The sequence below is a fragment of the Chiloscyllium plagiosum genome, unplaced genomic scaffold (genome assembly GCF_037043375.1).
Source record: "Chiloscyllium plagiosum isolate Xiang-an unplaced genomic scaffold, Cpla_swu_hap1 HiC_scaffold_44, whole genome shotgun sequence".
In the NCBI taxonomy this organism is placed as follows: domain Eukaryota; kingdom Metazoa; phylum Chordata; class Chondrichthyes; order Orectolobiformes; family Hemiscylliidae; genus Chiloscyllium; species Chiloscyllium plagiosum.
In genome coordinates, this window is record NW_028270182.1 from 1,551,641 (window position 1) to 1,695,819 (window position 144,179).

At 50.5% G+C, this 144,179-nt stretch overlaps 1 protein-coding gene across 3 annotated transcripts; it reads right to left on the bottom strand.

Annotated features, from left to right (window-relative positions):
- Positions 1-12,781: 12,781 nt before the first annotated feature.
- LOC122543270 (polyunsaturated fatty acid lipoxygenase ALOX15B-like) lies at positions 12,782-116,335 on the bottom strand. 3 transcript variants are annotated; one of them, XM_087982724.1, is made up of 14 exons: positions 116,146-116,335; positions 114,210-114,414; positions 110,514-110,595; positions 108,905-109,027; positions 103,761-103,864; positions 90,259-90,431; positions 86,382-86,525; positions 84,694-84,897; positions 78,470-78,556; positions 28,117-28,286; positions 23,681-23,802; positions 21,820-21,920; positions 19,100-19,270; positions 12,782-15,564 (listed from the first exon to the last, which is right to left on the bottom strand). In XM_087982724.1, exons 1-14 carry the CDS (start codon positions 116,299-116,301, stop codon positions 15,385-15,387), a joined length of 2,022 nt encoding a protein of 673 aa, XP_087838850.1. In that variant the 5' UTR covers positions 116,302-116,335; the 3' UTR covers positions 12,782-15,384. The 3 variants fall into 3 exon arrangements, with proteins under 3 accessions (XP_087838850.1, XP_087838852.1, XP_087838851.1); XM_087982726.1 differs by lacking the exon at positions 84,694-84,897; XM_087982725.1 differs by lacking the exon at positions 19,100-19,270.
- Between the last annotated feature and the right edge of the window lie 27,844 nt (positions 116,336-144,179).

Consider the following 144,179-nt stretch of genomic DNA (forward strand, 5'->3'; position numbering starts at 1 on the left):
ACAGTGCCCACTCCCTCAGCACTGACTCTCCGACAGTACGGCACTCCCTCAGCACTGACCCTCCGACAGTGCCCACTCCCTCAGCACTGACCCTCCGACAGTGCCCACTCCCTCAGCACTGACCCTCCGACAGTGCGGCACTCCCTCAGCACTGACCCTCCGATAGTGCCCATTCCCTCAGCACTGACCCTCCGATAGTGCTCATTCCCTCAGCACTGACCCTCCGATAGTGCCCATTCCCTCAGCACTGACCCTCCGATAGTGCCCATTCCCTCACCACTGATGTGGACTGTTTGAGGGTGTGAAGCTGTGGAGAGAAGGTCTCCTGAGGCGATGAGGTCGGTCACAGTCCTGCAGTCTGTGAGTTGGTGATCAGTCTCTGCATGGGGCCCGGTGGCTCAGTGGTTAGCACTGCTGCCTCCCAGCACCGGGGACCCGGGTTCGATTCCACCCTCGGGCGACTGTCTGTGTGGAGTTTACACATTCTCCCCGTGTCTGCGTGGGTTTCCTCCGGGTGCTCCGGTTTCTCTCACAATCCGAAGACCATCCCCTTTGTGACTCCCTTATCAGGACCACACTCCCCAGTAACCCACCCTCCCCTCCTGCCACCGCTGGAATTACAAAACCTGCATCCTCACCTCTGTCCAAGGCCACAAAGGATCCTTCCACATCTGACAGAGATTTACCTGCACTTCCACACATCTCATCTAATGTGTCTGTTGCTCTTGATGTGGATTCCTCTACATTGGGGAGACAGGATGCCAACTTGCAGAATGTTTCAGAGAACATCTCTGGGACACCTGCACAAACCAATCCCACCGCCCTGTGGCCGAACACTTCATCTCCCCCTCCCACTCTGCCAAGGACACTCTGCCAATGGGCCTCCTCCATTGCCACTCCCTAACCACCCGACATTTGGAGGAAGATTGGGACCCTCCAACCACATGGGATTAATGTGGATTTCACCAGTTTCTTCATTTCCCCTCCCCCCACCTTATCCCAAATCCAACCCCCCAACTCGGCACTGCCCTATCTGTCCACCTTCCTTCCCATCTATCCACTCCACCCTCCTCTCCGACCTATCACCATCATCCCCACCTCCATCCACCTATTGCACTCTCAGCTCCCTTCACTCCAGACCCAGCCTCCTCCCATTTATCTCTCAGCTCCTTTGGGCAACTCTGTCGTTCCTGATGAAGGGCCCATGCTCGAAACATCGACTTTCCTGCTCCTCAGATGCTGTCTGACCTGCTGTGCTTTTCCAGCACCACACTTTTCAAGACTTACAGAGACAGACAGGTAGGGACAGGCAGACAGAGACAGACAGGTAGGGACAGGCAGAGACAGACAAACAGAGACAGACAGGTAGGGACAGGCAGAGACAGACAAACAGAGACAGACAGGTAGGGACAGGCAGACAGAAACAGATAAACAGAGACAGACAGGTAGGGACAGGCAGACAGAAACAGACAAACAGAGACAGACAGGTAGGGACAGGCAGACAGAGACAGACAGGTAGGGACAGGCAGAGACAGACAAACAGAGACAGACAGGTAGGGACAGGCAGAGACAGACAAACAGAGACAGACAGGTAGGGACAGGCAGAGACAGACAAACAGAGACAGACAGGTAGGGACAGGCAGACAGAAACAGATAAACAGAGACAGACAGGTAGGGACAGGCAGACAGAAACAGACAAACAGAGACAGACAGGTAGGGACAGGCAGACAGAAACAGACAAACAGAGACAGACAGGCAGACAAACAGAGACAGACAGGTAGGGACAGGCAGACAGAGACAGACAGGTAGGGACAGGCAGAGACAGACAAACAGAGACAGACAGGGAGGGACAGGCAGACAGAGACAGACAGGTAGGGACAGGCAGAGACAGACAAACAGAGACAGACAGGTAGGGACAGGCAGAGACAGACAAACAGAGACAGACAGGGAGGGACAGGCAGACAGAGACAGACAGGTAGGGACAGGCAGAGATAGACAAACAGAGACAGACAGGCAGAGACAGACAAACAGAGACAGACAGGTAGGGACAGGCAGACAGAAACAGACAAACAGAGACAGACAGGTAGGGACAGGCAGACAGAAACAGACAAACAGAGACAGACAGGCAGACAAACAGAGACAGACAGGTAGGGACAGGCAGACAGAGACAGACAGGTAGGGACAGGCAGACAGAAACAGACAAACAGAGACAGACAGGTAGGGACAGGCAGACAGAAACAGACAAACAGAGACAGACAGGCAGACAAACAGAGACAGACAGGTAGGGACAGGCAGACAGAGACAGACAGGTAGGGACAGGCAGACAGAGACAGACAGGTAGGGACAGGCAGACAGAAACAGACAAACAGAGACAGACAAAGGCACGCAGATGGAGATTGACAGACAAACAGAAAAAGAGACAGACAAAGACAGAACCATCAACCCTCATCCTGTAGCAGAATTGGAGCAATTTTTTTGAACGTAGCCAATTATTTGTTGTTCGACTGTACAGGGCCTGGTGAGGTCCTGTGAACTGCTTGTTGTTGGTAATAGTTGTTGAAGGCTGCAGTATCCAGTTCTCACACCAGAGGGAGTCCCGAGACCAAACATGGATGTTCTGAGGACAGGTCACTTTGATTTCTTTTTACAGACACTGCCAGACCTGCTGAGCTTTTCCAGCAACTTCTGTTTTTATTTCTGATTTGCAGCATCTGCAATGTCTACAGTTTTTATTTAGAGATTCTAATAATCAGTGGCCTGTAGAGATCTTAAACAGACTTTGATAGATTAGACACAGAGATGTTCCCACTTGTGGATGAGAGCAGAACTTGGAGTGATCAGTACAAGACAGTCACTAATATGACCATCTTCAATAAGAGACAATCTAACCACTGCCCCTTGACATCCAATGGTACAAAATATGGAGGCATGGAATTGAGGGTGATTTAGCGATTTGGACCAGTAATTGGCTTACTGGAAGAAGAGAGGGTGGTGGCTGATGGGAAATGTTCATCCTGGAATTCAGTTACTAGTGGTGTACCGCAAGGATCTGTTTTGGGGCCACTGCTGCTTGTCATTTTTATAAATGACCTGGATGAGGGTGTAGAAGGATGGGTTAGTAAATTTGTGGATGACACTAAAGTCGGTGGAGTTGTAGATAGTGCTGAAGGATGCTGTAGGTTACGGAGAGACATAGATAAGCTGCAGAACTGGGCTGAGAGGTGCCAAATGGAGTTTAATGCGGACAAGTGTGAGGTGATTCACTTTGGAAGGAGCAACAGGAATGCAGAGTACTGGGCTAATGGTAAGATTCTTATTAGAACAGATGAACAAAGAGATCTTGGTGTCCACGTACATAGATCCCTGAAAGTTGCCACCCAGGGTAACAGGGTGATCACAATTGTGTAAGTTTTAAGATAGTTATTAATAAAAATAAGGCTGTTCCTTCAGAGAAAGTGCAAAACTTTCTAATCATAACAGCATTAGGCAGGAACCAGAGAAATTAGATTGTGGGCAGCTTTTTAATGGTGGATCCACATCTGACATTTGGGAGTCTTTTAAAGGCCAGTTGATCAGAGTTCAGGACGAGCATGTTCCTATGAGGCTGAAAGATAAGAATTGCCAAGATTCAGGAACCCAGGATGATAAGCGATTTTGAGAGTTTAGTCAAAGAGGAAAGGAAGCATATGTAAAGTTTCGGAAACTGAAATCAGGAATATAAAGAAAGTAGGAAAGATTTTAAACAAAGAATTAGGAGGCTAAAGGCCCATCAAATGACCTTGGCACGTTGGGTTCAGGAGAATCCCAAGGCATTTTAAATGTATATGAGGAACAAGGTAACTAGGGAAATGGTGGGTCCACTCAAGGACAATTGGAGAGAATTTATGTTTGGAGCCAAAGGAAGTGGGTGAGGTCCCTGAGGATTTAACATCAGTATTCACCAAGGAGAAGGAGATTTGGATGTGAGCATAAGAGGTACAGTTAGTAAGTTTGCAGATGACACCAAAATTGGAGGTATAGTGGACAGCGAAGAGGGTTACCTCAGATTACAACAGGATCTGGACCAGATGGGCCAATGGGCTGAGAAGTGACAGATGGAGTTTAATTTAGATAAGTGTGAGGTGCTGCATTTTGGAAAAGCAAATCTTAGCAGGATTTATGCACTTAATGGTAAGGTGCTACGGAGTGTTGCTGAACAAAGAGACCTTGGAGTGCAGGTTCATAGCTCCTTGAAAGTGGAGTCGCAGGTAGATAGGATAGTGAAGAAGGCATTTGGTATGCTTTCCTTTATTGGTCGGTGTATTGAGTACAGGAGTTGGGAGGTCATGTTTGGGCTGTACAGGACATTGGTTAGGCCACTGTTGGAATATTGCGTGCAATTCTGGTCTCCTTCCTATTGGAAAGATGTTGTGAAACTTGAAAGGGTTCAGAAAAGATTTACAAGGATGTTGCCAGGGTTGGAGGATTTGAGCTACAGGGAGAGGCTGAACAGGCTGGTGCTGTTTTCCCTGGAGCGTCGGAGGCTGAGGGGTAACCTTATAGAGGTTTACAAAATTATGAGGGGCATGGATAGGATAAGTAGGCAAAGTCTTTTCCCTGGGCTGGAGGAGACCAGAACTAGATGGCATAGGTTTAGGGTGAGAGGGGAAAGATATAAAAGAGACCTAAGGGGTTACTTTTTCACGCAGAGGGTGGTATGTGTATGGAATGAGCTGCCAGAGGATGTGGTGGAGGCTGGTACAATTGCAACATTTAAGAGGCATCTGGATGGGTGTATGAATAGGAAGGGTTTGGAGGGATATGGGCCGGGTGCTGGCAGGTGGGACTAGATTGGGTTGGGATATCTGGTCGGCATGGACGGGTTGGACCGAAGGGTCTGTTTCCATGCTGTACATCTCTATGACTCTATGACTCTAAGGACTTGGATGATGGTGAGATTAGGCAGGGGTATGTTGATATTCTAGGGCATGTATGTATTGAGAAGGAGGAGATGATGGGTGTCTTACAAAACATTAAAGTACATAAGGAATAAGCCATTCCGGACTGAGATGAGGAAGAATTTGTTCCCTCAGAGATTTAGGAACCAGTGGAATTCTCTCCCATGGGAAGCTGTTGAGACCAGTTCATTAGATACAATCAAGAGGGAGCTGGACATGGTCCTTGTGGCTAAAGGGATCAAGGGATATGGGGAGAGGGTGGGAATAGGATACTGGGATTGCATGATCAGCCATGATTGTATTGAATGTTGGGGCAGGCTCAAAGGGCTGAATGGCCTACTCCTCCAGCTATTTTCTATGTATCTATAACCCCCCGCAGAGCCTGATGGGATCTATCCCAAAATACTGAGGGATGGAAGGGTGTGTGAGTAAGACTGGAGAATAGCCATTATTGTTCTTTTGTATAAGAAGGGCCACAGGGAATATTCAAGAAATTATAAGGCAGTGACCTTTACTTAGTGCTGGGGAAATTATTGGATAAGATTCTTTGGGACAGGATTTGCTTGAATTTGGAAAATAACGGACTTTTTAAGGATAGTCATCATGTCGTGGGCAGCACAATGGCTCAGGGGTTAGCACTGCTGCCTCACAGATCCAGGGTCCTGGGTTCGATTCCCACCGGCCTGTGTGGAGTTTGCACATTCTCCCCGTGTCTGCGTGGGTTTCCTCCGGGTGCTCCAGCTTCCTCCCACAGTCCAAAGACGTGCCGGTCGGGGTGGATGGGCCGTGGGAAATTGCCCATCGTGTTAGGTGCATTAGTGAGAGGGGAATGGGTCTGGGTGGGTTACTCTTCGGAGGGTCAGTGTGGACTTGTTGGGCCGAAGGGCCTGTTTCCACACTGTAGGGAATCTAATCTAAAACTATTTGAGTTTTTTATAATGAAGTGTTGAGGATGATTGATGAGGGTAAGGCAATGGATGTTATTAACATGAACATTACAGAAGCATTTGGAAAGGTCCTTCATGGGGGGGGGGTGGCTGTTCATGGGGGTCTGTTCATGGGGGCTCTGTTCATGGGGGCTCTGTTAATGGGGGGCTGTTCATGGGGGTCTGTTCATGGGGGGGCTGTTCATGGGGGGGCTGTTCATGGGGGGGCTGTTCATGGGGGCTCTGTTCATGGGGGGGCTGTTCATGGGGAGCTGTTCATGGGGCCTCTGTTCATGGGGGGGCTGTTCATGGGGGGTCTGTTCATGGGGGGGCTGTTCATGGGGGTCTGTTCATGGGGGGGCTGTTCATGGGGTCTATTCATGGGGGGGCTGTTCATGGGGGTCTGTTCATGGGGGGGCTGTTCATGGGGGTCTGTTCATAGGGGGGCTGTTCATGGGGGGCTGTTCATGGGGGGTCTGTTCATGGGGGCTCTGTTCATGGGGGGGCTGTTCATGGGGGCTCTGTTCATGGGGGGGCTGTTCATGGGGTCTATTCATGGGGGGGCTGTTCATGGGGGTGCTGTTCATGGGGGCACTGTTCATGGGGGGGCTGTTCATGGGGGCTCTGTTCATGGGGGCTCTGTTCATGGGGGTCTGTTCATGGGGGGGCTGTTCATGGGGGCTCTGTTCATGGGGGCTCTGTTCATGGGGGGGCTGTTCATGGGGGCTCTGTTCATGGGGGGCTGTTCATGGGGGGGCTGTTCATGGGGCTCTGTTCATGGGGGCTCTGTTCATGGGGGGGCTGTTCATGGGGGCTCTGTTCTGGGGGGGCTGTTCATGGGGGCTCTGTTCATGGGGGCTCTGTTCATGGGGGGGCTGTTCATGGGGGCTCTGTTCATGGGGGGTCTGTTCATGGGGTCTATTCATGGGGGGGCTGTTCATGGGGGGGCTGTTCATGGGGGCTCTGTTCATGGGGGCTCTGTTCATGGGGGGGCTGTTCATGGGGGGGCTGTTCATGGGGGCTCTGTTCATGGGGGCTCTGTTCATGGGGGGTCTGTTCATGGGGGGGCTGTTCATGGGGGGGCTGTTCATGGGGGCTCTGTTCATGGGGGGGCTGTTCATGGGGGCTCTGTTCATGGGGGCTCTGTTCATGGGGGCGTTGTTCATGGGGAGGCTGTTCATGGGGGGGCTGTTCATGGGGGGGCTGTTCATGGGGGCTCTGTTCATGGGGGCTCTGTTCGTGGGGGGCTGTTCATGGGGGCTCTGTTCATGGGGAGGCTGTTCATGGGGGGGCTGTTCATGGGGGCTCTGTTCATGGGGGGTCTGTTCATGGGGGGGCTGTTCATGGGGGCTCTGTTCATGGGGGGGCTGTTCATGGGGGCTCTGTTCATGGGGGCTCTGTTCATGGGGGCGTTGTTCATGGGGAGGCTGTTCATGGGGGGGCTGTTCATGGGGGCTCTGTTCATGGGGGCTCTGTTCATGGGGAGGCTGTTCATGGGGGGGCTGTTCATGGGGGGTCTGTTCATGGGGGGGCTGTTCATGGGGGCTCTGTTCATGGGGGCTCTGTTCATGGGGAGGCTGTTCATGGGGGCTCTGTTCATGGGGGGCTGTTCATGGGGGCTCTGTTCATGGGGGGTCTGTTCATGGGGGGGCTGTTCATGGGGGCTCTGTTCATGGGGGCTCTGTTCATGGGGGCGTTGTTCATGGGGGTGCTGTTCATGGGGGGCTGTTCATGGGGGGCTGTTCATGGGGGGGCTGTTCATGGGGGGCTGTTCATGGGGGCTCTGTTCATGGGGGGGCTGTTCATGCGGGTCTGTTCATGGGGGGGCTGTTCATGGGGGTCTGTTCATGGGGGGGCTGTTCATGGGGGCTCTGTTCATGGGGGCTCTGTTCATGGGGGGCTGTTCATGGGGGCTCTGTTCATGGGGGGGCTGTTCATGGGGGGGCTGTTCATGGGGGCGTTGTTCATGGGGAGGCTGTTCATGGGGGTGCTGTTCATGGGGGCTCTGTTCATGGGAGGCTCTGTTCATGGGGGGTCTGTTCATGGGGGCTCTGTTTATGGGGGCTCTGTTCATGGGGGGGCTGTTCATGGGGGCTCTGTTCATGGGGGGCTGTTCATGGGGGCTCTGTTCATGGGGGGCTGTTCATGGGGGGGCTGTTCATGGGGCTCTGTTCATGGGGGGACTGTTCATGGGGGCTCTGTTCATGGGGGCTCTGTTCATGGGGGGGCTGTTCATGGGGGCTCTGTTCATGGGGGGGCTGTTCATGGGGGGCTGTTCATGGGGGCTCTACTCATGGGGGGGCTGTTCATGGGGAGGCTGTTCATGGGGGGGCTGTTCATGGGGGGGCTGTTCATGGGGGCTCCGTTCATGGGGGGGCTGTTCATGGGGGCTCTGTTCATGGGGGGCTGTTCATGGGGGCTCTGTTCATGGGGGCTCTGTTCATGGGGGCGTTGTTCATGGGGAGGCTGTTCATGGGGGGGCTGTTCATGGGGGGCTGTTCATGGGGGTCTGTTCATGGGGGCTCTGTTCATGGGGGGGCTGTTCATGGGGGCTCTGTTCATGGGGGCTCTGTTCATGGGGGTCTGTTCATGGGGGGTCTGTTCATGGGGGCTCTGTTCATGGGGGCTCTGTTCATGGGGGGCTGTTCATGGGGGCTCTGTTCATGGGGGGGCTGTTCATGGGGGGGCTGTTCATGGGGGCTCTGTTTATGGGGGCTCTGTTCATGGGGGGGCTGTTCATGGGGGGGCTGTTCATGGGGGCTCTGTTCATGGGGGCTCTGTTCATGGGGGGGCTGTTCATGGGGGCTCTGTTCATGGGGGGGCTGTTCATGGGGGGGCTGTTCATGTGGGGCTGTTCATGGGGGGCTGTTCATGGGGGGGCTGTTCATGGGGGCTCTGTTTAAGGGGGCTCTGTTCATGGGGGGGCTGTTCATGGGGGCTCTGTTCATGGGGGCTCTGTTCATGGGGGGGCTGTTCATGGGGGCTCTGTTCATGGGGGGCTGTTCATGGGGGGGCTGTTCATGGGGGGGCTGTTCATGGGGGCTCTGTTCTGGGGGGGCTGTTCATGGGGGGGCTGTTCATGGGGGCTCTGTTCATGGGGGGGCTGTTCATGGGGGGCTGTTCATGGGGGCTCTATTCATGGGGGGGCTGTTCATGGGGAGGCTGTTCATGGGGGGGCTGTTCATGGGGGCTCTGTTCATGGGGGGGCTGTTCATGGGGGGGCTGTTCATGGGGGCTCTGTTCATGGGGGGGCTGTTCATGGGGGCTCTGTTCATGGGGGCTCTGTTCATGGGGGCGTTGTTCATGGGGGGCTGTTCATGGGGGGGCTGTTCATGGGGGGGCTGTTCATGGGGGCTCTGTTCTGGGGGGGCTGTTCATGGGGGGGCTGTTCATGGGGGCTCTGTTCATGGGGGAGCTGTTCATGGGGGGCTGTTCATGGGGGCTCTATTCATGGGGGGGCTGTTCATGGGGGCTCTGTTCATGGGGGGGCTGTTCATGGGGGCTCTGTTCATGGGGGGGCTGTTCATGGGGGCTCTGTTCATGGGGGCTCTGTTCATGGGGGCGTTGTTCATGGGGAGGCTGTTCATGGGGGGGCTGTTCATGGGGGGCTGTTCATGGGGGCTCTGTTCATGGGGGGGCTGTTCATGGGGGCTCTGTTCATGGGGGCTCTGTTCATGGGGGCGTTGTTCATGGGGAGGCTGTTCATGGGGGGGCTGTTCATGGGGGGCTGTTCATGGGGGTCTGTTCATGGGGGCTCTGTTCATGGGGGGGCTGTTCATGGGGGCTCTGTTCATGGGGGTCTGTTCATGGGGGTCTGTTCATGGGGGGTCTGTTCATGGGGGCTCTGTTCATGGGGGCTCTGTTCATGGGGGGCTGTTCATGGGGGCTCTGTTCATGGGGGGCTGTTCATGGGGGGGCTGTTCATGGGGGCTCTGTTTATGGGGGCTCTGTTCATGGGGGGGCTGTTCATGGGGGCTCTGTTCATGGGGGCTCTGTTCATGGGGGGGCTGTTTATGGGGGCTCTGTTCATGGGGGAGCTGTTCATGGGGGGTCTGTTCATGTGGGGCTGTTCATGGGGGGCTGTTCATGGGGGGGCTGTTCATGGGGGCTCTGTTTATGGGGGCTCTGTTCATGGGGGGGCTGTTCATGGGGGCTCTGTTCATGGGGGCTCTGTTCATGGGGGGGCTGTTCATGGGGGCTCTGTTCATGGGGGGCTGTTCATGGGGGGGCTGTTCATGGGGCTCTGTTCATGGGGGGACTGTTCATGGGGGCTCTGTTCATGGGGGCTCTGTTCATGGGGGGGCTGTTCATGGGGGCTCTGTTCTGGGGGGGCTGTTCATGGGGGGGCTATTCATGGGGGCTCTGTTCATGGGGGGCTGTTCATGGGGGTCTGTTCATTGGGAGGCTGTTCATGGGGGTCTGTTCATGGGGGTCTGTTCATGGGGGTCTGTTCATGGGGGTTCTGTTCATGGGGGGCTGTTCATGGGGGTCTGTTCATGGGGGCGTTGTTCATGGGGGGCTGTTCATGGGGGGCTGTTCATGGGGGGCTGTTCATGGGGGGGCTGTTCATGGGGGTCTGTTCATGGGGGGGCTGTTCATGGGGGTCTGTTCATGGGGGGGCTGTTCATGGGGGGGCTGTTCATGGGGTGGCTGTTCATGGAGGGGCTGTTCATGGGGGGCGCTGTTCATGGGGGGGCTGTTCCAGCTGATCAAATGGGATCCACAGTGACTTTAAACTGGTTACAAAATTGGTTTGGTCATCGAAGACGGAGGGTAGTTGACGTGGGGTGTTTTTCTGCCTGGGTGTCTGTGATCAGTGGTGTTCTGTAAGTATTAGTACTGGCAACTCTGTTGTTTGTAATTCATAGACATGATTTGGATGAAAATGTAGTTGGTCTGATTAGTGTTTGTAGAGAACACCCTGATTGGTGGAGTTCTGGACAGTGAGGAAGGCAATGAAAGGATGCGGCATTATATGGGTCAGCTGGAGTGTTGTGCAGAGATGGCAGATGGGGTTTAATCCAGGCAAGTGTGAGCTAATGCATTTCAAGAGGTCAAATGCAAGAGGAGGGTATATAGGAATTGGCTGGACCCTGAGAAGCTTTGATATAGGGAGGGACATTGGAGCACAAAGTCCATAGCTCCCCAAAAACATTGGCCAGGACATTGAGTATGAAAGTTGGCAAGTCATGTTGCAGCTGTATTAAACTTTATTTGCAATACTGTGTGCAGTTCTGATTGCCACCTTATAGGAAGGATGTGGAAACTTTGGGGAGGGTGCAAATGAGGCTTACCCTCCAGGTGTTGCTTGGATTGGAGGGTATTAGTGAGAAGGAGAGGTTGGACAAACTGGGATTATTTCCACGAGAGTGTTGTAGGCTGAGGGTGGGGTGGGGGGGGGGGTGGGGGTGCGACCTGGTAGAAGTATATAAAATCATGAGAGGTGTGGATAGAGTGGATAGTTAGAGTCTTTTTGGGTGGGAGAAAGTACGGATTGCAGATGCTGGAGATCAGAGTCGAGAGTGTGGCGTTGGAAAAGGACAGTAGGTCAGGCAGCTTCTGAGGAGCAGGAGAATCGACATTTCGGGAATAACCTCTTCATCAGGAATCAGGATCTTTTTGGGTGGAAATGGGTAATACCTAGAAGGCACAAGGTGAGAGGGGGAAAGTTTAAAGGAGATGTGGGAGACAAGCGTTTTTCACACAGAGCATGGTGTTCCGACCCTGGGTAAACCCTCCTGCTTACTGTAAACCAGCAACACAGAAACAATCTATCCCGTGCAGTAATTTGTCAAAATTTGAGGCCAAGAATTATTTAAAGTAAAAATTAACAACCTTATTTCTTAAAAGTATGACAGAGAATAATTAACTAACAACTATTTACAACTCCTTCCTCTAACTGATCTTTCACTTTCCCCTCTATAATACTGGTCTGATAAAACTCCTGATTGCGATTTACAAAACAAAACGTTTTGTCTCAAAACCAGACAGCTCTCGGTTCTTCCCTGTAATTCTGTCATCTTTTCTTCTTCTTGGGGATTCTGCTTCACCGGGTCACTGATCGATAAAGGTACCTTTAAGAGAGGCACTTTTCACAGTCTTGACATGCTGGTAGCTTGGCAGTTCTCCTCTCAACTGTTCAACTTTCCCCGGTTTTATACCCCCCCGAGCATTGGATTGTGTGGGCTGTTAAGATTTTCAATGTACTGAGTTCAAACTTAATTGGAATTTGGTTTTTTTCGGGGTATAATTTAAACAGATTGGCCTAATTTGAATAATTTCCAGACAACCAGCTACCCCAGTAGCTGGACCACATGTTACAGTATATCTTGTTGACAACATTTTGTGCTGTCAGGTAGTTTTGCTTGCTTTTAACTCTCTTAAAGGTACAGTACACCCACATCTTCATAACAGTGGTGGGTGCCTGGAACACACTGCCGGAGGAGGTGATAGAAAAAGAGGTGATAGTGACCTTTAAGATGCACTTAGACAGACACATGAACAGCCTGGAATAGAGGTATATGGACAGTGAGCAGATAAATGGGATTAGTTTAGATTGGCATAATGGTCAGCACAGACACTGTGGGCCGAAGATCCTGTTCCTGTGCTGTACTGATCTATATACTATATTAATGAACAGGAAATGGAATCACCACAGGAAATGATTTCACCAACCCAAGGAAGCCTAAACACATAAATAGAAAGCAGGCCATACCACCAGTGCTTCATCTGGAGGCTCACTGATGATGTTACCTAGTATGGTGACGAAATGTCTGAAAATGAACCTTCCAGCTCAATGAGCAAACCTGCATCCTATACTGTTCTATATTTTATGTGGAAGTCCATCATGGTAGAAATGGAATAGAAAAGATGATCAACCAATTACTAAGTTAAAGATCACACAACACCAGGTTATAGTCCAACGGGTTTATTTGGAAGCACAAGCTTTCGGAGCGACGCTCCTTCATCAGGTGGTTGTGGAGAGTAAGATCGTAAGACACAGAATTTATAGCAAAAGTTTACAGTGTGATGTAACTGAAATTATATCTTGAAAAGGACCTGGATTGTTTGGAAAGTCTCTCATCATTTAGAATGAACATGTTGGTTTCAGTTCTTTCATATGTAAATATGGTATCACCAAATCATTACCAATAACCAGGCAGAGTGCCTTGATAATTATACAAATTATAAAAGAAATGGTGAGATGTGGGATTTGTGCGAGACTTTAATTAGGCCTTGGTTACTTAGCGTTGTGTGTATTAACTGCTAACATTAAATACATCAAACGTGCTCACAGCCTCCATCTTTGGTCAGTTTATATTTTGGGCTCACATTTTTTTGGAGATTTATTGAATCTCCTAAAGCCTGTTTTCATGAGGGAAATCGGTTAGCTCTGTAACATTGACAGTGTGGGTTCAATTCCTGCAGTGGCTGAGGTTACTCTGGAGGACATTCCTTCTTAACCTGTCCCCTCATCTGACGTATGGTGACCCTCAGGTTAAACCCACCATCAGTCCTCTCTCTCTAGTGAGGAAAATGCATCACTGTGGTTTGGCTGAACACACAATAGAATCTGATACAACGCCTAACTCTCCCAAAAAAATACTGAGAAACAGGCTACTAGACTAGATGGGCTTGAGGTTCACAAGGCGGAGGTGTTAGCAATCTGGAATGTGTGAAAATAGGTAAGTCCCCTGGGCCGGATGGGATTTATCCGAGGATCCTCTGGGAAGCCAGGGAGGAGATTGCTGAGCCTTTGGCATTGATCTTTAAATCGTCATTGTCAACAGCAATAGTGCTACAAGACTGGAGGATAGCAAATGTGGTTCCCCTGTTCAAGAAGGGAAGTAGAGACAATCCTGGTAATTATAGACCAGTCAGCCTTACTTCAGTTGTGGGTAAAGTGTTGGAAAAGGTTATAAGAGATAGAATTTATAATCATCTAGAGAAGAATAAGTTGGTCAGGGACAGTCAACATTGGTTTGTGAAGGGTAGATCCTGCCTGACAAACCTTTTTGAGTTCTTTGAGATGGTGACCAAACAGGTGGATGAGGGTAAAGTGGTTGATGTGGTGTATATGGATTTCAGTAAGGCATTTGATAAGGTTCCCCACGGTAGGCTATTGCACAAAATACGGAGGCATGGGATTGAGGATGATTGAGCAGTTTGGATCAGTAATTGGCTAGCTAAAGAAGACAGAGGGTGGTGGTTGATGGGAAATGTTCATCCTAGAGTTCAGATACTAGTGGGGTACCGCAAGGATCTATTTTGGGGCCACTGCTGTTTGTCATTTTTATAAATGGTTTTATGAGGGTGTAGAAGGATGGGTTAGTAAATTTGTGGACGACACTAAGGTCGGTGGAGTTGTGGACAGTGCTGAAGGATGTTGTAGGTTACATAGGGGCATAGATAAGCTGCAGAGCTGGGCTGAGAGGTGGAAAATGGAGTTTAATGCAGAAAAGTGTGAGGTGATTCACTTTGGAAGGAGTAACAGGAAGACGGAGTACTGGGCTAATGGTAAGATTCTATGGATGAGCAGAGAGATCTTGGTGTCCAGGTACATAGATCCCTGAAAGTTGCCACCCAGGTTGATAGGGTTGTTAAGAAGACATATGGTATGTTAGTTTTTATTGGTAGAGGGATTGAGTTTCAGAGCCATGAGGTCATGCTGCAGCTGTACAAAAGTCTGGTGCGGCCACACTTTGAGTATTGCGTATAGTTTGGGTTGCTGCATTATAGGAAGGATGTGGAAGCTTTGGAAAGGGCTCAGAGGAGATTTACCAGGATCTTGCCTGGTATGGAGGGAAGGTCTTATGAGGAAAGGCTGAGGGAACTGAGGCTTTTATGTTAGATAGAAGAAGGTTGAGAGGTGACTTAATTGAGTCACATAATCAAAGGGTTAGATAGGGTGGACAGTGAGAGCCTTTTTTCTCAAATGATGATGGCTAGCACGAGGGGACATAGCTTTAAATTGACGGTGATAGATATAGGACAGATGTCGGAGGTAGTTTCTTTACTCAGAGAGTAGTAGAGGTGTAGAACACACTGCCTGCAACAGTAGTACTCTGCAACTTTAAGAACATTTAAATGGTCATTGGATAAACATATGGATGAAAATGAAACAGTGTACGATTAATGGGCATCAGATTGTTGCAACAACCTGTGGAATGATCGAGGGCCGAAGGGCCTGTACTGCGCTGTAAGGTTCTCTGTTCTAAGTGAAAGAACAGATTGGTCAGGCAGAACACCATCTGCAGTGGCTGCAGTGGTAGCACCTCTTCCTGTGAGCCAAGAGGCCTGGGTTCAGTTATCACCTGCTCCAGAGGTTAGGCTGTCCAGGAGCCGACCAGGAAAACAGAAATACAAGATGTGAAGCGTTGATTACAAAGCGGATTATGACAACTGTTTCCTCACGCGGATCTATTGCAAAGCAGCAAATGCATGAGTATTGTGGGATAATTTTGAAGCACAAATCTGTGGCTCTGCAGGAGGCAGGGATTGGCAAATGGTGCATCGAGATGTTATATTGCGACACTGTTTTCGATGAGGTTGGGTTGCAGATATTCATATTTCAGCTCAAGACCCTGGTTCCTCTTCTTGATCTCGTGGGTGATTTGCAGCAAATCCTGCTGGAACTTTTCAATGCAGGCTTTTGGAGCAGCCTCAGTAAATCGCTCCTCAACGTACATCCCAAGCTTTGTCTGAAAAACAAAGCAAACTCGTTGACCCCAGGAAGGAGAAAATGTGGATTGAACTGGAGTTGGCCCCAAACTGAGTGAAGATGAAAGTTCTCATGGCCCAGCGTTAAACAGGTTAGTGAGTTGCTGCTGCTTCCTGCAGGACCCTCCATCATCTACAAGGGACACTGTTTCCTTTCAGTGTTAGTTTAAATGGGTGTTGCACACAGAGATTGATGGTGATCGTGGATCCCACACAGCCCCCTCCCCCACCTCCCCCACACAGCCCCCTCCCCCACCACCTCCCCACCTCCCCCACCTCCCCCGCACAGCCCCCTCCCCCACCACCTCCCCCACCTCCCCCACCTCCCCCGCACAGCCCCCTCCCCCACCACCTCCCCCACCTCCCCCGCACAGCCCCCTCCCCCACCACCTCCCCCACCTCCCCCACACAGCCCCCTCCCCCACCTCCCCCACACAGCCCCCTCCCCCACCACCTCCCCCACCTCCCCCACCTCCCCCACACAGCCCCCTCCCCCACCACCTCCCCCACCTCCCCCACACAGCCCCCTCCCCCACCACCTCCCCCACCTCCCACACACAGCCCCCTCCCCCACCACCTCCCCCACCTCCCCCGCACAGCCCCCTCCCCCACCTCCCCCGCACAGCCCCCTCCCCCACCACCTCCCCCACCTCCCCCACCTCCCCCGCACAGCCCCCTCCCCCACCACCTCCCCCACCTCCCCCACACAGCCCCCTCCCCCACCACCCCCACCTCCCCCACACAGCCCCCTGCCCCACCTCCCCCACACAGCCCCCTCCCCCACCTCCCCCACACAGCCCCCTCCCCCACCACCCCCACCTCCCCCACCTCCCCCGCACAGCCCCCTCCCCCACCACCACCCCCACCTCCCCCGCACAGCCCCCTCCCCACCTCCCCCACACAGCCCCCTCCCCCACCACCCCCACCTCCCCCACACAGCCCCCTCCCCCACCTCCCCCGCACAGCCCCCTCCCCCAACTCCCCCGCACAGCCCCCTCCCCCACCTCCCCCGCACAGCCCCCTCCCCCACCTCCCCCACACAGCCCCCTCCCCCACCTCCCCCACACAGCCCCCTCCCCCACCACCTCCCCCACCTCCCCCGCACAGCCCCCTCCCCCACCTCCCCCACACAGCCCCCCCACCCACCTCCCCCACCTCCCCCACACAGCCCCCTCCCCCACCACCCCACCTCCCCCACCTCCCCCGCACAGCCCCCTCCCCACCTCCCCCACACAGCCCCCTCCCCCACCTCCCCCACCTCCCCCGCACAGCCCCCTCCCCCACCACCACCCCCACCTCCCCCACACAGCCCCCTCCCCACCTCCCCCACACAGCCCCCTCCCCCACCACCCCCACCTCCCCCACCTCCCCCGCACAGCCCCCTCCCCCACCACCACCCCCACCTCCCCCGCACAGCCCCCTCCCCCACCTCCCCCACACAGCCCCCTCCCCCACCACCCCCACCTCCCCCGCACAGCCCCCTCCCCCACCACCACCCCCACCTCCCCCGCACAGCCCCCTCCCCACCTCCCCCACACAGCCCCCTCCCCCACCACCCCCACCTCCCCCACACAGCCCCCTCCCCCACCACCCCTACCTCCCCCACCTCCCCCGCACAGCCCCCTCCCCACCTCCCCCACACAGCCCCCTCCCCCACCACCCCCACCTCCCCCACCTCCCCCGCACAGCCCCCTCCCCCACCACCACCCCCACCTCCCCCGCACAGCCCCCTCCCCCACCTCCCCCACACAGCCCCCTCCCCCACCACCCCCACCTCCCCCACACAGCCCCCTCCCCCACCTCCCCCACACAGCCCCCTCCCCCACCACCCCCACCTCCCCCACACAGCCACCCCCCCCCCACACAGCCCCCTCCCCCACCTCCCCTGCACAGCCCCCTCCCCCACCTCCCCCACACAGCCCCCTCCCCCACCACCCCCACCTCCCCCACACAGCCCCCTCCCCCACCACCCCTACCTCCCCCACACAGCCCCCTCCTCCACATCCACCATACAACCCCCTCCCCCACCTCCTCCCTGCCAATTCAAGGATGTGTGACTTTCAGCCACCCTGCTCTCTCCCCCCACACCACCCCCACCCTCAAAACCATGTGAGAAAGATCTCAGTTATACATTTCTTCGACATTTAGGATCTGGCCTGACAGAGGAGCTTAGCAACTTCGAAAGATAGGGATACGGTGCCCATTACAATATTCAACACATTCAGCAAAGCGCGACTGGCAGGAATGGTTAGCTCGGTTGGCTGGACAGCTGGTTTGCAATGCAGAATGAAGTTAACAGCATGCATTCAATTTGCACACCAGCTGTTACTACCACAAAGGATTGTCCTTCTCGAGCTATTCCCTCAGCAGAGATGTGGTGACCCTTAGGTTAGACCAACACCTAGTGTTTCTCTCCCTCTCTCTAATGGGAAAATACTGACTAAAGTAAAGCTTTTAAAAATGGCAAAAGGCATTCGGACAAATTCATGTGTTTCGCTGACTGTCTTAGTGCAAGACATTGAAGAGCTGTCCAGTAGCATATCCAGACCCTCCGACAGTGACCACTCCCTCAGCACTGACCTTCCGACAGTGCCCACTCCCTCAGCACTGACCCTCCGACAGTGCCTGCTCCTTCAGCACTGACCCTCCGACAGTGCACACTCCCTCAGCACTGACCCTCCGACAGTGCGGCACTCCCTCAGCACTGACCTTCCGACAGTGCCCACTCCCTCAGCACTGACCCTCCGACAGTGCCCACTCCCTCAGCACTGACCCTCCGACAGTGCACACTCCCTCAGCACTGACCCTCCGACAGTGCCCACTCCCTCAGCACTGACCCTCCGACAGTGCGGCGCTCCCTCAGCACTGACCCTCCGACAGTGCACAGTCCCTCAGCACTGACCCTCCGACAGTGCCCACTCCCTCAGCACTGACCCTCCGACAGTGCGGCACTCCCTCAGCACTGACTCTCCGACAGTGCCTGCTCCCTCAGCGCTGACCCTCCGACAGTGCGGCACTCCCTCAGCACTGACCCTCCGACAGTGCGGCACTCCCTCAGCATTGACTCTCCGACAGTGCGGCACTCCCTCCGCACTGACCCTCCCACAGTGCCCACTCCCTCAGTACTGACTCTCCGACAGTGCCCACTCCCTCAGCACTGACTCTCCGACAGTGCCAACTCCCTCAGCACTGAACCTCCGACAGTGCGGCACTCCCTCAGCATTGACTCTCCGACAGTGCGGCACTCCCTCAGCACTGACTCTCCGACAGTGCCCACTCCCTCAGCACTGACCCTCCGACAGTGCGGCACTCCCTCAGCACTGACTGTCCGACAGTGCCTGCTCCCTCAGCACTGACCCTCCGACAGTGCGGCACTCCATTGCCGGAGGGTGTGTCTTGTGTAGTTTGTGCTCGCACTTTGCAGCTGGACCTGAACCCTCAAGACTCAGCCAAGAGAGATCTACAAACCACATGAATGTTGATCGCGGGTGAAGAGGATTTCCATCTCGTACTTACTGAAATGGGCGATGTTTTGCTGAGCAAATAAATTGTTGCCACCACTATGGCTGTCTCTTTCTTGCCTGGCAACGTCCGCATGATATCCAGTTTACCAACTTTCTCCTTCTGACTGGGCGGTGGTTTCTGCATGGTCGAAGGATTGTTTGGCATCCACGATCCCCAGTCATACTGGGCAAGACGTCAAGAATAAAAAGGCATGGTTACTGATGTTCTAATCTACACAAGGGTTACTGTGGTAACAGTTACAAGACAGCACCTGAGCACTTGCCTAAACATCTCAGTCAGCACCATCCCACAGATGGTGTTGCCTGAAGGTTAAAAAAACAGTTTCAGCTCCAGTCTCTTTTCATGGTTACGGGCAAAAGGAAGGAGGTCGGGGGCTGGGGGAGAGCATGGTGCTCCGACGGGGGGAGATCGCCACCTGCACAATGGACCAAATCTTCTCCAATTGTGGTGGAAACATGACCCTGTGTCAGTCAGAAGGTACTGGTGAGAGAGTCAGAATGAAGCCTCTCCTGGCTGCGTCCCTGAGTTTACCCCAGGGACGGCTGCTCTAGTTTCAGTCCGACCCTGCCTATACCAACCCACCTGTCCCCAGAAACATCCTGCCCCTGCTCTGAGGATTGCAGGTGAAGAACCAGGAAGGTACAACAGTCTTTAAAAAACAGCTGGATCAGGGGGTTCGCTGCAGAAACCACTGAGGAAGATCAGGTTTTGGAATCCTGTTGTTTGCACAGAGCCAAATTATTGCAGAAAATTCCTTAATTAAGACACAGGAGTAGAAGTAGGCCATTCGGTCCATCGAGTCTGCCCTGATCATCCTCAACTCCACACTCCTGCCTGGATTATAGAATGCCTACAGTGTAGAAAGAGGCCATTCGGTTCATTGAGTCTGCACTGACCCTCCAAACAGCAACCCACCCCCACCAACTACCCTAACCTATCCCAGTAACCCCACAATTACTGTGGCCAATCCACCCTAACCTGCACACCTTTGGACTGTGGGAGGAAATTGGAACAGCCGGAGGAAACCCACACAGACACAGGGGAGGACGTATAAACTTCACACAGACCTGAAGATGGAATTGAACTCAGGTTTCTGGTGTTGTGAGGCAGCACTGCTAACCACTGAGCCACCATGTTACCTTTCCCAGATAGCCCTCAATTCCACCCCTTACTGATTAAAAATCTGTCTCTTAACCTGGAATATACTCAGTGACCCAGCCTCGACAGCCATCTGCAGTCAAGAATTCCACAGCTTCACTTCCCTCCTGAGAGAAGAAATTCCTCCTCATCTCTGTCTTCAACAGGTGACCCCCTTATTCTGAGATGATACACTCTGATGCTCGACTTTCCCACAAGGGGAAACAACATTTCTACATCTTCCCCGTCAAGCCTTCTTGTAAGTTTCAATAAGGTCACCTCTCATTTTTCCAAACTCCATGAGTATAGACCAATTCAGATCAAGAAGTATTTCTGTTGTGGTTCTGTTCGCCGAGCTGGAAGTTTTTGTTGCAAACGTTTCGTCCCCTGGCTAGGCGACATCATCAGTGCTTGGGAGCCTCCTGCGAAGCGCTTCTTTGATGTTTCCTCCGGTGTTTATAGTGGTCTGTCTGGATTATAGAATGCCTACAGTGTAGAAAGAGGCCATTCGGTTCATTGAGTCTGCACTGACCCTCCAAACAGCAATGTGGTATTTTGTACACTACATTCGTCTTGCTCATGTTGGGTATCGGGTCCTTCGTTCTGGTGAGTTGTTGTCTGAGCGTGGCTGTTGGTTTGTGTGCCGTTATGAGTCCTAGGGGTCGCAGTAGTCTGGCTGTCAGTTCTGAGATGCTCCTGATGTATGGTAGTGTGGCTAGTCCTTTTGGTTGTGGTATGTCCTCGTTCCGTGGTCTTTCTCTTGGGCATCTGTTGATGAAGTTGCGCGGGTATCCGTTTTTGGCGAATACCTTGTATAGGTGTTCCTCTTCTTCTTTTTGCAAAACTAATGTAGTGTACAAAATACCATGCAAGGACTGCACAAAACATTATATTGGACAAACAGGAAGACAGCTAACAATCCGCATACGTGAACATCAACTAGCTACGAAACGACACGACCAGCTATCCTTAGTAGCCACACACGCAGACAACAAGCAACATGAATTCGACTGGGACAACACTACTATCATAGGGCAAGCCAGACAGAGAACAGCCAGGGAATTCCTAGAGGCATGGCATTCATCCACAAACTCCATCAACAAACACTTCGACCTGGACCCAATATACCAACCACTACAGCGGACAGCTGAAACTGACAACCGGAAGCGGCAGGGACAGACCACTATAAACACCGGAGGAAACATCAAAGAAGCGCTTCGCAGGAGGCTCCCAAGCACTGATGATGTCGCCTAGCCAGGGGACAAAACGTTTGCAACAAAAACTTCCAGCTCGGCGAACAGAACCACAGCAACGAGCACCCGAGCTACATATCTTCACACAAACTAAGAAGTATTTCTATCTGTTGAGCACAGAGGAACCTCAATTATCTGACATTCGATTATCAGAATTTTGGATTATCCGAACAAGATTGCAAGGTCCTGATGCTTGACTAAACTGTGTTATCCGGCACTTGATTATCCGAACGTTTGATTATCTGAACAAAATACTCCCCCACCCATGTCGTTTGGATAATCGAGGTTCCTCTGTATATCCAGGTATTTTGGTTTATTTACCTGTCCAGTATTTACTGCAGCATGCCTCCCAGAGCAGGTGAATATTACCATGGTGAGATACTTGGTGAGGTCTGCTTTTGTACGGAATACTGTTGGGAATCCTGGAGAGAGAGAGAGATTGTTAGATTAACCCCGGATATGAATGCAGGAGGGGCCCTTTTCTGAATACATTGAAACTTCTCACATAATCCATTCAATTGCCCAGAGATTGTGATTCTATATAGGGGCGGAGAGTGTGCTGTATTCACTGTACTGTGGGCGTCTCTTGTAGGTATCAGAAAGGAGGAATCTGAATAAGGGTTAGTCAGCTTGCCTAATGTGATTGCCCTCTCTTCATACAAGAGAACAAAGCTGCTGCTGAGAGATTGAACAGAACCATCTTCATTCTCTGCTTTCCAAATCATGCATAAGATGGGGATGGGCTTAGATTAGTTCACAGGTCAGCGCAACATTGAGGGCCGAAGGGCCTGTCCTGTACTGTATTGCTCTATGTTTTATGTTCTAAGGTGGTGTGAATTGGCTTTGGGAAAGCTTAAAGTTTATTTCTGAAGTCCATCAAATCTGAACTTGAATTAATTGTGTCGTTGCCTTCCTAAAATTTCCTCACTAAAATAATTTAAGACTTTCTGCCACTTCCTTGGTCTCTCCCCACAGCTGAAATCCAGGAACAGGCCAGGATTTCTGGTCTGCTACTCTGCACTAGTTTGAAGTACTCTATACAGTCCCTTTAGAATCCATGAGACAGTAAGATTCTCCACCACCACTAAGAAAATAACAGCATTCCTTCAGTGTTGTCGGGTCAGAATCCTGAGATTCCCTCCCTAAAGGGCATTGTGGGTCTACCTTACAGCACATGGACTGCAGCAGGTCAAGAAGGCAGCTCACCCCCCACCTTCTCACGGGGGGAAATAGGGATGGGCATTAGGTGCAGTGATGCCCATACCCCCCCCCCCAAAAGAGTTTTTTAAAAGTCCCTCCCACCCTTCTCGTGTTATAGTTAGTTTGTGTAACATCTTTTCCCAGCGTAACATCACCCTCCATTGAATGTTGGGACTTCAAAACCACTGGGAAATCTGCACAAACTCTTCAAGTCACATGGAGTTAACTTTGATTAAGCTGAAAGCTCCTGGCTAATAACACTGTCCAAAACTGGTTCAGTTACATACATTACAGAGTGTACTGACAGCATGGTATTCTTCAGTTACACAGGACACTGGTAAGACCACGTCTTCCAATGCTGGGTAGAGTTTGGTCTCCTTATTGTCGGGAGGAGATTAATGTATTGGAGAGGGACTGGACTGAGTGGGTTGTCTGATGAGGAGTGGTTGGAAAGATGGGGTTTGCTTCCCCTGGAGTTTAGGGAGTAAGGGGGGGTGGGGAGGAGGGGGGGGGGGACTGGATTGATGTGTACGATCCTGAACAATCTTGGCCAGGTGTCCATTGGAGAGATGTTTCCTCTTGTGGGTCGGTTCAGCCATTGGGAAGGAGACAGTTTTAAAATCAGGGGTCTCCATTTTCGGTCAGAGAGGAGGGGAACTTGTTTCTCTCTGAGGGTTGGATCTCTCTGCTTCAGACAGTACTGGGGGTGGGAGCAGTCACTCAATATTTTAAGTTGGAGGTAGGTTGATTCCGATTAGGTGGGGAATCAAGGTTAATCGGGGGTGGGGGCAAGAGGGCATATGGGACTTAGGACACACAAACAGCGCAGGCATGATCTTACTGAGCATGCATGAGGGGCTGAATGTCCTCCTGCTTCTCCTGATTGGCCTGTCCAGAGACAGCAGATTGTGAGTGAGGTTTGCTGACTGATTATGGCGAAACCATGATTGTTTGGAAAACCAGCCGATATAAGAAATCAAACCTGATGACTGTCTGGCCAAGAATCCTTCAGTAAAGATTTCCATTGCCCACTCTTGGATTTCAGAATCTTCCTGAACAGAGCCATCATCCTGGTAGTAGACATTAACGATGCTGTCCACAAACCTTTAAAAGAGAATGAGAATTAGCAAGTTTGGAGAAGGTTTGTAGCTCAGGTTGAGGTTCTGGGTGTACATTTGCTCACTGAGCTGGAAGGTTCATTTTCAGATGTTTCGTCACCATACTAGGTAACATCTTCAGTGAGCCTGTGGATGAAGCATTGGTAGTAGGTCCCCTTCCTATTATGCTTTGGTTTCATTGGGTTGGTGAATTCCTAGAAGCATGGCATTCCAACCGGAACTCTATCAACAAACACATTGACTTGGATCCCATTTACTACCCCCAGAGAAAAAGAACAGGAAATAATATAACCGTAGGAAATGATGTCACTAGAGGAAATGAAATCACCAACTCAAGAAAACCGAAACACATAAATAGAAAGCGGGCCATACCACCAGTGCTTCATCCGGAGGCTCACGAATGATGTTACCGCATATGGTGACGAAACATCTGAAAACATCTCTGCGAGCAAACCTACATCCAGAGAATGCGAATCTATGTTCAAGGTGAAGATTTATTGTTGGAGAGTGAAGATATGATCACGAATCAGTTTCACAATATAACAACATCATTACACACAATAGGAACTGCAAGGAAGATGGCTGGTAAGTGGAGCACTAGCACAGATGACAATAGATTTGATTGAAATCTTCAAGATTTCCGAAGTCAGGACAACAATTGCCATCGATTGAAGAATTGCCAGAGTTAAAGGAATAAACAGCTCAGAACAGATTACTAAACCTTTTTAAAAAAAACTTAAAACTAAAATGTAATCTTTCAGATGATTGTTGTATCTCTGGCTGGGCCAATGTTTATTGCCCTTTGAGAAGGTACTGGTGACACACTCCTTTGAACTACTGCAGCTGGTTACCATTTAACACTTGGGGTGAAAAAGAGGGAATTCCAGGATTTTGACCCAGTGACATTGAAGGAACGGCGATATATTTCCAACTCAGGATGTTAAGGGGCTCAAAGGGAAACTTGCAGGGGGTGGTGTTCCCATGTACCTGCTGTCCTTGTCCTTCAGATGGAAGTGGGTTTGGAAGGAGCTGTCTGAGGAGCCTCGGTGAATTGCTGCATAGATCCTGTGTATGATACGCACTGCTGCTACTGAGTGTTGGAGTGAATCTTTAAGGTGGTGGATAACTAAGAACGTAAAGGATGGGCATAGACCATTCAGTCCATCTGGTCTGTTCAACCACTCAATATGATGATGGCATGATGGCTCAACTCCACCTTCCTGCCCACTCCCCCGAAGAACCAACCTTCTCTCCAGCTCAGCTTTAAGTATTAGACAAAAAGAAAAAAACACAAAAAGACTGTAGATGCTGTAAATCTGAATTAAAAACAGAAATCTCAGCAGGCCTCATCATCTGTGGAGGGAAATCAGAGTTAATGCGTCAGCTCAAGTGACGGTTCTGAGGAAGGGTCACTGGGGCCCGAAATATTAACTCTAATTTCTCTCCACAGATGCTGCCAGACTTGCTGTGTGTCCAGCAATCTCTGTTTTTGTTTCAGCCTTCAGTATATAGCATCAAGCTCCACCATTCAATATGATGATGGCTGATTCTCGATCTGAACACCAGATTCCCATTCTCTCCCAATATCTCCTCAAGACTCTTTGCCTCTTAAATAAAACAGCTTCTTCCTTCAATGCATTCAGTGACCTGGTCCTGACTGCTTTCTGTGGTACCAATCCCAAGTGTTCACTCGTCTCCATTAACACATTTCTCCTCAGCTCATTACAAAGTGGTCTCCTGTTTATCCTGAGAACGTAATTCCTTGTTCTTGATCCTTACACCATTCCCCCACCTCCCTGGTCAAGGGGAGACATCTTACTTGCATCCAGCCTATCGACTCAATCTCTCCTTGTACAACAAGCCTGCTGTCCCAGGAATCCGTCTGGGGAACCTTTGCTGTATTCCCTCTATGTACATCTTTTCACAGGTAGGGAGAATAAACTGCACCCAAGTGTTGTCTCACCAGGGCCCTGTACATCTACAGTAACGCTTCCCTGATCCTGTACTCAAACTACCGAGCAATGAAGACCAACAGACCATTTGCCTTCCTGCTTTCCAAAAACACCCTGGTGAAATTCATAAACTATCTTCCCCTGTTCCAGCTACCTCTGGCAGATTGACCGGACAAAGACCGAATGAATGAATCGGGAGTTGCAATCAATGGGCCGAGAAGTGGCAGATGGAGTTTAATTTAGATAAATGGGAGGTGCTGCATTTTGGGAAGGCAAATCAGAGCAGGGTTGATACACTTAATGGTAAGGTCCTGGGGAGTGTTGCTGAACAAAGAGACCTTGCAATGCAGGTTCATAGCTCCTTGAAAGTAGAGTCACAGGTAGACAGCGTACTGAAGAAAGTATTTGGTACGCTTTCCTTTATTGTTGTGGTTCTGTTCGCCGAGCTGGGAATTTGTGTTGCAGACGTTTTGTCCCCTGTCTAGGTGACATCCTCAGTGCTTGGGAGCCTCCTGTGAAGCGTTTCTGTGATGTTTCCTCCTGCATTTATAGTGGTTTGTCTTTGCCGCTTCCGGTTGTCAGTTCCAGCTGTTTGCTGCAGTGGTCGGTATATTGGGTCCAGGTCAATGTGCTTATTGATTGAATCTGTGGATGAGTGCCATGCCTCTAGGAATTCCCTGGCTGTTCTCTGTTTGGCTTGTCCTATAATAGTAGTGTTGTCCCAGTCGAATTTATGTTGCTTGTCATCTGTGTGTGTGGCTACTAAGGATAGCTGGCCGTGTCGTTTCGTGGCTAGTTGGTGTTCATGGATGCGGACCGTTAGCTGTCTTCCTGTTTGTCCTATGTAGTGTTTTGTGCAGTCCTTGCATGGTATTTTGTACACTACATTGGTTTTGCTCATGCTGAGTATTGGGTCCTTCATTCTGGTGAGTTGTTGTCTGAGAGTGGCTGTTGGTTTGTGTGCTGTTATGAGTCCTAGTGGTCGCAGTAGTCTGGTTGTCAGTTCGGAAATGCTCTTGATGTATGGTAGTGTGGCTAGTCCTTTGGGTTGCGGCATGTCCTCATTCCGTTGTCTTTCCCTTAGGCATCTGTTGATGAAATTGCGGGGGTATCCGTTTTTGGTGATTTTGACCACTAGGACTCATAACGGCACACAAACCAACAGCCACTCTCAGACAACAACTCACCAGAACGAAGGACCCGATACCCAGCATGAGCAAAACCAATGTAGTGTACAAAATCCCATGCAAGGTCTGCACAAAACACTACATAGGACAAACAGGAAGACAGCTAACGATCCGCATCCATGAACACCAACTAGCCACGAAACGACACGACCAGCTATCCTTAGTAGCCACACACGCAGATGACAAGCAACATGAGTTCGACTGGGACAACACTACTATTATAGGACAAGCCAAACAGAGAACAGCCAGGGAATTCCTAGAGGCATGGCACTCATCCACAGATTCAATCAATAAGCACATCGACCTGGACCCAATATACTGGCCACTGCAGCGGACAGCTGGAACTGACAACCGGAAGCGGCAGGGACAGACCACTATAAATGCCGGAGGAAAGATCACAGAAGCGCTTCACAGGAGGCTCCCAAACACTGAGGATGTCACCTAGACAGGGGACGAAACGTCTGCAACACAAATTCCCAGCTCGGCGAACAGAACCACAACAACGAGCACCTGAGCTACAAATTTCCTTTATTGGTCAGAGCATTGAGTACAGGAGTTGGGAGGTCACGTTGCGGCTGTACAGGACACTGGTTAGGCCACTGTTGGAATATTGCGTGTAATTCTGTCTCCCTCCTATTAGAAAGATGTTTTGAAACTTGAAAGGGTTTAGAAAAGATTTACAAGGATGTTGCTAGGGTTGGAGGGTTTGAGCTACAGGGAGAGGCTGAATAGGATGGGGCTGTTTTCCCTGAGACGTGACCTTATAGAGGTTTATAAAATCATGAGGGGCATGGATAGGGTAAGTAGACAAAGTCTTTTCCCTGGGGAGAGGGAGCCCAAAACTAGAGGGGCATAGGTTTAAGGGGAAGGGAAAGATTCAAAAGGGATCTGAGGGGCAACCTTTTCACACAGAGGGTGGTACGGGTATGGAATGAGCTGCCAGAGGAAGTGGTGGTACAATTACAGCATTTAAAAGGCATCTGGATGGGTATATGACGAGGAAGGATTTAGAGGGACATGGGCCAAATGCTGATAAATGGGACTCTAATTTAGGATATCTGGACGAGTTGGACCAGAGGGTCTGTTTCGTGCTGTATAACTCTATGACTCTTATGAAAGGAAAGGTGAGTATGTTGTGAAATGGGTTTGTTGGAATCTCACTTGTTTATTGCAGACCAGATTTTCAGGGCATCATCCCTGTAGTAATATCTGGGCAGATGTTCCACATTGCGAAAGGCCACATCTTCTGGGAGACACAAGGACGAGTAGGTTGTTTGCTCCAAAGCTCGCTGCAGTATTTGTAGTTTTGCATTCCCTCCTGTCGAGAAAGCCTAAAAAGACATGAGACCCCATCACAACGTGCATCACAATTGGGACGAATTCTGACCAATTCTCAACCCAGAATCGCTACTTTAAACAAGAACAACCGAAGGCCATTTATCTGGAATTCGATTCGATGATAGCTTTTCTGTGGCACGTGATGACTGACATTCCACTCCAAAAAAAAGAAAAACATGTTCTGGCCAATTCCCCAGTCTCACTCCAATTGATATCCCACCTTCCCCAGTCTATCCCCTCTCTATATTCCACCTTCCTCAGTCTGTCCCCTCTCTATATCGCACCTTCCTCGGTCTGTCCCCTCTCTATATCCCACCTTCCTCAGTCTGTCCCCTCTCTATATCGCACCTTCCTCAGCCTGTCCCCTCTCTATATCCCACCTTCTCCAGTCTATCCCCTCTCTATATCCCACCTTCCCCAGTCAATCCCCTCTCTATATCCCACCTTCCCCAGTCTATCCCCTCTCTATATCCCACCTTCCTCAGCCTATCCCCTCTCTATATCCCACCTTCCTCAGTCTGTCCTCTCTCAATATCCCACCTTCCTCAGCCTGTCCCCTCTCTATATCCCACCTTCCTCAGTCTGTCCCACTCTATATCCCACCTTCCTCAGTCTATCCCCTCTCTATATCCCACCTTCCTCGGTCTGTCCACTCTCTATATCCCACCTTCCCCTGTCAATCCCCTCTCAATATCCCACCTTCCCCAGTCTATCCCCTCTCTATATCCCACCTTCCTCAGCCTATCCCCTCTCTATATCCCACCTTCCTCAGTCTGTCCCCTCTCAATATCCCACCTTCCTCAGCCTGTCCCCTCTCTATATCCCACCTTCCTCAGTCTATCCCCTCTCTATATCCCACCTTCCTCAGCCTGTCCCCTCTCTATATCCCACCTTCCCCAGTCTATCCCCTCTCTATATCCCACCTTCCTCAGTCTGTCCACTCTCTATATCCCACCTTCCCCAGTTTAACCCCTCTACAATCCCACCTTCCTCAGTCTGTCCCCTCTCTATATCCCACTTTCCTCAGTCTATCCCCTCTCTATATCCCACTTTCCCCAGTCTGTCCCCTCTCTATATCCCACCTTCCCCAGTCTATCACCTCTCTATATCCCACCTTCCCCAGTCTATCCCCTCTACAATCCCACCTTCCCCAGTCTATCCCCTCTACAAACCCTCCTTCCCCAGTCTGTCCCCTCTCTATATCCCACCTTCCCCAGTCTGTCCCCTCTCTATATCCCACCTTCCCCAGTCTATCCCCTCTCTATATCCCACCTTCCCCAGTCTATCCCCTCTACAATCCCACCTTCCCCAGTCTGTCCCCTCTCTATATCCGACCTTCCCCAGTCTATCCCCTCTACAATCCCACCTTCCCCAGTCTATCCCCTCTACAATCCTACCTTCCCCAGTCTGCCCCTCTCTATATCCCACCTTCCCCAGTCTATCCCCTCTCTATATCCCACCTTCCTCAGTCTGTCCCCTCTCTATATCCCACCTTCCCCAGTCAGTCCCCTCTCTATATCCCACCTTCCCCAGTCTATCCCCTCTACAATCCCACCTTCCCCAGTCTATCCCCTCTACAAACCCTCCTTCCCCAGTCTATCACCTCTCTATATCCCACCTACCCCAGTCTATCCCCTCTCTATATCCCACCTTCCCCAGTCTATCCCCTCTCTATATCCCACCTTCCTCAGTCTGTCCCCTCTACAATCCCACCTTCCCCAGTCTGTCCCCTCTCTATATCCCACCTTCCCCAGTCTATCCCCTCTCTATATCCCACCTTCCCCAGTCTATCCCCTCTACAATCCCACCTTCCCCAGTCTATCCCCTCTACAAACCCTCCTTCCCCAGTCTGTCCCCTCTCTATATCCCACGTTCCCCAGTCAGTCCCCTCTCGATATCCCACCTTCCGCAGTCTATCCCCTCTACAATCCCACCTTCCCCAGTCTATCCCCTCTACAATCCCACCTTCCCCAGTCTGTCCCCTCTCTATATCCCACCTTCCTCAGTCTGTCCCCTCTCTATATCCCACCTTCCCCAGTCTATCCCCTCTCTATATCCCACCTTCCCCAGTCTATCCCCTCTACAATCCCACCTTCCCCAGTCTGTCCCCTCTCTATATCCCACCTTCCCCAGTCTATCCCCTCTACAATCCCACCTTCCCCAGTCTATCCCCTCTACAATCCCACCTTCCCCAGTCTGTCCCCTCTCTATATCCCACCATCCTCAGTCTGTATCCTCTCTATATCCCACCTTCCCCAGTCTATCCCCTCTCTATATCCCACCTTCTCCAGTCTATCCCCTCTCTATATCCCACCTTCCCCAGTCTGTCCCCTCTCTATATCCCACCTTCCCCAGTCTATCCCCTCGACAATCCCACCTTCCCCAGTCTATCCCCTCTACAATCCTACCTTCCCCAGTCTGCCCCTCTCTGTATCCCACCTTCCCCAGTCTAACCCCTCTCTATATCCCATCTTCCCCAGTCTGTCCCCTCTCTATAACCCACCTTCCCCAGTCTGTCCCCTCTCTATATCCCACCTTCCCCAGTCTATCCCCTCTCAATATCCCACCTTCCCCAGTCTATCCCTTCCCTATATCCCACCGTTCCACAGTCTGTCCTCTCTCTATATCCCACCTTCCCCAGTCTATCCCCTCTCTACATCCCACCTTCCCCAGTCTGTCCCCTCTCTATATCCCACTTTCCCCAGTCTATCACCTCTCTATATCCCACCTTCCCCAGTCTAACCCCTCTCTATATCCACCTTCCCAGTCTGTCCCCTCTCTATATCCCACCTTCCCCAGACTATCCACTCTCTATATCCCACTGTTCCCCAGTCTGTCCTCTCTTTATATCCCACCGTTCCCCAGTCTGTCCCCTCTCTATATCCCACCTTCCCCAGACTATCCACTCTCTATATCCCACCTTCCCCAGACTATCCACTCTCTATATCCCACTGTTCCCCAGTCTGTCCTCTCTTTATATCCCACCGTTCCCCAGTCTGTCCCCTCTCTATATCCCACCTTCCCCAGTCTATCCCCTCTCTATATACAACCTTCCCCAGTCTATCCCCTCTCTATATCCCATCTTCCCCAGTCTGGTCCCTCTCTATATCCCACCTTCCCCAGTCTATCCCCTCTCCATATTCCACCATTCTGAAAATGTGTTGCTGGAGAGGCGCAGCAGGTCAGGCAGCATCCAGGGAACAGGAGAATCGACGTTTCGGGCATATGCCCTTCTTCAGGAATGATTCCTGAAAAAGGGCTTATGCCCGAAACGTCGATTCTCCTGTTCCCTGGATGCTGCCTGACCTGCTGCGCTTCTCCAGCAACACATTTTCAGCTCTGATCTCCAGCATCTGCAGACCTCACTTTCTCCTCAAATATTCAACCGTTTTCCAGACTATCCCCACTGTATATCTCACCTACCCCATCTATCCTCTCTATATATCACACCTTCCCCAGTCTGCCCCCTCTCTATAACCCATAATTCCCCAGTCTATCCCCTCTCTATATTCCACTGTTCCCCAGTCTATCCCCTCTCTATATCCTGCTGTTCCCCAGTCTATCCCCTCTCTATATCCCACCTTCCTCAGTCTGTCCCCTCTACAATCCCACCTTCCCCAGTCTGTCCCCTCTCTATATCCCACCTTCCCCAGTCTATCCCCTCTCTATATCCCACTGTTCCCCAGTCAGTCCCCTCTCTATATCCCACCAACCCCAGTCTATCTCCTCTCTATATCCCACCTTCCCCAGTCTATCCCCTCTCTATATCCCACTTCCCCAGTCTATCCCCTCTCTATATCCCACTTTCCCCAGGCTAACCCCTCTCTATATCCCACCTTCCTCAGTCTGTCCCCTCACTATATCCCACCTTCCCCAGTCTATCCCCTCTCTATATCCCACCTTCACCAGTCTAACCCCTCTCTATATCTCACCTTCCCCAGTCTGTTCCATCTCTATATCCCACCTTCCCCAGTCTGTCCCCTCTCTATATCCCGCCATTCCCCAGTCTATCACCTCTCTATATCCCACCATTCCCCAGACTATCCCCTCTCTATATCCCACCATTCCCCAGTCTATCACCTCTCTATATCCCACCTACCCTAGTCTATCCCCTCTCTATATCCCACCGTCCACAGTCTATCCCCTCTCTGTATCCCACTTTCCCAGTCTAACCCCTCTCTCTATCCCACCTTCCCCAGTCTAACCCCTCTCTATATCCCACCTTCCCAGTCTGTCCCCTCTCTATATCCTACCTTCCTCAGTCTAACCCCTCTCTGTATCCCTCCTTCCCCAGTCTATCCCCTCTCTATATCCCACCTTCACCAGTCTAACCCGTCTCTATATCGCACCTTCCCCAGTCTGTCCCCTCTCTATATCCCACCATCCCCAGTCTATCCCCTCTCTATATCCCACCGTTCCCCAGTCTATCACCTCTCTATATCCCACCTTTCCCAATCTGGCCCTTCTCTATATCCCACCTTCCACAGACTATCCCCTCTCCATATCCCACCGTTCCCCAGTCTGTCCCTTCTCTATATCCCACCTTCCCCAGACTATCCCCTCTCTAAATCCCACCTTCGCCTACAATCCCACCTTTCCCAGTCTGTCACCTCTCTGTATCTCATCTTCCCCAGTCTATCCCCTCTCTATATCCCACCTTCCCCAGTCTAACCCCTCCCTATATCCCACATTCCCCAGTCTATCCCCTCTCTATATCCCACCGTTCCCCAGTCTATCACCTCTCTATATCCCACCTTCCCCAGTCTGTCCATTCTCTATATCCCACTTTCCCCAGACTATCCCCTCTCTATATCCCACCGTTCCACAGTCTATCATCTCTCTATATCCCACCTTCCCCAGACTATCCCCTCTCTACATCCCACCTTCCTCAGTCTAACTCCTCTCTATATCCTTCCTTCCCCAGTCTATCCCCTCTCTATATGCCACCTTCCCCAGTCTGTTCCCTCTCTACATCCCACCTTCCCCAGTCTGTCCATTCTCTATATCCCACCTTCCCCAGATTATCCCATCTTTATATCCCACCGTTCCCCAGTCTGTCCTTTCTCTATATCCCACCTTCCCCAGACTCTCCCCTCTCTAAATCCCACCTTCCCAAGTCTAACCCCCCCTACAATCCCACCTTTCCCAGTCTGTCACCTCTCTGTATCTCATCTTCCCCAGTCTATCCCCTCTCTATATCCCACCTTCCCTAGTCTAACCCCTCCCTATATCCCACATTCCCCAGTCTATCCCCTCTCTAAATCCCACCGTTCCCCAGTCTATCACCTCTCTATATCCCACCTTCCCCAGTCTGTCCATTCTCTATATCCCACTTTCCCCAGACTATCCCCTCTCTATATCCCACCGTTCCACAGTCTATCATCTCTCTATATCCCACCTTCCCCAGACTATCCCCTCTCTACATCCCACCTTCCTCAGTCTAACTCCTCTCTATATCCTTCCTTCCCCAGTCTATCCCCTCTCTATATGCCACCTTCCCCAGTCTGTCCATTCTCTATATCCCACTTTCCCCAGACTATCCCCTCTCTATATCCCACCGTTCCCCAGTCTATCACCTCTCTATATCCCACCTACCCCAGACTATCCCCTCTCTATATCCCACCTTCCCCAGTCTAACCCCCCCTACAATCCCACCTTTCCCAGTCTGTCACCTCTCTGTATCTCATCTTCCCCAATCTATCCCCTCTCTATATCCCACCTTCCTCAGTCTATCCCCCTCTATATCCCACCTTCCCCAGTCTATCCCCTCTACAATCCCACCTTTCCCAGTCTGTCCCCTCTCTATATCCCACCTTCCCCAGTCTATCCCCTAGACACTCCCACCTTCCCCAGTCTATCCCCTCTACAATCCCACCTTCCCCAGTCTAACCCCTCTCTATATCCCACCTTCCTCAGTCTGTCCCCTCTCTATATCCCACCTTCCCCAGTCTAACCCCTCTCTATATCCCACCTTCCTCAGTCTGTCCCCTCTCTATATCCCACCTTCCCGTCTATCCCCTCTCTACATCCCACCTTCCCCAGTCTAACCCCTCCCTATATCCCACATTCCCCAGTCTATCCCCTCTCTATATCCCACCGTTCCCCAGTCTATCACCTCTCTATATCCCACCTTCCCCAGTCTGTCCATTCTCTATATCCCACCTTCCCAAGTCTATCCTCTCTCAATATGCACCTTCCCCAGTCTATCCCCTCTCTATATCCCACCGTTCCCCAGTCTGTCCTCTCTCTACATCCCACCTTCCCCAGTCTAACCCCTCCCTATATCCAACATTCCCCAGTCTATCCCCTCTCTATATCCCACCGTTCCCCAGTCTATCACCTCTCTATATCCCACCTTCCCCAGTCTGTCCATTCTCTATATCCCACCGTTCCCCAGTCTGTCCTCTCTCTATATCCCACCTTCCCTAGTCTATCCCCTCTCTACATCCCACCTTCCCCAGTCTAACCCCTCCCTATATCCCACATTCCCCAGGCTATCCCCTCTCTATATCCCACCGTTCCCCAGTCTATCACCTCTCTATATCCCACCTTCCCCAGTCTGTCCATTCTCTATATCCCACTTTCCCCAGACTATCCCCACTCTATATCCCACCGTTCCCCAGTCTATCACCTCTCTATATCCCATCTACCCCAGACTATCCCCTCTCTATATCCCACCTTCCCCAGTCTAACCCCCCCTACAATCCCACCTTTCCCAGTCTGTCACCTCTCTGTATCTCATCTTCCCCAGTCTATCCCCCCTCTATATCCCACCTTCCCCTGTCTATCCCCCTCTATATCCCACCTTCCCCAGTCTATCCCCTCTACAATCCCACCGTTCCCAGTCTGTCCCCTCTCTATATCCCACCTTCCCCAGTCTATCCCCTCTACAATCCCACCTTCCCCAGTCTATCCCCTCTACAATCCCACCTTCCCCAGTCTGTCCCCTCTCTATATCCCACCTTCCTCAGTCTGTATCCTCTCTATATCCCACCTTCCCCAGTCTATCCCCTCTACAATCCCACCTTCCCCAGTCTGTCCCCTCTCTATATCCCACCTTCCTCAGTCTGTCCCCTCTCTATATCCCACCTTCCCCAGTCTAACCCCTCTCTATATCCCACCTTCCTCAGTCTGTATCCTCTCTATATCCCACCTTCCCTAGTCTATCCCCTCTACAATCCCACCTTCCCAGTCTGTCCCCTCTCTATATCCCACCTTCCCAGTCTGTCCCCTCTCTATATCCCACCTTCCCCAGACTATCCACTCTCTATATCCCACTGTTCCTCAGTCTGTCCTCTCTTTATATCCCACCTTCCCCAGTCTATCCCCTCTCTATATACAACCTTCCCCAGTCTATCCCCTCTCTATATCCCATCTTCCCCAGTCTGGTCCCTCTCTATATCCCACCTTCCCCAGTCTATCCCCTCTCCATATTCCACCGTTCTGAAAATGTGTTGCTGGAGAGGCGCAGCAGGTCAGGCAGCATCCAGGGAACAGGAGAATCGACGTTTCGGGCATATGCCCTTCTTCAGGAATGATTCCTGAAAAAGGGCTTATGCCCGCAACGTCGATTCTCCTGTTCCCTGGATGCTGCCTGACCTGCTGCGCTTCTCCAGCAACACATTTTCAGCTCTGATCTCCAGCATCTGCAGACCTCACTTTCTCCTCAAATATTCAACCGTTCCCCAGACTATCCCCACTGTATATCTCACCTACCCCATCTATCCTCTCTCTATATCACACCTTCCCCAGTCTGCCCCCTCTCTAAAACCCATAATTCCCCAGTCTATCCCCTCTCTATATTCTACTGTTCCCCAGTCTATCCCCTCTCTATATCCTGCTGTTCCCCAGTCTATCCCCTCTCCATATCCCACCTTCCCCAGTCAATCCCCTCTCTATATCCCTCCGTTCCTCTGTCGATCCCCTCTCTATATCCCACCATCCCCAGTCTATCCCCTCTCTATATCCCACTTCCTCAGTCTATCATCTCTCTATATCCCACTGTTCCCCAGTCAGTCCCCTCTCTATATCCCACCTACCCCAGTCTATCTCCTCTCTATATCCCACCTTCCCCAGTCTATCCCCTCTCTATATCCCACTTCTCCAGTCTATCCCTTCTCTATATCCCACCTTCACCAGTCTAACCCCTCTCTATATCTCACCTTCCCCAGTCTGTCCCATCTCTATATCCCACCTTCCCCAGTCTGTCCCCTCTCTATATTCCGCCATTCCCCAGTCTATCACCTCTCTATATCCCACCATACCCCAGACTATCACCTCTCTATATCCCACCTACCCTAGTCTATCCCCTCTCTATATCCCACCGTCCCCAGTCTATCCCCTCTCTATATCCCACCGTTCCCCCGTCTATCCCCTCTCTATATCCAACCTTCCCCAGTCTATCCCCTCTCTGTATCCCACTTTCCCAGTCTAACCCCTCTCTATATCCCACCTTCCCCAGTCTAACCCCTCTCTATATCCCACCTTCCCAGTCTGTCCCCTCTCTATATCCTACCTTCCTCAGTCTAACCCCTCTCTGTATCCATCCTTCCCCAGTCTATCCCCTCTCTATATCCCACCTTCACCAGTCTAACCCGTCTCTATATCGCACCTTCCCCAGTCTGTCCCCTCTCTATATCCCACCATCCCCAGTCTATCCCCTCTCGATATCCCACCGTTCCCCAGTCTATCACTTCTCTATATCCCACCTTCCCCAATCTGGCCCTTCTCTATATCCCACCTTCCACAGACTATCCCCCCTCCATATCCCACCGTTCCCCAGTCTGTCCCTTCTCTATATCCCACCTTCCCCAGACTATCCCCTCTCTAAATCCCACCTTCCCCTACAATCCCACCTTTCCCAGTCTGTCACCTCTCTGTATCTCATCTTCCCCAGTCTATCCCCTCTCTATATCCCACCTTTCCCAGTCTAACCCCTCCCTATATCCCACATTCCACAGTCTATCCCCTCTCTATATCCCACCGTTCCCCAGTCTATCACCTCTCTATATCCCACCTTCCCCAGTCTGTCCATTCTCTATATCCCACTTTCCCCAGACTATCCCCTCTCTATATCCCACCGTTCCACAGTCTATCACCTCTTTATATCCCACCTTCCCCAGACTATCACCTCTCTATATCCCACCTTCCTCAATCTAACTCCTCTCTAATATATCCTTCCTCCACAAGTCTATCCCCTCTCTATATGCCACCTTCCCCAGTCTGTTCCCTCTCTACATCCCACCTTCCCCAGTCTGTCCATTCTCTATATCCCACCTTCCCCAGATTATCCCATCTCTATATCCCACCGTTCCCCAGTCTGTCCTTTCTCTATATCCTACCTTCCCCAGACTCTCCCCTCTCTAAATCCCACCTTCCCCAGTCTAACCCCCCCTACAATCCCACATTCCCCAGTCTATCCCCTCTCTATATCCCACCATTCCGCAGTCTATCACCTCTCTATATCCCACCTTCCCCAGTCTGTCCATTCTCTATATCCCACCTTCCCAAGTCTATCCTCTCTCAATATGCACCTTCCCCAGTCTATCCCCTCTCTATATCCCACCGTTCCCCAGTCTGTCCTCTCTCTACATCCCACCTTCCCCAGTCTAACCCCTCCCTATATCCCACATTCCCCAGTCTATCCCCTCTCTATATCCCACCGTTCCCCAGTCTATCACCTCTCTATATCCCACCTTCCCCAGTCTGTCCATTCTCTATATCCCACCGTTCCCCAGTCTGTCCTCTCTCTATATCCCACCTTCCCCAGTCTATCCCCTCTCTACATCCCACCTTCCCCAGTCTATCCCTTCTCTATATCCCACCTTCACCAGTCTAACCCCTCTCTATATCTCACCTTCCCCAGTCTGTCCCATCTCTATATCCCACCTTCCCCAGTCTGTCCCCTCTCTATATTCCGCCATTCCCCAGTCTATCCCCTCTCTATATCCCACCGTCCCCAGTCTATCCCCTCTCTATATCCCACCGTTCCCCCGTCTATCCCCTCTCTATATCCAACCTTCCCCAGTCTATCCCCTCTCTGTATCCCACTTTCCCAGTCTAACCCCTCTCTATATCCCACCTTCCCCAGTCTAACCCCTCTCTATATCCCACCTTCCCAGTCTGTCCCCTCTCTATATCCTACCTTCCTCAGTCTAACCCCTCTCTGTATCCATCCTTCCCCAGTCTATCCCCTCTCTATATCCCACCTTCACCAGTCTAACCCGTCTCTATATCGCACCTTCCCCAGTCTGTCCCCTCTCTATATCCCACCATCCCCAGTCTATCCCCTCTCGATATCCCACCGTTCCCCAGTCTATCACTTCTCTATATCCCACCTTCCCCAATCTGGCCCTTCTCTATATCCCACCTTCCACAGACTATCCCCCCTCCATATCCCACCGTTCCCCAGTCTGTCCCTTCTCTATATCCCACCTTCCCCAGACTATCCCCTCTCTAAATCCCACCTTCCCCTACAATCCCACCTTTCCCAGTCTGTCACCTCTCTGTATCTCATCTTCCCCAGTCTATCCCCTCTCTATATCCCACCTTTCCCAGTCTAACCCCTCCCTATATCCCACATTCCACAGTCTATCCCCTCTCTATATCCCACCGTTCCCCAGTCTATCACCTCTCTATATCCCACCTTCCCCAGTCTGTCCATTCTCTATATCCCACTTTCCCCAGACTATCCCCTCTCTATATCCCACCGTTCCACAGTCTATCACCTCTTTATATCCCACCTTCCCCAGACTATCACCTCTCTATATCCCACCTTCCTCAATCTAACTCCTCTCTATATCCTTCCTCCACAAGTCTATCCCCTCTCTATATGCCACCTTCCCCAGTCTGTTCCCTCTCTACATCCCACCTTCCCCAGTCTGTCCATTCTCTATATCCCACCTTCCCCAGATTATCCCATCTCTATATCCCACCGTTCCCCAGTCTGTCCTTTCTCTATATCCTACCTTCCCCAGACTCTCCCCTCTCTAAATCCCACCTTCCCCAGTCTAACCCCCCCTACAATCCCACATTCCCCAGTCTATCCCCTCTCTATATCCCACCATTCCCCAGTCTATCACCTCTCTATATCCCACCTTCCCCAGTCTGTCCATTCTCTATATCCCACCTTCCCAGGTCTATCCTCTCTCAATATGCACCTTCCCCAGTCTATCCCCTCTCTATATCCCACCGTTCCCCAGTCTGTCCTCTCTCTACATCCCACCTTCCCCAGTCTAACCCCTCCCTATATCCCACATTCCCCAGTCTATCCCCTCTCTATATCCCACCGTTCCCCAGTCTATCACCTCTCTATATCCCACCTTCCCCAGTCTGTCCATTCTCTATATCCCACCGTTCCCCAGTCTGTCCTCTCTCTATATCCCACCTTCCCCAGTCTATCCCCTCTCTACATCCCACCTTCCCCAGTCTAACCCCTCCCTATATCCCACATTCCCCAGTCTATCCCCTCTCTATATCCCACCGTTCCCCAGTCTATCACCTCTCTATATCCCACCTTCCCCAGTCTGTCCATCCTCTATATCCCACCGTTCCCCAGTCTATCACCTCTCTATATCCCATCTACCCCAGACTATCCCCTCTCTATATCCCACCTTCCCCAGTCTAACCCCCCCTACAATCCCACCTTTCCCAGTCTGTCACCTCTCTGTATCTCATCTTCCCCAGTCTATCCCCTCTCTATATCCCACCTTCCCCTGTCTATCCCCCTCTATATCCCACCTTCCCCAGTCTATCCCCTCTACAATCCCACCTTTCCCAGTCTGTCCCCTCTCTATATCCCACCTTCCCCAGTCTATCCCCTCTACAATCCCACCTTCCCCAGTCTATCCCCTCTACAATCCCACCTTCCCCAGTCTGTCCCCTCTCTATATCCCACCTTCCTCAGTCTGTATCCTCTCTATATCCCACCTTCCCTAGTCTATCCCCTCTACAATCCCACCTTCCCCAGTCTGTCCCCTCTCTATATCCCACCTTCCTCAGTCTGTCCCCTCTCTATATCCCACCTTCCCCAGTCTAACCCCTCTCTATATCCCACCTTCCTCAGTCTGTCCCCTCTCTATATCCCACCTTCCCAGTCTGTCCCCTCTCTATATCCCACCTTCCCCAGACTATCCACTCTCTATATCCCACTGTTCCTCAGTCTGTCCTCTCTTTATATCCCACCTTCCCCAGTCTATCCCCTCTCTATATACAACCTTCCCCAGTCTATCCCCTCTCTATATCCCATCTTCCCCAGTCTGGTCCCTCTCTATATCCCACCTTCCCCAGTCTATCCCCTCTCCATATTCCACCGTTCTGAAAATGTGTTGCTGGAGAGGCGCAGCAGGTCAGGCAGCATCCAGGGAACAGGAGAATCGACGTTTCGGGCATAAGCCCTTCTTCAGGAATGATTCCTGAAAAAGGGCTTATGCCCGAAACGTCGATTCTCCTGTTCCCTGGACGCTGCCTGACCTGCTGCGCTTCTCCAGCAACACATTTTCAGCTCTGATCTCCAGCACCTGCAGACCTCACTTTCTCCTCAAATATTCAACCGTTCCCCAGACTATCCCCACTGTATATCTCACCTACCCCATCTATCCTCTCTCTATATCACACCTTCCCCAGTCTGCCCACTCTCTAAAACCCATAATTCCCCAGTCTATCCCCTCTCTATATTCTACTGTTCCCCAGTCTATCCCCTCTCTATATCCTGCTGTTCCCCAGTCTATCCCCTCTCCATATCCCACCTTCCCCAGTCAATCCCCTCTCTATATTCCACTGTTCCCCAGTCTATCCCCTCTCTATATCCTGCTGTTCCCCAGTCTATCCCCTCTCCATATCACACCTTCCCCAGTCAATCCCCTCTCTATATCCCTCCGTTCCTCTGTCGATCCCCTCTCTATATCCCACCATCCCCAGTCTATCCCCTCTCTATATCCCACTTCCTCAGTCTATCATCTCTCTATATCCCACTGTTCCCCAGTCAGTCCCCTCTCTATATCCCACCTACCCCAGTCTATCTCCTCTCTATATCCCACCTTCCCCAGTCTATCCCCTCTCTATATCCCACTTCTCCAGTCTATCCCTTCTCTATATCCCACCTTCACCAGTCTAACCCCTCTCTATATCTCACCTTCCCCAGTCTGTCCCATCTCTATATCCCACCTTCCCCAGTCTGTCCCCTCTCTATATTCCGCCATTCCCCAGTCTATCACCTCTCTATATCCCACCATACCCCAGACTATCACCTCTCTATATCCCACCTACCCTAGTCTATCCCCTCTCTATATCCCACCGTCCCCAGTCTATCCCCTCTCTATATCCCACCGTTCCCCCGTCTATCCCCTCTCTATATCCAACCTTCCCCAGTCTATCCCCTCTCTGTATCCCACTTTCCCAGTCTAACCCCTCTCTATATCCCACCTTCCCCAGTCTAACCCCTCTCTATATCCCACCTTCCCAGTCTGTCCCCTCTCTATATCCTACCTTCCTCAGTCTAACCCCTCTCTGTATCCATCCTTCCCCAGTCTATCCCCTCTCTATATCCCACCTTCACCAGTCTAACCCGTCTCTATATCGCACCTTCCCCAGTCTGTCCCCTCTCTATATCCCACCATCCCCAGTCTATCCCCTCTCGATATCCCACCGTTCCCCAGTCTATCACTTCTCTATATCCCACCTTCCCCAATCTGGCCCTTCTCTATATCCCACCTTCCACAGACTATCCCCCCTCCATATCCCACCGTTCCCCAGTCTGTCCCTTCTCTATATCCCACCTTCCCCAGACTATCCCCTCTCTAAATCCCACCTTCCCCTACAATCCCACCTTTCCCAGTCTGTCACCTCTCTGTATCTCATTTTCCCCAGTCTATCCCCTCTCTATATCCCACCTTTCCCAGTCTAACCCCTCCCTATATCCCACATTCCACAGTCTATCCCCTCTCTATATCCCACCGTTCCCCAGTCTATCACCTCTCTATATCCCACCTTCCCCAGTCTGTCCATTCTCTATATCCCACTTTCCCCAGACTATCCCCTCTCTATATCCCACCGTTCCACAGTCTATCACCTCTTTATATCCCACCTTCCCCAGACTATCACCTCTCTATATCCCACCTTCCTCAATCTAACTCCTCTCTATATCCTTCCTCCACAAGTCTATCCCCTCTCTATATGCCACCTTCCCCAGTCTGTTCCCTCTCTACATCCCACCTTCCCCAGTCTGTCCATTCTCTATATCCCACCTTCCCCAGATTATCCCATCTCTATATCCCACCGTTCCCCAGTCTGCCTTTCTCTATATCCTACCTTCCCCAGACTCTCCCCTCTCTAAATCCCACCTTCCCCAGTCTAACCCCCCCTACAATCCCACATTCCCCAGTCTATCCCCTCTCTATATCCCACCATTCCCCAGTCTATCACCTCTCTATATCCCACCTTCCCCAGTCTGTCCATTCTCTATATCCCACCTTCCCAAGTCTATCCTCTCTCAATATGCACCTTCCCCAGTCTATCCCCTCTCTATATCCCACCGTTCCCCAGTCTGTCCTCTCTCTACATCCCACCTTCCCCAGTCTAACCCCTCCCTATATCCCACATTCCCCAGTCTATCCCCTCTCTATATCCCACCGTTCCCCAGTCTATCACCTCTCTATATCCCACCTTCCCCAGTCTGTCCATTCTCTATATCCCACCGTTCCCCAGTCTGTCCTCTCTCTATATCCCACCTTCCCCAGTCTATCCCCTCTCTACATCCCACCTTCCCCAGTCTAACCCCTCCCTATATCCCACATTCCCCAGTCTATCCCCTCTCTATATCCCACCGTTCCCCAGTCTATCACCTCTCTATATCCCACCTTCCCCAGTCTGTCCATCCTCTATATCCCACCGTTCCCCAGTCTATCACCTCTCTATATCCCATCTACCCCAGACTATCCCCTCTCTATATCCCACCTTCCCCAGTCTAACCCCCCCTACAATCCCACCTTTCCCAGTCTGTCACCTCTCTGTATCTCATCTTCCCCAGTCTATCCCCTCTCTATATCCCACCTTCCCCTGTCTATCCCCCTCTATATCCCACCTTCCCCAGTCTATCCCCTCTACAATCCCACCTTTCCCAGTCTGTCCCCTCTCTATATCCCACCTTCCCCAGTCTATCCCCTCTACAATCCCACCTTCCCCAGTCTATCCCCTCTACAATCCCACCTTCCCCAGTCTGTCCCCTCTCTATATCCCACCTTCCTCAGTCTGTATCCTCTCTATATCCCACCTTCCCTAGTCTATCCCCTCTACAATCCCACCTTCCCCAGTCTGTCCCCTCTCTATATCCCACCTTCCTCAGTCTGTCCCCTCTCTATATCCCACCTTCCCCAGTCTAACCCCTCTCTATATCCCACCTTCCTCAGTCTGTCCCCTCTCTATATCCCACCTTCCCAGTCTGTCCCCTCTCTATATCCCACCTTCCCCAGACTATCCACTCTCTATATCCCACTGTTCCTCAGTCTGTCCTCTCTTTATATCCCACCTTCCCCAGTCTATCCCCTCTCTATATACAACCTTCCCCAGTCTATCCCCTCTCTATATCCCATCTTCCCCAGTCTGGTCCCTCTCTATATCCCACCTTCCCCAGTCTATCCCCTCTCCATATTCCACCGTTCTGAAAATGTGTTGCTGGAGAGGCGCAGCAGGTCAGGCAGCATCCAGGGAACAGGAGAATCGACGTTTCGGGCATAAGCCCTTCTTCAGGAATGATTCCTGAAAAAGGGCTTATGCCCGAAACGTCGATTCTCCTGTTCCCTGGACGCTGCCTGACCTGCTGCGCTTCTCCAGCAACACATTTTCAGCTCTGATCTCCAGCACCTGCAGACCTCACTTTCTCCTCAAATATTCAACCGTTCCCCAGACTATCCCCACTGTATATCTCACCTACCCCATCTATCCTCTCTCTATATCACACCTTCCCCAGTCTGCCCACTCTCTAAAACCCATAATTCCCCAGTCTATCCCCTCTCTATATTCTACTGTTCCCCAGTCTATCCCCTCTCTATATCCTGCTGTTCCCCAGTCTATCCCCTCTCCATATCCCACCTTCCCCAGTCAATCCCCTCTCTATATTCCACTGTTCCCCAGTCTATCCCCTCTCTATATCCTGCTGTTCCCCAGTCTATCCCCTCTCCATATCCCACCTTCCCCAGTCAATCCCCTCTCTATATCCCTCCGTTCCTCTGTCGATCCCCTCTCTATATCCCACCATCCCCAGTCTATCCCCTCTCTATATCCCACTTCCTCAGTCTATCATCTCTCTATATCCCACTGTTCCCCAGTCAGTCCCCTCTCTATATCCCACCTACCCCAGTCTATCTCCTCTCTATATCCCACCTTCCCCAGTCTATCCCCTCTCTATATCCCACTTCTCCAGTCTATCCCTTCTCTATATCCCACCTTCACCAGTCTAACCCCTCTCTATATCTCACCTTCCCCAGTCTGTCCCATCTCTATATCCCACCTTCCCCAGTCTGTCCCCTCTCTATATTCCGCCATTCCCCAGTCTATCACCTCTCTATATCCCACCATACCCCAGACTATCACCTCTCTATATCCCACCTACCCTAGTCTATCCCCTCTCTATATCCCACCGTCCCCAGTCTATCCCCTCTCTATATCCCACCGTTCCCCCGTCTATCCCCTCTCTATATCCAACCTTCCCCAGTCTATCCCCTCTCTGTATCCCACTTTCCCAGTCTAACCCCTCTCTATATCCCACCTTCCCCAGTCTAACCCCTCTCTATATCCCACCTTCCCAGTCTGTCCCCTCTCTATATCCTACCTTCCTCAGTCTAACCCCTCTCTGTATCCATCCTTCCCCAGTCTATCCCCTCTCTATATCCCACCTTCACCAGTCTAACCCGTCTCTATATCGCACCTTCCCCAGTCTGTCCCCTCTCTATATCCCACCATCCCCAGTCTATCCCCTCTCGATATCCCACCGTTCCCCAGTCTATCACTTCTCTATATCCCACCTTCCCCAATCTGGCCCTTCTCTATATCCCACCTTCCACAGACTATCCCCCCTCCATATCCCACCGTTCCCCAGTCTGTCCCTTCTCTATATCCCACCTTCCCCAGACTATCCCCTCTCTAAATCCCACCTTCCCCTACAATCCCACCTTTCCCAGTCTGTCACCTCTCTGTATCTCATCTTCCCCAGTCTATCCCCTCTCTATATCCCACCTTTCCCAGTCTAACCCCTCCCTATATCCCACATTCCACAGTCTATCCCCTCTCTATATCCCACCGTTCCCCAGTCTATCACCTCTCTATATCCCACCTTCCCCAGTCTGTCCATTCTCTATATCCCACTTTCCCCAGACTATCCCCTCTCTATATCCCACCGTTCCACAGTCTATCACCTCTTTATATCCCACCTTCCCCAGACTATCACCTCTCTATATCCCACCTTCCTCAATCTAACTCCTCTCTATATCCTTCCTCCACAAGTCTATCCCCTCTCTATATGCCACCTTCCCCAGTCTGTTCCCTCTCTACATCCCACCTTCCCCAGTCTGTCCATTCTCTATATCCCACCTTCCCCAGATTATCCCATCTCTATATCCCACCGTTCCCCAGTCTGTCCTTTCTCTATATCCTACCTTCCCCAGACTCTCCCCTCTCTAAATCCCACCTTCCCCAGTCTAACCCCCCCTACAATCCCACATTCCCCAGTCTATCCCCTCTCTATATCCCACCATTCCCCAGTCTATCACCTCTCTATATCCCACCTTCCCCAGTCTGTCCATTCTCTATATCCCACCTTCCCAAGTCTATCCTCTCTCAATATGCACCTTCCCCAGTCTATCCCCTCTCTATATCCCACCGTTCCCCAGTCTGTCCTCTCTCTACATCCCACCTTCCCCAGTCTAACCCCTCCCTATATCCCACATTCCCCAGTCTATCCCCTCTCTATATCCCACCGTTCCCCAGTCTATCACCTCTCTATATCCCACCTTCCCCAGTCTGTCCATTCTCTATATCCCACCGTTCCCCAGTCTGTCCTCTCTCTATATCCCACCTTCCCCAGTCTATCCCCTCTCTACATCCCACCTTCCCCAGTCTAACCCCTCCCTATATCCCACATTCCCCAGTCTATCCCCTCTCTATATCCCACCGTTCCCCAGTCTATCACCTCTCTATATCCCACCTTCCCCAGTCTGTCCATCCTCTATATCCCACCGTTCCCCAGTCTATCACCTCTCTATATCCCATCTACCCCAGACTATCCCCTCTCTATATCCCACCTTCCCCAGTCTAACCCCCCCTACAATCCCACCTTTCCCAGTCTGTCACCTCTCTGTATCTCATCTTCCCCAGTCTATCCCCTCTCTATATCCCACCTTCCCCTGTCTATCCCCCTCTATATCCCACCTTCCCCAGTCTATCCCCTCTACAATCCCACCTTTCCCAGTCTGTCCCCTCTCTATATCCCACCTTCCCCAGTCTAACCCCCCCTACAATCCCACATTCCCCAGTCTATCCCCTCTCTATATCCCACCATTCCCCAGTCTATCACCTCTCTATATCCCACCTTCCCCAGTCTGTCCATTCTCTATATCCCACCTTCCCAAGTCTATCCTCTCTCAATATGCACCTTCCCCAGTCTATCCCCTCTCTATATCCCACCGTTCCCCAGTCTGTCCTCTCTCTACATCCCACCTTCCCCAGTCTAACCCCTCCCTATATCCCACATTCCCCAGTCTATCCCCTCTCTATATCCCACCGTTCCCCAGTCTATCCCCTCTCTATATCCCACCTTCCCCAGTCTGTCCATTCTCTATATCCCACCGTTCCCCAGTCTGTCCTCTCTCTATATCCCACCTTCCCCAGTCTATCCCCTCTCTACATCCCACCTTCCCCAGTCTAACCCCTCCCTATATCCCACATTCCCCAGTCTATCCCCTCTCTATATCCCACCGTTCCCCAGTCTAACACCTCTCTATATCCCACCTTCCCCAGTCTGTCCATCCTCTATATCCCACCGTTCCCCAGTCTATCACCTCTCTATATCCCATCTACCCCAGACTATCCCCTCTCTATATCCCACCTTCCCCAGTCTAACCCCCCCTACAATCCCACCTTTCCCAGTCTGTCACCTCTCTGTATCTCATCTTCCCCAGTCTATCCCCTCTCTATATCCCACCTTCCCCTGTCTATCCCCCTCTATATCCCACCTTCCCCAGTCTATCCCCTCTACAATCCCACCTTTCCCAGTCTGTCCCCTCTCTATATCCCACCTTCCCCAGTCTATCCCCTCTACAATCCCACCTTCCCCAGTCTATCCCCTCTACAATCCCACCTTCCCCAGTCTGTCCCCTCTCTATATCCCACCTTCCTCAGTCTGTATCCTCTCTATATCCCACCTTCCCTAGTCTATCCCCTCTACAATCCCACCTTCCCCAGTCTGTCCCCTCTCTATATCCCACCTTCCTCAGTCTGTCCCCTCTCTATATCCCACCTTCCCCAGTCTAACCCCTCTCTATATCCCACCTTCCTCAGTCTGTCCCCTCTCTATATCCCACCTTCCCAGTCTGTCCCCTCTCTATATCCCACCTTCCCCAGACTATCCACTCTCTATATCCCACTGTTCCTCAGTCTGTCCTCTCTTTATATCCCACCTTCCCCAGTCTATCCCCTCTCTATATACAACCTTCCCCAGTCTATCCCCTCTCTATATCCCATCTTCCCCAGTCTGGTCCCTCTCTATATCCCACCTTCCCCAGTCTATCCCCTCTCCATATTCCACCGTTCTGAAAATGTGTTGCTGGAGAGGCGCAGCAGGTCAGGCAGCATCCAGGGAACAGGAGAATCGACGTTTCGGGCATAAGCCCTTCTTCAGGAATGATTCCTGAAAAAGGGCTTATGCCCGAAACGTCGATTCTCCTGTTCCCTGGACGCTGCCTGATCTGCTGCGCTTCTCCAGCAACACATTTTCAGCTCTGATCTCCAGCACCTGCAGACCTCACTTTCTCCTCAAATATTCAACCGTTCCCCAGACTATCCCCACTGTATATCTCACCTACCCCATCTATCCTCTCTCTATATCACACCTTCCCCAGTCTGCCCACTCTCTAAAACCCATAATTCCCCAGTCTATCCCCTCTCTATATTCTACTGTTCCCCAGTCTATCCCCTCTCTATATCCTGCTGTTCCCCAGTCTATCCCCTCTCCATATCCCACCTTCCCCAGTCAATCCCCTCTCTATATTCCACTGTTCCCCAGTCTATCCCCTCTCTATATCCTGCTGTTCCCCAGTCTATCCCCTCTCCATATCCCACCTTCCCCAGTCAATCCCCTCTCTATATCCCTCCGTTCCTCTGTCGATCCCCTCTCTATATCCCACCATCCCCAGTCTATCCCCTCTCTATATCACACTTCCTCAGTCTATCATCTCTCTATATCCCACTGTTCCCCAGTCAGTCCCCTCTCTATATCCCACCTACCCCAGTCTATCTCCTCTCTATATCCCACCTTCCCCAGTCTATCCCCTCTCTATATCCCACTTCTCCAGTCTATCCCTTCTCTATATCCCACCTTCACCAGTCGAACCCCTCTCTATATCTCACCTTCCCCAGTCTGTCCCATCTCTATATCCCACCTTCCCCAGTCTGTCCCCTCTCTATATCCTGCCATTCCCCAGTCTATCACCTCTCTATATCCCACCATACCCCAGACTATCACCTCTCTATATCCCACCTACCCTAGTCTATCCCCTCTCTATATCCCACCGTCCCCAGTCTATCCCCTCTCTATATCCCACCATTCCCCCGTCTATCCCCTCTCTATATCCCACCTTCCCCAGTCTATCCCCTCTCTGTATCCCACTTTCCCAGTCTAACCCCTCTCTATATCCCACCTTCCCCAGTCTAACCCCTCTCTATATCCCACCTTCCCAGTCTGTCCCCTCTCTATATCCTACCTTCCTCAGTCTAACCCCTCTCTGTATCCCTCCTTCCCCAGTCTATCCCCTCTCTATATCCCACCTTCACCAGTCTAACCCGTCTCTATATCGCACCTTCCCCAGTCTGTCCACTCTCTATATCCCACCATCCCCAGTCTATCCCCTCTCTATATCCCACCGTTCCCCAGTCTATCACCTCTCTATATCCCACCTTCCCCAATCTGGCCCTTCTCTATATCCCACCTTCCACAGACTATCCCCTCTCCATATCCCACCGTTCCCCAGTCTGTCCCTTCTCTATATCCCACCTTCCCCAGACTATCCCCTCTCTAAATCCCACCTTCCCCTACAATCCCACCTTTCCCAGTCTGTCACCTCTCTGTATCTCATCTTCCCCAGTCTATCCCCTCTCTATATCCCACCTTCCCCAGTCTAACCCCTCCCTATATCCCACATTCCCCAGTCTATCCCCTCTCTATATCCCACCGTTCCCCAGTCTATCACCTCTCTATATCCCACCTTCCCCAGTCTGTCCATTCTCTATATCCCACTTTCCACAGACTATCCCCTCTCTATATCCCACCGTTCCACAGTCTATCATCTCTCTATATCCCACCTTCCCCAGACTATCCCCTCTCTATATCCCACCTTCCTCAGTCTAACTCCTCTCTATATCCTTCCTTCCCCAGTCTGTCCATTCTCTATATCCCACTTTCCCCAGACTATCCCCTCTCTATATCCCACCGTTCCACAGTCTATCATCTCTCTATATCCCATCTTCTCCAGACTATCCCCTCTCTATATCCCACCTTCCTCAGTCTAACTCCTCTCTATATCCTTCCTTCCCCAGTCTATCCCCTCTCTATATGCCACCTTCCCCAGTCTGTTCCCTCTCTACATCCCACCTTCCCCAGTCTGTCCATTCTCTATATCCCACCTTCCCCAGATTATCCCATCTCTATATCCCACCGTTCCCCAGTCTGTCCTTTCTCTATATCCCACATTCCCCTGACTCTCCCCTCTCTAAATCCCACCTTCCCAAGTCTAACCCCCCCTACAATCCCACCTTTCCCAGTCTGTCACCTCTCTGTATCTCATCTTCCCCAGTCTATCCCCTCTCTATATCCCACCTTCCCTAGTCTAACCCCTCCCTATATCCCACATTCCCCAGTCTATCCCCTCTCTAAATCCCACCGTTTCCCAGTCTATCACCTCTCTATATCCCACCTTCCCCAGTCTGTCCATTCTCTATATCCCACTTTCTCCAGACTATCCCCTCTCTATATCCCACCGTTCCCCAGTCTATAACCTCTCTATATCCCACCTACCCCAGACTATCCCCTCTCTATATCCCACCTTACCCAGTCTAACACCCCCTACAATCCCACCTTTCCCAGTCTGTCACCTCTCTGTATCTCATCTTCCCCAGTCTATCCCCTCTCTATATCCCACCCTCCCCAGTCTATCCCCCTCTATATCCCACCTTCCCCAGTCTATCCCCTCTACAATCCCACCTTTCCCAGTCTGTCCCCTCTCTATATCCCACCTTCCCCAGTCTATCCCCTCTACAATCCCACCTTCCCCAGTCTATCCCCTCTACAATCCCACCTTCCCCAGTCTGTTCCCTCTCTACATCCCACCTTCCCCAGTCTGTCCATTCTCTATATCCCACCTTCCCCAGATTATCCCATCTCTATATCCCACCGTTCCCCAGTCTGTCCTTTCTCTATATCCCACATTCCCCTGACTCTCCCCTCTCTAAATCCCACCTTCCCAAGTCTAACCCCCCCTACAATCCCACCTTTCCCAGTCTGTCACCTCTCTGTATCTCATCTTCCCCAGTCTATCCCCTCTCTATATCCCACCTTCCCTAGTCTAACCCCTCCCTATATCCCACATTCCCCAGTCTATCCCCTCTCTAAATCCCACCGTTTCCCAGTCTATCACCTCTCTATATCCCACCTTCCCCAGTCTGTCCATTCTCTATATCCCACTTTCTCCAGACTATCCCCTCTCTATATCCCACCGTTCCCCAGTCTATAACCTCTCTATATCCCACCTACCCCAGACTATCCCCTCTCTATATCCCACCTTACCCAGTCTAACACCCCCTACAATCCCACCTTTCCCAGTCTGTCACCTCTCTGTATCTCATCTTCCCCAGTCTATCCCCTCTCTATATCCCACCCTCCCCAGTCTATCCCCCTCTATATCCCACCTTCCCCAGTCTATCCCCTCTACAATCCCACCTTTCCCAGTCTGTCCCCTCTCTATATCCCACCTTCCCCAGTCTATCCCCTCTACAATCCCACCTTCCCCAGTCTATCCCCTCTACAATCCCACCTTCCCCAGTCTGTCCCCTCTCTATATCCCACCTTCCTCAGTCTGTATCCTCTCTATATCCCACCTTCCCTAGTCTATCCCCTCTACAATCCCACCTTCCCCAGTCTGTCCCCTCTCTATATCCCACCTTCCTCAGTCTGTCCCCTCTCTATATCCCACCTTCCCCAGTCTAACCCCTCTCTATATCCCACCTTCCTCAGTCTGTCCCCTCTCTATATCCCACCTTCCCGTCTATCCCCTCTCTACATCCCACCTTCCCCAGTCTAACCCCTCCCTATATCCCACATTCCCCAGTCTATCCCCTCTCTATATCCCACCGTTCCCCAGTCTATCACCTCTCTATATCCCACCTTCCCCAGTCTGTCACCTCTCTATATCCCACCTTCCCAAGTCTATCCTCTCTCAATATGCACCTTCCCCAGTCTATCCCCTCTCTATATCCCACCGTTCCCCAGTCTGTCCTCTCTCTACATCCCTCCTTCCCCAGTCTAACCCCTCCCTATATCCAACATTCCCCAGTCTATCCCCTCTCTATATCCCACCGTTCCCCAGTCTATCACCTCTCTATATCCCACCTTCCCCAGTCTGTCCATTCTCTATATCCCACCGTTCCCCAGTCTGTCCTCTCTCTATATCCCACCTTCCCCAGTCTATCCCCTCTCTACATCCCACCTTCCCCAGTCTAACCCCTCCCTATATCCCACATTCCCCAGTCTATCCCCTCTCTATATCCCACCGTTCCCCAGTCTATCACCTCTCTATATCCCACCTTCCCCAGTCTGTCCATTCTCTATATCCCACTTTCCCCAGACTATCCCCACTCTATATCCCACCGTTCCCCAGTCTATCACCTCTCTATATCCCATCTACCCCAGACTATCCCCTCTCTATATCCCACCTTCCCCAGTCTAACCCCCCCTACAATCCCACCTTTCCCAGTCTGTCACCTCTCTGTATCTCATCTTCCCCAGTCTATCCCCTCTCTATATCCCACCTTCCCCTGTCTATCCCCCTCTATATCCCACCTTCCCCAGTCTATCCCCTCTACAATCCCACCTTTCCCAGTCTGTCCCCTCTCTATATCCCACCTTCCCCAGTCTATCCCCTCTACAATCCCACCTTCCCCAGTCTATCCCCTCTACAATCCCACCTTCCCCAGTCTGTCCCCTCTCTATATCCCACCTTCCTCAGTCTGTATCCTCTCTATATCCCACCTTCCCTAGTCTATCCCCTCTACAATCCCACCTTCCCCAGTCTGTCCCCTCTCTATATCCCACCTTCCTCAGTCTGTCCCCTCTCTATATCCCACCTTCCCCAGTCTAACCCCTCTCTATATCCCACCTTCCTCAGTCTGTCCCCTCTCTATATCCCACCTTCCCAGTCTGTCCCCTCTCTATATCCCACCTTCCCCAGACTATCCACTCTCTATATTCCACTGTTCCTCAGTCTGTCCTCTCTTTATATCCCACCTTCCCCAGTCTATCCCCTCTCTATATACAACCTTCCCCAGTCTATCCCCTCTCTATATCCCATCTTCCCCAGTCTGGTCCCTCTCTATATCCCACCTTCCCCAGTCTATCCCCTCTCCATATTCCACCGTTCTGAAAATGTGTTGCTGGAGAGGCGCAGCAGGTCAGGCAGCATCCAGGGAACAGGAGAATCGACGTTTCGGGCATAAGCCCTTCTTCAGGAATGATTCCTGAAAAAGGGCTTATGCCCGAAACGTCGATTCTCCTGTTCCCTGGATGCTGCCTGACATGCTGCGCTTCTCCAGCAACACATTTTCAGCTCTGATCTCCAGCATCTGCAGACCTCACTTTCTCCTCAAATATTCCACCGTTCCCCAGACTATCCCCACTGTATATCTCACCTACCCCATCTATCCTCTCTCTATATCACACCTTCCCCAGTCTGCCCCCTCTCTAAAACCCATAATTCCCCAGTCTATCCCCTCTCTATATTCCACTGTTCCCCAGTCTATCCCCTCTCTATATCCTGCTGTTCCCCAGTCTATCCCCTCTCCATATCCCACCTTCCCCAGTCAATCCCCTCTCTATATCCCTCCGTTCCTCTGTCGATCCCCTCTCTATATCCCACCATCCCCAGTCTATCCCCTCTCTATATCCCACTTCCTCAGTCTATCATCTCTCTATATCCCACTGTTCCCCAGTCAGTCCCCTCTCTATATCCCACCTACCCCAGTCTATCTCCTCTCTATATCCCACCTTCCCCAGTCTATCCCCTCTCTATATCCCACTTCTCCAGTCTATCCCTTCTCTATATCCCACCTTCACCAGTCTAACCCCTCTCTATATCTCACCTTCCCCAGTCTGTCCCATCTCTATATCCCACCTTCCCCAGTCTGTCCCCTCTCTATATCCCGCCATTCCCCAGTCTATCACCTCTCTATATCCCACCATACCCCAGACTATCACCTCTCTATATCCCACCTACCCTAGTCTATCCCCTCTCTATATCCCACCGTCCCCAGTCTATCCCCTCTCTATATCCCACCTTCCCCCGTCTATCCACTCTCTATATCCCACCTTCCCCAGTCTAACCCCTCTCTATATCCCACCTTCCCAGTCTGTCCCCTCTCTATATCCTACCTTCCTCAGTCTAACCCCTCTCTGTATCCCTCCTTCCCCAGTCTATCCCCTCTCTATATCCCACCTTCACCAGTCTAACCCGTCTCAATATCGCACCTTCCCCAGTCTGTCCCCTCTCTATATCCCACCATCCCCAGTCTATCCCCTCTCGATATCCCACCGTTCCCCAGTCTATCACCTCTCTATATCCCACCTTCCCCAATCTGTCCCTTCTCTATATCCCACCTTCCACAGACTATCCCCTCTCCATATCCCACCGTTCCCCAGTCTGTCCCTTCTCTATATCCCACCTTCCCCAGACTATCCCCTCTCTAAATCCCACCTTCCCCTACAATCCCACCTTTCCCAGTCTGTCACCTCTCTGTATCTCATCTTCCCCAGTCTATCCCCTCTCTATATCCCACCTTCCCCAGTCTAACCCCTCCCTATATCCCACATTCCCCAGTCTATCCCCTCTCTATATCCCACCGTTCCCCAGTCTATCACCTCTCTATATCCCACCTTCCCCAGTCTGTCCATTCTCTATATCCCACTTTCCCCAGACTATCCCCTCTCTATATCCAACCGTTCCACAGTCTATCACCTCTTTATATCCCACCTTCCCCAGACTATCCCCTCTCGATATCCCACCTTCCTCAATCTAACTCCTCTCTATATCCTTCCTCCACCAGTCTATCCCCTCTCTATATGCCACCTTCCCCAGTCTGTTCCCTCTCTACATCCCACCTTCCCCAGTCTGTCCATTCTCTATATCCCACCTTCCCCAGATTATCCCATCTCTATATCCCACCGTTCCCCAGTCTGTCCTTTCTCTATATCCTACCTTCCCCAGACTCTCCCCTCTCTAAATCCCACCTTCCCCAGTCTAACCCCCCCTACAATCCCACCTTTCCCAGTCTGTCACCTCTCTGTATCTCATCTTCCCCAGTCTATCCCCTCTCTATATCCCACCTTCCCCAGTCTAACCCCTCCCTATATCCCACATTCCCCAGTCTATCCCCTCTCTATATCCCACCGTTACCCAGTCTATCACCTCTCTATATCCCACCTTCCCCAGTCTGTCCATTCTCGATATCCCACTTTCTCCAGACTATCCCCTCTCTATATCCCACCTACCCCAGACTATCCCCTCTCTATATCCCACCTTCCCCAGTCTAACCCCCCCTACAATCCCACCTTTCCCAGTCTGTCACCTCTCTGTATCTCATCTTCCCCAGTCTATCCCCTCTCTATCTCCCACCTTCCCCAGTCTATCCCCCTCTATATCCCACCTTCCCCAGTCTATCCCCTCTACAATCCCACCTTTCCCAGTCTGTCCCCTCTCTATATCCCACCTTCCCCAGTCTAACCCCCCCTACAATCCCACCTTTCCCAGTCTGTCACCTCTCTGTATCTCATCTTCCTCAGTCTGTCCCCTCTCTATATCCCACCTTCCCCAGTCTAACCCCTCCCTATATCCCACATTCCCCAGTCTGTCCCCTCTCTCTCCCACCTTCCCCAGTCTATCACCTCTGTATATCCCACTTCCCCAGTCTATCCCCTCTCTATATCCCACCTTCCCCAGTCTAACCCTTCCCTATATCCCACATTCCCCAGTCTATTCCCTCTCTATATCCCACCTTCCCCAGTCTAACCCCCCCTACAATCCCACCTTCCCCAGTCTACCCCTCTCTATATCCCACTTCCCCAGTCTATCCCCTCTCTATATCCCACCATCCCCAGTCTCATCCCTCCTTTTATCCCACATTCCCCAGTCTATCACCTCTCTATATCCCACCTTCCCCAGACTATCCCCTCTTTATATCCCACCTTCCCCAGTCTAACCTCCCTACACTCCCACCTTTCCGTCTGTCCCCTCTCTATATCCCACTTTCCCCAGTCTAACCCCTCTCCAATCCCACCTTCCCCAGTCTGTCCCCTCTCTATATCCCACCTTCCTCAGTCTAACTGCTCTCTATATCCTTCCTTCCCCAGTCTATCCCCCTCTATATCCCACCTTCCCTAGTCTGTCCACTCTCTATATCCCACCTTCCCCAGTCTGTCCATTCTCTATATCACACCTTCCCCAGACTATCCCCTCTCTATATCCCACCGTTACCTAGTCTATCACCTCTCTACATCCCACCTTCCCCAGTCTAACCCCTCCCTATATCCCACATTCCCCAGTCTATCCCCTCTCTATATCCCACCGTTCCCCAGTCTATCACCTCTCTATATCCCACCTTCCCCAGTCTGTCCATTCTCTATATCCCACCGTTCCCCAGTCTGTCCTCTCTCTATATCCCACCTTCCCCAGTCTATCCCCTCTCTACATCCCACCTTCCCCAGTCTAACCCCTCCCTATATCCCACATTCCCCAGTCTATCCCCTCTCTATATCCCACCGTTCCCCAGTCTATCACCTCTCTATATCCCACCTTCCCCAGTCTGTCCATCCTCTATATCCCACCGTTCCCCAGTCTATCACCTCTCTATATCCCATCTACCCCAGACTATCCCCTCTCTATATCCCACCTTCCCCAGTCTAACCCCCCCTACAATCCCACCTTTCCCAGTCTGTCACCTCTCTGTATCTCATCTTCCCCAGTCTATCCCCTCTCTATATCCCACCTTCCCCTGTCTATCCCCCTCTATATCCCACCTTCCCCAGTCTATCCCCTCTACAATCCCACCTTTCCCAGTCTGTCCCCTCTCTATATCCCACCTTCCCCAGTCTATCCCCTCTACAATCCCACCTTCCCCAGTCTATCCCCTCTACAATCCCACCTTCCCCAGTCTGTCCCCTCTCTATATCCCACCTTCCTCAGTCTGTATCCTCTCTATATCCCACCTTCCCTAGTCTATCCCCTCTACAATCCCACCTTCCCCAGTCTGTCCCCTCTCTATATCCCACCTTCCTCAGTCTGTCCCCTCTCTATATCCCACCTTCCCCAGTCTAACCCCTCTCTATATCCCACCTTCCTCAGTCTGTCCCCTCTCTATATCCCACCTTCCCAGTCTGTCCCCTCTCTATATCCCACCTTCCCCAGACTATCCACTCTCTATATCCCACTGTTCCTCAGTCTGTCCTCTCTTTATATCCCACCTTCCCCAGTCTATCCCCTCTCTATATACAACCTTCCCCAGTCTATCCCCTCTCTATATCCCATCTTCCCCAGTCTGGTCCCTCTCTCTATCCCACCTTCCCCAGTCTATCCCCTCTCCATATTCCACCGTTCTGAAAATGTGTTGCTGGAGAGGCGCAGCAGGTCAGGCAGCATCCAGGGAACAGGAGAATCGACGTTTCGGGCATAAGCCCTTCTTCAGGAATGATTCCTGAAAAAGGGCTTATGCCCGAAACGTCGATTCTCCTGTTCCCTGGACGCTGCCTGACCTGCTGCGCTTCTCCAGCAACACATTTTCAGCTCTGATCTCCAGCACCTGCAGACCTCACTTTCTCCTCAAATATTCAACCGTTCCCCAGACTATCCCCACTGTATATCTCACCTACCCCATCTATCCTCTCTCTATATCACACCTTCCCCAGTCTGCCCACTCTCTAAAACCCATAATTCCCCAGTCTATCCCCTCTCTATATTCTACTGTTCCCCAGTCTATCCCCTCTCTATATCCTGCTGTTCCCCAGTCTATCCCCTCTCCATATCCCACCTTCCCCAGTCAATCCCCTCTCTATATTCCACTGTTCCCCAGTCTATCCCCTCTCTATATCCTGCTGTTCCCCAGTCTATCCCCTCTCCATATCACACCTTCCCCAGTCAATCCCCTCTCTATATCCCTCCGTTCCTCTGTCGATCCCCTCTCTATATCCCACCATCCCCAGTCTATCCCCTCTCTATATCCCACTTCCTCAGTCTATCATCTCTCTATATCCCACTGTTCCCCAGTCAGTCCCCTCTCTATATCCCACCTACCCCAGTCTATCTCCTCTCTATATCCCACCTTCCCCAGTCTATCCCCTCTCTATATCCCACTTCTCCAGTCTATCCCTTCTCTATATCCCACCTTCACCAGTCTAACCCCTCTCTATATCTCACCTTCCCCAGTCTGTCCCATCTCTATATCCCACCTTCCCCAGTCTGTCCCCTCTCTATATTCCGCCATTCCCCAGTCTATCACCTCTCTATATCCCACCATACCCCAGACTATCACCTCTCTATATCCCACCTACCCTAGTCTATCCCCTCTCTATATCCCACCGTCCCCAGTCTATCCCCTCTCTATATCCCACCGTTCCCCCGTCTATCCCCTCTCTATATCCAACCTTCCCCAGTCTATCCCCTCTCTGTATCCCACTTTCCCAGTCTAACCCCTCTCTATATCCCACCTTCCCCAGTCTAACCCCTCTCTATATCCCACCTTCCCAGTCTGTCCCCTCTCTATATCCTACCTTCCTCAGTCTAACCCCTCTCTGTATCCATCCTTCCCCAGTCTATCCCCTCTCTATATCCCACCTTCACCAGTCTAACCCGTCTCTATATCGCACCTTCCCCAGTCTGTCCCCTCTCTATATCCCACCATCCCCAGTCTATCCCCTCTCGATATCCCACCGTTCCCCAGTCTATCACTTCTCTATATCCCACCTTCCCCAATCTGGCCCTTCTCTATATCCCACCTTCCACAGACTATCCCCCCTCCATATCCCACCGTTCCCCAGTCTGTCCCTTCTCTATATCCCACCTTCCCCAGACTATCCCCTCTCTAAATCCCACCTTCCCCTACAATCCCACCTTTCCCAGTCTGTCACCTCTCTGTATCTCATTTTCCCCAGTCTATCCCCTCTCTATATCCCACCTTTCCCAGTCTAACCCCTCCCTATATCCCACATTCCACAGTCTATCCCCTCTCTATATCCCACCGTTCCCCAGTCTATCACCTCTCTATATCCCACCTTCCCCAGTCTGTCCATTCTCTATATCCCACTTTCCCCAGACTATCCCCTCTCTATATCCCACCGTTCCACAGTCTATCACCTCTTTATATCCCACCTTCCCCAGACTATCACCTCTCTATATCCCACCTTCCTCAATCTAACTCCTCTCTATATCCTTCCTCCACAAGTCTATCCCCTCTCTATATGCCACCTTCCCCAGTCTGTTCCCTCTCTACATCCCACCTTCCCCAGTCTGTCCATTCTCTATATCCCACCTTCCCCAGATTATCCCATCTCTATATCCCACCGTTCCCCAGTCTGCCTTTCTCTATATCCTACCTTCCCCAGACTCTCCCCTCTCTAAATCCCACCTTCCCCAGTCTAACCCCCCCTACAATCCCACATTCCCCAGTCTATCCCCTCTCTATATCCCACCATTCCCCAGTCTATCACCTCTCTATATCCCACCTTCCCCAGTCTGTCCATTCTCTATATCCCACCTTCCCAAGTCTATCCTCTCTCAATATGCACCTTCCCCAGTCTATCCCCTCTCTATATCCCACCGTTCCCCAGTCTGTCCTCTCTCTACATCCCACCTTCCCCAGTCTAACCCCTCCCTATATCCCACATTCCCCAGTCTATCCCCTCTCTATATCCCACCGTTCCCCAGTCTATCACCTCTCTATATCCCACCTTCCCCAGTCTGTCCATTCTCTATATCCCACCGTTCCCCAGTCTGTCCTCTCTCTATATCCCACCTTCCCCAGTCTATCCCCTCTCTACATCCCACCTTCCCCAGTCTAACCCCTCCCTATATCCCACATTCCCCAGTCTATCCCCTCTCTATATCCCACCGTTCCCCAGTCTATCACCTCTCTATATCCCACCTTCCCCAGTCTGTCCATCCTCTATATCCCACCGTTCCCCAGTCTATCACCTCTCTATATCCCATCTACCCCAGACTATCCCCTCTCTATATCCCACCTTCCCCAGTCTAACCCCCCCTACAATCCCACCTTTCCCAGTCTGTCACCTCTCTGTATCTCATCTTCCCCAGTCTATCCCCTCTCTATATCCCACCTTCCCCTGTCTATCCCCCTCTATATCCCACCTTCCCCAGTCTATCCCCTCTACAATCCCACCTTTCCCAGTCTGTCCCCTCTCTATATCCCACCTTCCCCAGTCTATCCCCTCTACAATCCCACCTTCCCCAGTCTATCCCCTCTACAATCCCACCTTCCCCAGTCTGTCCCCTCTCTATATCCCACCTTCCTCAGTCTGTATCCTCTCTATATCCCACCTTCCCTAGTCTATCCCCTCTACAATCCCACCTTCCCCAGTCTGTCCCCTCTCTATATCCCACCTTCCTCAGTCTGTCCCCTCTCTATATCCCACCTTCCCCAGTCTAACCCCTCTCTATATCCCACCTTCCTCAGTCTGTCCCCTCTCTATATCCCACCTTCCCAGTCTGTCCCCTCTCTATATCCCACCTTCCCCAGACTATCCACTCTCTATATCCCACTGTTCCTCAGTCTGTCCTCTCTTTATATCCCACCTTCCCCAGTCTATCCCCTCTCTATATACAACCTTCCCCAGTCTATCCCCTCTCTATATCCCATCTTCCCCAGTCTGGTCCCTCTCTATATCCCACCTTCCCCAGTCTATCCCCTCTCCATATTCCACCGTTCTGAAAATGTGTTGCTGGAGAGGCGCAGCAGGTCAGGCAGCATCCAGGGAACAGGAGAATCGACGTTTCGGGCATAAGCCCTTCTTCAGGAATGATTCCTGAAAAAGGGCTTATGCCCGAAACGTCGATTCTCCTGTTCCCTGGACGCTGCCTGACCTGCTGCGCTTCTCCAGCAACACATTTTCAGCTCTGATCTCCAGCACCTGCAGACCTCACTTTCTCCTCAAATATTCAACCGTTCCCCAGACTATCCCCACTGTATATCTCACCTACCCCATCTATCCTCTCTCTATATCACACCTTCCCCAGTCTGCCCACTCTCTAAAACCCATAATTCCCCAGTCTATCCCCTCTCTATATTCTACTGTTCCCCAGTCTATCCCCTCTCTATATCCTGCTGTTCCCCAGTCTATCCCCTCTCCATATCCCACCTTCCCCAGTCAATCCCCTCTCTATATTCCACTGTTCCCCAGTCTATCCCCTCTCTATATCCTGCTGTTCCCCAGTCTATCCCCTCTCCATATCCCACCTTCCCCAGTCAATCCCCTCTCTATATCCCTCCGTTCCTCTGTCGATCCCCTCTCTATATCCCACCATCCCCAGTCTATCCCCTCTCTATATCCCACTTCCTCAGTCTATCATCTCTCTATATCCCACTGTTCCCCAGTCAGTCCCCTCTCTATATCCCACCTACCCCAGTCTATCTCCTCTCTATATCCCACCTTCCCCAGTCTATCCCCTCTCTATATCCCACTTCTCCAGTCTATCCCTTCTCTATATCCCACCTTCACCAGTCTAACCCCTCTCTATATCTCACCTTCCCCAGTCTGTCCCATCTCTATATCCCACCTTCCCCAGTCTGTCCCCTCTCTATATTCCGCCATTCCCCAGTCTATCACCTCTCTATATCCCACCATACCCCAGACTATCACCTCTCTATATCCCACCTACCCTAGTCTATCCCCTCTCTATATCCCACCGTCCCCAGTCTATCCCCTCTCTATATCCCACCGTTCCCCCGTCTATCCCCTCTCTATATCCAACCTTCCCCAGTCTATCCCCTCTCTGTATCCCACTTTCCCAGTCTAACCCCTCTCTATATCCCACCTTCCCCAGTCTAACCCCTCTCTATATCCCACCTTCCCAGTCTGTCCCCTCTCTATATCCTACCTTCCTCAGTCTAACCCCTCTCTGTATCCATCCTTCCCCAGTCTATCCCCTCTCTATATCCCACCTTCACCAGTCTAACCCGTCTCTATATCGCACCTTCCCCAGTCTGTCCCCTCTCTATATCCCACCATCCCCAGTCTATCCCCTCTCGATATCCCACCGTTCCCCAGTCTATCACTTCTCTATATCCCACCTTCCCCAATCTGGCCCTTCTCTATATCCCACCTTCCACAGACTATCCCCCCTCCATATCCCACCGTTCCCCAGTCTGTCCCTTCTCTATATCCCACCTTCCCCAGACTATCCCCTCTCTAAATCCCACCTTCCCCTACAATCCCACCTTTCCCAGTCTGTCACCTCTCTGTATCTCATCTTCCCCAGTCTATCCCCTCTCTATATCCCACCTTTCCCAGTCTAACCCCTCCCTATATCCCACATTCCACAGTCTATCCCCTCTCTATATCCCACCGTTCCCCAGTCTATCACCTCTCTATATCCCACCTTCCCCAGTCTGTCCATTCTCTATATCCCACTTTCCCCAGACTATCCCCTCTCTATATCCCACCGTTCCACAGTCTATCACCTCTTTATATCCCACCTTCCCCAGACTATCACCTCTCTATATCCCACCTTCCTCAATCTAACTCCTCTCTATATCCTTCCTCCACAAGTCTATCCCCTCTCTATATGCCACCTTCCCCAGTCTGTTCCCTCTCTACATCCCACCTTCCCCAGTCTGTCCATTCTCTATATCCCACCTTCCCCAGATTATCCCATCTCTATATCCCACCGTTCCCCAGTCTGTCCTTTCTCTATATCCTACCTTCCCCAGACTCTCCCCTCTCTAAATCCCACCTTCCCCAGTCTAACCCCCCCTACAATCCCACATTCCCCAGTCTATCCCCTCTCTATATCCCACCATTCCCCAGTCTATCACCTCTCTATATCCCACCTTCCCCAGTCTGTCCATTCTCTATATCCCACCTTCCCAAGTCTATCCTCTCTCAATATGCACCTTCCCCAGTCTATCCCCTCTCTATATCCCACCGTTCCCCAGTCTGTCCTCTCTCTACATCCCACCTTCCCCAGTCTAACCCCTCCCTATATCCCACATTCCCCAGTCTATCCCCTCTCTATATCCCACCGTTCCCCAGTCTATCACCTCTCTATATCCCACCTTCCCCAGTCTGTCCATTCTCTATATCCCACCGTTCCCCAGTCTGTCCTCTCTCTATATCCCACCTTCCCCAGTCTATCCCCTCTCTACATCCCACCTTCCCCAGTCTAACCCCTCCCTATATCCCACATTCCCCAGTCTATCCCCTCTCTATATCCCACCGTTCCCCAGTCTATCACCTCTCTATATCCCACCTTCCCCAGTCTGTCCATCCTCTATATCCCACCGTTCCCCAGTCTATCACCTCTCTATATCCCATCTACCCCAGACTATCCCCTCTCTATATCCCACCTTCCCCAGTCTAACCCCCCCTACAATCCCACCTTTCCCAGTCTGTCACCTCTCTGTATCTCATCTTCCCCAGTCTATCCCCTCTCTATATCCCACCTTCCCCTGTCTATCCCCCTCTATATCCCACCTTCCCCAGTCTATCCCCTCTACAATCCCACCTTTCCCAGTCTGTCCCCTCTCTATATCCCACCTTCCCCAGTCTAACCCCCCCTACAATCCCACATTCCCCAGTCTATCCCCTCTCTATATCCCACCATTCCCCAGTCTATCACCTCTCTATATCCCACCTTCCCCAGTCTGTCCATTCTCTATATCCCACCTTCCCAAGTCTATCCTCTCTCAATATGCACCTTCCCCAGTCTATCCCCTCTCTATATCCCACCGTTCCCCAGTCTGTCCTCTCTCTACATCCCACCTTCCCCAGTCTAACCCCTCCCTATATCCCACATTCCCCAGTCTATCCCCTCTCTATATCCCACCGTTCCCCAGTCTATCCCCTCTCTATATCCCACCTTCCCCAGTCTGTCCATTCTCTATATCCCACCGTTCCCCAGTCTGTCCTCTCTCTATATCCCACCTTCCCCAGTCTATCCCCTCTCTACATCCCACCTTCCCCAGTCTAACCCCTCCCTATATCCCACATTCCCCAGTCTATCCCCTCTCTATATCCCACCGTTCCCCAGTCTATCACCTCTCTATATCCCACCTTCCCCAGTCTGTCCATCCTCTATATCCCACCGTTCCCCAGTCTATCACCTCTCTATATCCCATCTACCCCAGACTATCCCCTCTCTATATCCCACCTTCCCCAGTCTAACCCCCCCTACAATCCCACCTTTCCCAGTCTGTCACCTCTCTGTATCTCATCTTCCCCAGTCTATCCCCTCTCTATATCCCACCTTCCCCTGTCTATCCCCCTCTATATCCCACCTTCCCCAGTCTATCCCCTCTACAATCCCACCTTTCCCAGTCTGTCCCCTCTCTATATCCCACCTTCCCCAGTCTATCCCCTCTACAATCCCACCTTCCCCAGTCTATCCCCTCTACAATCCCACCTTCCCCAGTCTGTCCCCTCTCTATATCCCACCTTCCTCAGTCTGTATCCTCTCTATATCCCACCTTCCCTAGTCTATCCCCTCTACAATCCCACCTTCCCCAGTCTGTCCCCTCTCTATATCCCACCTTCCTCAGTCTGTCCCCTCTCTATATCCCACCTTCCCCAGTCTAACCCCTCTCTATATCCCACCTTCCTCAGTCTGTCCCCTCTCTATATCCCACCTTCCCAGTCTGTCCCCTCTCTATATCCCACCTTCCCCAGACTATCCACTCTCTATATCCCACTGTTCCTCAGTCTGTCCTCTCTTTATATCCCACCTTCCCCAGTCTATCCCCTCTCTATATACAACCTTCCCCAGTCTATCCCCTCTCTATATCCCATCTTCCCCAGTCTGGTCCCTCTCTATATCCCACCTTCCCCAGTCTATCCCCTCTCCATATTCCACCGTTCTGAAAATGTGTTGCTGGAGAGGCGCAGCAGGTCAGGCAGCATCCAGGGAACAGGAGAATCGACGTTTCGGGCATAAGCCCTTCTTCAGGAATGATTCCTGAAAAAGGGCTTATGCCCGAAACGTCGATTCTCCTGTTCCCTGGACGCTGCCTGATCTGCTGCGCTTCTCCAGCAACACATTTTCAGCTCTGATCTCCAGCACCTGCAGACCTCACTTTCTCCTCAAATATTCAACCGTTCCCCAGACTATCCCCACTGTATATCTCACCTACCCCATCTATCCTCTCTCTATATCACACCTTCCCCAGTCTGCCCACTCTCTAAAACCCATAATTCCCCAGTCTATCCCCTCTCTATATTCTACTGTTCCCCAGTCTATCCCCTCTCTATATCCTGCTGTTCCCCAGTCTATCCCCTCTCCATATCCCACCTTCCCCAGTCAATCCCCTCTCTATATTCCACTGTTCCCCAGTCTATCCCCTCTCTATATCCTGCTGTTCCCCAGTCTATCCCCTCTCCATATCCCACCTTCCCCAGTCAATCCCCTCTCTATATCCCTCCGTTCCTCTGTCGATCCCCTCTCTATATCCCACCATCCCCAGTCTATCCCCTCTCTATATCACACTTCCTCAGTCTATCATCTCTCTATATCCCACTGTTCCCCAGTCAGTCCCCTCTCTATATCCCACCTACCCCAGTCTATCTCCTCTCTATATCCCACCTTCCCCAGTCTATCCCCTCTCTATATCCCACTTCTCCAGTCTATCCCTTCTCTATATCCCACCTTCACCAGTCGAACCCCTCTCTATATCTCACCTTCCCCAGTCTGTCCCATCTCTATATCCCACCTTCCCCAGTCTGTCCCCTCTCTATATCCTGCCATTCCCCAGTCTATCACCTCTCTATATCCCACCATACCCCAGACTATCACCTCTCTATATCCCACCTACCCTAGTCTATCCCCTCTCTATATCCCACCGTCCCCAGTCTATCCCCTCTCTATATCCCACCATTCCCCCGTCTATCCCCTCTCTATATCCCACCTTCCCCAGTCTATCCCCTCTCTGTATCCCACTTTCCCAGTCTAACCCCTCTCTATATCCCACCTTCCCCAGTCTAACCCCTCTCTATATCCCACCTTCCCAGTCTGTCCCCTCTCTATATCCTACCTTCCTCAGTCTAACCCCTCTCTGTATCCCTCCTTCCCCAGTCTATCCCCTCTCTATATCCCACCTTCACCAGTCTAACCCGTCTCTATATCGCACCTTCCCCAGTCTGTCCACTCTCTATATCCCACCATCCCCAGTCTATCCCCTCTCTATATCCCACCGTTCCCCAGTCTATCACCTCTCTATATCCCACCTTCCCCAATCTGGCCCTTCTCTATATCCCACCTTCCACAGACTATCCCCTCTCCATATCCCACCGTTCCCCAGTCTGTCCCTTCTCTATATCCCACCTTCCCCAGACTATCCCCTCTCTAAATCCCACCTTCCCCTACAATCCCACCTTTCCCAGTCTGTCACCTCTCTGTATCTCATCTTCCCCAGTCTATCCCCTCTCTATATCCCACCTTCCCCAGTCTAACCCCTCCCTATATCCCACATTCCCCAGTCTATCCCCTCTCTATATCCCACCGTTCCCCAGTCTATCACCTCTCTATATCCCACCTTCCCCAGTCTGTCCATTCTCTATATCCCACTTTCCACAGACTATCCCCTCTCTATATCCCACCGTTCCACAGTCTATCATCTCTCTATATCCCACCTTCCCCAGACTATCCCCTCTCTATATCCCACCTTCCTCAGTCTAACTCCTCTCTATATCCTTCCTTCCCCAGTCTGTCCATTCTCTATATCCCACTTTCCCCAGACTATCCCCTCTCTATATCCCACCGTTCCACAGTCTATCATCTCTCTATATCCCATCTTCTCCAGACTATCCCCTCTCTATATCCCACCTTCCTCAGTCTAACTCCTCTCTATATCCTTCCTTCCCCAGTCTATCCCCTCTCTATATGCCACCTTCCCCAGTCTGTTCCCTCTCTACATCCCACCTTCCCCAGTCTGTCCATTCTCTATATCCCACCTTCCCCAGATTATCCCATCTCTATATCCCACCGTTCCCCAGTCTGTCCTTTCTCTATATCCCACATTCCCCTGACTCTCCCCTCTCTAAATCCCACCTTCCCAAGTCTAACCCCCCCTACAATCCCACCTTTCCCAGTCTGTCACCTCTCTGTATCTCATCTTCCCCAGTCTATCCCCTCTCTATATCCCACCTTCCCTAGTCTAACCCCTCCCTATATCCCACATTCCCCAGTCTATCCCCTCTCTAAATCCCACCGTTTCCCAGTCTATCACCTCTCTATATCCCACCTTCCCCAGTCTGTCCATTCTCTATATCCCACTTTCTCCAGACTATCCCCTCTCTATATCCCACCGTTCCCCAGTCTATAACCTCTCTATATCCCACCTACCCCAGACTATCCCCTCTCTATATCCCACCTTACCCAGTCTAACACCCCCTACAATCCCACCTTTCCCAGTCTGTCACCTCTCTGTATCTCATCTTCCCCAGTCTATCCCCTCTCTATATCCCACCCTCCCCAGTCTATCCCCCTCTATATCCCACCTTCCCCAGTCTATCCCCTCTACAATCCCACCTTTCCCAGTCTGTCCCCTCTCTATATCCCACCTTCCCCAGTCTATCCCCTCTACAATCCCACCTTCCCCAGTCTATCCCCTCTACAATCCCACCTTCCCCAGTCTGTCCCCTCTCTATATCCCACCTTCCTCAGTCTGTATCCTCTCTATATCCCACCTTCCCTAGTCTATCCCCTCTACAATCCCACCTTCCCCAGTCTGTCCCCTCTCTATATCCCACCTTCCTCAGTCTGTCCCCTCTCTATATCCCACCTTCCCCAGTCTAACCCCTCTCTATATCCCACCTTCCTCAGTCTGTCCCCTCTCTATATCCCACCTTCCCGTCTATCCCCTCTCTACATCCCACCTTCCCCAGTCTAACCCCTCCCTATATCCCACATTCCCCAGTCTATCCCCTCTCTATATCCCACCGTTCCCCAGTCTATCACCTCTCTATATCCCACCTTCCCCAGTCTGTCACCTCTCTATATCCCACCTTCCCAAGTCTATCCTCTCTCAATATGCACCTTCCCCAGTCTATCCCCTCTCTATATCCCACCGTTCCCCAGTCTGTCCTCTCTCTACATCCCTCCTTCCCCAGTCTAACCCCTCCCTATATCCAACATTCCCCAGTCTATCCCCTCTCTATATCCCACCGTTCCCCAGTCTATCACCTCTCTATATCCCACCTTCCCCAGTCTGTCCATTCTCTATATCCCACCGTTCCCCAGTCTGTCCTCTCTCTATATCCCACCTTCCCCAGTCTATCCCCTCTCTACATCCCACCTTCCCCAGTCTAACCCCTCCCTATATCCCACATTCCCCAGTCTATCCCCTCTCTATATCCCACCGTTCCCCAGTCTATCACCTCTCTATATCCCACCTTCCCCAGTCTGTCCATTCTCTATATCCCACTTTCCCCAGACTATCCCCACTCTATATCCCACCGTTCCCCAGTCTATCACCTCTCTATATCCCATCTACCCCAGACTATCCCCTCTCTATATCCCACCTTCCCCAGTCTAACCCCCCCTACAATCCCACCTTTCCCAGTCTGTCACCTCTCTGTATCTCATCTTCCCCAGTCTATCCCCTCTCTATATCCCACCTTCCCCTGTCTATCCCCCTCTATATCCCACCTTCCCCAGTCTATCCCCTCTACAATCCCACCTTTCCCAGTCTGTCCCCTCTCTATATCCCACCTTCCCCAGTCTATCCCCTCTACAATCCCACCTTCCCCAGTCTATCCCCTCTACAATCCCACCTTCCCCAGTCTGTCCCCTCTCTATATCCCACCTTCCTCAGTCTGTATCCTCTCTATATCCCACCTTCCCTAGTCTATCCCCTCTACAATCCCACCTTCCCCAGTCTGTCCCCTCTCTATATCCCACCTTCCTCAGTCTGTCCCCTCTCTATATCCCACCTTCCCCAGTCTAACCCCTCTCTATATCCCACCTTCCTCAGTCTGTCCCCTCTCTATATCCCACCTTCCCAGTCTGTCCCCTCTCTATATCCCACCTTCCCCAGACTATCCACTCTCTATATTCCACTGTTCCTCAGTCTGTCCTCTCTTTATATCCCACCTTCCCCAGTCTATCCCCTCTCTATATACAACCTTCCCCAGTCTATCCCCTCTCTATATCCCATCTTCCCCAGTCTGGTCCCTCTCTATATCCCACCTTCCCCAGTCTATCCCCTCTCCATATTCCACCGTTCTGAAAATGTGTTGCTGGAGAGGCGCAGCAGGTCAGGCAGCATCCAGGGAACAGGAGAATCGACGTTTCGGGCATAAGCCCTTCTTCAGGAATGATTCCTGAAAAAGGGCTTATGCCCGAAACGTCGATTCTCCTGTTCCCTGGATGCTGCCTGACATGCTGCGCTTCTCCAGCAACACATTTTCAGCTCTGATCTCCAGCATCTGCAGACCTCACTTTCTCCTCAAATATTCCACCGTTCCCCAGACTATCCCCACTGTATATCTCACCTACCCCATCTATCCTCTCTCTATATCACACCTTCCCCAGTCTGCCCCCTCTCTAAAACCCATAATTCCCCAGTCTATCCCCTCTCTATATTCCACTGTTCCCCAGTCTATCCCCTCTCTATATCCTGCTGTTCCCCAGTCTATCCCCTCTCCATATCCCACCTTCCCCAGTCAATCCCCTCTCTATATCCCTCCGTTCCTCTGTCGATCCCCTCTCTATATCCCACCATCCCCAGTCTATCCCCTCTCTATATCCCACTTCCTCAGTCTATCATCTCTCTATATCCCACTGTTCCCCAGTCAGTCCCCTCTCTATATCCCACCTACCCCAGTCTATCTCCTCTCTATATCCCACCTTCCCCAGTCTATCCCCTCTCTATATCCCACTTCTCCAGTCTATCCCTTCTCTATATCCCACCTTCACCAGTCTAACCCCTCTCTATATCTCACCTTCCCCAGTCTGTCCCATCTCTATATCCCACCTTCCCCAGTCTGTCCCCTCTCTATATCCCGCCATTCCCCAGTCTATCACCTCTCTATATCCCACCATACCCCAGACTATCACCTCTCTATATCCCACCTACCCTAGTCTATCCCCTCTCTATATCCCACCGTCCCCAGTCTATCCCCTCTCTATATCCCACCTTCCCCCGTCTATCCACTCTCTATATCCCACCTTCCCCAGTCTAACCCCTCTCTATATCCCACCTTCCCAGTCTGTCCCCTCTCTATATCCTACCTTCCTCAGTCTAACCCCTCTCTGTATCCCTCCTTCCCCAGTCTATCCCCTCTCTATATCCCACCTTCACCAGTCTAACCCGTCTCAATATCGCACCTTCCCCAGTCTGTCCCCTCTCTATATCCCACCATCCCCAGTCTATCCCCTCTCGATATCCCACCGTTCCCCAGTCTATCACCTCTCTATATCCCACCTTCCCCAATCTGTCCCTTCTCTATATCCCACCTTCCACAGACTATCCCCTCTCCATATCCCACCGTTCCCCAGTCTGTCCCTTCTCTATATCCCACCTTCCCCAGACTATCCCCTCTCTAAATCCCACCTTCCCCTACAATCCCACCTTTCCCAGTCTGTCACCTCTCTGTATCTCATCTTCCCCAGTCTATCCCCTCTCTATATCCCACCTTCCCCAGTCTAACCCCTCCCTATATCCCACATTCCCCAGTCTATCCCCTCTCTATATCCCACCGTTCCCCAGTCTATCACCTCTCTATATCCCACCTTCCCCAGTCTGTCCATTCTCTATATCCCACTTTCCCCAGACTATCCCCTCTCTATATCCAACCGTTCCACAGTCTATCACCTCTTTATATCCCACCTTCCCCAGACTATCCCCTCTCGATATCCCACCTTCCTCAATCTAACTCCTCTCTATATCCTTCCTCCACCAGTCTATCCCCTCTCTATATGCCACCTTCCCCAGTCTGTTCCCTCTCTACATCCCACCTTCCCCAGTCTGTCCATTCTCTATATCCCACCTTCCCCAGATTATCCCATCTCTATATCCCACCGTTCCCCAGTCTGTCCTTTCTCTATATCCTACCTTCCCCAGACTCTCCCCTCTCTAAATCCCACCTTCCCCAGTCTAACCCCCCCTACAATCCCACCTTTCCCAGTCTGTCACCTCTCTGTATCTCATCTTCCCCAGTCTATCCCCTCTCTATATCCCACCTTCCCCAGTCTAACCCCTCCCTATATCCCACATTCCCCAGTCTATCCCCTCTCTATATCCCACCGTTACCCAGTCTATCACCTCTCTATATCCCACCTTCCCCAGTCTGTCCATTCTCGATATCCCACTTTCTCCAGACTATCCCCTCTCTATATCCCACCTACCCCAGACTATCCCCTCTCTATATCCCACCTTCCCCAGTCTAACCCCCCCTACAATCCCACCTTTCCCAGTCTGTCACCTCTCTGTATCTCATCTTCCCCAGTCTATCCCCTCTCTATCTCCCACCTTCCCCAGTCTATCCCCCTCTATATCCCACCTTCCCCAGTCTATCCCCTCTACAATCCCACCTTTCCCAGTCTGTCCCCTCTCTATATCCCACCTTCCCCAGTCTAACCCCCCCTACAATCCCACCTTTCCCAGTCTGTCACCTCTCTGTATCTCATCTTCCTCAGTCTGTCCCCTCTCTATATCCCACCTTCCCCAGTCTAACCCCTCCCTATATCCCACATTCCCCAGTCTGTCCCCTCTCTCTCCCACCTTCCCCAGTCTATCACCTCTGTATATCCCACTTCCCCAGTCTATCCCCTCTCTATATCCCACCTTCCCCAGTCTAACCCTTCCCTATATCCCACATTCCCCAGTCTATTCCCTCTCTATATCCCACCTTCCCCAGTCTAACCCCCCCTACAATCCCACCTTCCCCAGTCTACCCCTCTCTATATCCCACTTCCCCAGTCTATCCCCTCTCTATATCCCACCATCCCCAGTCTCATCCCTCCTTTTATCCCACATTCCCCAGTCTATCACCTCTCTATATCCCACCTTCCCCAGACTATCCCCTCTTTATATCCCACCTTCCCCAGTCTAACCTCCCTACACTCCCACCTTTCCGTCTGTCCCCTCTCTATATCCCACTTTCCCCAGTCTAACCCCTCTCCAATCCCACCTTCCCCAGTCTGTCCCCTCTCTATATCCCACCTTCCTCAGTCTAACTGCTCTCTATATCCTTCCTTCCCCAGTCTATCCCCCTCTATATCCCACCTTCCCTAGTCTGTCCACTCTCTATATCCCACCTTCCCCAGTCTGTCCATTCTCTATATCACACCTTCCCCAGACTATCCCCTCTCTATATCCCACCGTTACCTAGTCTATCACCTCTCTACATCCCACCTTCCCCAGTCTAACCCCTCCCTATATCCCACATTCCCCAGTCTATCCCCTCTCTATATCCCACCGTTACCTAGTCTATCACCTCTCTATATCCCACCTTCCCCAGACTATCCCCTCTCTATATCCCACCTTCCCCAGTCTAACCCCCCTACAATCCCACCTTTCCGTCTGTCCCCTTTCTATATCACATCTTCCCCAGTCTATCCCCTCTCTATATTCCACCTTCACCAGTCTGTCCACTCTCTATATCCCACCTTCCCCAGTCTGTCCATTCTCTATATCCCACCTTCCCCAGACTATCCCCTCTCTATATCCCACCGTTCCCCAGTCTATCACCTCTCTATATCCCACCTTCCCCAGACTATCCCCTCTCTATATCCCACCTTTCCCAGTCTAACCCCTCCCTATATCCCACCTGCCCCAGTCTGTCCCTTCTCTATATCCCACCTTCCCCAGACTATCCCCTCTACAATCCCACATTCCCCAGTCTATTCCCTCTCTATATCCCACCTTCCCCAGTCTAACCCCTCTCTATATCCCACCTTCCCCAGCCTAACCCCTCTACAATCCCACCTTCCCCAATCTATTCCCTCTCTATATCCCACCTTCCCCAGATTATCCCCTCTCTATATCCCACCTTCCCCAGTCTAACCTCCCTACACTCCCACCTTTCCGTCTGTCCCCTCTCTATATCCCACTTTCCCCAGTCTAACCCCTCTACAATCCCACCTTCCCCAGTCTGTCCCCTCTCTATATCCCACCTTCCTCAGTCTAACTCCTCTCTATATCCTTCCTTCCCCAGTCTATCCCCCTCTATATCCCACCTTCCCTAGTCTGTCCACTCTCTATATCCCACCTTCCCCAGTCTGTCCATTCTCTATATCACACCTTCCCCAGACTATCCCATCTCTTTATCCCACCGTTACCTAGTCTATCACCTCTCTATATCCCACCTTCCCCAGACTATCCCCTCTCTATATCCCACCTTCCCCAGTCTAACCCCCCTACAATCCCACCTTTCCGTCTGTCCCCTTTCTATATCACATCTTCCCCAGTCTATCCCCTCTCTATATTCCACCTTCACCAGTCTGTCCACTCTCTATATCCCACCTTCCCCAGTCTGTCCATTCTCTATATCCCACCTTCCCCAGACTATCCCCTCTCTATATCCCACCGTTCCCCAGTCTATCACCTCTCTATATCCCACCTTCCCCAGACTATCCCCTCTCTATATCCCACCTTTCCCAGTCTAACCCCTTCCTCTCTCCCACCTGCCCCAGTCTGTCCCTTCTCTATATCCCACCTTCCCCAGACTATCCCCTCTACAATCCCACATTCCCCAGTCTATTCCCTCTCTATATCCCACCTTCCCCAGTCTAACCCATCTCTATATCCCACCTTCCCCAGCCTAACCCCTCTACAATCCCACCTTCCCCAATCTATTCCCTCTCTATATCCCACCTTCCCCAGTCTAACCCCTCTCTATATCCACCTTCCCCAGTCTATCCCCTCTGTATATGCCTCCTTCCCCAGTCTGTCCCCTCTCTACATCCCACCTTCCCCAGTCTGTCCATTCTCTATATCCCACCTTCCCCAGACTATCCCCTCTCTCTATCCCACCGTTCCCCAGTCTGTCCCTTCTCAATATCCCACCTTCCCCAGACTATCCCCTCTCTATACCCCACCTTCCCCAGTCTAACCCCCCCTACAATCCCACCTTTCCCAGTCTGTCACCTCTCTGTATCTCATCTTCCTCAGTCTGTCCCCTCTCTATATCCCACCTTCCCCAGTCTAACCCCTCCCTATATCCCACATTCCCCAGTCTGTCCCCTCTCTCTCCCACCTTCCCCAGTCTATCACCTCTCTATATCCCACTTCCCCAGTCTATCCCCTCTCTATATCCCACCTTCCCCAGTCTAACCCTTCCCTATATCCCACATTCCCCAGTCTATTCCCTCTCTATATCCCACCTTCCCCAGTCTAACCCCCCCTACAATCCCACCTTCCCCAGTCTACCCCTCTCTATATCCCACTTCCCCAGTCTATCCCCTCTCTATATCCCACCTTCCCCAGTCTAACCCCTCCCTTTATCCCACATTCCCCAGTCTATCACCTCTCTATATCCCACCTTCCCCAGACTATCCTCTCTTTATATCCCACCTTCCCCAGTCTAACCTCCCTACACTCCCACCTTTCCGTCTGTCCCCTCTCTATCTCCCACTTTCCCCAGTCTAACCCCTCTACAATCCCACCTTCCCCAGTCTGTCCCCTCTCTATATCCCACCTTCCTCAGTCTAACTCCTCTCTATATCCTTCCTTCCCCAGTCTATCCCCCTCTATATCCCACCTTCCCTAGTCTGTCCACTCTCTATATCCCACCTTCCCCAGTCTGTCCATTCTCTATATCACACCTTCCCCAGACTATCCCCTCTCTATATCCCACCGTTACCCAGTCTATCACCTCTCTATATCCCTCCTTCCCCAGACTATCCCCTCTCTATATCCCACCTTCTCCAGTCTAACCCCCCTACAATCCCACCTTTCCGTCTGTCCCCTTTCTATATCACATCTTCCCCAGTCTATCCCCTCTCTATATTCCACCTTCACCAGTCTGTCCACTCTCTATATCCCACCTTCCCCAGTCTGTCCATTCTCTATATCCCACCTTCCCCAGACTATCCCCTCTCTATATCCCACCGTTCCCCAGTCTATCACCTCTCTATATCCCACCTTCCCCAGACTATCCCCTCTCTATATCCCACCTTTCCCAGTCTATCACCTCTCTATATCCCACCTTCCCCAGATTATCCCCTCTCTATATCCCACCTTTCCCAGTCTAACCTCCCTACAATCCCACCTTTCCGTCTGTCCCCTCTCTATATCCCACCTTTCCCAGTCTAACCCCTCTACAATGCCACCTTCCCCAGTCTATCCCCTCTCTATATCCCACTTCCCCAGTCTATACCCTCTCTATATCCCACCTTCCCCAGTCTAACCCCTCCCTATATCCCACATTCCCCAGTCTATCACCTCTCTATATCCCACCTTCCCCAGACTATCCCCTCTCTATATCCCACCTTCCCCAGTCTAACCCCTCTACAATCCCACCTTCCCCAGTCTGTCCCCTCTCTATATCCCACCTTCCTCAGTCTAACTCCTCTCTATATCCTTCCTTCCCCAGTCTATCCCCTCTCTATATTCCACCTTCACCAGTCTGTCCACTCTCTATATCCCACCTTCCCCAGTCTGTCCATTCTCTATATCCCACCTTCCCCAGACTATCCCCTCTCTATATCCCACCGTTCCCCAGTCTATCACCTCTCTATATCCCACCTTCCCCAGACTATCCCCTCTCTATATCCCACCTTCCCCAGTCTAACCCCTCCCTATATCCCACATTCCCCAGTCTATCACCTCTCTATATCCCACCTTCCCCAGACTATCCCCTCTCTATATCCCACCTTCCCCAGTCTAACCTCCCTACAATCCCACCTTTCCGTCTGAAACCTTTCTATATCACATCTTCCCCAGTCTATCCCCTAACAATATCCCACCTTCCCCAGTCTATCCCCTCTCTATATCCCACCTTCCCCAGTCTAACCCCTCCCTATATCCTACATTCCCCAGTCTGTCCCCTCTCTATATCCCAACTTCCCCAGTCTAACCCCTCCCTATATCCTACATTCCCCAATCTGTCCCCTCTCTATATGCCAACTTCCCCAGTATGTCCCTTCTCTATATACCACCTTCCCCAGACTATCCCCTCTCTATATCTCACCTTCCCAAGTCTAACCCCCCCTACAATCCCACCTTTCCCAGTCTGTCACTTCTCCATATCCCATCTTCCCCAGTCTATCCCCTCTCTATATCCCACCGTTCCCCCTTCTATTCCCACCCTATATCCTTCTTTCCCCAATCTATCCCCTCGCTATATCCCACCTTCCCCAGACTAACCCCTCTCTGTATCCCACATTCCCCAGTCTATCCCCGCTACAATCCCACCTTCCCAGTCTGTCCTCTCTTTATATCCCACCTTCCCAGTCTATTCCCTCTCTATATCCCACCTTTCCCAGTCTATCCCCTCTCTGTATCCCACTTTCCCCAGTCTAACCCCTCTCTATATCCCACCTTCCCCAGTCTATCCCCTCTCTATATCCCACCTTCCAAAGTCTGTCCCCTCTTTATATCCCACCTTCCCCAGTCTAACCCTTCTCTATATCCCACCTTTCCAGTCTGTCCCCTCTCTATATCCCACCTTCCCCAGTCTGTCCCTTCTCTATATCCTTCCTTCCCCAGTCAATCTCCTCTCTATATCCCAACTTCCCCAATCTAACCCGTCTCTATATCTCACCTTCCCCAGTCTGTCCCCTCTTTATATCCCACCTTCCCCAGTCTGTCCCTTCTCTATATCCCACCTTCCCCAGACTATCCCCTCTCTATATCCCACCTTCCCCAGACTATCCCCTCTCTATATCCCACCTTCCCCAGACTATCCCCTCTCTATATCCCACCTTCCCCAGTCTATTCCCTCTCTATATCCTACCTTCCCCAGTCTATCCCCTCTCTATATCCCACTGTTTCCCAGTCTATCACCTCTCTATATCCCACCTTCCCCAGTCTATCCCCTCTCTGTATCCCACTTTCCCCAGTCTATCCCCTCGCTATATCCCACCTTCCCCAGTCTAACCCCTCTCTATATCCCACCTTCCCAGTCTGTCCACTCTCTGAAGTCCACCTTCCCCAGTCTAACCCCTCTCTGTATCCCACGTGCCCAATCTGTCCCCTCTCTATAACCCACCTTCCCCAGTCTAACCCCTCTCTATATCCCACCTTCCCAGTCTATCCCCTCTCTATATCCCACCGTTCCCCCTTCTATTCCCACCCTATATCCTTCTTTCCCCAATCTATCCCCTCGCTATATCCCACCTTCCCCAGACTAACCCCTCTCTGTATCCCACATTCCCCAGTCTATCCCCGCTACAATCCCACCTTCCCAGTCTGTCCTCTCTTTATATCCCACCTTCCCAGTCTATTCCCTCTCTATATCCCACCTTTCCCAGTCTATCCCCTCTCTGTATCCCACTTTCCCCAGTCTAACCCCTCTCTATATCCCACCTTCCCCAGTCTATCCCCTCTCTGTATCCCACTTTCCCCAGTCTAACCCCTCTCTATATCCCACCTTCCAAAGTCTGTCCCCTCTTTATATCCCACCTTCCCCAGTCTAACCCTTCTCTATATCCCACCTTTCCAGTCTGTCCCCTCTCTATATCCCACCTTCCCCAGTCTGTCCCTTCTCTATATCCTTCCTTCCCCAGTCAATCTCCTCTCTATATCCCAACTTCCCCAATCTAACCCGTCTCTATATCTCACCTTCCCCAGTCTGTCCCCTCTTTATATCCCACCTTCCCCAGTCTGTCCCTTCTCTATATCCCACCTTCCCCAGACTATCCCCTCTCTATATCCCACCTTCCCCAGACTATCCCCTCTCTATATCCCACCTTCCCCAGACTATCCCCTCTCTATATCCCACCTTCCCCAGTCTATTCCCTCTCTATATCCTACCTTCCCCAGTCTATCCCCTCTCTATATCCCACTGTTTCCCAGTCTATCACCTCTCTATATCCCACCTTCCCCAGTCTATCCCCTCTCTGTATCCCACTTTCCCCAGTCTATCCCCTCGCTATATCCCACCTTCCCCAGTCTAACCCCTCTCTATATCCCACCTTCCCAGTCTGTCCACTCTCTGAAGTCCACCTTCCCCAGTCTAACCCCTCTCTGTATCCCACGTGCCCAATCTGTCCCCTCTCTATAACCCACCTTCCCCAGTCTAACCCCTCTCTATATCCCACCTTCCCAGTCTGTCCCCTCTCTATATCCCACCGTCCCCAGTCTATTCCCTCTGCAATCCCACCTTTCCCAGTCAATCCCCTCTCAACATTCCACTTTCCCTGTGACTCTCTAATTCCAGTCATCTTTGAAGATTCAAAAGTGATTCCTCGCTAAATATTGTGCACTATGTCTTCCTCCTTACTGTCATATCATTCTCATTCCCAATGAAAATGTGAAGGATTGCACTGACCTGGTCAAAGACACCTCCATCTGATATCAGGAGCTTCCTTGCTGCTGTGTTAATGTCTAAAGTAAATTTCAGGTGAGGCATGAGCAGCTGAAAGATGAAGAATTTAGATTTTTAGTTTGCTATTGGACAGCTACACACAGCGATAAGGAGCTGGGAGGTCTGCATTGAATTCTTGGAATGCAGTTACGCTACATTTTGCAAAACTATGGATTGGAGAGAAAAAGATGGACCATCTCACCGTCTCTCCTAATGCCAACTGAGAAAGACAGAAAAACCAACAGAGATTTTGGTCATCTGCCCAATTCTGTGAAGTTATTCTCAATTGTCGGGAAGGTGCAGCAATGAAAGTTTGCACAAAACCCTGAGGATAATCAACAAGAAAGAGCTTGACTCAAACAGGGTGTGGATCCGATCAGATAAAAGTGTTTGAGATGAATGACATAAATGCCTTCAGGGGAATGGAGATAATTAACTGAAGATGAGGGACATCTCAGAAGGACTCCAGCACATTAAGGGGCCATTTGACCCGTTATACCGTTGCCAGACCAAGCAGACTGAAACGGTGCCATTTCCACAAAACACTTCCCACATTTATCTCTCAGGTAATGATCCAGCGCTTCATTAAAAGCCATCACCACTCACAGACAGTATACCCCAGACCCTAACCCCTCCCTCACACTCACAGACAGTATACCCCAGACCCTAACCCCTCTCTCACACTCACAGACAGTATACCCCAGACCCTAACCCCTCCCTCACACTCACAGACAATACACCCCAGACCCTAACCCCTCCCTCACACTCACACTCAGTATACCCCAGACCCTAACCCCTCTCTCACACTCACAGACAGTATACCCCAGACCCTAACCCCTCCCTCACACTCACACACAGTACACCCCAGACCCTAACCCCTCCCTCACACTCACACACAGTATACCCCAGACCCTAACCCCTCTCTCACACTCACAGACAGTATACCCCAGACCCTAACCCCTCTCTCACACTCACAGACAATACACCCCAGACCCTAACCCCTCCCTCACACTCACACACAGTACACCCCAGACCCTAACCCCTCCCTCACACTCACACACAGTACACCCCAGACCCTAACCCCTCCCTCACACTCACACACAGTACACCCCAGACCCTAACCCCTCCCTCACACTCACACACAGTACACCCCAGACCCTAACCCCTCCCTCACACTCACACACAGTATACCCCAGACCCTAACCCCTCCCTCACACTCACAGACAATACACCCCAGACCCTAACCCCTCCCTCACACTCACAGACAATACACCCCAGACCCTAACCCCTCCCTCACACTCACACACAGTACACTGCAGAGCCTAACCCCTCCCTCACAATCACACACAGTACACCCCAGACCCCAGCCCCTCCCTCACACTCACACACAGTACACCCCAGACCCTAACCCCTCCCTCACACTTACAGACAGTACACCCCAGACCCTAACCCCTCCCTCACACTCACACACAGTACATCCCAGCCCCCAGCCCCTCCCTCACACTAACACACAGTACACCCCAGACCCTAACCCCTCCCTCACACTCACACACAGTACACCCCAGACCCCAGCCCCTCCCTCACACACACAGTACACCCCAGACCCTAACCCCTCCCTCACACTCATAGACAGTATACCCCAGACCCTAACCCCTCTCTCACACTCACAGACAATACACCCCAGACCCTAACCCCTCTCTCACACTCACACACAGTACACCCCAGACCCCAGCCCCTCCCTCACACTCACACACAGTACACCCCAGACCCTAACCCCTCCCTCACACTCATAGACAGTATACCCCAGACCCTAACCCCTCTCTCACACTCACAGACAATACACCCCAGACCCTAATCCCTCCCTCACACTCACATACAGTACACCCCAGACTCTAACCCCTTTCTCACACTCACACACAGTACACCCCAGAACCCAGCCCCTCTCTCACACTCACACACAGTACACCCCAGACCCTAACCCCTCCCTCACACTCACAGACAGTACACCCCAGATCCTAACCCTCCCTCAATCTCACAGACAATACACACCAGACCCTAACCTCTCCCTCACACTCACAGACAGTACACCCCAGACCATAACCCCTCTCTCACACTCACACACAGTACACCCCAGACCCTAACCCCTCCCTCACACTCACACACAGTACACCCCAGACCCTAACCCCTCCCTCACACTCACACACAGTACACCCCAGACCCTAACCGCTCCCTCACAATCACAGATGGTACACCCCAGACCATAACCCCTCCCTCACACTCACACACAGTATACCCCAGACCATAACCCCTCCCTCACACTCACAGACAGTTCACCCCAGACCCTAACCCCTCCCTCACACTCACAGACGGTACACTCCAGACCCTAACCCCTCCCTCACACTCACAGACAGTTCACCCCAGACCCTAACCCCTCCCTCACACTCACAGACGGTACACCCCAGACCCTAACCCCTCCCTCACACTCATAGACAGTATACCCCAGACCCTAACCCCTCTCTCACACTCACAGACAATACACCCCAGACCCTAATCCCTCCCTCACACTCACATACAGTACACCCCAGACTCTAACCCCTTTCTCACACTCACACACAGTACACCCCAGAACCCAGCCCCTCCCTCACACTCACACACAGTACACCCCAGACCCTAACCCCTCCCTCACACTCACAGACAGTACACCCCAGATCCTAACCCTCCCTCAATCTCACAGACAATACACACCAGACCCTAACCTCTCCCTCACACTCACAGACAGTACACCCCAGACCATAACCCCTCTCTCACACTCACACACAGTACACCCCAGACCCTAACCCCTCCCTCACACTCACACACAGTACACCCCAGACCCTAACCCCTCCCTCACACTCACACACAGTACACCCCAGACCCTAACCGCTACCTCACAATCACAGATGGTACACCCCAGACCATAACCCCTCCCTCACACTCACACACAGTATACCCCAGACCATAACCCCTCCCTCACACTCACAGACAGTTCACCCCAGACCCTAACCCCTCCCTCACACTCACAGACAGTACACTCCAGACCCTAACCCCTCTCTCACACTCACAGACAGTTCACCCCAGACCCTAACCCCTCCCTCACACTCACAGACGGTACACCCCAGACCCTAACCCCTCTCTCACACTCACAGACAGTACACCCCAGACCCTAACCCCTCTCTCACACTCACAGACGGTACACCCCAGACCCTAACCCCTCTCTCACACTCACAGACAGTACACCCCAGACCCTAACCCCTCCCTCACACTCACACACAGTACACCCCAGACCCTAACCCCTCCCTCACACTCACACACAGTATACTCCAGACCCTAACTCCTCCCTCACACTCACAGACAGTACACCCCAGACCCTAACCCCTCTCTCACACTCACAGACGGTACACCCCAGACCCTAACCCCTCCCTCACACTCACACACAGTACACTGCAGAGCCTAACCCCTCCCTCAAACTCACAGACAATACACCCCAGACCCTAACCCCTCCCTCACACTCACACACAGTACACCCCAGACCCTAACCCCTCTCTCACACTCACACACAGTACACCCCAGACCCTAACCCCTCCCTCACACTCACACACAGTACACCCCAGACCCTAACCCCTCCCTCACACTCACACACAGTACACCCCAGACCCTAACCGCTACCTCACAATCACAGATGGTACACCCCAGACCCTAACCCCTCCCTCACACTCACACACAGTATACCCCAGACCATAACCCCTCCCTCACACTCACAGACAGTTCACCCCAGACCCTAACCCCTCCCTCACACTCACAGACAGTACACTCCAGACCCTAACCCCTCTCTCACACTCACAGACAGTTCACCCCAGACCCTAACCCCTCCCTCACACTCACAGACGGTACACCCCAGACCCTAACCCCTCTCTCACACTCACAGACAGTACACCCCAGACCCTAACCCCTCTCTCACACTCACAGACGGTACACCCCAGACCCTAACCCCTCTCTCACACTCACAGACAGTACACCCCAGACCCTAACCCCTCCCTCACACTCACACACAGTACATCCCAGACCCTAACCCCTCCCTCACACTCACACACAGTATACTCCAGACCCTAACTCCTCCCTCACACTCACAGACAGTACACCCCAGACCCTAACCCCTCTCTCACACTCACAGACGGTACACCCCAGACCCTAACCCCTCCCTCACACTCACACACAGTACACTGCAGAGCCTAACCCCTCCCTCAAACTCACAGACAATACACCCCAGACCCTAACCCCTCCCTCACACTCACACACAGTATACTCCAGACCCTAACCCCTCCCTCACACTCACAGACAGTACACTGCAGAGCCTAACTCTCTCTCTCACCCTCCCTCCCTCACACACTCTCTCACTCTCCCCCTCCCCTCACACACTCACTCTCTCTCCCTCCCTCCCACACTCTCTCTCTCTCCCTCCCTCTCACACAATCTCTCTCTCCCTCTCTCACAGTACACTCCAGACCCTAACCCCTCCCTCACACTCACACACAGTACACACCAGACCCTAACCCCTCCCTCACACTCACACACAGTACACCCCAGACCCTAACCCCTCCCTCACACTCACACACAGTACACCCCAGACCCTAACCCCTCCCTCACACTCACACACAGTACACCCCAGACCCTAACCCCTCTCTCACACTCACAGACTGCACACTCCAGACTCTAACCCCTCCCTCACACTCACAGACTGCACACTCCAGACTCTAACCCCTCCCTCACACTCACAGACTGCACACTCCAGACTCTAACCCCTCCCTCACACTCACAGACTGTACACTCCAGACCCTAACCCCTTGAGTGAATCTGCCTCCCCCCACACTCTCAGGTGTTACACTGCAGACCCTAACACTTCACTGGGTGTGCAAACGGCTATATCACTGCTGTTTCTTTTACCAAACACCTTAAATCAGTGTTCAATCCTTCCCCTAACAGGATAAGGTCTCCGTTTAAACTCTGTCCAAATCCCGCATCATTTACTCTGCACTCTCTCTCGTGCATTCCCAACCTTCCCAAATGTGGCACTCAGAACAGTGTATGATCCCCTAGATAAGGCCCAAACAGCGTGTTATTAAGATTCATTATAACTTCTTTATATTTCTAATCTGTGCTTTGATTTATAAAGCCAAGGATGTCATGTCTCTTATTGCACAATATCTCAATCTGTCCTACAAAGATTTGTACATAGACATAGTAGGAGTAAATTCATGCAGAAGCTGGAATCTGGTGGTTACAGCAGCTCAGACCGTATCATGGAGAGAGAGCACACTCTGGAAGAGGGAATCTAGGCTGGAGATGTTAGTGTGATCTCTCTCTCCATGGATGCTGTCTGAGCTGCAGTGATCTCCAGCATTTGTTGCTTTCAGTACATTCCCAGGTTCCACCAGTGTGTCTTTGCTCTTTTGAAGATTATGCAGTTGCACCCTGTTCACTTCAGTTTGTGTCAGCTAATCCTGAGCTCTGGAGGTCTCCAGCCATAACCTTTTCCACGTTCAGCCGCTGCACTCCTCTGTTTCCTGTCAATTCACTAACTCTCCACCGATTCTGTGATGGTACCTTCCCTCATGGAACCTGTGTACACTGCATCAATCCCACTCTGGAATCTTGCTTGCTAGATTTTCCAAGTGTTTGTCCCACCATAAAAAGATCAGTTGACAGGGTTGCTTGAATTAGGACGGGAGGCGGCTGGGAAACGGCCAGTATCGGTGTTTGGCTGGAGTGAACATCTCTATTTCTTGACCCTCTCTGATTCCTCCACCTTTCCACATCACCGGAACTTTGTCCCACCAACACAATCCCCAAACCTACACCTCCCAACAGAATTCCCAGGATTGGCCAGAGATATGCGGAAGTTTGCTCCCACATGTCTAAAGTTGCTAAAGAGAATTAAGATCATAAGATGTAGGAGCAGGAGAAGGCCATTTAACCCATCAAGTCTTCTCCTAACCTTTGGCTCCACTTCCCTGCTGTGGTAGCACCTCAGCCCAATTCAACACAGAGCAGGGCTGAAATGTGCAGGATGGCCGTGAGAACGATGGTAACTCCAGTCTCTAAACTGGGGGTGAGGCACCCTCTAGGAATTCAGGCATTTCAGCTCAAAGTACCTTAAAAACGGGATGTGCGTTTGGCAGCTTCCGCAATGTCGCGACACAGAAGATCTCTGCAAAGAGGTGAGTTTTCAACAAGTGAGAAACCAACTGGTGAATCTGCGTGTCAGCATGTCGAGCCCAGATCTTAGCAAGTCGCCAATCATACTTGCTGTCACTTGGAAGGAAGATGGGGTTTTGTGATCCTGGCTTCTGTTTGATCTGGCGATTGTATAAATTGCACGATTACACTGCTGGCTGTTACGTTAGGCAAGAGTATTTGTATAGAGCAGTTTGAAAAAAGCCAAGAAGCCGAGTTTAGTACGTTGACAGCACAAAAACACAACAGGTTCTCAGCCTCAATATTTCTCCCAAACAATGTCCTAAAACTCAAAGTATTGCCTGACTGTCAACTATCAAATCAAGGTCACTTTGGAACAAATATAGGAGCAGGCCCCTCAGCCCATCAATCCTGCCCCCTCCCCCACCCCCAACTGGTCTGATCACCCCCACACTCACACTGACCCCTTGAGAACCTCTCACCCTCTCTCCCCACTGCATCTAAAATATTCCAAGGATCCTGCTCCCACCATCTCTCAGGGAGAAAGTTCCAAAGAGTCCCAGCTGTCTGGGAGGTAAAGCTTTTCCCCATCCCTGTCCGAAATGGGGGGGGGGGGCCTTCTTTTTAATCATTGACCCCTCGTTCTCAATTCTCCCACAGAGTGGGATCTTCCCCTACGTACCCGCCCGGTCAGGACCCCTCCAGATCTGGTATGGTCCCATCCATCACCTCAAATTCTAAACTCCAGCAGAGCCCAGCCCAGAAGTTCCTACCTCTCCTCATGAGGCAATCTGTCCTGAGTGTTAACCTGAAAAACCTCCACTGAATTGTTTCCAATGCACTTACACCCTTCAATCCATAAGGAGACCAAGACTGTACACAGTGCTATAGATGTGATCTCACTGCTGCTCTGTATAACTGAAACATAACCCCCTTACCCTTTACCTGATAAAGTGTAATATCCTACCAGGTAAAAACAATGACTGCAGATGCTGGAAACCAGATTCTGGATCAGTGGTGCTGGAAGAGCACAGCAGTTCAGGCAGCATCCAAGGAGCTTCGAAATTGACGTTTTGGGCAAAAGCCCTTCATCAGGAATAATGAAGGGCTTTTTCCTGAAATGTCGATTTTGCCTGTCCTCGGATTTTGCCTGTCCTCGGATGCTGCCTGAACTGCTGTGCTCTTCCAGCACCACTAATCCTGTAATATCCTACCAGCCTTCCGAATTGCTGTGTACCAACCTCGTGTGCTTTATGCCAGAGCCCAGAGTACTGCAACCTCCCACTGTTCAGATCATCAGCTTCTGTTGCTTATTCTTTCTGCCAATGTTGATAATTTCACATTTTCTCATGTTGCACTCCACTTGGGAGATCTTTGCTCACTTATTGAACCTAATTATATTCCTTTGCAGCTCGTTATGATTGATTCACAATTCAGGTTTCTACTCACTTGGTGTTATTAGCCACCCGTACCTCTGGCCCCTTCATCCTAGCCGTTTGGGTGTTCAAATCCGGGACCCCAGAACATCAGCTGGGTCTCTGGATTAACAGTCCAGCGATAATATCACTAGGCCATCACCTTCCAGAGCAAAACCACAGAGAGAGAGAGAGAGAGAGAGAGAGATAGACACGAGAGGTAACTGTACCTGGATTGCAATGGGAATTAATTCATCCTGTGGATTCACGTACAAAAGACACATTGGTGCTTCAAGATATCGCTGATCTCCACAGATTGAATGGGCAGGAATTCCATCCAGCAGCTCATAATCAACAAGGAAAATATTTCCTTTCTGAAACAGGAATGTGACCAGTGAAAGTTTTGTCAAAAGCAGCAGGAATGTTTACCAAGAGAAGGACAGTTTATAGAGGGGAAGCATACAGAATCTCCCGAGACAAGTCAGCAAACCGACCCCCTCTCCCCAAAACTCCCATTGAACAAATGGCACAACTCAAGCACTGGCATTGTGTGCATAGTTCATAAAAACTATGTCACACAGGTTGGAAATTACAAACCCATGAAACTAAAAGGGCAAAGCTCTCTCTTAAAGAAACAAGTGGAATCCCCAGTGTCAATATTACAGACAGCATGGATGTGACGTAAACCTCAATCTAACCCTGGTTGGGTCAGAGCGAGAGGATTTGATCCAACTCTTGTACTCCACACAGTCACAAGATGTCAAAGTCTGGGAGAGATGGTCATAGAGAGCAGGGAGGAGGGCTTTCAGTGAACATGGAGAGACTGAAAAATGGATTCTTATCATCAGAGGGAAAAAGGTGAAAACAAGGGGTAAGAGAACCAGACGAGATGAGGGTGCTGAGAATGTTTGAAGGTATGGGCAGTGGAAGCAGTTTCAATTGGAACTTTCGAAACGGGAAGTGGAGAAGCATATGAAGGGAGAATGCTTAGCAAGGCCACACGCTCAGAGCGGGAGGGAGATGGGAGTGTGTGTTTTCAAACGATACTGTGATGTTAATACGTCCTGAGCATCTTCCTACACATTACTGCACTTCCGTTATTAATATCCCAATAAATACAGTCTGAGCATTATCCCCAAAATATCTTACAGTTCTAGTAATAGTCATTAATATTATGACAGCAAAGTGCAGAAAAGTGAGCCTGGAGTAGGTTTATTGTAGCTTTGGCAATACAGATTTGATGGGCTGATGGGCTGATTTCTGGCTCTGAAAATGTGCTGCGGGAAAAGTGCAGCAGGTCAGGCAACATCCAAGGAACAGGAGAATCGACGTTTCGGGCATGAGCCCTTCTTCAGGAATGAGGGAAGTGTGCCAAGCAGGCTAAGATAAAAGGTAGGGAGGAGGGACTTGGGGGAGGGGCGTTGGGAATGCGATAGGTGGAAGGAGGTCAAGGTGAGGGTGATAGGCCGGAGTGGGGGTGAGGGCGGAGAGGTCAGGAAGAAGATTGCAGGTTAGGAAGGTGGTGCTGAGTTCGAGGGTTGGGATTCTCCTGCTCCTTGGATGCTGCCTGACCTGCTGTGCTTTTCCAGCAACACATTTTCAGCTCTGATTTCTGGCTCTTTCTTGTTCTCTGATTCTACCAACAAAGACTCCCTCCCATTAACTATCCGGAACACTGAAGAAAGAGCCTTCGGTCCCTGTCACAAATTCCGAGTCCCTCGTCATTAACTCCTTCTCTCTTGCTGCCTTTATCAGAGACTGCCTCCAGGACAGCTCAGTTCGAAAATTCTTGTCCTTCTTTTCAAATCCCCATCCCCAACCTGTCCCCTGTGGTTTCTCAGTGGTGGGAAACATCAGGCTGTTTTGTCCCCCTACTGCCCCAATACCTGCTTCAGAGACTAGGCTGGCCTCTGCCTCTCATATAGCACCTCGGGAGGTTAGAATAGAACAGAATGCCCACAGTGTGGAAACTGGCCATTTGGCCCATCAAGTCCACACTGAACCTCCAAACAGCATCCCACCCAATCCCACTCCTCTACAGTATACCTGTCAACTTGCAATTCCCATGGCCAACCCACCCTAACCTGCACATCCCTGGGCACTATGGGACAATTTCCCATGGCCAACCCACCCTAACCTGCATATCCCTGGGCACTATGGGACAATTTCCCACGGCCAACCCACCCTAACCTGCACATCCCTGGGCACTATGGGACAATTTCCCATTGCCAACCCACCCTAACCTGCACATCCCTGGGCACTATGGGACAATTTCCCACAGCCAACCCACCCTAACCTGTACATCCCTGGACACTCTGGGACAATTTCCCATGGTCAACCCACCCTAACCTGCACGTCCCTGGGCACCATGGGACAATTTCCCACAGCCAACCCACCCTAACCTGTACATCCCTGGACACTCTGGGACAATTTCCCATAGCCAACCCACCCTAACCTGCACATCCCTGGACACTATGGGACAATTTCCCATGGCCAATCTACCCTAACCTGCACATCCCTGGGCACTATGGGACAATTTCCCATTGCCAACCCACCCTAACCTGCACATCCCTGGGTACTATGGGACAATTTCCCACAGCCAACCCACCCTAACCTGTACATCCCTGGACACTCTGGGACAATTTCCCATGGTCAACCCACCCTAACCTGCACGTCCCTGGGCACTATGGGACAATTTCCCATGGCCAATCCACCCTAACCTCCACATCCCTGGGCACTATGGGACAATTTCCCATGGCCAACCCACCATAACCTGCACATCGTTTTGACTGTGGGAGGAAACCAAAGCACTCGGAGGAAACCCACGCAGACACGGGGAGAATGTGCAAATTCCATACAAACAGTCGCTCAAGGCTGGAATTAAACCTTGTGCTGTGATGCAGCAGTGCTAATGACAGGGCCACTGTGATATCCTTGGGTTGTAGATTAAAGGGGTTATGTAATAGGACATAAACCATTACAGCACAGTACAGACCCTTCGGCCCTCGATGGTGCGCTGACCTGTGGAACCAATCTGAAGCCCATTAATCCTACAGTATTCCATTCTCATCCATATGTTTATCCAGTGGTCACTTAAATGCCCTTAAAGTTGGCAAGTCTACTACTGTTGCAGGCAGTGTGTTCCACACCCCACTACTCTCTGAGTAAAGAAACTACCTCTGACATCTGTCCTATATTGATCACCCCTCAGTTTATAGCTATGTCCCCTCGTGCTAGCCATCACCATCCGAGGAAAAAGGCTCTCACTGTCCATCCCTATCTAACCCTCTGATTTGTCTCAATTACGTCACCTCTCAACCTTCTTCTCTCTAACGAAAACAGCCTCAAGTCCCTCAGCCTTTCTTCATAAGATCTTCCCTCTATACCAGACAACACCTAGTAAATCTTCTTTGAGCCCCTTCCACATCCTTCCTATAATGCAGTGACCAGAGCTGTACACAGTGCTCCAAGTATGGCCATACCACAGTTTTGTACAGCTGCAGCATGATCTCATGGCTCCAAAACTCAATCCCTCTACCAATAGAATCTAACACACCGTATGCCTTCTTAACAACTCTATCAACCTGGGTGGCAACTTTCAGGGATCTATGTACCTGGGTACCGAGATCTCTTTGCTCATCTACACTACCAAGAATCTTCCCATTAGCCCAGTAATCTGTATTCCTGTTGCTCCTTCCAAAGTGAATCACCTCACATTTTTCTGCATTAAACTCCATTTGCCACCTCTCAGCCCAGCTCTGCAGTTTATCTATGTCCCTCTGTAACCCACAACATCCTTTGGCACTGTCCACAACTCCACCGACTTTAGTGTCATCCGCAAATTTACTAACCCACCCTCCTACGCCCTCATCCAGGTCGTTTATAAAAATGACGAACCGCAGTGGCCCCAGAACCAGTTATTAATTATCCTGGTTCTTGTTTATGCGGGAATAAATTATCCAGAATGTGCTGACATCAAGATGATGCTGTGCTTTTGAGTGCATTCAATTATTTGACATGACATTAGCCCTGCCCTACATTCCCAAACTCTTTAGTGGAGCAATTTGCGACAGAGTGAAAAGGTGCCGGCGTTAACTGTAAACCCACCTGAAGTTCCTGTTGGAGTGTGGTGTTTGGTTCAAGAAAGGGGGAGACCATCTCATCAGTAACGGGGAACTTGGCTGGGATGGTTCGGCACTGTCTGATCAGTTGAGGGTTTGATCCATTTAAGTATTGGTAACCAAAGAATGTGTCTTCTTTCCAATGTTTCATAACATACGCTGCATGGGGTCACAGAGAGAGAGAGAGAGAGAACTGGTTCATCACAGGATGACTTGGCTGGTGAACCACGATGGGATGGTTTGCAATGATAGATTCTCCCAGGAACATCAGCAAATTCTGGGAATGTTTAGCATTTCTCAGTGAAAACAGTTCCAACAAGGCCAGCAGGAAATCATGAAAGGCAGGTCCTGCACCCACAAACAATGAGGTGAACCATGTCTGTCTCATTTAACTGACCAACAGGTCACCAACCAGACCCCAGCTGGCCTGACCATCACCCCAACACCCTCCCCCCGAGACTGTCACCCCAACATCCTCCTCCAGACTGTCACCCCAACACTCCCATGACCATCACCCCAACACCCACCACCCAGACTGTCACCCCAACACTCCCATGACCATCACCCCAACACCCACCACCCAGACTGTCACCCCAACACTCCCATGAACATCACCCCAACACCCAACCTCCCAGACTGTCACCCCAACATCCCCCTCCTGACTGTCACCCCAACACCCCACTAACCATCACCCCAACACCCCCCCCAGACTGTCACCCCAACATCCTCCTCCAGACTGTCACCCCAACACCCCACTGACCATTACCCCATAACCCACCCCCAGACTGTCACCCCAACACCCCACTGACCATTACCCCATAACCCACCCCCAGACTGTCACCCCAACATCCCCCTCCTGACTGTCACCCCAACACCCCCATGACCATCACCCCAACACCCTCCTGACCATCACCCCAACAACTTGTCAACACCCATAACCATCTCCCCAAATCCCCCTCACTAACTGTTCAACAGCCCCCCCACTAACTGCCCAACATTCTGCCCCCATTAACTGCCCAACATTCTCCCCTCACTAACTGCCCAACATTCTGCCCCCATTAACTGCCCAACATTCTCCCCTCACTAACTGCCCAACATTCTGCCCCCATTAACTGCCCAACATTCTCCCCTCACTAACTGCCCAACATTCTCCCCTCACTAACTGCCCAACATTCTCCCCTCACTAACTGCCCAACATTCTCCCCTCACTAACTGCCCAACATTCTGCCCCCATTAACTGCCCAACATTCTCCCCTCACTAACTGTCCAGCATCCCCCTCCCCCTCAATGCTTCTCCCACATCCCCCCACACTCCCCCAAACCTGTCAATTATACGTGAGCTGCTTTCTGGGTTCCTGCTGCTTGACCTGAGCCAGCACAGACTCTGTGGGCTGTTCAATTCCATACATCGGCACCAGTGAGAACAAGGAAAATACGATCCATATCCTCCTGAACTGGAGCTTGGCACCTGCTGCCTTTGAACCAAAGGTGATGTTTACAGTTTGCCTTTGGAGCTGTTCGGCTTTAAGAAGATTCAGCCATCGGTACACGAGGCAGATTGCACTCACCTGTAACAATCCAAGTCTTTCCCACATTGCAAGAGATTCATGTGAAGGGTAAGGCACAAAACAAAACCCATGGATCTGAAGCTCAAGCCAAGCTGTGGTTGACAGAGTTAAGGAAAGGTGTTTACTTTGTAATGGATTAAATACATAGCCAACTGCTGAACGTCTCAAAAGCAGTCCAGGATTGGGATAAATAATTGCACGCATCCGTGAACCATGGCCTCCAGCTGTCTCTGTGATTGACAGGTCAGGGAAGGGGAAAACTGTGTTCTCAGCAAATGTAACCGGTACCTCACGAAGCTGACATGCTGATACCTGTCCAGCAGCACGCTCCGTGCTGTGACAACCATCCCTATTTGATATGTACTGCGAGTTACAAACACCTCCCAATGTAAACGTAAAGAGTTTTCAGGTAAAACTTGGTGTTTGATACAGGCACCTCTTCAGAAAGTCGAGAGTCACAGTTCCTACCTGTACATCTCTGTTCAGACCGAGGTGAGTGATATTGACCAGGATACCTGTTCAGAGGCTCTGACTGAGACCACAGGAGGGGTAGGAAACACTTAAAGGTGGAATTCCAGAGATAATCAAATGGGAAGATTAAAACCAGAAAAATCATTGGGAACGTACACAGAGTGTAAAATACAGCAGCGATCTGCCCTGCAGATAAGTACAGAGGAAATCGACAAAAGATATACATAGGTGAAATGAGTAGACAAAACTTAGCAGATGCAGTATAATGATGGAAAATGTGAGCTTCTACACTTTGGCAGGAAGAACAGAAGAGCTGAATATTACTTAAAAGGAGAAAGGCAGCAGAAAGCTATGGATCAGAGCGATTTGGGAGATTCTGTCCATGAATCACAAGGCGCCAACATTCGATGTCAGCAGGTAATGGGGAAGGCAAATGGAATGTTAGCCTTTATTTCAAAGGGAACAGAACATAGAAATAGTGAGGCTTTTCTAAAACTATATAAGACACCTATTAGGCCACACCTCGAATACTTTGAACAGTTCTGGGTCCCTTACTGAAATAAAGACACACAGACATTGGAGGCTGGTTCACTCAGCTGATCCTGATGATGGAGGAACTGTCTTATGGAGGAGAAGGTAGAGTCATAGAGTCACAGGGATGTACAGCACGGAAACACATCCTACAGTCCAACTCACCCATGCCAACCAGATATCCTAAACCAATCTAGTCCCATTTACCAGCACATATCCCTCCATACCCTTCCTATTCATATACCCATCCAGATGCCTTTTAAATGCTGTAATTGTACCAGCCTCCATTACTTCCTCTGGCAGCTCATTCCATACACACACCACCCTCTGCGTGACAAAGTTGCCCCTTAGGTCCCTTTTATATCTTTCCCCTCTCAACCTAAACCTATACCCTCTAGTTCTGGATTCCCCCACCCCAGGGAAAAGACTTTGTCTATTTATCCTATCCATGCCCCTCATAATTTTGTAAACCTCTATAAGGTCACCCCTCAGCCTTCGACGCTCCAGGGAAAACAGCCACAGCCTGTTCAGCCTTTCCCTGTAGCTCAGATCCTCCAACCCTGGCAACATCCTTGTAAATCTTTTCTGAACCCTTTCAAGTTTCACAACATCTTTCCGATAGGAAGGAAATCAGAATTGCACGCAATATTCCAACAGTGGCCTAATCAATGTTCTGTTCAGCCGCAACATGACCTCCCAACTCCTGTACTCAATACTCTGACCAATAAAGGAAAGCATACCAAACACCTTCTTCACTATCCTATCTATCTGCAACTCCACTTTCAAGGAGCTATGAACCTGCACTCCAAGGTGTCTTTGTTCAGCAACACTCCCTAGGACCTTACCATTAAGTGTATAAGTCCTGCTAAGATTTGCTTTCCCAAAATGCAGCACCTCGCATTTATCTGAATTAAACTCCATCTGCCACCCCTCAGCCCATTGACCCATCTGGTCAAGATCCTGTTGTAATCTGAGGTAACCCTCTTCGCTGTCCACTACACCTCCAATTTTGGTGTCATCTGCAAACTTACTAACTGTACCTCTTATGCTCACATCCAAATCATTTATGTAAATGACAGAAAGTAGAGGACCCAGGACCGATCCTTGTGGCACTCCACTGGTCACAGGCCTCCAGTCTGAAAAACAACCCTCCACCACCACCCTCTGTCTTCTATCTTTCAGTCAGTTCTGTATCCAAATGGCTAGTTCTCCCTGTATTCCGTGAGATCTAACCTTGCTAACCAGTCACCCATGGGGAACCTTATTGAACGCCTCACTCAAGTCCATATAGATCATGTCCACCACTCTGCCCTCATCAATCCTCTTCATTACTTCTTCAAAAAAATCAGTCAAGTTATTGAGACATGATTTCCCATGCACAAAGCCATGTTGACTATCCCTAATTAGTCCTTGCCTTTCCAAATACATGTAAATCCTGTCCCTCAGGATTCCCTCCAACAACTTGCCCACTATCAATGTCAAGCTCACTGGTCTGTAGTTCCCTGGCTTGTCAACCTCCAGTCTTCCGGCACCTCACCTAACTATTGATGATGCAAATATCTCAGCAAAGGGCCCAGCAATCACTTCCCTAGCTTCCCTCAGTGTTTTAGGGTACATCGGATCAGGTCCTGGAGATTTATCCAGTTTTATGCATTTCAAGACACCCAACACTTCCTCCTCTGTAATATGGACATTTTTCAAGATGTCACCATCTATTTCCCTACATTCTCTATCTTCCATGTCCTTCTCCACAGTAAATACTGATGCAAAATACACGTTTGGTATCTCCCCCTCATCTCCTGTGGCTCCATACAAAGGCCGTCTTGTTGATCTTTGAGGGGCCCTATTCTCTCCCTAGTTACCCTTTTGTCCTAAATATATTTGTAAAAACTCTTTGGATTCTCCTTAATCCTATTTGCCAAAGTTATCTCATGTCCCAGTTTTGCCCTCCTGATTTCCTCCTTAAGTATACTCCTACTTTCTTTATACTCTTCTAAGGATTCACTTGATCTATTCTGTCTATACCTATTATATGTTTCCTTCTTTTTCTTAACCAAACCCTCAATTTCTTTAGTCATCCAGCATTCCCTATACCTACCAGCTTTTCCTTTCACCCCGACAGGATTATACTTTCTCTGGATTCTTGCGAACATCTGCCCCCAATCAGCTTTTGAAAGTTCTTGTCTAATACCATCAAAATTGACCTTCCTCCAATTTAAAACTTCAACTTTTAGATCTGGTCTATCCTTTTCCATCACTAATTTAAATCTAATAGAATTATGGTCGCTGGCCCCAAAGTGCGCCCCCACTGACACCTCAGTCACCTGCCCTGCCTTATTTCCCAAAAGTAGGTCAAGTTTTGCACCTTCTCTACTAGGTACATCCACATACTGAATCAGAAAATTGTCTTGTACAGACTTAACAAATTCCTCTCCATCTGAACCTTTAACACTATGGCAGTCCCAGTCTATGTTTGGAAAGTTAAAATCCCCTACCATAACCATCCTATTATTCTTACAGATAGCTGAGATCTCCTTACAAGTTTGTTTCTCAATTTCCTGCTGACTATTAGGGGATCTATAATACAATCCCAGTAAGGGGATCATCCCTTTCTTACTCCTCAGTTCCACCCAAACATCTTCCCTGGATGTATTCCCAGAATATCCCTCCTAAGCACAGCGGTAATGCTATCCCTTATCAAAAATGCCACTCCCCCTCCTCTCTGCCCCCCCTTTGTATCCTGGAACATTAAGCTGCCAGTCCTGTCCATCCCTGAGTCATATTTCTGTAATTGCTATGATATCCCAGTCCCATGTTCCTCACCATGCCCTGAGTTCAGCTGCCTTCCCTATTAGGCCTCTTGCATTGAAATAAATGCAGTTTAATTTATCAGTCTTACCTTGTCCCTGCTTGCCCTGACTGTTTGATTCGCTTCTTTTTCCAACTGTACCAGTCTCAGATTGATCTCTTTCCTCTCTATCTCCCCTTCCAATTCAGGTGCAGTCCATCCTTCCTGTACAGGTCACTTCTACCCCAGAAGAGATTCCAATGATCCAGAAATGTGAATCCTTCTCCCATACACCAGCTCCTCAGTCACACATTCATCTGCTCTATCCTCCTATTCCTACCCTCATGAGCTTGTAGCACCAGGGGTAATCCAGACATTACTATCCTCGAGGACCTCCTTTTTAAATTCCTGCCTAACTCCCTGTAATGTCCCTTCAGAATCTCATCCTTTTCCCTTCCTATGTCATTAGTTCCAATGTGTGCAATGACCTCCTGCTGGTCACTCTCCCCTTTGAGAACATCCTGCACCCTCTCTGAAATATCCTGGATCCTGGCACCAGGGAAACAACACACCATTCTGATTTTTCGCTGCTTGCCACAGAAACGTCTGTCTGTGCTTCTGACTAAAGAGCCTGCTATCACAATCAATTGCTTGGAACCCAACGTACCCCTCATTACATTACAGCCAGTCTCAATAACAGGAACTTGGCTGTTTGTGCTACATTCCCCTGAGAGTCTATCATCCCCTACATTTTCCAAAACAGCATACTTGTTTGAAATGGGGATAGCCACTGAAGACTCCTGCACTACCTGCCTCCCTCTCCTACCTTTCCTGGAGGTAACCCATCTACCGATTGTACCATCTTTGCTCCTTCACAATCTACAGACCCAGCGGGTTGGGCCTGTAACCATTGGAGTTAAAAAGAGTGGGAGGCAACTTTACTGAAACATACAAGATTCTCAAGGCGACTTGACAGGGGAGATGTGGAGAGGTTGTTTCCCTTTGTGGGAGAGTTATCATCCCAGAATAAGGTCTCACACATTGAAGACAGAGATGACATATGTCTCACTTCCGTTTCTACATCTTTACAGTTTGCTGTGTAACTGAAAAAGAGAAACAAAGCAATAAAATATTAGAAGCTAAAAGGTAAACACAGGTATAAGCAGGTCAATAAAGTTTGGGACTAATTCTGGCCAAGAAGGTTAACATGGTTCTGATAGGGTATAAAGCTGAGACTTCAATGAGCATCTGTCTGTACTGGGAGAGTTGCTGATGCATTAGGAAAGAAGTAGACAGTGGTAGGGCTGGGGGAAGAGGGCAGCTTGTTAGCATTTATCCAGTCCCGTTGGCGTGGGAGGTTATAGAGCACTGAATCAGACTCTTCGGTCCAACCAGTCCACGACAACCATAATCCCAACCTTAACTCGTCCCATCTGCCTCTATTTGGACCATATCCCTCCAAACTTTTCCTATTCATGAACTTATCCAAATGTCTTTCAAGCCTTCAGTCTATTCCTGATCTGCGCATTTTGTCTGGAAATTTATTTCACACATGAACCACACTCTATTTAAAAAAAATTGCCCCCATGTCTTTTTAAATCTTTCTCCTCTCATCTTAAAAATATGCTGCCCTCCCCCAATCTTGAAATCCTTCACCCTAGGAAAACAACCTGTCATTCACCTTATCAATACCCCTCATGATTTTATAACCATAGGGTCATTCTCCTACGCTCCAGTGAAAAATGACCCAGCCCATCCAGCTTCTCCTCATAACTCAAACCCTCTATTCCCAGAAACATCCCGGTAAATCTTTTCTGAACCCTCTCCAGTTTAGTAATATCATTCCTATAACAGGGCGACCAGAACTGGACACGGTATTCCAAAAGCAGCCTCACCAACATCCTGTACAACCTCAACATAACAACGTCCTGTACGCAAAGGACTGAGCAGTGAAGGCAGGCGTGCCAAATGCCTTTATGACCACCCCGTTCAAAAGTGATGCAAACTTCAAAGAATTATGTACCTTGAACCCCTAGGTCCCTCTGTTCCAGAATGTTAGTGTTAGTTGTATAAGTCCTGTCATTGTTTGTTTTACCAAAATGCAATATCTGACATTTATCCAGAATAAACTCCTCCTGCCACTCTTCAGCCCATTGACCCAATTGATCAAGGTCCCTTTGTAAGTTCAGGTAACCAACTTCACTGTCCGTTATAGCACCAGTTTTGGTGTGGCAAGGTGGAAGGGTGAAATTCTGGCCACAGTCTGAATGGCACAAAAGGTCTGAAGGAGTTACACATGTACAGGTGTATTTAAAAACAGTGAGAAGGAATGGACCCAACAGCTACAGGCTAATGATCTCTGGAATAAAATACCTTGTCTTCTAGATTAGTATGGATTTGGTAATGGACATCAGCACCAATCTGCTAAATTTGAGTCATATTTTTACAAACAGAGTTGCTGATCTCTCTGGAGATGGTTGAGGATGGCAGAGCTGTTGATATTGTGCAAACGAGGGAAACTATATTAAAACTGAAACAAAGGCTGGTGCGTGAAGTCAGCTGAGAAACAGAAAGTCAGGCTGAATGGCTGCTTTTCAGACTGGGATAAAGCAGACACTGTAGCTTTTGGGAGGCATCATGGAGATTGTGACTGTTCCTAAGATATATATTAGTGACCTTTCACATCAGGATATGAAGCAGAATCTCAACGTTTGCAGATTCAGGTCCATTGTACCCTGAAGGTGGCTGCACAGGTGGATAGAGTGGTCAAGAAGGCATATAGTAAGCTTGCCTTTATCAGATGGGGTTTTGAGTATAAGGGCTGTACAAGACATTGGTTCGGCCGCATTTAGAATACTGTGTACAGTTCTGGTCGCCACATTACCTGAAAGATGTGGATGCTCTGGAGAGGGTGCAGAGAAGGTTTACGAGGATGTTGCCTGGTATGGAAGGTGCTAGATATGGAGAGAGGTTGAGGATGTTAGGTTTGTATTCACTAAAAAAAAGGAGATTGAGGGGGGACCAGATTGAAGTTTATAAAATCATGAAGGGTATAGACAGGGTGGATAGAGATAAGCTTTTTCCCAGGGTGAGGGATTCAATAACGAGAGGTCATGCTTTCAAAGTGAGAGGTGGAAAGTTTAAGGGGGATACATGCAGCAAGTACTTCACACAGAGGGTGGTGGGCGTTTGGAACGCGTTGCCAGCAGAGGTGGGAGAGGCAGGCACAGTAGATTCATTTAAGGTGTGTCTGGACAGATGCATGAGTAGGTAGGGAGCAGATGGATGCAAATGCTTAGGAATTGGGCGACAGGTTTAGACAGTAGATTTGGATCGGCTCAGGCTTGGAGTGCCAAAGGGCCTGTTCCTGGGCTGTAAATTTTCTTTCTTCTTTGTTCTTTGACATGAAGGTATTTTACACGTAAGTGAGGAATAAGAGAATGATCAAAGAAAGAGTAGGGCCGATCAGGGATAGCATAGGGAACTTGTGTGGAGTCTGAGGAGGTAGGGGAAGCCTAAATGAGTATTTTGCTTCTGTCTATACGAAAGAAATGAACTTTGTAGTGAATGAAACCTTTGAAGAGCAGATGTGCATGCTGGAATGGATAGAGATAGAGGAAGCTGATGTGCTGAAAAGTTTGTCAAACATTAAGATTGACAAGTTGCCAGGCCCGGACCAGATTTGTCCTCGGCTGCTTTGGGAAACGAGAAATGTGATTGCTTCACCACTTGCGAAGATCTTTGCATCCTCGCTCTCCACTGGTGTCGTACCTGAGGACTGGAGAGAGGCAAATGTAATTCCTCTCTTCAAGAAAGGAAACAGGGAAATCCCCGGCAATTACAGACCAGTAAGTCTCACGTTTGTCGTCTGCAAGGTGTTAGAAAGGATTCTGAGGGATAGGGTTTATGACCACCTGGAAGAGCATGGCTTGATTAAATGCAGTCAACATGACTTTGTGAGGGGCAGGTCATGCCTCACAAACATTATCGAGTTCTTTGAGGATGTTACTAGACAAGTTGATGAGGGTCAAGCTGTGGATGTGGTGTAAATGCACTTCAGTAAGGCATTTGATATGTTCTCCATGGAAGGCTCATTCAGAAGGTCAGGAGGAATGGGATACAGGGGAACTTAGCTGTCTGGATACAGAATTGGCTGGCCAACAGAAGACAGCGAGTGGTAATAGAAGGAAAATATTCTGCCTGGAAGTCTGTGGTGAGTGGTGTTCCACAGGGCTCTGTCCTTGGGCCTCTACTGTTTGTAATTTTTATTAGTGACTTGGATGAGGGGATTGAAGGATGGGTCAGCAAGTTTGCAGACGACACAAAGGTTGGAGGTGTTGTTGACAGTATAGAGGGCTGTTGTAGGCTGCAGCGGGACATTGACAGGATGCAGAGATGGGCTGAGAGGTGGCAGATGGAGTTCAACCTGGATAAATGTGAAGTGATGCATTTTGGAAGGTCAAATTTGAAAGTTGAGTACAGGATTAAGGATAGGATTCTTGGCAGTGTGGAGGAACAGAGGGATCTTGGTGTGCAGGTACATAGATCCCTTAAAATGGCCACCCAAGTGGACATGGTTGTTAAGAAAGCCTATGGTGTTTTGGCTTTCATTAACAGGGGGATTGAGTTTAAGAGTCATGAGATCTTGTTGCAGCCCTATAAAACTTTGGTTAGACCGCACTTGGAATACTGTGTCCAGTTCTGGTCGCCCTATTATAGGAAAGATGTGGATGCTTTGGAGAGGGTTCAGAGGAGGTTTACCAGGATGCTGCCTGGACTGGAGGGTTTATCTTATGAAGAGAGGTTGACTGAGCTCGGACTTTTTTCATTGGAGAAAAGGAGGAGGAGAAGGGACCTAATTGAGGTATACAAGATAATGACAGGCATAGATAGAGTCGATAGCTAGAGACTATTTCCCAGGGCAGAAATGACTAACACGAGGGGTCACAGTTTTAAGCTGGTTGGAGGAAAGTATAGAGGGGATGTCAGAGGTGGGTTCTTTACACAGAGAGTTGTGAGAGCATGGAATGCGTTGCCAGCAGCAGTTGTGGAAGCGAGGTCATTGGGGACATTTAAGAGACTGCTGGATATGCATATGGTCACAGAAATCTGAGAGTTCGTACATGAGGATCAGTGGTCGGCACAACATCCTGGGCTGAAGGGCCTGTTCTGTGCTGTACTGTTCTATGCGCTATGTTCTATGTACTTGGAAATGGAGCAAACATTGAGGAGGGTAAAAGGACTTCAAGAGGACACAGATTGGTATAATGACACGTCATGTAACACACAGAAGAATTAGGAGATTATATCTGATAAAGAGGAAAAGGGCTGAGGCAATATAGACCAAATGTTACAACTTTAAAGGGACCGCAGGAGGAAACGTTTGTGTCAGCACAAACAAGGTCACTTTGCAACAGCTACAACTGTTAGAGCTTGAGATAAGATTTACTAAGAGAGGGTCAGAATACAGAAGTAAAGATGTTGCACTGAACCTTGCTTGTCAAATGTTGTGTCTCAGCTGGAGGGTTGTTTGCACTGCTGTCGGGAAACTGAGCTGTGTTTAGGTTCTAGAAGGTTTTAACAGAAGCTGTCGAGTTGTTTAACAGCACAGAAGGAAGAGATTTGGCCCATTTGGTTTATAGTGCAATCACTCCATGGTGTAATCCAATCAATGCCATTCACCTTGCAGGTTTAACCCCTTGAAGTGAATCTCCAATCTCCTTTTGAGATCATTGACTGATCCTGCTCCCAGCTCATTACCATTTGCTGCATAAAATGATTCTTGCTCACATTGCTCCATGTACCTCCTGCCCCAAACCGTAAACCATTCCCTCAGCTTTGGCCCAGCAGCTAACAGACAGTGTTTTTCTCCCATTAACTTGATCTAAACTGCTATAACGCTGTACAAAATCTTCATCAAATCTAATCTCAAGCTCTAACAGTTGTAGCTATTGCAAAGTGACCTTGTTTGTAAGAGACTCACTTCCCCATTCTCTAGATCCTCAGCAGGACAGTCACACTCACCCAAAGTGTGGGGACGTGCTCTGGCTGCAATCTAACAACCAATGTTTAGCATCACCGCCCTGTTTCTGTACTCAATACATCTATTCATCAAAGCTGAGGGTCCACAATTTACTCATTGTTCTCAATATATTCTATCACACTCAAGGATCAATAGACTCCCAGGTCCCTCTGACTCAGCACATTCTATACAACTTGGCCGTCAAATGTACATTGACTCACACCATTCCATTCCATGGAACTGTACTTTATAGCTTACCACTGAACTCTGACTGCTGCTTGCCTGCTCAGTTCTGCTACTGCATCCCTGATCTGTTTAAATCATTCATATTGCTCTCAGCGTTTGCCATTCCATCCAAAACCCAAGCTCTCAGGTCTACTCAGAAAAATATTGATCACGGGCCTTTCTTTTGTTCTTGAGTCATTTCATTTCGTCCACCAGCCTCAGTTTTACCAAGTGGACCTTTCAGTGGTAACTTGTCAATGGCTTTCTTGAAGTTCAGACAGACAGCATCCACCACATCCACTTCAACATGCTTCTCTGCTGCTTCATCAAAGAGATCCGGTTATATCTCCAGGTGCCTTTTACAAAGTGGTGCTCACTCTCCATCATTAACTCAGACCAGATAATCAATTTCAAAGCCTCACCCACCGCTGATGTTAAACCCATCAACCTGTGATTGCTAAGGCTGTGTGATGACTTCTCTTCAATGGTTGTGTTTATGGACATTGCCACCACGATGTAGAGAGATGGGTTTGGGTGCAGGGAGAGAGGGGATGGTAGCGCAGCATCATTGTCAAATGAGTGAGTTGCAACCGGCAATGACAAAACTGGCACTGCCCATGTATCCAGAGGGTGAATCAAACTCCAAATTGGCAACAGGGTTCAGGGCTGATGGTGGAGGAGATGGAATGAAGGTGTGCTCGCTATCAGCAAAATCTTTTTATTGTTAAACTAATCAAAATGGCGCTGGAATGTGGCAGCTTTTTACTGTGTTGTTCATTGTAGAGCACACATAACAATACATCATCCTTCATTCACTTTCAGTGTTCAGAGTCACAAAAGGCTTTGATCAAATGCTTTAAACCAAGGAGGCTGTGCAGAGAGATGGTTCCAATTTAGAAATGTATGCCTAGTGGAGCTCAGTGTGAGTTGGGTACAGTGTCATTTATTCCTGAGAACAGAAGCAGATGCCTCAAGGTCAGTAGGCTCTGAACTAATGGAAAACTGCTTGACAACAGGATTCTGATTGGCCCCTGACCAGGTGACCATGAGGGGCCAGTGCTGCAAAGAATATTAAATCTGCAGAGGGAACGTGGCAAAAGTCTTTGTCTCATTCCCCTCTCTCCTGTGCAGACGGAGCAGAAAGTTTCCTCTAATAGCCTGCTACCTTCCATTCTCATACATCGCTGCAATTCCTTGTTGAAGGATAAATAAACCAGCCTCAAAACATGGTGAAAGGACAGATTCTCAACCAGGAAATGAAAGACAGCATCAGTGAACATCATTGGCAAAGAACGTAAAAGGAATTGGACAAGAACAAATGCAGCTGAACAAAGCTCAGACTGGTGCTATGGAACTGTCTTTCCCTGATCATTCTCCGTTTCCATCTTTAATATCCATGTCCTGTCTGTCTGTCTGTCTGTCTGTCTGTGAAATGAGCAATTGAAGGAGGATAGAGTTTCAGTTGGACAGTTACAAGTCAGCAATTCAAGCTTCCTAATTGCCATAGATTAAAGATAATTTGTTTGCAACATACGGTTGTTTCCTAGTTTATTGCAAAAACCTGGTGTGTAATTTTTAAAACCCGAGACAGGAAAAGAGGCAAATAGTTTAACAAAATGTTTTCAACTTAGTGAAAGCTCAGGAAAGAGTGGGGCTCGATTTCCAGTGCCAGGAGTCATGACGATATAAGTACTCCACGGGAAGTTTCAGTCCTCAGATCTATGCTCAGCAAAGAGACACACAATCCTGCGGGGAAGATAAAGCTTCAGTACCAAGGTACGTCAAGCCCTGAGTCAGGCAGTAACCTGTGTGTCTTCAGGACCGTAGTACCTCATTAGTTACCCAGAAATACCAGAGTACCACCGGGCACCGTTCAGAATTACCTGCAACTGGAACCTTGCTGAAGTCCAAATAATTACGGAATTCGCCCACGTTATTCCAGACGCTGTTAAGCAGCTTCAGTGGGTTCAGACCAAGTTCGACCAAGCTGAGTTAACAAAGATATTTTACAATTAATCACCGTGAGCACTGAAAATGTTCACTCTTCCCCCTAATGGTTTCTGGGCCCCAGGGTCTGGATGGTGAAAGCTGGCACTAATTGGAGGTGAGGGAGCACACATTACAACAGAGGCAGGGGGTAAAACACTGCAATGCACATAACAGCACATCTGATCAAAGGAAGGCAGAACCGAGCCCTGAGCAGAGATGTCAGTGCAGCAATCTGAGATCCAATCAAAGAATCACACAGGACAGGAGAAGCCATTAGAACCACTGAGTAAAAGGTAGGTTTTAAAGATTATCCCAGGAGGAGGTTGAGGGAGGGAGTTTCGTGCCCTGGCCTACAATAGAGGTACAGCCAGAGAGTGATGTTCTAGAGGGGGTTACAGAGGTAGGGAGGGGGTGTAGGGGCTGGAGGGGGTTACAGAGATAGGGAGGGGGTGTAGGGGCTGGAGGGGGTTACAGAGATAGGGAGGGGGTGTAGGGGCTGGAGGGGGTGACAGAGATAGGGAGGGGGTGTAGGGGCTGGAGGGGGTGACAGAGATAGGGAGGGGGTGTAGGGGCTGGAGGGGGTGACAGAGATAGGGAGGGGGTGTAGGGGCTGGAGGGGGTGACAGAGATAGGGAGGGGGTGTAGGGGCTGGAGGGGGTGACAGAGATAGGGAGGGGGTGTAGGGGCTGGAGGGGGTTACAGAGGTAGGGAGGGGGTGTAGGGGCTGGAGGGGGTTACAGAGATAGGGTGGGAGTGTAGGGGCTGGAGGGGGTTACAGAGGTAGGGAGGGGGTGTAGGGGCTGGAGGGGGTTACAGAGATAGGGAGGGGGTGTAGGGGCCGGAGGGGGTTACAGAGATAGGGAGGGGGTGTAGGGGGTTACAGAGATAGGGAGGGGGTGTAGGGGCCAAAGGGGTTACAGAGATAGGGAGGGGATGTAGGGGCTGGAGGGGGTTACAGAGATAGGGAGAGGGTGTAGGGGCTGGAGGGGGTTACAGAGACGGGGAGGGGGTGTAGGGGCCAAAGGGGTTACAGAGGTAGGGAGGGGGTGTAGGGGCTGGGGGGGTTACAGAGATAGGGAGGGGGTGTAGGGGCTGAAGGAAGTGACAGATAGGGAGGGGTCTAGAGAGTGGAGGGGGTTACAAAGATTGGGAGGGGTGTAGGGACTGGATGGGGTTTACACAGATAGGGAGAGGGTGTAGGGGCTGGAGGTGATGACAGAGATAGGGAGGGGTCTAGGGGCTGGAGGGTGTTACAGAGATAGGGAGGGGGTGTAGGGGCTGGAGGGTGTTACAGAGATAGGGAGGGGGTGTAGGGGCTGGAGGGGGTTACAGAGGTAGGGAGGGGGGTGTAAGGGGTGGAGGGGGGTTATAGAGGTAGGGAGGGGGTGTAGGGGCTGGAGGGGGGTTACAGAGTAAGGGAGGGGTGTAGGGGCTAGAGGGGGGTTACAGAGGTAGGAAGGGGGTGTAGTGGCTCGACGGGGCTACAGAGAAAGGGAGGGGTATAGAGGCTGGAGGGGGGTTGCTGAGATAGGGAGGGGTGTAGGGGCTGGAGGGGGGTTACAGAGTAAGGGAGGGGTATAGGGGCTGGAGGGGGGGGGTTACAGAGTAAGGGAGGGGTGTAGGGGCTGGAGGGGGTTACAGAGATAGGGAGGGGGTGTAGAGGCTGGAGGGGGTTACAGAGATAGGGAGGGGGTGTAGGGGCTGGAGGGGGTTACAGAGATAGGGAGGGGTGTAGGGTCTGGAGGGGGGTTACAGAGTAAGGGATGGGTGTAGGGGCTGGAGGGGGGGGTTACAGAGTAAGGGAGGGGTGTAGGGGCTGGATGGGGTTACAGAGATAGGGAGGGGGTGTAGGGGCTGGAGGGGGTTACAGAGATAGGGAGGGGGTGTAGGGGCTGGAGGGGGTTACAGAGATAGGGAGGGGGTGTAGGGGCTGGAGGGAGTTACAGGGATAGGGTGGGAGTGTAGGGGCTGGAGGGGGTTACAGGGATAGGGTGGGAGTGTAGGGGCTGGAGGGGTTACAGAGATAGGGCGTGTACGGGCTGGAGGGGTTACAGAGATAGGGAGGGGGTTACAGAGATAGGAAGGGGGTGTAGGGGCCGGAGGGGTTTACAGAGTTAGGGAGGGTGTAGGGGCTGGCGGAGGTTGCAGAGGTAAGGAGGGGTATAGGGACTGGAGGGGTTTTCTGAGATAGAGCGGGAATAGATATGGGTGAATGAGGTCAGAGTTCATGTGTGCAGGAGGAGTAGATGACAGTTTGAGAGCAAGGGCCAGAGCTTTCAATGACCTGAAGTTTAGAGGGACTGGAATGTTGGTAGGTGATTTGGAGACCATTGGTGTATTAGCGTCTGGGGTACTGAAAGGAGGGGGTGAGGTCTGCAGGATATTATCTGACGGAAGGCTGGAGGTGTGTGATATTACTGCCCTCAGGGTTCTGTTGAGGTGGGGAGCTTGGAAATCGATCTCACAGTCAAAACGTCATTGAGGCTACAAACTGTTTTGGCATGAGACAGTGACCATGGATAGGGGTGAAGGGTCAGAGATCATGTGGCAGGAGCTGAGGACATTGAGCTGAATTTAATGTCACTGCACTGTGTATGTTCGGGAACAGACTGAAGTCCAATCTTTTCAAAAATTGACTCACTGGACTTGGGCATCGCTGGTTAGGGCAGTGAATATTGCTCATCCCTAGTTGCCCAGAGGGCAGTTAAGAGGCACCCGCATTGCTGTGGGTCTGGAGTCACATATAAGCAAGTCCAGGTGAGGATGGCAGCTTCCTACCCTAAGGGGATTCATGCGTCAGATGGGGGTATTCCCAGCAATTGATAATGCTGCCTATCGCTAATAAATCCATATTTTCCCAAATTGTGAATTAATCCTGTCCTTAACAATATTCTCCATTAATTTTTCTTTCGCTGATGTAAGGCTCAGCAGCCACAATATTCTAAACATTGAATCCAGAACAGAATCCATTTAGTTTAACATCTGTCATCAGGAGAATATTCAAATCCATTTTTCAAGCAAAGTTTACAGCAGAGCACTTAGAAAATCTTAATACAATCAGGCAGAATGAGCAAGGTTTTGTGAAAAGGAAATCATGCTTGACTCAATTATTAGAGAGCTCTTTGGAGGAAATTAAAAATGTGGATAATGGGAATATTCCATAAAAAGGTTTTTAACAAAGGTTACACATTAAAGATTACCATCTAAAATAATAGCTCATGGTGTACCGTTCAACATTTTAGCATTGATAGGGGACTGATTATCTAACAGAAAACAGAGTATATGGACAGAGGAGTGGTTAGCTAACAGAAAACAGAGTATATGGACAGAGGAGTGGTTAGCTAACAGAAAACAGAGTATATGGACAGAGGAGTGGTTAGCTAATAAATAAGGCATTTTCATATCGAGTGCCACAGGGATACAATGCAGCAATCACTTGAGTGTGGGGGCCAAAGGCATTGCAACTAAACTTAACTGATAACGGAAGACAGGGAGGAAAGGAACTTGCAAATAAGTTACAGTGAGTATGCGAAGGAATCTGGGCAACTGAGTGAGGAGGGTGTCACTTTGACAGATGGAGTATACTGTGGGAACGTGGGAACCTGACCCTTTTAGCTGGAACTACAGGAAAGCAGCAGAGGATTTAAATGGAGAGAGATTGCAGAACTCTGAGGTCCAGAAGGGTCTGGTCTTACTGCATGAGTCATTAAAGGTCAGTGTACAGGTACAGCAAATGATTAGGATTGAGGAAGGGTGTATTGGAGGTGGTTCAGAGGAGGTTTGCTGGATTGATACCTTGAATGAGCAGGGTGTTTTCTGAGGAAACGTTCGGCAGACTGGGCCAGTTTTCACTGGAGTTTAGAGAGTGAAGAATGAGGTGATTGAAGAGTATAAGATTCTGAATACTCTTGACAGTATTGATTTTGGAAGGATGTCACCTCTTTGTGGGTCAGTGTAGAACTAGGAACGCACAGTTTCAAAATTAGGGGTTGTCATTTACAGATGGAGCTTCAGAGAAATTGTTTTATGGGGTTGTACAACTTTGTAACTTTCTTCGCCAGCAGATCGTGGAGGTGGGGTAGTGGGGCGGGGGTGGGGGGAGGGGTGGTGGGGCGGGAGTGGGGGGAAGGGTGGTCGGGGTGGGAGATGGTGTTTTTAAAGGCAGGGGGGGGGGGCGGTAGATGGGAACGTGGAGTTCAAACTGTTAATAGATCAGCCCCATGTGTACATCTAACTCCTTTACTTGTAACTGGAGGAGACATTTCCCACAAACATTCCCACCTAGGGCTAGGGGGACCCCAAACTGTACCATCAGTTCAAAACAGAAGGCTGTAGCATCAGATAGGATAGTTTGGTACACTTTCCTTTATTGGTCAGACTATTGAGTACAGGAGTTGGGAGGTCATGTTGCGGATGTACAGGACATTGGTTAGTCCACTGTGGAATATTGCGTGCAATTCTGGTCTCCTTCCTATCGGAAAGATATTGTGAAACTTGAAAGGGTTCAGAAAAGATTTACAAAGATGTTGCCAGGGTTGGAGGATTTGGGCTACAGGGAGAGGCTGAACAGGCTGGGGCTGTTTTCCCTGGAGCGTGGGAAGCTGAGGGGTGACTTTATATAATCACGAGGGGCATGGATAGGGACAAGGTCTTTTTCATGGAGTCGGGGAGTCCAGAACTTGAGGGTATAGGTCTAGGGTGAGAGGGGAAAGATATAAAAGGGACCTCAGGGGCAACTTTTTCACACAGAGGGTGGTACGTGTATGGAATGAGCTGCCAGAGGATGTGGTGGAGGCTGGTACAATTACAACATTTAAAAGGCATCTGGATAGGGACATGAATAGAAAGGATTTAGAGGGATATGGGGCAAGCGCTGGCAAATGGGACTCAATTAATTTTAGGATGTCTGGCATGAATGAGTTGGGCTGAAAGGCCTGTTTCCCTGCTGTACATCTCTGATTCTATGAATGCTTCATCCCTCATTTGTGAGCAATTCATTTAATATGGTGTAAATGGGTGACATTGAGGTATTACTTACACAGAATCAATGTTAAATGCAAGGTGCACTTTTCGGTCCAGAGTAAACTGTGCATCTTTCGGTAAGTCATTGCTGCTTTCTCCCTTAATGCATCTGGGGACTCCTTGTGCATAGGTGCTCCACCTGAAAGACATTTCTGCTGTCATGATACAATTCATTATTGGGGAGTTGTTGTATCAGAGAATGGGACAGCTTTCAGAGATTGCACTGTGTCAGCAGCAAACAAAATACTTAGAAGAGACATTGCAGGGTGAGACACAGAGTAAACCTCCCTCTATATAACCCTCCATCAAATACCCCCAGGGACAGGGTCAGCACAGGGTGAGACACAGTAAACCTCCCTCTATATAACCCTCCATCAAATACCCCCAGGGACAGGGACATCGCAGGGTGAGACACAGTAAACCTCCCTCTATACAACCCTCCATCAAATACCCCCAGGGACAGGGTCAGCACAGGGCGAGATACAGAATAAACCTCCCTCTATATAACCCTCCATCAAATACCCCCAGGACAGGGTCAGCACAGGGTGAGACACAGTAAACCTCCCTCTATATAACCCTCCATCAAATACTCCCAGGACAGGGTCAGCACAGGGTGAGACACAGTAAACCTCCCTCTATATAACCCTCCATCAAATACCCCCAGGGACAGGGACATCGCAGGGTGAGACACAGTAAACCTCCCTCTATACAACCCTCCATCAAATACTCCCAGGACAGGGTCAGCACAGGGCGAGATACAGAATAAACCTCCCTCTATATAACCCTCCATCAAATACCCCCAGGACAGGGTCAGCACAGGGCGAGATACAGAGTAAAACTCCCTCTATACAACCCTCCATCAAATACCCCCAGGACAGGGTCAGCACAGGGTGAGACACAGTAAACCTCCCTCTATATAACCCTCCATCAAATACCCCCAGGACAGGGTCAGCACAGGGTGAGACACAGTAAACCTCCCTCTATACAACCCTCCATCAAATACTCCCAGGACAGGGTCAGCACAGGGCGAGATACAGAGTAAAACTCCCTCTATACAACCCTCCATCAAATACCCCCAGGGACAGGGTCAGCACAGGGTGAGACACAGTAAACCTCCCTCTATACAATCCTTCATCAAATACTCCCAGGACAGGGTCAGCACAGGGCGAGATACAGAATAAACCTCCCTCTATATAACCCTCCATCAAATACCCCCAGGACAGGGTCAGCACAGGGTGAGACACAGTAAACCTCCCTCTATATAACCCTCCATCAAATACTCCCAGGACAGGGTCAGCACAGGGTGAGACACAGTAAACCTCCCTCTATACAACCCTTCATCAAATACCCCCAGGGACAGGGTCAGCACAGGGCGAGATACAGAATAAAACTCCCTCTATACAACCCTCCATCAAATACTCCCAGGGACAGGGTCAGCACAGGATTAAATACAGAGTAAAGCTCCCTCTTTTTTTTTAAATTAAAAGCAGAGCTCCCTCAACACTGTCCTCACTCCAAGGAGAGGGACAGGGCCCCAAATAGATCAGCTTGAAGGCAGTGATTTTATTACTTAGTGCCAACATTTCTTCTTATTCTAACACTGAGATACTAGCTGCAATACTCACTGATAGGCTTCCTGCCGTCTCCTTAACTCATCGACCCAGTGCTGGTCAAGGATGGTTGATCGATACTCATCCTTTCTGCGAGCTGGGTGAGGACAATAATAAAAAACACAGAACTGCAGCACAATCACATTCTCTTACAATCACAATTCAAAGGGAGATGAGATTTAGTTTTTGATTCTCTCTGGCTCTGTGCCTGACAAGTTTGACACTCAATGGCTGTTTTGCCAATCAGCCAATACCTTCCCCAACTCAACAACACCACCTGCCCCCCTCCCACCAACCCCCCAGCAATCTTTTCCAGGCTGTGAGTGAAACCACAGTGAGAGACGCTCGGCCTGGGGACCTGCACCCAGCCAGGGGCACACACAGTTTACACAACCAGGTTACATCTCTGCAGTCTGCCTCAGACAGGACTTCAACCCATTGTAGCACTGAATGAAGAGGCAAATACCCATCCCCACCCTCACAGACCCCATCCCCACCCTCACAGACCCCATCCCCACCCTCACTGACCCCATCCTCACCCTCACTGACCCCCATCCTCACCCTCACAGACCCCATCCCCACCCTCACAGACCCCATCCTCACCCTCACTGACCCCTATCCTCACCCACACAGACCCCATCCCCACCCTCACAGACCCCATCCCCACCCTCACAGACCCCATCCTCACCCTCACTGACCCCTATCCTCACCCACACAGACCCCATCCCCACCCTCACAGACCCCATCCTCACCCTCACTGACCCCTATCCTCACCCACACAGACCCCCATCCCCACCCTCACAGACCCCATCCCCATCCTCACTGACCCCCATCCCCACCCTCACTGACCCCATCCCCACCCACACAGACCCCATCCCCACCCTCACAGACCCCATCCCCACCCTCACTGACCCCATCCTCACCCTCACTGACCCCCATCCTCACCCTCACTGACCCCTATCCTCACCCACACAGACCCCATCCCCACCCTCACAGACCCCATCCTCACCCTCACTGACCCCATCCCCACCCTCACTGACCCCCATCCCCACCCTCACTGACCCCCATCCTCACCCTCACTGACCCCTATCCTCACCCACACAGACCCCATCCCCACCCTCACAGACCCCATCCTCACCCTCACTGACCCCCATCCTCACCCACACAGACCCCACCCCCACCCTCACTGACCCCCATCCTCACCCACACAGACCCCATCCCCACCCACCCTCACCCTCACTGACCCCCATCCTCACCCACACAGACCCCATCCCCACCCACACTGACCCCCATCCTCACCCTCACTGACCCCAATCCTCACCCACACAGACCCCCATCCCCACCCACACTGACCCCCATCCTCACCCTCACTGACCCCATACCCACCCTCACTGACCCCCATCCCCACCCTCACTGACCCCCATCCTCACCCTCACTGACCCCATCCTCACCCTCACTGACCCCCATCCTCACCCTCACTGACCCCAATCCTCACCCTCACAGACGCCATCCCCACCCACACAGACCCCATCCCCATCCTCACTGACCCCCATCCCCACCCTCACTGACCCCCATCCCCACTGACCCCATCCCCACCCATACTGACCCCATCCCCATCCTCACTGACCCCCATCCTCACCCTCACTGACCCCCATCCTCACCCACACAGACCCCGATCCTCACCCTCACTGACCCCCATCCCCACCCACACTGACCCCCATCCTCACCCTCACTGACCCCATCCCCACCCTCACTGACCCCCATCCCCACCCCCACCCTCACTGACCCCCATCCTCACCCACACAGACCCCATCCCCACCCACACAGACCCCCATCCTCACCCACTCTGACCCCATCCTCACCCTCACTTACCCCCATCCCCACCCACACTGACCCCATCCCCACCCACACTGACCCCCATCCTCACCCTCACTTACCCCCATCCCCACCCACACTGACCCCATCCCCACCCTCACTGACCCCCATCCTCACCCACACTGACCCCCATCCTCACCCTCACTTACCCCCATCCTCACCCACACTGACCCCCATCCTCACCCTCACTTACCCCCATCCCCACCCACACTGACCCCCATCCTCACCCTCACTGACCCCATCCCCACCCTCACTGACCCCCATCCTCACCCTCACTGACCCCATCCCCACCCTCACTGACCCCCATACTCACCCTCCATGACCCCCATCCCCACCCTCACTTACCCCCATCCCCACCCTCACAGACCCTCCCACTCTCCGATGGGAGTATAAAGGGTATGTTTTCTGTGTGTGCTATTTAATGTAGCTCTGGCCCGACTCTAACTGAAGTTCCTGGGTGTGGTCCCACTCCTCAGAGTGAGAGATCCGTCTGGGGGGTGGGGGACAACCCCAGAAGCGGATATGGTTTGAATGCCAGGGCTAGACTCCACAGACCAGGCTCCGATCCCCTTCAATCCGAAAACCTAGGCAGTTCAACAATGATCGAGGGGTTTATTAATTCAGAAGCACAGCTAACCCAGGTTCAAATCCTGCCGTGCCGGAGACTGGACCTTGAATTCAATAAAATATCTGGAATTAAGGATCTAATCATGGCCATGGATTGATTTTTGGGACAACCCCCTCTGGGTCCTTGAGGAAAAGCACGTGCCATCCTTCCCCAGTCTGTGCCCATATGTGACTCCAGACCCACAGCAATGGGGTTGATCCCTAACTGCCCCCTGAGGCCATTGGGGGATGTGCAATAAATACTGGTGAATAAAAAACATTGCAGGTTCTCTCCATTGGACCCTCCCACCCTTGTAGTGGGGTGGGTGGGAGGACAGGGAGAAGAGAGGGGAAGACTTGAACTCTCTCCCTACCTCCAAACCCCATCCCTTTTGCCCCCAAAACAAAAGACTTTGTCCTTGGACAACATTTTTAAAAATCAAAATAGCATAAGGTCCATTCATTTTCCTGTCAAAACCCGTCCGAGTTTACATTCCTAACCTCCGTTATTTTCCGGGAATATTACATCCGCGTTCCAGGGCTGGCCCACGGAATCTGTTTTAAGTGGAGACTGACAGACCTTTAGTTTCCAGGGGATATGGGATTTGGGGAGATGGAGGGACATTGGAGATGGTGGCTATCACCAGTCAGCATCTCGTTGAAAAATGAAGGAGGCTTGATGGGCTGAATGGCCTACTCCTGCTCCCCATTCTTGCGTTTTACTCAAAAGAGCATCAAGTAAATGGTTACATCGAAATGTCACGCACTTTACCCGATCCACCCACCTCCCCCTGAACGGACTCAATTTCCAGCATATTTGGTTTGTTTGGGAAAACCAATTATCAACCTGGCTTTGGGGGTGAATTTGGATAGCACGTTATCCCTTATAAGGAATTATCAGTGAGATTCCAAACAAAGCTGCTGCATTTTCCCACCCACTCGCAAACCATCTGTTTGCTGCTTCAATCTAAACAAATTAGAGTTGGGTTGGCATTTAACATCGATTGGCTCAAACAGTGTGCAAGATCGCATTTAACTCACAATGACTAATGCAGCAGCCTCCCACATCTGGAACTGGGGGGGGGGGGGGGTTAGGTGGGGGGTGTTGGTGGAGAGAAGGGGTGAGGGGATAATGTCCAAACACTGCAAGAGCAGGTATGTTTCAGACACAGCCTTCCCATGACTAGGACAGGAAACTGTCAAACCCATTGTGCCAAACCACAATCCTACCTGTTCCTTCAATGATTTCCAGAGTGTTCTCATCTTCCAGCCAGGAGTAACAGGGGAAATTGTAGACTTTCTGATTGGGCGCTTCGACAGTGACATACTGACAATACCAACTATCTTCGGGTAGCAGAGTATGTTTGTCTTTATATAATCTCACCAGCAATATTTCACCCAGGTCATTGTTACTCTGAATTTTTATTGTCCTGACCTGTGAACATATCAAATGTCAGCGCTGACCAGCTCTCAATTTAAAAGCAAGACACTGCAGGTGCTGGACCTCTGAAACCAAACACAGACATGACTGACTAAAGGTTACACCTGAAACGTTGACTTCGCCTCCTCCTGGCTCATTGTGTTCTGTCAGCCTCCTGCCTGTCTACAGGATAAACCCAGCAGGTCTGGTATCATCTGTGGAAAGAGAGAGAGAGAGAGACAAACGCACACACACACAGATACACAGACACACACACAGAAACAGACACACACATACACACACAGACGCACATACATACACAGGCACTGACATACACACAGACCCACATGCACATACACAGACAAATACTTAGACACACATACTTAGACACACACACAGACACACGCATACAGACGCACACACATACAGAGACACACACAGACACATACACAGACACACACGCAGACACTTACACACACATACAGACTTTGAGACAGAGACAAGTGAGAGAGAGAGAGAGAGAGCGAGAGACAGGGGCAGGCAGAGAGAGAAGACAGACAGAGAAAGAGACAGAGACAAGTGAGAGAGACACAGACAGAGAGAGAGGAAGGGAGAGAGACAGACAGAGAAGGAGAGACAGAGACACGTGGGAAAGAGAGAGATAAACAGAGAGGAAAAAGTGAGGACTGCAGATGCTGGAGATCAGAGTTGAGAGTATGGTGCTAGAAAAGTACAGCAGGTCAGGCAGCTTCCGAGGAGGAGGAGAATTGACATTTCAGGCAAAATCCCTTCATCAGGAATGAGGAGACAGACAGAGACAGGCAGAGAGAGAGAGACAGGCAGAGAGAGAGACAAATAGACAGAGAGACAGAGACAAATAGAGAGACAGGGAGAGGGAGATACAGAGGGAAAGATAGACAGAGAGGGAGATACTGAAGGAGAGACAGACAGAGGGAGAGACATACACAGATAACATTTCAAGTCTGATATAACACTAGTGTGGTTCTGATTGAGAGGGATACCAGATTGGAAACATTAACTCAGTTTTTTTCTTCTCTCTCTCCGGATGTTGCCAGAACTGTTGACTTTTTCCAAAACTTTCTGCATTTGGTTCAGATCTCAAGTTGCCCTAGTTTAACTCTTATTTACACAGACAGCCCCCTCCCCCTCGCCCTCACAGCCAGGCTGTTAAGCTTCCAATGTTTTGAGGCAACCACTCTCGGGGGGCATTAAGCCCACTGCTTCCACATTCCCACAGCATTGAGTCTGTGCTCTCCACTGTTTTGGGAGCTACACTGTACAATGCTGATTACCAACATATCCCCTCACTCCATGCATTCCCTCTGGGACCCCCCAAGCCGACCTGAAATCCTCCTGTCCCCCTCCACCCAGCTCAGACAGACAGGTACAAACCCCCTCTCAGAGAACCTGAGAGATCTGGACTCATTTGCAAGCCGCTGTCTGCCTCAGGACTGTCAGCTCCTGGAGACGCAGAAACCAGCTTTGGGTGGGGGGGGGGGGGGGTGGGAAGGGAGTTGGGGGGGAAGTGGGGGGAGTTGGGGGGGAACTGGGGGGGTGGGGAAGGAGTTGGGGGGAAAGTTGGGGGGGGGGAAGTGGGGGGTGGGGGGAGAGTTGGGGGGTGGTGTTTAACATTCACTAGTTTCCAACCCCCCGCCCCCCCCCCCCCACACCCTCGCCATGTACTCTGCCTGCATTTCCCTGCCCGTGCTCTCCCCCTGTACTTACACTGCCTTTTCGTATCTTGTCAATTGTCCATGCCAGTCCTACCCGGACTTTTTCAGAGTTGCCCAGGCTACCCACCAGAGTCACAAAGATTCTATCGATGGTTCCAGCTTTGGGAAAGTCACCAGTGACCAGAGAGACTTCATACTGGACAGACATGCTGCTGTTACAGTACCAGAGTAACCTGGTAGGAGACAGAGGGTTCTGCTTTAATCAGGGGAGGTGCAGTTTCATGTCGAGGACGAGGGCTCGGCTAGTATTCAAATTAGTCCATGTTTGACAAATCCACAATAAAGAAAGCTTGGCAAGTACAGACGAGTCTCGCAATTGTACGAATAGCTACAAACATGTTCATTCACTCAAATCTCCAATCTCAATTTGAATGAACTACATAAATGGGGGATTAAATACAAATGATGTGAGCCTGAAGATTAAAACTGGTCAGGAAAGGAACAAGGTGGATGTAAATACAGCTTGAACACAGCTTAAAACAAAATCAATAACAAAATCAGAAACTCAGCAGGTCCGGCAACATCATAGAATCATGGAATCCCTACAGTGTGGAAACAGGCCCTTCAGCCCAACAAGTCCACACCAACTTCCGAAGAGTAACCCACCCAAACCCAATCCCCATATCTCTGCATTTATCCCTGACTAATGCACCTAACATACACATCGCTGGACACTAAGGGCAAGTTAGCTTGGCCAACCCACCCTAACCTGCACATCTGTGGCAGGAAAGCAGGGTGAATGTTCCGGGTTCACTGACTCTTCTTCAGAACGTCAAAACAAAATCATTGCTCAGAATAAAATGGAAGAATTATTAATAAAACAAAATAAATTGTGCGTGCAGCAATGTACAGTCTCCAATCAGTATTTGGAAAACTGAAGGCAGTTACTACTACAGGGAAGAGATAATGAGAAGCTGAAACTGAGGTCTGGATGAGTTGTTGGCTGTGTTGCTATCTTCAAACCAAAGGTTTGGGTTCAAGACCTACCTACTATAAACACAGGAAAGTATTCAGCCATGTGTCCTAGAGTCCAGCCATCTCTGGCTGTAATAAAAGCAGAAATTGCTGGAAAAGCTCAGCGGGTCTGTGGAGAGAAATCAGAGTTAACGTTTCAAATTGAGTGACTTCTCAGAAACGTTAATTCTGATGTCAGTTGCTGCCAGACCTGCTGAGCTTTTCCAACAATTCCTTTTGTTGTTTCTGAGTTACAGCATCCACAGTTCTTTCAGTATTTATTTCTGGATGTAATTGAGATTCGGGACAGTCAGCATGGCTTTGTGCGTGGGAAATCATGTCTCACAAACCTGAGTGAGTTTTTTGATGAAGTAACAAAGAAGATTGATGAGGGCAGAGCAGTAGATGTGATCTATATGGACTTCAGTAAGGCATTCGACAAGGTTCCCCATGGGAGACTGGTTAGCAAGGTTAGATCTCACGGAATACAGGGAGAACTAGCCATTTGGATACAGAACTGGCTCAAAGGTAGAAGACAGAGGGTGGTGGTGGAGGGATGTTTTTCAGACTGGAGGCCTGTGACCAGTGGAGTGCCACAAGGATCGGTCCTGGGTCCTCTACGTTTTGTCATTTACATAAATGATTTGGATGTGAGCATAAGAGGTACAGTTAGTAAGTTTGCAGATGACACCAAAATTGGAGGTGTAGTGGACAACGAAGAGGGTTACCTCAGATTACAACAGGATCTGGACCAGATGGGCCAATGGGCTGAGAAGTGGCAGATGGAGTTTAATTCAGATAAATGCGAGGTGCTGCATTTTGGGAAAGCAAATCTTAGCAGGACTTATACACTTAATGGTAAGGTCCTAGGGAGTGTTGCTGAACAAAGAGATCTTGGAGTGCAGGTTCATAGCTCCTTGAAAGTGGAGTTGCAGGTAGATAGGATAGTGAAGAAGGCGTTTGGTATGCTTTCCTTTATTGGTCAGAGTATTGAGTACAGGAGTTGGGAGGTCATGTTGCGGCTGTACAGGACATTGGTTAGGCCAATGTTGGAATATTGCATGCAATTCTGGTCTCCTTCCTATCGGAAAGATGTTGTGAAACTTGAAAGGGTTCAGAAAAGATTTACAAGGATGTTGCTAGGGTTGGAGGATCTGAGCTACCGGGAGAGGATGAACAGGCTGGGGTTGTTTTCCCTGGAGCGTTGGAGGCTGAGGGGTGACCTTATAGAGGTTCACAAAATTATGAGGGGCATGGATAGGTTAAATAGGCAAAGTCTTTTCCCTGGGGTGGAGGAGTCCAGAACTAGAGGGCATAGGTTTAGGGTGAGAGGGGAAAGATATAAAAGAGACTTAAGGGGCAACTTTTTCACACAGAGGGTGGTACGTGTATGGAATGAGCTGCCAGAGGAAGTGGTGGAGGCTGGTACAATTTCAACATTTAAGAGGCATTTGGATGGGTATATGAATAGGAAGGGTTTGGAGGGATATGGGCTGGGTGCTGGCAGGTGGGACTAGATTGGGTTGGGATATCTGGTCGGCATTGACGGGTTGGACCGAAGGGTCTGTTTCCATACTGTACATCTCGATGACTCTATGACTCTAAGTCAATGGAGATACTATAGATCCTAAACTGCTGCAAGGGAGGAGTTAACATTGTAAAAAAAACCACCCAATAAAACAACAGTCTTTCTAATTAAAGGAGGTTAGGTGAACTCTAATGAGAGTACTTGTATATTCATAAGTAACAATCTCCATTCATTAAAATATTGTAGAAGATGGTGCACAGCAGTTAGAAGCTTTATACAAAAAATGACAAATGTAACACTTGTTCCCTTTACTGGTGCAGGGACACAAACAGCAACAAAGTTCCATTGTGCAAGTACATTGTTCAATTTGAGGGGGGCAATACTGACTGGATTAAGCCTTGGCAGAAGAGCGCACATCTTCATATCCTTGTAGGTTTTGTGGTCAGTCTCTTTCTCACTGATCTATTTGTTTCCTTTTTGGTTGCATGACGTTAATTTGGAGGATTTGTTAATCTTCACTGTTGTCTAATTAACTCCTTCCATTCCCAGTCATGTCCATTGCACATTAACTGCATCACTCAATGCATGATGGCATATCTTACTCCACACTCACCAATTCTTCTACCTTCACTTACCTCGAGATGTTACAAGTTACCGAGTTGGCAAAGCCAAGCATGGATCCCTTCAGCTAGTCCTGGCTCCCTTGTTAAATAAGGACTCTCAAATGTTAGTATCCATCAACTGTGATTGTTACACTTGGGAGCTTTCTTGGGCAAAACTGGTTTATAAAAAGGAGCCATCCATTTGCATACAAAATTGGCTGGAGGGTAGGTGACAGAAGCTGGTGGTGGAGGGTTGTTTTTCAGACTGGCGGCCTGTGACCAGCGGCGTGCCATTGGGAATAGTGCTGGGTCCACTGAGTTTTGTAATTTGTATGTGATTTAGATGTGAACACAGGAGGGTATGGTTATTAAATTTGCAGATGATGCCAAAATAGGTGGTGTAGTGGACAGTGAAGAAGGTTACCTCAGAGTACAACAGAACCTTATTCAGATGGGTTATTGGGCAAGGGAGTAGCAGATGGAGTTTAACTTTGACAAAAATGAGGTGCTACATTTTGGTAGGGCAAATCAGGAAACAACTTATACCCTTAATGGTAAGGTCCTCGGGAAAGTTGCCAAACAAGCAGGCCTTGAAGTGTTGGGTTAAAAATCGGATGAAGGAGCAGCCCAGTCCAACACTGGCATCTCCAAATCAGGAAGTACTGGTTCATTATTCCTTGAAAGTGGAGTCGCAGGTAAACAGGGTACTGAAGAAAGCATTTAGTACACTTCCCTTGTTTGGTCAGTGCATTGAGTATAGAGATGTCACATTATGGCTGTACAGGAATGCTGCATTCAATTCCGGTCACCCTCCTATCGGAAGGATGTTGTGAAACTTGAAAGGGTTCAAAAAAGATTTACAAGGATGTTGCCAGGATTGGAGGATTTGAGCTACAGGGAGAGGCTGAATAGGCTGGGGCTGTTTTCCCTGGACCGTCGGAGGCTGAGGGGTGACCTTATAGAGGTTTATAAAATCATGAGGGGCATGGATAGGATAAATAGGCAAAGTCTTTTCCTCCAGAACTTGAGGGCATAGGTTTAGGGTGAGAGGGGAAAGATTTAAAAGGGACCTAAAGGGCAACTTTTTCACACAGAGGGTGGTATGTGTATGGAATGAGCTGCCAGAGGAAGTGGTGGAGGCTAGTACAATTACAGCATTTAAAAGGCATCTGGATGGGTATATGAATAGGAAGGGTTTGGAGGGATATGGGCTGGGTGCTGGCAAATGGAACTAAATTGGGTTAGGATGTCTGGTCAGCATGGACGTGTTGGACTGAAGGGTCTGTTTCTGTGTTGTATGACTCCATGAATAAATATTGACATCAGTTGGCCGCAGTGATCAGCTGGCCACAGATTACAGCAAGATCCATGTAAAAATAAACAAAACTGAAAATCTGGTTTTTATCTAAAGGCATCAAAGCCAGCCAACTGAGTCAGCTTCAATAAATTAATATCTACTGTTTAATTTTCACATGTATGGTAATTTTACACCATTGACTATGAAAGGCTCACCAGCCCATTCATCAGCTTGGAAAGACAATGAAGCTATACGCAGGAATACACACTGAATGGTACTGAGAACTGAGATTTGGGAAAATACAGAGAAATCCATCACTGCTGAGTGAGACTCTTACCTCACCTACTCCTCTCAGTCATACTGACTGCCTGTCACCTGTTAGATTCCTACCCTCAGTGGTCCCACAGATATCGGTAATAACACTCACACAACTGCACTTTGAGTCCACAACTTAATTGAACACGTCCCAATCTGCTGTTCTGTTGAATGGAGATATACTACCCATGACCAAGGGGCACCGTGCTGACCAGTCATAGTCCGATCCACCTGGCCTGGTTCCATCACATCATCTCACTGAAAGGGTGCACCTCTTGACATGTAGGTTGGTGTCTGGACACTACATTGCCAAAGTTCTGAACTTGTCTGATATTAATTAGACCATTAACATGGCTGACCATATCATCCAAATGTACCTGTTGATAATTATCAGGATATTGCCATAGCGACCCACTGGTCTGACTTCTATCATTATTTATTTTTACTTTGAGTCAAGTCCAGGTGCTTCCTCCTTTGACCTTGGCCTGTATCAGCTGTCCCTGTGGTTTGTTATGTCAGCAGCACCCTGGGTCCTCTCCCCTCCAGTCCTGTTGACTCGTTGCTAGACCATGTGACTGGTTCAACATATACCCACCTCCCCCTCCCCCCCACCCCCCATCCCCCCCCACCGTCTCCAACATGATGTTAAATGTAATCTATTAAGTTTAGGATCATATAAATTCATTGTATAAAGGTGAAAACAAAGAATATATCAATAAAAAATGGATGCATCCTGCATTACAAGTCTCTGAAGATGACTTACATTTGTAATTATTCTTTGCAATTCAGTAAATAAAACAACATTAGGTTAAAAGTTAATACAACTGTCAGATAACAAGTATTATAACAGACAGTATAGTGCTGCTAGCAATATCCTTAAACATACATCATCATTATGAAATGCAAAACATCATAACTCTTCTCCCATAACTTTCTTCTGGTGTTTAAGACCAACAGTTACCCTTTTCCAATTTCCAACTTTTTGTTTTAACAAACAGAATAAGATCATCACCACGATAAGTATAATAATTTGCAGTACAACAATTGTATGAGATAATTCTGACCCATGGGTGGACCTGGTTTTCAGTCTCCAATTCAAATTTTACTCCAAAAACTCAGAGCCTACAAATCTCTTCCTGCCTCTTCTGCATGAATTTTAATTTTTTAATCTGAATTTGTTCAATGTATCATTATAGCTCCGTGATACTGTAACCCTTTTGCTATGAATTCTGTCTCTTATGATCTTATACTTCATAACCATCTGATGCAGGAGCAGCGTTCCAAAAGCTAGTGTTGGACTATAACCCGGTGTTGTGTGATTTTTAAACGTTGTACACCCCGCTCCAACATCAATCTTTTTCTCATGCAATATCCACTTATGGCTGGTTCCCCTGGCCTCAAGAATCAACTCTGCCCAGTCTGTGGTGAAATGCAGAATGGGAGCAAATTCTGTGACTAAAGAAGTGACCATAAATCTTCCATTTGGCTGGACAGATAAGATCATATTCAGCTTCTTGTTGGATTCTGGCTTGGTGGCTAATGGGTAAGTCATGATGTGGAGGGGCCAGTGTTGGACTGCGGTGGACAAGATCAAAAATCAAACAACACAAAGTATATTCCTGTCAGGGTGAAAGGGAAGGCTGGTAGCTATAGGGAATGCTGGATGACTAAAGAAATTGAGGGTTTGGTTAAGAAAAAGAAGGAAGCATATGTCAGGTATAGACAGGATAGAGGGAGTGAATCCTGAGAAGAGTATAAAGGAAGCAGGAGTATACTTAAGATGGAAATCAGGAGGGCAAAACGGAGACATGAGATAGCTTTGGCAAATAGAATTAAGGAGAATCCAAAGGACAAAAGGGTAACTAGGGAGAGAATAGGGCCCCTCAAAGATCAGCAAGGCGGCCTTTGTGTGGAGCCGCAGAAAATGGGGGAGATACTAAATGAATATTTTGCATCATATTTACTGTGGAAAAGGATATGGAAGATATAGACTGTAGGGAAATAGATGGTGACATCTTGCAAAATGTCCATATGACAGAGGAGGAAGTGCTGGATGTCTTTGAACGCATAAAAGTGGATAAATCCCCAGGACCTGATCAGGTGTACCCCAGAACTCTGTGGGAAGCTAGAGAAGTGATTGCTGGGCCTCTTCCTGAGATATTTGTATCATCGATAATCACAGGTGAGGTGCCAGAAGACTGGAGGTTGGCTAACGTGGTGCTATTGTTTAAGAAGGGTGGTAAGGACAAGTCAGGGAACTATAGACCGGTGAGCCTGACCTCAGCGGTGGGTAAATTGTTGGAGGAAGTAACAAAGAAGATTGATGAGGGCAGAGCAGTAGATGTGATCTATATGGACTTCAGTAAGGTGTTCGACAAGGTTCCCAATGGGAGACTGATTAGCAAGGTTAGATCTCATGGAATACAGGGAGAACTAGCCATTTGGATACAGAATTGGCTTGAAGGTAGAAGACAGAGGGTGGTGGTGGAGGATTGTTTTTCACACTGGAGGCCTGTGACCCCAGTGGAGTGCCACAAGGATCGGTGCTAGGTCCACTACTTTTCATCATTTACATAAATGATTTGGATATGAGCATAAGAGGTATAGTTAGGAAGTTTGCAGATGACACCAAAATTGGAGGTATAGTGGACAGCGAAGAGGGTTACCTCAGATTACAACAGGATCTGGATCAGATGGGCCAATGGGCTGAGAAGTGGCAGATGGAGTTTAATTCAGATAAATGCGAGGTGCTGCTGTATTAGCAGGACTTATACACTTATACACTTAATGGTAAGGTCCTAGGGAGTGTTGCTGAACAAAGAGACCTTGGAGTGCAGGTTCATAGCTCCTTGAAAGTGGAGTCGCAGGTAGATAGGATAGTGAAGAAGGCGTTTGGTATACTTTCCTTTATTGGTCAGAGTATTGAGTACAGGAGTTGGGAGGTCATGTTGCGGCTATACAGGACATTGGTTAGGCCACTGTTGGAATATTGCATGCAATTCTGATCTCCTTCCTATCAGAAAGATGTTGTGAAACTTGAAAGGGTTCAGAAAAGATTTACAAGGATTTCCAGACCATTCATGTAAACAACAAAGATTCCAGCACTGACCCCTGGGGCACAGCAGTGGGTCACAGGCCTCCAGTCCGGGAAACAACCTTCAACCATCACCCTCTGCCTCCTACCATCAAGTCAATTCTGAATCCAATTAGCTAGCTCTCCCTGGATTTCATGTGACCTAATCTTCATGCCTAGCCAGAGGCCTTACTAACGTCCACATAGACAACATCCACTGCCCCACCCTCATTTATCCTCATGAGGAGTATGCATTAATAGGCTCCCCCATCTCCTGTGCCTCTATGACCATGCCGATCTTTAAAGGTGACTTATTCTCTCCCTTGTCACCCTTTTACTGGAGAACCTCTTGGGATTACCTTTAACCTTATCTGCCAGATCCATCTCATACCCTCTTTTTGTTCTTCTGATTTCCCCCTTCAGTGTGCCCCTACACTTTTGATAGTCATCCAGGGATTCACGTGAGCCTGATAGTTTAAACCCAGTGTATGCCTCCTTCTTTTTCCTGACCAGAGCCTCAAAATCCCTCGTCAGCCAGGGATCCCTAAAGTCACCAGCTTTTCCCTTTCCCCCTAACAGGGATACACTGTCCCTGGACTCTTGATGTCACACTTTTAAAAGCTTCCCACTTGCCATAATTCCTTTTCCTTCCAACAGAATCACCCAAATGATCTCTACTAGATCCTGCCTATTCATATCCATTACATGTCCTCCAAATTCTCGGTTAGTTCCCCCACCCAGTCTCTGTGCCTCAGGGCGGAGTGAAATGGAAACGTGAGTGTCAACACATTATAATTAACTCCCCTTCTTCATCAATGTCTCATACTTTGTTGGGTGACCACTTGGAACAATTCCCCTTGGGTTGTTCCTCACATCCCCATGTTTTAATGTCCCTATGATTTGTTTTCATTTCTTGTTGTCACATGTACCTAAGTAGAGCATTACCGGGTTGCGATGGATCCTAGGTAAGGTTTCCCCGGTAGTGAGCTGTGTACGTGGAGTTCATAGATGGAAGGTTGGTTTCCATTTGGGTGTGGGTGTGTGCACCACCTTCTGCAGTTTCTTACAGTCCTGGGCAGAGCAACTGCTGTACCAGGCCGTTATACACCCGGGCAGTATGCTTTCAGTAGTGCATCTGTAGAAGTTGGTGAGGGTCATGACAGACATGTCACATTTCCTGAGGTACCTGAGGAAGAAGAGGCTGCGTGTGTCTTCTTGACCATCACATCTATGTGGGAAATCCAGGACAGATGATCAGTTATCGTCACTCTGAGGAACCTGACGCTGTCCACCCTCTCATCCTCCGTTTCGTTGATGTAGATAGGGACATGCCCTCCTCCTTTCTTCCTGAAGTCAATAACTAGTTGACTTGTTTTGCTGACACTGAGAGAGAGGTTGTGATCATTGTACCATGACACCAAGCCTTCTAGCTCCTTCTTGTATTCTGACTGATCACGGTTTGATATCTGGCCCACTTCCCTGATTTATCCCTGGATGCCATCAAGTCCAGGTGCTTCCTCCTTTGACCTGGCCGGTATTAGCTGTCCCTGTGGTTTGTTATGTCAGCAGCTCACTGGGCCGTTTCCTCTCCATTCCCGTTAACTTATTGCTAGACCATGTGACAACAAATACCCGCTCCCTTCCACCCCCCCCCCCCCCCCCCCCCCCCCCCCGCCACATGATGTTTAATGTAATCTATTAAGGGCCATAAGGGCCAACATCATAGCGTCCTCATTAACCTCCAACCCCACTCCCCTCAGTGACCGATCTGTCAGAGTGACCCTAAATAACCCCGTGCCCCACTCCCCTCAGTGACCGATCTGTCAGAGTGACCCTCACTATCCCCCATCCCCCACCCCCCTCAGTGACCGATCTGTCAGAGTGACCCTCACTATCCCCCATCCCCCTCTCCCCTCAGTGACCGATCTGTCAGAGTGACCCTCACTATCCACCATCCCCCTCTCCCCTCAGTGACCGATCTGTCAGAGTGACCCTCACTATCCCCCATCCCCACTCCCCTCAGTGACCGATCTGTCAGAGTGACCCTCACTATCCCCCATCCCCCACCCCCCTCAGTGACCGATCTGTCGGAGTGACCCTCACTATCCGCCATCGCCACTCCCCTCCGTGACCGATCTGTCAGAGTGACCCTCACTATCCCCCATCCCCCACTCCCCTCAGTGACCGATCTGTCAGAGTGACCCTCACTATACCCCATCCCCCACTCCCCTCAGTAACCGATCTGTCGGAGTGACCCACACTATACCGCATCCCCCTCTCCCCTCAGTGACCGATCTGTCAGAGTGACCCTCACTATACCCCATCCCCCACTCCCCTCAGTAACCGATCTGTCAGAGTGACCCTCACTATACCCCATGCCCCTCTCCCCTCAGTGACCGATCTGTCAGAGTGACCCTCACTAACTCCATCCTACACTCACTTCAGTGACCGATATGTCAGACTGACCCTCACTATCCCCATCCCCCACTCCCCTCAGTGACCGATCTGTCAGAGTGACCCTCACTATACCCCATCCCCCTCTCCCCTCAGTGACCGATCTGTCAGAGTGACCCTCACTAACTCCATCCTACACTCACTTCAGTGACCGATATGTCAGAGTGACCCTCACTATCCCCATCCCCCACTCCCCTCAGTGACCGATCTGTCAGAGTGACCCTCACTATCGCTCCATCCCCCACTCCCCTCAGTGACCGATCTCTCAGAATGACCCTCACTATCCCCATCCCCCACTCCCTTCAGTGACCGATCTGTCAGAGTGACCCTCACTATGCCCCATCCCCCACCCCCTCAGTGACCGATCTGTCAGAGTGACCCTCACTATCCCCCATCCCCCACCCCCTCAGTGACTGATCTGTCAGAGTGACACTCACTATCCCCCATCCCACACTCACCTCAGTGACCGATCTGTCAGAGTGACCCTCACTATCCCCCATCCCCCACCCCCTCAGTGACAGATCTGTCAGAGTGACCCTCACTATCGCTCCATCCCCCACTCCCCTCAGTGACCGATCTCTCAGAATGACCCTCACTACCCCCATCCCCCACTCCCTTCAGTGACAGATCTGTCAGAGTGACCCTCACTATCCCCCCATCCCCCACCCCCTCAGTGACTGATCTGTCAGAGTGACCCTCACTATCCCCCATCTCCCTATCCCCTCAGTGACCAATCTGTCAGAGTGACCCTCACTATCCCCATCCCCCACTCCCCTCCGTGACCGATCTGTCAGAGTGACCCTCACTATCCCCCATCCCCCACTCCCCTAGGTGACCTATCTGTCAGAGTGACCCCCACTATCCCCCATCCCCCACTCCCCTAGGTGACCGATCTGTCAGAGTGACCCTCACTATCCCCCATCCCCCACTCCCCTAGGTGACCTATCTGTCAGAGTGACCCTCACTAACCCCATCCCCCTCTCCCCACTGTGACCGATCTGTCAGAGTTACCCTCACTATCCCCCATCCCCCACTTCCCTCAGTTACCGATCTGTCAGAGTGACCCTCACTATCCCCCATCCCCCTCTCCCCTCCGTGACCGATCTGTCAGAGTGACCCTCACTATCCCCATCCCCCCTCCCCTCAGTGACCAATCTGTCAGAGTGACCCTCACTAACCCCATCCCACACTCACCTCCGTGACCGATCTGTCGGAGTGACCCTCACTATCCCCCATCCCCCACTCCCCTCAGTGACCGATCTCTCAGTGTGACCCTCACTATCCCCATCCCCCACTCCCCTCAGTGACCGATCTGTCAGAGTGACCCTCACTATCCCCCATCCCCCACACCCCTCAGTGACCGATCTGTCAGAGTGACCCTCACTATCCCCCATCCCCCACTCCCCTTCGTGACCGATCTGTCAGTGACCCTCACTAACCCCATCCCCAAGCCCCCTCAGTGACCGATCTGTCAGAGTGACCCTCACTATCCCCCATCCCCCTCTCCCCTCAGTGACCGATCTGTTGGAGTGACCCTCACTATCCTCATCCCCCACTCCCCTCCGTGACCGATCTGTCAGAGTGACCCTCACTATCCCACATCCCCCTCTCCCCTCCGTGACTGATCTCTCAGAGTGACCCCCACTATCCCCCATCCCCCTCTCCCCTCAGTGACCGATCTGTCAGAGTGACCCTCACTGTCCCCCATCCCCCACTCCCCTCCGTGACAGATCTGTCGGAGTGACCCTCACTATCCCCCATTCCGCACTCCCCTCAGTGACTGATCTATCAGAGTGACACTCACTATCCCCCATCCCCACTCCGCTCCGTGACAGATCTGTCGGAGTGACCCTCACTATCCCCCATCCCCCTCAGTGACCGATCTGTCAGAGTGACCCTCACTAACCCCCATGCCCCACTCCCCTCAGTTACCGATCTGTCAGACTGACCCTCACTATCCCCCATCCCCCTATCCCCTCAGTGACCGATCTGTCAGAGTGACCCTCACTATCCCCCATCCCCCTATCCCCTCAGTGACCGATCTGTCAGAGTGACCCTCACTATCCCCCATCCCACACTCCCTTCAGTGACAGATTTGTCTGAGTGACCCTCACTATCCCCCATCCCCCACTTCCCTCCGTGACCGATCTGTCAGAGTGACCCTCACTATCCCCCATCCCCCACACCCCTCAGTGACCAATCTGTCAGAGTGACCCTCACTATCCCCCATCCCCCACTCCCCTCCGTGACCGATCTGTCAGAGTGACCCTCACTATCCCCCATCCCACACTCCCTTCAGTGACAGATTTGTCTGAGTGACCCTCACTATCCCCCATCCCCCACTTCCCTCAGTGACCGATCTGTCAGTGACCCTCACTATCCCCCATCCCCCACTCCCCTCAGTGACCGATCTGTCAGTGACCCTCACTAACCCCATCCCCAAGCCCCCTCAGTGACCGATCTGTCAGAGTGACCCTCACTATCCCCCATCCCCCTCTCCCCTCAGTGACCGATCTGTTGGAGTGACCCTCACTATCCTCATCCCCCACTCCCCTCAGTGACCGATCTGCCAGAGTGACCCTCACTATCCCCCATCCCCCACTTCCCTCAGTTACCGATCTGTCAGAGTGACCCTCACTATCCCTCCATCCCCCACTCCCCTCAGTGACCGATCTGTCGGAGTGACCCTCACTATCCCCCATCCCCACTCCCCTCCGTGACCGATCTGTCAGAGTGACCCTCACTATCCCACATCCCCCTCTCCCATCCGTGACTGATCTCTCAGAGTGACCCTCACTATCCCCCCAACCCCCACTCCCCTCAGTGACCGATCTGTCAGAGTGACCCTCACTATCCCCCATCCCCCACTTCCCTCCGTGACCGATCTGTCAGAGTGACCCTCACTATCCCCCATCCCCCACACCCCTCAGTGACCAATCTGTCAGAGTGACCCTCACTATCCCCCATCCCCCACTCCCCTCAGTGACCGATCTGTCAGAGTGACCCTCACTATCCCCCATCCCCCACACCCCTCAGTGACCGATCTGTCAGTGACCCTCACTAACCCCATCCCCAAGCCCCCTCAGTGACCGATCTGTCAGAGTGACCCTCACTATCCCCCATCCCCCTCTCCCCTCAGTGACCGATCTGTCAGAGTGACCCTCACTATCCTCATCCCCCACTCCCCTCAGTGACCGATCTGCCAGAGTGACCCTCACTATCCCCCATCCCCCACTTCCCTCAGTTACCGATCTGTCAGAGTGACCCTCACTATCCCTCCATCCCCCACTCCCCTCAGTGACCGATCTGTCGGAGTGACCCTCACTATCCCCCATCCCCACTCCCCTCCGTGACCGATCTGTCAGAGTGACCCTCACTATCCCACATCCCCCTCTCCCATCCGTGACTGATCTCTCAGAGTGACCCTCACTATCCCCCCAACCCCCACTCCCCTCAGTGACCGATCTGTCAGAGTGACCCTCACTATCCCCCATCCCCCACTTCCCTCCGTGACCGATCTGTCAGAGTGACCCTCACTATCCCCCATCCCCCACACCCCTCAGTGACCAATCTGTCAGAGTGACCCTCACTATCCCCCATCCCCCACTCCCCTCCGTGACCGATCTGTCAGAGTGACCCTCACTATCCCCCATCCCACACTCCCTTCAGTGACAGATTTGTCTGAGTGACCCTCACTATCCCCCATCCCCCACTTCCCTCAGTGACCGATCTGTCAGTGACCCTCACTATCCCCCATCCCACACTCATCTCAGTGACCGATCTGTCAGAGTGACCCTCACTATTCCCCATCCCCCACTCCCCTCAGTGACCGATCTGTCAGAGTGACCCTCACTATCCCCCATCCCCCACACCCCTCAGTGACCGATCTGTCAGTGACCCTCACTAACCCCATCCCCAAGCCCCCTCAGTGACCGATCTGTCAGAGTGACCCTCACTATCCCCCATCCCCCTCTCCCCTCAGTGACCGATCTGTTGGAGTGACCCTCACTATCCTCATCCCCCACTCCCCTCAGTGACCGATCTGCCAGAGTGACCCTCACTATCCCCCATCCCCCACTTCCCTCAGTTACCGATCTGTCAGAGTGACCCTCACTATCCCTCCATCCCCCACTCCCCTCAGTGACCGATCTGTCGGAGTGACCCTCACTATCCCCCATCCCCACTCCCCTCCGTGACCGATCTGTCAGAGTGACCCTCACTATCCCACATCCCCCTCTCCCATCCGTGACTGATCTCTCAGAGTGACCCTCACTATCCCCCCAACCCCCACTCCCCTCAGTGACCGATCTGTCAGAGTGACCCCCACTATCCCCCATCCCCCTCTCCCCTCAGTGACCGATCTGTCAGAGTGACCCTCACTGTCCCCCATCCCCCACTCCCGTCCGTGACAGATCTGTCGGAGTGACCCTCACTATCCCCCATCCCCCTCAGTGACCGATCTGTCAGAGTGACCCTCACTAACCCCCATGCCCCACTCCCCTCAGTTACCGATCTGTCAGACTGACCCTCACTATCCCCCATCCCCCTATCCCCTCAGTGACCGATCTGTCAGAGTGACCCTCACTATCCCCCATCTCCCTATCCCCTCAGTGACCGATCTGTCAGAGTGACCCTCACTATCCCCCATCCCCACTCCCCTCAGTGACAGATCTGTCGGAGTGACCCTCACTATCCCCCATCCCCCTCAGTGACCTATCTGTCAGAGTGACCCTCACTAACCCCCATGCCCCACTCCCCTCAGTGACCGATCTGTCAGAGCGACCCTCACTATCCCCCATCCCCACTCCCCTCCGTGACAGATCTGTCGGAGTGACCCTAAATAACCCCGTCCCCCACTCCCCTCAGTGACCGATCTGTCAGAGTGACCCTCACTATCCCCCATCCCCCACTCCCCTCAGTGACCGATCTGTTGGAGTGACCCTCACTATCCCCCATCCCCGTCTCCCCTCAGTGACCGATCTGTCAGCGTGACCCTCACTATCCCCCATCCCCGTCTCCCCTCAGTGACCGATCTGTCAGAGTGACCCTCACTATACCCCATCCCCCTCTCCCCTCAGTGACCGATCTGTCAGAGTGACCCTAAATAACCCCGTCCCCCACTCCCCTCAGTGACCGATCTGTCAGAGTGACCCTCACTATCCCCACCCCCCACTCCCCTCAGTGACCGATCTGTCAGAGTGACCCTCACTATCCCCCATCCCCCACTCCCCTCAGTGACCGATCTGTTGGAGTGACCCTCACTATCCCCCATCCCCCACTCCCCTCAGTGACCGATCTGTTGGAGTGACCCTCACTATCTCCCATCCCCCACTCCCCTCAGTGACCGATCTGTTGGAGTGACCCTCACTATCTCCCATCCCCCACTCCCCTCAGTGACCGATCTGTCAGAGTGACCCTCACTAACCCCATCCCCACTCCCCTCAGTGACCGATCTGTCAGAGTGACCCTCACTAACCCCATCCCCACTCCCCTCAGTGACCGATCTGTAAGACTGACCCTCACTATCCCCCCATCCCCCACACCCCTCAGTGACCGATCTGTTGGAGTGACCCTCACTATCTCCCATCCCCCACTCCCCTCAGTGACCGATCTGTCGGAGTGACCCTCACTATCCCCCATCCCCCACTCCCCTCAGTGACCGATCTGTTGGAGTGACCCTCACTATCTCCCATCCCCCACTCCCCTCAGTGACCGATCTGTCAGAGTGACCCTCACTAACCCCATCCCCACTCCCCTCAGTGACCGATCTGTAAGACTGACCCTCACTATCCCCCCATCCCCCACACCCCTCAGTGACCGATCTGTTGGAGTGACCCTCACTATCTCCCATCCCCCACTCCCCTCAGTGACCGATCTGTCGGAGTGACCCTCACTATCCCCCATCCCCCACTCCCCTCAGTGACCGATCTGTTGGAGTGACCCTCACTATCTCCCATCCCCCACTCCCCTCAGTGACCGATCTGTCGGAGTGACCCTCACTATCCCCCATCCCCCACTCCCCTCAGTGACCGATCTGTCGGAGTGACCCTCACTATCCCCCATTCCCCACTCCCCTCAGTGACCGATCTGTTGGAGTGACCCTCACTATCTCCCATCCCCCACTCCCCTTTGTGACCGATCTGTCAGCGTGACCCTCACTAACCCCATCCCCACTCCCCTCAGTGACCGATCTGTAAGACTGACCCTCACTATCCCCCCATCCCTCTCAGTGATGATCACTGACCTGTCGTTTTGCAGGTTCATAAAGAGTTGATGGACAGACTAGTGATATCGATGGAAATGGTGATAGACCAGGAAAGTGACGTGGTTCAGATCTTCAGCCGTGATGGAATTAAATGTTAGAGCAGTTTGATGAGCGAAATGGCCTCCTCTTGTTCCTCTGCTCCTAACAACATGTTGATTAGGTTAAATGAATGAAGCTAGCATGGGTATCAATGTTGTCAGGGACAGATAGACTCCAGGGGGTGATGTGCTGCTGTCGTTGTGTTGAGAGTATTTGTGTGTAGTAGCAGCATCTGTTGGCGAAATAGGAAACAGCAGACCCTATCAATGTCCTGGGGAACAGCGACTCCTGTCAGTGTAAGACAGAACACTGCCCTGGAATCTCCTTTCTCCAGAATGGCCAATGAATTGAGGTAAACAGTTTTGGAAGAAGTTTGCAGGTAAATGACAGAATATTCAAATTACATCGTTTTCGAGTCGTAGAATCATGGAGTGATCCTGCACAGAAAAGACCTTTTGGCCCAACCATGTTCCCAAACTAAACTAGTCCCACCTGCCTGCTCCGGGCCCACAGCCCTCCAAACCTTTCACTTCATTGCTCAGGCCACTGAATATAGCAGATGGGACGTTATGTTGAGGTTAAAGGACGTTGGTGAAGCCTGTTTGTGTCCTGTTACAGTTTCCTTGTTATAGGAATAATATTATTAAGCTGGAGAGGGATGTGAAGAGATTTACCAGGATGTTGCTAAGTATTGAAGGTTTGAGTTATATAAGAAAGGCTGAATAGGCTGGGACATTCCTCACTGTCGTTTAGAGGATCAGAGGCCACCTGATAGAGGTTTATAAATTAATGAGGTGTTTAGGTAGGGTTCATGGTAGTTAGCTTTTCCCACAATGGGGGGGTTTCAAGATTAGGGGCACATTTTTAAGGCAAGAGGAGAGAGATTTAAAAACTAAATGGAGGTCAGATTTTTTACACAGAGGGTGCTTTGCATGTGGAATGAATTTCCAGAGAAAGTGGTGGATATGGGTCCAGTTACAACGTTTAAAAGATATTTGTCTAAGTACATGAATAGGAAAGGTTTGGAGGGATGTGGACCATGTGATTAAAAAGTTGCCAATTATTATTGTTGTGGACAGAGAGTGTGATACTGCAGAGGGTAAAGAGGGGAAACACTTAGAGTCATCGAGATGTACAGAAGGAAACAGACCTTTCAGTCCAACTGGTCCATGCTGACCAGATATCCTAAACTAATCTAGTCCCGTTTGCCAGCACCAGACCCATATCCCTCCAAACCCTTCCTATCCATATACCCATTTGGATGCCTTTTAAATGCTGTAATTGTACCAGCCTCCACTACTTCCTCTGGCAGCTCATTCCATACACGCACCACCCTCAGCATGAAAACGTTGCCCCTTAGGTCCCTTTTAAATTTTTCTCCTCTCCCCTTAAACCTATGCCCTCTAGTTTTGGACTCCCCTCCATGGGGAAAAGACCTTGACTATTTGCCCTATCTGGGCCTCTCATGATTTTAAAAACTTCTATACTCTATAGGCAGGACGAGCAGAGTAGTAATCTTATGATTGCTACCACGTGCTAGTGAAGCTACAAATAGAGAGCGAGTGCAGAGGAACATGTGGCTGGAGGGCTGTTGGAGGAGGAAGGGCTTTGGATATGTGGATCATTGGGATACCTTCTGGGGAAGGTGGGACCTGAACTGGAGGGCCACCAATATCCTGGGCGGGAGGTTTGTCAGAGCTCTTCAGGAGGTTTTAAACTAGATTGGCAGGGGGGTGGGAACCTGAGCTCCGGGTCAGATGATGGTGTAGGTTGTGAACAGCCAGATACAGCGTGCAGAGAATCTGTGAGGAGGGATAGGCACTGGATAGGACAAAGGTGCAGTCAGTGTGATGGGTTGAAGTGTGTCTATTTTAATACAAAAAGTATCAGAATATGGGTGATGAATTCAGAGCATGGATCAGTACATGGAGCTATGATGTTGTGGCCATTACGGAGACTTGGATATCACAGGGGCAGGAATGGTTGTTGGATGTTCCAGGTTTGAGATGTTTCAAAAAGGATAGGGAGGGACAGTAAAAGAGGTGGAGGAGTGGCATTGCTAATCAGTGATAGTATCACAGCTGCAGAAAGGGAGACCGTTGAGGAGGGTTTGTCTACAGAGTCAGTACGGGTGGAAGTCAGAAACAGGAGAGGAGCCGTCACTTTATTAGCAGTTTTCTACGGGCACCTCAGTAGCAACAGAGACACAGAGGAGCAGATTGGGAGGTAGATGTTGGAAAGGTGCAGAAGTAACAGGGTTGTTGTCATGAGTGACTTTAACTTCCCTAATATTGATTGGAACCTACTTAGTTCAACTAGTTTGGATGGAGTAGGTTTTTGTCAGGTGTGCAGAAAGGGTTTCTGATGCAGTATATAGATAGGCTGACTGGAGGGGAGGCCATATTGGATTTGGGGCTTGGCAACTATCCAGGCCAAGTGTCAGACCTCTCAGTGGGAGAGCATTTTGTTGATAGTGATCACAACTCCCTGACCTTCACTATACTGTACTTATAGAGAGACCTAGGAGCAGACTGTATGGGAAAGTATTTAATTGAGGGAGGGGGAACTACCATGCTATTAGGCAGGAACTGGAGCACCTAAATTGGGAACACGTTCTCAGGGAAATGCATGACAGAAATGTGGAGGTTGTTTAGGAAGGACTTGCTGATAGCGTTGGAGAGGTTTGTCCCACTGAGGCAAGGAAGGGATAGTAGGGTGAAGGAACCTTGGATGACAAGGGATGTGGGAACATCTAGTCAAGAGGAAGAAGGAAGCTTACGTAAGGTTGAGGCGGCAATGATCAGACAGGGCTCTAGAGGGTTACAAGGTAGCCAGGAAGGAACTAAAAAATAGACTTAGGAGAGTTAGAAGGGAGCGTGAAAAAGCTTTAGCAGGTAGGATTAAGGAAAACCCTAAGGTGTTCTTCACTTCTATGAGGAACAAGAGGATGGCCAGAGTGAGGGTAGGGCCGATCAGGGATAGTGGAGGGGACTTGTCCCTGGAGTCAGAGGAGCTAAGTGAGGTCCTTAATGAATACTTTGCTTCAGTATTCAATAGTGAGAGGGACCTTGGTGTTTCTGAGGGCAGCAAGGGAAGGGAGTGCTGCACCTTCAGTGATGATCTTTGTGTCCTCACTGTCCACTGGAGTAATTCCAGATGATTGGAGGGTGGAAAATATTATTCCCTTGTTCAAGAAAGGGAATAGAGATAATCCTGGGAATACAGACCAGTCAGTCTTACATCAGTAGTGGGCAAACTATTGGAGAGGAGTCTAACATACTGAGGATTTATGGTCACTTAGAAACTATAGTTTGATTAGAGATAGCCAGCATGGCTTTGTGAGGGGCAGATTGTTTGAGGATGTGAGAAAACACATTGATGAAGGTAGAGCAATGGATGTGGTGTATATGGATTTTAGCAAGGTGTTTGATAAGGTCCCCCATGGGAGGCTCATTCAGAAAGTAAGGAGGCATGGGATTCGCCCATTATGAGGGAGTGTAATTTGAAGGTGATTGGAGGAAGGTTTAGGGGAGATGTCGGAGGGAGGTTCTTTACACAGAGAGTGGGGGATGTGTGGAATGCACTGCCAGTGGTGGGAGTAGAGTCAGAAACATTAGGGCCATTTCAGTGACTCTTGGATAGGCCCATGGAAGATAGTAAAATGTAAGGTATGCAGGTTAGTCTGATCTTAGAGTAGGATAAAAGGCCAGCACAACATCGAGGGCCGAAGGGTCTGTGCTGTGCTGTTTTATGTTCTATATTCTAGGTACTCCTGAAATTTGTACAAGTGAAATTTTGTGAGCAATGTATTTGCAATTCCATGTGGACCTCTGGACTAGTTAAGGAATTCAGGAAGGCAAAATCAAGCATAAAAATTCTAAACTGGTGAAAGTCTGATTTCAATGTGTTTGAAAAAAAATCTGGCTCAGCTGATGTGGAATCAAATGGTTTTTGAACAACAAGGCAGACCATCCAACTCTCTGGAAAATAAAGTCATAAAGATGTACAACTCATCAGCCCAACTTATACATGCTGACCAGATATCCTAACATAATCTAGTCCCATTTGCCAGCAGCTGACCCATATCCCTCTAAACCCTTCCTATTCATGTCCCCATCCAGATGCCTTTTAAATGTGTAATTGTACCAGCCTCCATCAGATCCTCTGGCAACTCATTCCACACATGCACCAGCCTCTGTATGAAAAAGTTGCACCTTAATTTCCTTTTAAATTTTCCCCTCTCATCTTAAACCTATGCCCTCTAGTTTTGGACTCCACTTCCCCAGGAAAAAGACATTGGCTATTCACCTTATCCAACTTTCTGAAAAATGAAGGGTCTTAAAGTGGAAGGGAGGCATGTGAGATTGATAACACGAAAGAACATGACTGCAGAAACGATGGACTCTTACAATCCCGGCAGACATTGAGAAACTTTTCAAAGGTGATGGATTTCCCAGGAACAGATGTAAATAACAGAAGACAAGATTTCATGTTTAAAGACTCTTACGATAGCAAACAAATTATAATTTAACACCAATCAAATATTACGTAACAGACAACTACTCACCAAATTAAAGAGGAAACATGTTTTGCGTGATCTATTTTACACAATTGAGATGTGTTTCTAACGCCAGCCTTCAGACAGATGTTGTAGCAGTACAAAAGATTATCTGTCTCGGTGGGACATCGCTTTTGAGTCCCACCAGGTTGAATTCTTCAAGTCTTTGGGAAATCATTCCCCCAACCTGAGCATCCAAGGACTCATGCTCATTGGTGTACCTCTTAATAACCTGCCACAGTTCCATAAAATCTCCAAAATTACTGGGTGTTTTGTTCATTTTTCTAACAGACAGACAACTCTTGCCAACATCTTGCTTGATTGCAAACACAAAACAGCTTCAATTTGAGCAGCAGTATTAAGAATTAGAAGCAATGTAAGCCATTCAGCCCCTCGATTCTGCCCCTCTGTTCAGTAAGATCAGGACTGATTCACCTGCATTTGGAGTTCCCCATTCCCATTTGCCCCCCCCATCCCCACCCCCATCCCCACCCACCCATAACCATTGGAGTTCCTGCCTCACAAGTATTTATCCACCTCCCTCTTAAAAATATTCCACGAGCCAACTCCACCAATCAAAGAGTTCCAAAGCTGCCCAACCCTCTGAGTGGGCAAAAGATCTTCTCACCTGAGTCTTGGAGGGAGACGTTAACTCTGAAGCAGTGCCCTGACCCTAGGCCTCCCACATGCACTTACTCACTTTCAGTCAAGTCCTCTGCTTTTCCTTCTCTCGCTCTGTCTCTGTGTGTCCGAAAGCAAGTGCTCCCTTATTGTAGCCGACTGAAGGAAGGTGTGCAACTACATCCTGATTCTCAAGAGGTTTCACCTTGGCTTTCTTTCTCCATGCCAACCCGGTCACATGGGCCGGTCTCCAGGCAAATATGACCACACGCTCACCTTAAGTTAAAGGAGACATTTCAAAACATAACACTCTAAAGGAGATTGAGAGGTAACCTATAGAGGTTTATTTTATAATGAGGGGTATAAACAGAATTGTATTTTCCCTCGAATGGGGGCCAACGGGGCCACATTTTTAAGGTGAGAGGAGAGAGATTTTAAAAAGACAGGAGGGGCAAATATTTTACACAGATGGTGGTTTGTGTGTGAAATGACATTCCTGAGAAAGTGGTGGATTTGGGTAGAGTTACAATGTTTATTCGACATTTGGATAAGTACATGAATAGAAAACATTCGGAGGGATACGGGCCAACGCTGGCACCTGGGACTAGTTTAGATTGGGATTGTGTTTGGTTGGACTGGTTGTTTCCATGCTGTATGACTTCAAAGTAAGGTCCAACATTTAGAGTCATAGAGACCCTTCGGTCCAACCTGTCCATGCCGACCAGATATCCCAACCCAATCTAGTCCCACCTGCCAGCACCCGGCCCATATCTCTCCAAACCCTTTCTATTCATATATCCATCCAGATGCCTCTTAAATGTTCCAATTGTACCAGCCTCCACCACTTCCTCTGGCAGCTCATTCCATACACACACCACCCTCTGTGTGAAAAAGTTGCCCCTTAGGTCTCTTTTATATCTTTCCCCTCTCACCCTAAACCTCTCACCCTCCAGTTCTGTACTCCCCGACCCCAGGGAAAAGACTTTGTCTATTTATCATATCCATCCCTCTCATAATTTTGTTAACATCTATAAGGTCACCCCTCAGCCTCCGATGCTGCAGGGCAAACAGCCCCAGCCTGTTCAGCCTCTCCCTGTAGCTCAGATCCTCTAACCCTGGCAACATCCTTGCAAATCTTTTCTGAACCCTTTCAAGTTTCACAACATCTTTCCGATAGGAAGGAGACCAGAATTGCACCCAATATTCCAACAGTGGCCTAACCAATTTGTAACAGGAAGGTTTGAAATAAAGCCCTTAGACAGACAAAGAGAGTGTTTGAGAGGCGAATAGTGATGAAAACAGAGGACAATCCAAATACATTTTCTGAGCACCTAAATAATGAAAGAATTACAAGGAAAATTTGGGAGGTAGAGGATCTTATAGATGTACTGGATGAGTGATTTGTCTCTGTCTTCATCAAGGAAGAGGATGTTACAAATGGAGCACAGGACCTTCCATTCAAAGAGAAAGTCCCTGAAAAGTTGGCGGGCTTGTTCTGGAAGAAAACCATCCTAGGTTCCTGAGGGAGATCCAGGGAGATACATCCCCCTTGGATTTGGAGGTGGTGCCACAGGGTTGTATATTGAGAGCCCAGTTTGAGAAAACCCAGCTGCTGTATAATCAGCTTCTTGGTATCTCTTCCCTTGCAGTCTTTCTACTTAAAGTTCCCCTAACAGTGTAGTGGCTATCACATTCACTTTACATGCGATGGGTTCCTCAAGGGGGTGGCTCAGGGGTTGACACTGCTGCCTCACAGCGCCAGGGACCTGGGTTCATTTCCACCCTCGGGCAACTGTCTGTGTGGAGTTTGCACATTCTCCTCGTGTCTGCGTGGGTTTCCTCTGGGTGTTCCAGTTTCCTGCCACAGTCCAAAGATGTGCAGGTTAGGGTGGATTGGCCATGGGAAATTGTCCCATAGTGCCCAGGGATGTGCAGGTTAGGGTAAATTGGCCATGGGAAATTGTCCCATAGTGTCCAGGGATGTGCAGGTTAGGGTAGATTGGCCATGGGAAATTGTCCGATAGTGCCCAGGGATGTGCAGGTTAGGGTGGATTGGCCATAGGAAATTGTCCCATAGTGCCCAGGGATGTGTAGGTTAGGGTAGATTGGCCATGGGAAATTGTACAATAGTGCCCAGGGATGTGCAGGTTAGCGTGAATTGGCCATGGGAAATTGTCCGATAGTGCCCATGGATGTGCAGGTTAGGGTGGATTGGCCATGGGAAATTGTACCATAGTGTCCAGGGATGTGTAGGTTAGCGTGAATTGGCCATGGGAAATTGTCCGATAATGTCCAGGGATGTGTAGGTTAGGGTGGATTGGCCATGGGAAATTGTCCCATAGTGCCCAGGGATGTGCAGGTTAGGGTGGATTGGCCATGGTAAATTGTCCCATAGTGTCCAGGGATGTGTAGGTTAGGGAAGATTGGCCATGGGAAATTGTCCCATAGTGCCCAGGGATGTGCAGGTTAGTGTGGATTGGCCATGGGAAATTGTCCCATAGTATCCAGGGATGTGTAGGTTAGGGTGGACTGGCCATGGGAAATTGTCCCATAGTATCCAGGGATGTGTAGGTTAGGGTGAATTGGCCATGGGAAATTGTCCGATAATGTCCAGGGATGTGCAAGTTAGGGTGGATTGGCCATGGGAAATTGTCCCATAGTGCCCATGGATGTGTAGGTTAGGGTGGATTGGCCATGGGAAATTGTCCCATAGTGTCCAGGAATGTGCAGGTTAGGGTGGATTGGCCATGGGAAATTGTCCCATAGTATCCAGGGATGTGTAGGTTAGGGTGGATTGGCCATGGGTAACTGTCCCATAGTATCCAGGGATGTGTAGGTTATGGTGGATTGGCCATGGGAAATTGTCCCATCGTGCCCATGGATGTGTAGGTTAGGGTGGATTGGCCATGGGAAATTGCCCCATAGTGCCCAGGGATGTGCAGGTTAGGGTGGATTGGCCATGGGAAATTGTCCCATAGTGCCCATGGATGTGTAGGTTAGGGTGGATTGGCAATTGGAAATTGTCCCATAGTGCCCATGGATGTGTAGGTTAGGGTGGATTGGCCATGGGCAATTGTCCCATAGTGCCCATGGATGTGTAGGTTAGGGTGGATTGGCCATGGGAAATTGCCCCATAGTGTCCAGGAATGTGCAGGTTAGGGTGGATTGGCCATGGGAAATTGTCCCATAGTGCCCAGGAATGTGCAGGTTAGGGTGGATTGGCCATGGGAAATTGTCCCATAGTGTCCAGGAATGTGCGGGTTAGGGTGGATTGGCCATGGGAAATTGCCCCATAGTGCCCATGGATGTGTAGGTTAGGGTGGATTGGCCATGGGAAATTGTCCCATAGTGCCCATGGATGTGTAGGTTAGGGTGGATTGGCCATGGGAAATTGCCCCATAGTGTCCAGGAATGTGCAGGTTAGGGTGGATTGGCCATGGGAAATTGTCCCATAGTGTCCAGGAATGTGCAGGTTAGGGTGGATTGGCCATGGGAAATTGTCCCATAGTGTCCAGGAATGTGTGGGTTAGGGTGGATTGGCCATGGGAAATTGTCCCATAGTGTCCAGGGATGTGTAGGTTATGGTGGATTGGCCATGGGAAATTGTCCCATAGTGCCCATGGATGTGTAGGTTAGGGTGGATTGGCCATGGGAAATTGTCCCAGAGTGCCCATGGATGTGTAGGTTAGGGTGGATTGGCCGTGGGAAACTGTCCCATAGTATCCAGGGATGTGTAGGTTATGGTGGATTGGCCATGGGAAATTGTCCCATAGTGCCCATGGATGTGTAGGTTAGGGTGGATTGGCCATGGGAAATTGTCCCAGAGTGCCCATGGATGTGTAGGTTAGGGTGGATTGGCCGTGGGAAATTGTCCCATAGTGCCCAGGGATGTGCAGGTTAGGGTGGATTGGCCATGGGAAATTGTCCCTTCGTGCCCATGGATGTGCAGGTTAGGGTGGATTGGCCATGGGAAATTGTCCCATAGTGCCCATGGATGTGTAGGTTAGGGTGGATTGGCCATGGGAAATTGCCCCATAGTGTCCAGGAATGTGCAGGTTAGGGTGGATTGGCCATGGGAAATTGCCACATAGTGCCCAGGGATGTGCAGGTTAGGGTGGATTGGCCATGGGAAATTGTCCCATAGTGCCCATGGATGTGTAGGTTAGGGTGGATTGGCCATGGGAAATTGTCCCATCGTACCCATGGATGTGTAGGTTAGGGTGGATTGGCCATGGGAAATTGTCCCATAGTGCCCAGGGATGTGCAGGTTAGGGTGGATTGGCCATGGGAAATTGTCCCATAGTGCCCATGGATGTGTAGGTTAGGGTGGATTGGCCATGGGAAATTGTCCCAGAGTGCCCATGGATGTGTAGGTTAGGGTGGATTGGCCATAGGAAATTGTCCCAGAGTGCCCATGGATGTGCAGGTTAGGGTGGATTGGCCGTGGGAAATTGTCCCAGAGTGCCCATGGATGTGCAGGTTAGGGTGGATTGACCATGGGAAATTGTCCCATAGTGCCCATGGATGTGTAGGTTAGGGTGGATTGGCCATGGGAAATTGCCCCATAGTGTCCAGGAATGTGCAGGTTAGGGTGGATTGGCCATGGGAAATTGTCCCATAGTGACCAGGGATGTGCAGGTTAGGGTGGATTGACCATGGGAAATTGTCCCATAGTGCCCATGGATGTGTAGGTTAGGGTGGATTGGCCATGGGAAATTGCCCCATAGTGTCCAGGAATGTGCAGGTTAGGGTGGATTGGCCGTGGGAAATTGTCCCATAGTGACCAGGGATGTGCAGGTTAGGGTGGATTTGCCGTGGGAAATTGTCCCATAGTGCCCAGGGATGTTCAGGTTAGGGTGGATTGGCCATGGGAAATTGTCCCATAGTGCCCAGGGCTGTGCAGGTTAGGGTGGATTGGCCATGGGAAATTGTCCCATAGTGCCCATGGATGTGTAGGTTAGGGTGGATTGGCCGTGGGAAATTGTCCCATAGTGCCCAGGGATGTGCAGGTTAGGGTGGATTGGCCATGGGAAATTGTCCCATAGTGCCCATGGATGTGTAGGTTAGGGTGGATTGGCCGTGGGAAATTGTCCCATAGTGCCCAGGGATGTGCAGGTTAGGGTGGATTGGCCATGGGAAATTGTCCCATAGTGCCCATGGATGTGTAGGTTAGGGTGGATTGGCCATGGGAAATTGTCCCATAGTGCCCAGGGATGTTCAGGCTAGGTGGGTTAGCCATGGGAAGTGCAGGGTTATGGTGATAGAGTTGGGGGGTAGGGGTGGTTGGATCCAGGTGGGATGTTCTTTGCCTGGTCAGCAATGGGCCAAATGGCCCCTTTCTGCATTGCAGGGATTTTGTGATTCTATATCCAGATGTAACCTTCCATGGTCCACACAGGATAATGGAGGACAGCCACTGAATTTATATCCACACTCAGTTTCTGGTTGTGAAATGCCCTTTCAATTAAAAAGATGCCTTGAATTTCAAAGTTCAATACATCCAACAGTACTTAGGGATTCTCAACCGTTGTCATGACAACTGCACTTTTTCTCATCCCTTTGCATTCTTCCCAAAGTCTGGAGCCAGGAACTGTATCTATATTCTGTAAAAGAACTGGTTTTGAAAACCAGCGATTGTTGAAGAGTAACGGCGCCTTTTAAAAGCAGGTTCCATGACACTCTTTGGAAGTGCTGTTTACACAGCTGCCTGTTCAGCCAGTGGGGGAAGGTTAGTTGCAGATAAACTGGCATCAGAGGGTGTATACATCCAGTAACAAGTTGCTGATTGGTCTGTTGACTAGTTTTTCTTTATTTATTCATTTGTGGATTGTGGGCGGCTCTGGCTGGGCTGACCCTAGTTGCCCCCCTTGAGAAGGTGGGGGTGAGCTGCCTTCTTGACCCGCAGCAGTCCATGTGCTGGAGGGTAGACCCACAGTGTCCCTGAGGGAGGGAATCCCAGGATTCTGACCGAGCCACACTGGGGGAACGGTGATATATTTCCAAGTTGGGATGGTGAGGGGCTCGGAGGGGAACTTGCAGGGGGTGGGGTTCCCGTGTATCTGCTGCCCCTTGTCCTTCTAGATGGAAGTGGCCATGGGTTTGGAAGGTGCTGCCTGAGGGTCTTTGATGTATTTCTGCAGTGCATCTTGAAGCTGGTACACACTGCTGCTACTGAGCGTCGGTGGGTAAGGGAAGGAGGGGATGTTTGTGGGTGTGGGGCCAATCAAGCGGGGGCTGCTTTAGCCCTGGATAGTATCGAGCTTCTTGAGTGTTGTTGGAGCTGACCCTCCAACAACCACCACCATCTTCCTGTGTGTCAG

Excerpts from the sequence above, each read along its gene's own strand:
- LOC122543270 (XM_087982724.1), bottom strand. The coding sequence starts at position 116,301 with ATGTCTGTCCAGTATGAAGTCTCTCTGGTCACTGGTGACTTTCCCAAA. Across the intron at positions 110,596-114,209 it reads GGAAATCATTGAAGGAACAG|CTCGCAGAAAGGATGAGTAT; the intron begins GTAGGATTGTGG and ends GTCCTCACCCAG. Across the intron at positions 28,287-78,469 it reads ATGGAGGTGTCTTTGACCAG|GCTTTCTCGACAGGAGGGAA; the intron begins GTCAGTGCAATC and ends ATGTCTTTTTAG.